The 119,549-nt window shown below is 29.7% G+C and overlaps 4 protein-coding genes and 1 pseudogene across 4 annotated transcripts; 4 read left to right on the forward strand and 1 right to left on the reverse strand.

Annotated features, from left to right (window-relative positions):
* Positions 1–390: 390 nt before the first annotated feature.
* On the reverse strand, positions 391–28,066 carry LOC136976462 (protocadherin-15-like). Its single transcript, XM_067271743.1, has 17 exons — positions 27,716–28,066; positions 15,459–15,541; positions 15,320–15,388; positions 11,945–12,150; positions 11,788–11,880; positions 11,608–11,715; positions 10,981–11,082; positions 8,096–8,221; positions 7,903–7,993; positions 7,546–7,829; positions 7,419–7,471; positions 7,115–7,199; positions 6,917–7,048; positions 1,622–1,680; positions 1,275–1,544; positions 837–1,191; positions 391–708 (listed from the first exon to the last, which is right to left on the reverse strand). The coding sequence occupies exons 2-17, from the start codon at positions 15,523–15,525 to the stop codon at positions 613–615; spliced, it is 2,196 nt and encodes a 731-aa protein (XP_067127844.1). The 5' UTR covers positions 15,526–15,541; positions 27,716–28,066; the 3' UTR covers positions 391–612.
* Positions 28,067–49,678: 21,612 nt separating this feature from the next.
* On the forward strand, positions 49,679–55,134 carry LOC136976525 (nuclear receptor subfamily 2 group E member 1-like). Its single transcript, XM_067271829.1, has 7 exons — positions 49,679–49,682; positions 49,760–49,900; positions 49,966–50,061; positions 53,879–54,157; positions 54,244–54,515; positions 54,593–54,698; positions 54,798–55,134. The coding sequence occupies exons 1-7, from the start codon at positions 49,679–49,681 to the stop codon at positions 55,013–55,015; spliced, it is 1,116 nt and encodes a 371-aa protein (XP_067127930.1). The 3' UTR covers positions 55,016–55,134.
* Positions 55,135–58,423: 3,289 nt separating this feature from the next.
* On the forward strand, positions 58,424–60,861 carry LOC136976502 (cullin-3 pseudogene; annotated as a pseudogene).
* A 3,700-nt stretch (positions 60,862–64,561) lies between these two features.
* Positions 64,562–70,165, forward strand: LOC136976526 (cuticle protein 18.6-like). Its single transcript, XM_067271830.1, has 6 exons — positions 64,562–64,567; positions 64,657–64,755; positions 64,825–65,195; positions 69,458–69,479; positions 69,548–69,646; positions 69,716–70,165. Exons 1-6 carry the CDS (start codon positions 64,562–64,564, stop codon positions 70,088–70,090), a joined length of 972 nt encoding a protein of 323 aa, XP_067127931.1. The 3' UTR covers positions 70,091–70,165.
* An 18,254-nt stretch (positions 70,166–88,419) lies between these two features.
* Positions 88,420–116,597, forward strand: LOC136976460 (pregnancy zone protein-like). The gene is made up of 34 exons (XM_067271742.1): positions 88,420–88,751; positions 90,001–90,161; positions 90,237–90,425; positions 92,374–92,429; positions 92,526–92,598; positions 92,760–92,873; positions 92,991–93,075; positions 93,177–93,297; positions 93,595–93,706; positions 93,913–94,031; positions 94,110–94,268; positions 94,340–94,555; positions 94,630–95,073; positions 95,169–95,253; positions 95,325–95,443; positions 95,672–95,771; positions 95,846–96,008; positions 96,101–96,329; positions 96,425–96,661; positions 99,642–99,693; positions 101,137–101,229; positions 101,329–101,505; positions 101,578–101,816; positions 101,889–102,129; positions 103,555–103,727; positions 103,807–104,019; positions 104,303–104,421; positions 104,495–104,585; positions 105,005–105,079; positions 107,195–107,297; positions 109,132–109,443; positions 109,515–109,595; positions 109,663–109,806; positions 116,241–116,597. Exons 1-34 carry the CDS (start codon positions 88,666–88,668, stop codon positions 116,411–116,413), a joined length of 5,154 nt encoding a protein of 1,717 aa, XP_067127843.1. The 5' UTR covers positions 88,420–88,665; the 3' UTR covers positions 116,414–116,597.
* Positions 116,598–119,549: the final 2,952 nt, after the last annotated feature.

Below are 119,549 nucleotides of genomic sequence, written 5' to 3' on the forward strand. Positions count from 1 at the left end.
AATATTGATAGCCTATAATGAAATTTGTTTTTCAAATTTAGCAATATGCTATCAATTTTTCAAAACATTATAGAAAAAAGTTCATTGACAATACATAAAAGTACATGCTACAAATAATAGAAAATTCTCTCAGTTTTTTGTAGTTATCAAAAAGTGTCTTTTCTGCAAAAATTTTAATATGATTTTGTAAAATATTTCACATATTTTATTTTTAATAATAAACATATCTTAAGGAAAACAGAAAACTTCCTCAACAGAATTTTATGTAAAAACAATCTGTAGATTAGTTGCAGTTTAAAAAACAAGTTATCCTTTTATAAAAACTATGCTTCTAAAATAAAATAAAATATTCAGTAATTATAACTTTCTGATAAATTTTTACAATTTTTTATCATGTGTTCAAATGTGGCATAATTAAACAAAATACAATATAATATAATATTATATAAAATGTAGAATATATTTTTGTAAATAGACTGTAAAAAGTTTATGGAATATGATATGTTGGCAATTTATGTACTGTACTTCACAATATGAATGAATCATCTTTTTCTTCTCTTTCTTTTATCACAGATTTGTAATAAATAGCAAAAGCATTTACTTATATTAATATCATGATTCATCTGTACTTGTTTGTTCAAAAATTTCTAATTTTAAAGTTGTTCGTGTTTCAGCTTCTTGTTCTTTATCTGCTTCAGCATCAGCAATCTACAATATGTATATATTACTGTTAAATAAGTATGAACAGATTTTCTAATTAAAATAATTTAAGCATGACATGAAAAATTTTTGAATAGTAGAATCAATGTTTTATGATTTAATAAAATTTAACTTACCTTTGTAGAAGAATCAGCTTCCCAGCCAATTGTTTTTACTCTTTGAGGAATTGATCCATTTGGCCATTGAATACTTGGATAATTCGACATAGCACTTTCTGAATTTCTCATAAATCCATTCATAGTCACTTTATATGGTGATGTATGATGTAATTCTCTTCTTTTTCCATTTGTATAAACTTCCAAACTATTCATTGGAACTGAAGTTGGAGTGCCACTTCTATCTTGAACTCTATCTGCTTCACCATTATTACTAATTAATTTATCCCTACTGCTTACTTCTTCGATTGGTTTGACAGTAAATTTGTTTATTTCTTCATTGGTAATTTGAATTGAATTCTCACGATCATTTTTGCTACAATAAAAATAACTTTTCCTTAATTAATTTTATTAATTTTAAAATTAATAATAATCAAGTTTTAAACAATAATAACTTACTATTTCATAATGTAAATAATAAGAATAATAATTACAATAAATAAAATTCCAAGAAGTACACCAAAAGCAATTGTAAGAATGTACGAATCATCTTTTTTGATAAGATTTTGAAAAATAAAAGCTTCTGGAAATTTAATAGTCACAGGCACAGTTGAACGTCTAGCAGGTTTACCATCATCAGTTGCAATAGCCATTAAATAACATACAGTTGTGTTAATGGCATCAACATCAACAATTTGCAACTCTCCCATATTTGTAATTGAAAATGCACTATACAATATAAAAATTAAAGTTCAACCACATGATTTTTAAAAAATCAACTAATCTGAAGTGTAAATTTACAGTACCTGGCATGAAATCCATACAAAGAATATCTTATTGTGTTTTCAGTATCTTCATCTATTGCCTGAAAATTTTATAGAATTTAACCATTGCATGGAAAAATCCAAGTATTTATGAAATGCTTAAAATTTTTTATAATTATAGTCTAATGCAAATAATCTAATATGAAAACAATTAATTCTTTACAATTACACTTTCACAAGTTAAGATAAAAAGATATTCTATAATGAGTTTAAAAAATTTCATTTTTTAATAAATGAAATTCTTTTGGACTGTGTGGTACAATACATAAATATTGGAGTTTTAATTTAAATTTTCATAATGGCACATGAATTCCTCATTAAATAATGTTGAGAATCATATATTTCATAAAATGTAGTTTAAACACCCATTTTTATTATGCTTTGTGTCAGGTCATTCTGTCAATTTCAAGAATGTTAACTCTCTCAGTGGCATGGTAATCCTTTTTTTGAATATCCTTTTTTGTGCAAGTGACTTGAAGCCCTATGATGACTATGGCTCACAGTTTAAATTTTTATTTTATTTTATTTTTGTATTTTTTAAATAAACAGATAACATGTCTTGATTTTCACCAAGTTGAATCACAAGGAACAACAGTCTTCCATTTAGGGTTTCTCAAACCAGATCCTGGTTGTTTTTTTAACCTGGGAAATATCCCACAAATTTCTTAGAAATTCACTTTTTTGTTATTTTCTGATAAAGTTGAGGAAATTTTGCAAATAGAAAGTATAATTAACTCACAAATTTATTTTGACAGTTTATATTTATTAATTTTAAACCTACTTATTAGTTTTTTAAATTTTTGCTCGTTATGGCATGTTACAAATGGTCAATAATCAATGCATAGCTTATTTGTGGCAGGACTCTGAAAATTCTTTACTTGTAATATCTGGAATAATTGTGCTTATGCTGTTTTAGTTTTAACCATGCCCAGTAGCTTCAATAACTGCGTAACACCAGGTTGTGCAAATTGGGCAAGGATACAAACGAGTACGAAGTCTATAAATATGAAGTTTTTTGATACTTATGGATTAAGAGGACGCCAGTCAGAAATTGCGATCAAAATCGCATTTTTTGAATGAAATTATCTAAATAACAATAGAATAGTAAATTTAACTCAAAAATTACTGTTTAAGTTGTAAAAATGAAAAAACAGCGAGAAGGATGATTATTGATATCACCAGTGGCGTGCCGTCACTGGAAGCGGTGGAAGCGCCGCTTCCACCTTCCAATGACCTTCCCTTGTATTTTCTAAAATATAAAAATTTATATTTTAACATACAGTACTTTGAATTAATTAAAATTAATATTTTATTATAACTGCATTATGTATCTTATTAAAAAAATTCTATACTATATGTGAAAAAAATGATAAGATTGCTATTGTATATTCGAATGTCAGTGGCGGAATGGAAGCGCTTCCAAGACAGCTTTCAAGGCAAGAATAACTGAACGGTGTAAAGCAGCCAGAGGGCATTGGCGCATGCGCTTTACAGAGCACCAACCTCAGTCGGTTTAGCTGGTGGAAACTACACGTGTAACGCTTCCAACAATTCTATCCTTTAGCCACTGGCAGGGAGCAATCTGACTAAGTGAATTGTTTAAGATTTAAAAAGTAAAGAGTATCAATGTTATTTTTATGAACTTTTTTTGCAAAGTTATATTTAATTACAGTATAATTAAAAGAAAATAATAATTTTAATATTATGAAAAACATCTAAAAGTGATAAAAATTCTAAAGATTTTATGTCTGAAAATCAGTCAATATAATTATAAACAATTTTTTCAAGCGTGATTTACTTCTTTAAATTAAATCCAAAAATTGCCTATAAAATTTACTTATCTAAATTACGTGAATCGCAATATTTATATTCGTGTCCAGACTATATTGGCAAGTAACTCTTAGACGTAAAACATATTATAATTAATGTTGATCCGAACAAAGAAGTACTAAAAGAATTATATGATTTAATATCAGTAATTTTTACGGTACCATCTACCAGTGGGTCTGTTGAGCGCAGTTTTTCGACCACGGAGCGAATTTGTACATTGGCCAGGAATACTCGGTCGGCGGAAAATTGTCGTCGCTTTCGATAGAAAAAGAGCTTTTAAATACGTTGATGGAATCAACGACCAACGACTTACGATAAAGTAATTAACGACTTTGCGGAAAAAAATCGCCGAATAGAGTTGGTTTATAAAAAATTAAAAAAACAAGTTTTTCTGTCATTGTTTGTATTGTATCAATTTGTATCATGTATGTATTATTTGTATTTTAGAACTAAAATACATAAATTGTTTATTTTTGTCATTTCCAGTATTTGTTTAAAACTTTTATGGAAATGTCATGTACTGGACGGGTCTGACCCGTCACGAAAGATGCGAAAAAATGGTTAATTTAGAGAAAAATTTTTTTTAAACTAATAAACATAGGTAAAAGTCGTTTGTAGTCGGACACCCAATGTTTATATCAAACTGCCAGGCAGAAACCATAAATAGCAGAAGGAATTCGTCCTATGATCGGTGGAAGATTGAATTCATCTTCGATTTTGACTTTTCTCATTCTCCACTTCCAGGTAAGAGTCTCGTTATGTTTAGTAACGAGGGATCAACCACTCGGGAAGCATGATTGAGAGAGAACGACCAATTAAAATGGATGAAAGAAAGAACGGAGATTGATATAATCTCCGATAATCGAGGACACCTGGCACTCGGTTAACGTTCCAAATAACCAAAACGCCGTGTGTCAACGCGCAAAAAAAAGAAAAAAAAAACAAAAACAATTTCTTGTCTATTGTGCCAACCCGTAACCCGTGCCACTTCAGACTTAGACCATGTCCCCGACCTCAACAGACGAAGTCTCCCCGTGCCTTACAGACTTGTCAACGCCACTGTCCCGGGCCACCTTCGATCGACCATTGAAGAAGCACATCAACGCTCAGGTCGTTCGAATGGCTGATTATCCTAAAGCAAACTATTTTGTACATAGTGTATGTTTATTTTATGTTAAAATAAACGGTTTTTGTCAGATACTTGTCGTCTTTGTCTCTACAGCCACCACTCCTGTACGAATGGACCATAGACCATTACTGATGTGCAACTAACTGATTGCCCCTGGAAGTCGGCTTCTTACAGAAACACAGCTTCCCTATCATCAAATGTCACGGCATGCCACTGGATATCACGTCTCTGATTCCAGCAAACAGAAGAAACATTGGGAATACATGTTCTAACCCAACCCAACCCAACCTATTCTAGTAATTTGGTTAATAGGTTAGGTTAGGTTAGGTTAGAATGTGCGTCCCCACTGTTTCTTCTGTTTGCTGGAATCAGAGACGAGCCGCCATTTTGGCATCGTACGTAACATTAACTGTTATCTGTAATCGTAAGAAGTAAGCAGTTGAAAAAAATCGCAATTTCTGACTGGCATCCTCTTAACCCATAAGTACCAGTTTTTCTTCATAAACCTAATTATTAAAGACAAACGAACTGTCGAATTATCGGGCTACAAGCTTAATACCACTATTAAAGCAGCCAAGGTAGACAAATCAAGAATACTAGAGAGCAAAAGAAGTACTACAATCTCGAAAACAAACAAGAAATCCTCCATGCTACAGGTGAAAAAACATAACATCTGTTTTCTCTTAAATGCATTAAACATGATTCCAATCACATGAATTGAATTGGAAAGGCATTCTTGGTAGCAGGCTTTTCATTAGTTAAATAAGAACCAGATCGAGTGATTGGAGTATTGACCATCTTTGCTTTTTAAAATCTTTATAAAATTTTCCAATAATTTTTTGTAATTTGTGTTTTATTTAAAAACAAAAATTACTTTTTAAGTTAGAAAGTTGATCTAAGTTCATTTTTTAAAAATTTTCAACTCAATTCAAAGCATTTTTCCATTGTTGTTGTAGGTAGTTTCCAGCAAACTTTAATAGAAATGTTCACTAATAGAAAAAATTTATGTAATTCAAAGATAATTTTTAATATATATCTTACACTGCATTATTAATATGATTTTTGAGGTTGCAGAACATATTAAAATAATTACCGTATTTTACGGACTATAAGACGCTACAGACTATAAGACGCACTTTAATTTTTAAGCATTTTTTTTTTTTTTTTAAAATACCTATAAGATGCTACGGACTATAAGACGCACCTGAATTTTGGAGGCAATTTTTCGAAGAAAAAATGCGTCTTATAGTTCGTAAAATACGGTATATCATTTGATTTCAAGATATTTTGTATATCTTAAAAATAATTAATTTTGTCCCGGGATTTGCTGGGATCCCGGGAAACAGTTCACTTTTATCCCGGAATCCTGGGACAAGCAAAAGACCGGGAAATGAGAAACCCTACTTCCATTGCAGAGACAACATTTTTTCAGAGGCTACAGCTCTGCAAAATATGCAAAAACAGTTTAAAAAGTTCACAGGTGACATGCCAAACAATTAAAAACTACATAATTTCTTTTAAAAATGGCTGACGAATTTACACACTAAAAAAAATGCATATAAAACACTAACATGTCTTGATTATCTGTTTGTAAAAAGAACACACCATTTCTAACAATTTGTTAATGGTCCAATCACAATGTTTAAACATTGAATTTGCTTTCTAGAATGCAAAACTTCCATATGGCATTCTGTTATGTATTCTACTTGAGGAAGATCATTAAAAACGATTGAAAATGTTTTGGTTATTAAAGTATTGTTGCATTTTAAGGTTGTTTGGGTGTGTTTGTAAATGCCAGCATCTGAATGACCCAAAAATGCATAATTAACATATTGGGATGTTATCACATGATGCAAAATCATGTCAATTGTCAGCAAAAGTATTAATCTAGACATGATACTAATATAAGTTAGTAGTTAAGCGAATAGTTTTATCTATTAACATTTTGTGCTATTTTTTTGTATCTCTCATTTCATGTATTTACCTAATAGTTGTAAATATTACATCTCATTAATGAAGAAAAATTTACTTCTTAGGAATATATTTTTCATGTCATTCTTTTTGTTTAAAATGAATGTGAGTTGCTTCAAAGAAATTGATGAATTATGTTTAAATTTTTATCCTATTGAATTAATGTTCTAATATATTCAAATTTTTTCTACTCGAAGAATATGGATATCTTTAATATTCATATGTTATAAAAAAGCTAAATAATTATTAAGTCATGTATATTTAAATAAATAATCATTTTTTTAAAGATATTTATCAAAATGAGAAACATGAAATGCATATATATCTTAAGAAAGATTTTCATTTACCTCTACTTTTCCCAATACTGTTCCAGTTCTAATCATAGGATTATTCACTTCAAAAAAGTAAGAAGGTTGCAGGAAGGTGGGATTATGATCATTAATATCCAATACTGTTATATTAACTGTAGTAATATCATGCTAAGAAAAAAAAGACATGGTTTAAAGCTAAAATTTTATTCAAAGCTTTTCAAATATTAATAATACCTGTTGTCCATCGGAAACTGTTACATGGAAGAGAAAACGCTTCTTTGCTTCATAATCGGGAGGTTTGGCAATCATCACTTCTCCACTGTTTCCATGAAGCATATTTAGACAATTTTCTAAAGATATATTCTAATTACTGATATTGTGTTTCTATATATATTGATTATATTTTTAAAATCTCTTGCCCTCAACTATATTTTCCAATGATGATTTATTAGGCTTATTTTTATTTTATTAATTAAATATTTTATTTCTAGTTATTTCTATTATTAGCTATTTTCTTACTATTTAAAATTATACTTACAAATTTGATATTAAAAAATTTTCTTGTTTTTCAACAATGCGAAATTTTGCATCCTAAAAATATATTTTAAAGTCATGTATGAATTTATTTTAAATATATATATAAAATTTTATGTCATAATATTTACTGTTTCTAAGGATTTTATTGTTTGTAAAGTTACAACAACAATTCCTCTTGGTGTATGCTCCAAAACTTTAGCATCATATATGGTATGTAGAAATCTAAACTCATTTAAGAAAGTTTTCCCATCGCTTATTTGTACAGTCGTAAGGGATTGTCTATCCTCATTGTCAATTTGTGTTGCACGTACAACAAGTGTAACTGGAAGCTTAAAATTGACAGGAAGTCTTTTTTTAAGTGTTATTTCACCAGTTCTTGTATTTATATTGAAATAAGCTGTCTCCCCATTATCTAGAAATATATTAAAGCTTTTAAAAGTAATATTCTTAATGTAAAAAATATTTAAACTAAGCAAAACATTTACTTGCAAGGAAACTATATTCTATGGATGCTCTTATTCCTTCATCTGGATCTATTGCTGAAATAGATGTTGGTAACATCAAAAGTTTTGAACCCTAAATATTTCAAAATTTTAAATAGATAAGATTCTTTATATTGACAAAATTTCAAGAAATTTTAATGAAATATTAAAAATATATTAAAAATGAAAACTGAACAGGTTGTGGATTTTCTGGAAGTCTGGCTTTGTAACGCTCGGCAGAAAATTGTGGATTTTGATCATCAGCATCTAGAACAGTAACAGTGAGTGTTGTATAAGCACTTCTAGGAGAATATCCTTCATCCTAAAAATAAATAATGATATTCAAAAATTTTTTGAATGAAAAAATATATATCATTATTTATCAAATACAGTATCAGGGATTTCAATCTAGATTTTGTAAGAAATGCAAAACTTTTTGATCAAATTGTTCATTTGTTTCTTAATAAGAGATTATTATAAAGTATTAATGATAATCTAATAATGAATTTGCTCAATATGCATTTTGTCTTTCAACTTGTAGAAAGCAAAAAGGATCTGGAATAACTCTTAAACATATGTTCTTTGACTTTCTTAATATAAAAAACCAAGAGCATGACAGCAGCTAACAGCAAAACCAAAATTAAAGTTGATGAAGAAATTGAAGCAATCGGAGATTTCATATTTTTTGGATCTGAGATCGATCAAGATGATGAATCAAGACTTCAGATTAAAAGATAAATAACACTTGGATGTACTACCATGATTAGGATGAATAAAATATGGATAGTCAAAGCCATTGTCTCTGCTTTTCTTTCTCTTATCGGGAAGACATAGGCCTCTTAACAAACAACCTATGGCTGTGAAAGTTTGACAATAAAGATGACAGACAGGAAGAGGATTGATGCCTTCAAACTCTGGTGCTACAGCCAATTGTTATAAATTTCATGGACTGTGAGAACCACAAACAGGGAAGTGATACAACTTAACCCAGAAATCACGTACAAAGACTAACATATTTTGGATCTATCCTGAGAGTCAGGTCAGTAGGAAGAGAAGGCCAGGCCAACAGAAAACATGCTAACTTGACACTATAAAAACTGATATAGGCATGAACAAGGCAGACAGTCCACAGAATGTCTGAGGGTCAGTTACAACTGAATGGATAGATCATATATTTAATTCAAATGATGATATTAAAAAATTTCAAATATTATGCCTATAAATTTTAGGCATAATATTTAAAATAACAGAAATACAGAAGTGTTATAAAACATATTCAATAACAAAAATACCTTTAAATATGACAAAGCATTGTTAATATACCAGCAAGACAAATTTTAAATACTAATAAAATAGGAATGTGTTAAACATAACTTGTGATTGGTGTGTGAATATATATATATAATATAATATATAAACTGGTTGGCAATTTCATTTGAAAAAAAATCATTTTTGTATAAACAAACATATGGTTAAGTCAGATATTAAAAAAAAATATTTCCACACAAATAAGAGTGTGCTCTTGTGTAAAAATTGTGTGTCATGTCCTGCTTTGCTTATACATATCCTGCTTTGCTTATACATGTCCTGCTTTGCTTATACATGTCCTGCTTTGCTTATAAGAGCACAATATTGCTGTGTCAACATAAATGTAACTATACTGGTACAGTAACTAATCTGTGACATCTCTATTGTAACCATTATTAAAAATAAAAAGTTGAAATAAAAAAATGCTTCTGATATGATAAGTTTTTTTAAAAAATAGTAGAATATAGTGCCATTTTGTCTTATCTATAAGAACATGCTTTTGTGTGTATGGAGATATAATGTAAGTGAATATTTTTTACCATAATTAAATATTTTCTATTCAAAAATGTTAAGCCTTCAGAGAGAGAGATTGTTGATAACATTTTTTTGGATAAGTAAAATTAGTTTTGCAATTTTGCATTGTGATGGTATTTCAGAAAATGAGTTATTAAATTAATTCTTATTCTGATATTATGGTAACTTATATAATTATATAAAATAATATTTTTTTTCCTTTGAAAAATCTGATCAGTTGCAGTTTTTCATAACTAAAATTTAAAAATTATTTAACCTCTCTGTCTCAAAATTGCTATTCAAGACTAAATTATATTAACTAAAATTAAAAAATTTAATTTTTTTTGTCAAATTACTCAATAACTATAAATTTTTGTTTTTATATTTACCAAGTTTTCAGAACTTCCTATATTGGAAGACTGAACAAACAATCTAGGTTCTATTCAATACATTTGTAAATGAGCACACTAATGGGGAAACTGTTTATAAATATAATTTTTTAATCTTTTTTTTTTTTCTTGGTGCAGCAAAAAGTTAACTCCAAAGTGGAGGAAGAATAGTTACTTATTGAAATTTAATACCATGTTATTTCTTACAATAATACTGTGTATCATTTTTATTATTTTTGTGCATATAACCTGTGTTTGAAGTAAACTTTGAAAGCAGGTATTGGCTATATCAGTGGTTCTCAACTACTGTACCGCAGTACTTTAGTGTGCTGTTGAAGTGTGCCACCACTGCAAATACCCATACATAAGCAACATCAGACAAGTAGTTCAATCAGTTCTACCTTCCTAGGGTACATTTGGAAAATGTAACTGGTGTTACTGGTAACTGCTGGTAGTTACCAAGGTATTTAGAAAACGTGACCTAAATAACAAATTGCATTTAAAAATCATTGTTATGATGTCACCGGTTGTCCTGCAGTACTTACCAAAGTAACCATCTATGCTGCCAAATTTTTAAATTATTAAAAGTGTACTGTGATGAAGAAAAGTTTGAGAATCACTGGGCTAAAGTTATCTGCTGATTTTAATTAATTATGAACTCATGCCTACAACTGCTCCCATAGGTGTGGATTACTTGCATGTGAAGGTTTTATCTGTTCTATCAATTTACTGTGAGATACACACAAAAACTACAGTATTATACATATATTAGTTCATGTGTAGAATTTTCAGTAATAATTTTAGGATAATAATAATATAATAGAAACAATCATTTATTTAACAGAGAATTAATATATATATTTAACTGTACCTGAGCTTTTATTGTAACATTAAATTCCTTTTCATTTTCATAATCTAATGGTTCAGCTAATGCTATAACTCCATCTAGTTTATTTGGGACCTTTAATAAATGCTGAAAAATTCAATTTAATATATTAGTTAAAATTGAAATACAGTTTTCAGTTACACACAAATATTTGTAAGTTTATAATACTAGTTTAGATCTTAAATCTACTGCCAGCAGTAATCATTTTATTTATTTTAATAGAATATTAATACTTAATATTCTACTAAAATAAATAATATAATATAATGATCTAAACATGAATATTGCAAGAAATCAAAATATATTAAATATACAGTAAATGTAAAATTTAAGTCAAGAAAATAAAATAACAACTACAAACTATACAAAGAATTCAGAAATTAATTTATTATATTTATATCAGATGTAATTATTCACATCTGATATAAATATTTTTTATAATAGTCTTATAGGATGAAATTTTGAAAAGATTGAAACAGTCTTGGATCAAATGCTAATTTATTGATAGTAAATTGCTAGAATAATAATTCATTTTGAAAAATCAAATAGATAATTTGATAATTATATAATTGAATATTCTAGAATTGTACAAATAAGTAAATTTTAACTTACTGAGAAAGGACCACGTTCAATAGAATATTCTACTGTACTGAATGGGCCCTTCTGATCTTTATCGATTGCCAAAATTGTATGGATTATAGTTGAACCTACTAATGTTGCCTTAAAATATTATAAATAATTAATTAATTTTTACATCATAAAAAAAGCAAATAAACAATATATGATATATACCTCACTGATTTGCACACAATAAGGTGCATTGACAAATTCTGGAGTGTTGTCATTTGCATCCATAATAATTATATGAATTGGAATTGTGATACTCTAAAGGAAAATGATTTTATTAATAATTTTTATATTTCTCAAAAATTTTTAAGGTTCCAATTACCGGATCTTCGCTTTTTTTCCTGATACAGATTACTTCTAACTTGATTCCATCTTTTCCTTCAGGTCCTTCTTTATCCAATTTCTTTTTCAATATAAGAGTTTTGCTATATGGTTCTATCATTACAATGTCTTGGTCCTGAACTTTTAAAGTTATATCTCCATCTCTTTGAACATTTCCACTAACATTTAGTATTCCAACAACACCATCTGCATAATTAAATAAGATATCTAGTAAGTATATGCTAAATCTTAATTATTTGAAATTTAGGCGAATTGCTAGCAACAGGCTACACGCATAAGCTATGGCTCGTAAAAGAGTAAGCCGAAGCTCATGTTAACGTCAGTTCAACATAGGAAGCAGTTTGCTTGGACCAGGGACTACTGTCTTGAACAGAAACTCGACAGCGGACGGTGATTTGGTTTGAAAAGTTGTCCTTATCAGTCCTATATGAAAATATTGAATGGAGGGTCATCAGACGAACTAATAAAGTCGCGTCCAAAACTATGTGAATCGAGAAGTCAAGTTTCCAGCTACGGTACAAATGTAGGGATGTTTTGAGTATTCTGACATTGGTGATTTAGTTCCATGTGATGAGACTATCAAACTACAAGATACCAGGCAATTTAACACCACCATTTTCTATCTTCTGTAATCTATCAACGTTTGCAAAGAGATACGATCTTCCAACGAGATCGTATCTCGGCAAACTACATACACCACTACTGCTTGGCTTCACCAAAATCGGGTCCAAGTAATGGAATGGGTCCCAAACTCGCACGATCTGATTCCTCTCGAAGACCTGTCATGTGTTTTCGCATCTTTGTTAAGAACAAGTCCCGAACAAAAAATCAGCTTAAGACGGTACTTCAAGAAACGTGGGCCGACATTCCACAAGATTTCTGTCGTGCTTAAGTCGCATTGACGCCTAGAGTTTCCCACCTGTATGCTGCAAAAGGAAGACCCAAGAAATGGTAATCGAACGCAAATGCTGGGCGCGCGAATTTATTGCTTTCGTGTTTTGAGTGGAATGATGTTTCCAGGCATACATCAAGATGCCTGATGGATTTTTGTTGAAGGGCACAGTTCAGATGGAGTACTTTTTATTAAACGAAGTTTCCTTACGAATTGCAAACGATACTGCTTTTCTTACTGTTTATGACAACTGCACGAGGTATGCGTACGTTTACTGACACCAGATAAAGTATTATTTATTCTTGTAAAACTAATTTATTAATCCCCTTTTTTGCTTGCGAGCATTTTTATGTTTTCGTTGAAAAAGTGACACAAAAGTCTGGAATTAAATTTGGTTCGAGAACCGTTTAAGCTATTCAAATTACGAGGGGTTGTATCATTCGATTTAACTTCTTGCACATCTTTGATGCTGATACAATATTGATGGGACAAGTCCCATCATTGAACCAATGGTTTGGGTGACATTTTTACCATTTTTTTGAAATACGTGTTTTATTCAAATTAAGGTGCTATACTTCACCCAAGTAAATTTTCCTTGATAATAGCGAGGTTGAGGCCGAAGTTTTAAACGCGAAAACGTATACGTCGGACGTTCAGCGCTGCTTTCCTGTAAACCTAGAAGTTTGACAATGGTGTTTGGAAAGTCAGTGGAATCATGCACGACATTCCCAACGCCATTGTCAAACTTCTAGGCTTACAGGAAAGTGACGCTGAAAGTCCGACGTACACGTTTTCGCGTTTAAAACTTCGGTCTCAACCTCGCTAATAGACAAAATCAAATGTAGCTACTTCAAAAACGAAAGTCGTTAATTCCCTATCTGAAATACTATGAAAAATATTTCCCATTTCACATGCTCGCCAACTTAACTTGAGTTAGATAGGCTCGTAATGTATACACTGATTGACAAAAAGTTACGCAGGTAAATTGTCCGATTATGCTACTTCAAAACTCGGCATGCAGATACCGTAACTTGGTGAATAAAAACAAAACTTCAAGAAAATTTTGTACGGGCTTGACAAAGAAAATAACCAACAAATAAAATTTCTCAATGCTCTCTGGATGTTATTTTTTAAAGTATGGACATTGTTTTGGCAACACAGTTCTAGATGTCAGTCTTATTTGGATACATGCTCTCGTTTGACAAACTATGTTGAATTGTATCATATTATAAGGCTCACTATATTAAAAAAAAATTGTGTTAGAAGATTGTCTTAGTATCATTTCATTAAATTTTCATTGCTTATGAATAACATATAAAATATGAGAAATTTTATATTTTGAATTCGTGGGGTGAATAGAAAGAACAAAAATGGTTATTTCAATTCTTCCCATGCAACTTTCTTCGATACCAGTAGAATCCGAAATACCTCATAGCTAAATGGATCTATTTGTATGTTTCCATGTTGGCTTGATTTATTTTAGTGAGAACGTATCTCTGTAGTGAAGATGTATGGGAAGAAAAAGGACTACAGCAGACCGTGTTGTCAAAGTCTACCAAGTTATAGATGGTCATTTGGTGCTCTTCTAGAGAACATCACAGATGATGAGATTTTCGGAGACATGCGACGAACATGATGCTAGGAGAGACTGTCTCCATTACTAGCTCATCAGCGTACTTTGAAAACAAGTTTTCCTGATAATTTCAGTGACTTGAATATGTTTAAATAAATAAAAATGAAGGAGCTTTTAATCAGTTTTCAGATTACCTGAGCGACTTTAAGCATTTTTTTTTGTAAAGATGTTTTCTTTCTGTATAAGTTCTGTAAATTGCATAATATAAGGCCTAAGTAATTAATAAATATCGGCAAAGAAAAATGTTTCCTTTCACTTCTCTAGTATAAAATAGTAACTTAAAAGTCACATTTGTTTCTATTTCTATTTACTCTTACCCATGAGGTAAAAACGAGAAATTTGATTACTTCATATATCACCTACTGAAGTTGTTAAGGAGATAAGACTAATTTTTTAAGACAGCTTACGAGGTCACAACGTGAGCGTTATTTAGAGTTTAAGGTGTTCCTATTCACCCCGAATTACGGTACATCTTAAACGTGTGTAAATGATTACAGTTGTGGACCGATTACACGGCAAGTAATGCCGTCAGAGTGATTAAAATAGCTAACCTAGTATCCGATTAAAAAAAAAAAAAAAAAAAAAGGCTCTCGGAGGCTCGCTGTGTTCAGAATTGTTCATAAATTGTCAATCTCGCTGGTATGTCGTGTATTGATGACTTAAGAACAATTAAGAAATCTATGAATGTATCTTTAGAGGATTTATGGAAAACGAACCTAAATTAATTTTGGCTTTTTAAATGATGTTTTGAGAAATATCAAAATTATTTAATAGATCTTTTACGAGTAATTGTATATTATTCCCTAATTACCTAAATAAAATAAACTCACCTATTGCCAGTTCTTCGCTAACGCTAAATGTTTCAGAAGAGCTGCCACTTGGTAAATAGCACCTATTATCTAGACAATGAATTTAATAAACTTATTAATTATCCAATAGTTTTTAATTTAAAAAAAAATAGGTATTTACCTTGTGCTAATATATTCCATACGAAAGTTAGAAAAAATAGTTGTAAAATGATGCTTAATTTTGTCATAGCAATAAGATGATTACTGTAAATAATCAAATAAAATATTTAGATTATTTATATTTATAAACAATTATAAATATTTAAGTAATAATATTTTTATAATATAAAATATTAATTATTAATACATGATAATTACATTTAAAAAAGTATGGAAAATTATGAGTACTATATTTATTATTTGTGTATATATATAATACATAAGATAAGGCCATTGAATATGTCGGAAAAATGTTAGTAGGCCTATCTCATAGATGTACAGATGTTTAATAATTTTTTGACAATTTTTAGGCCAAATTACTCAGAATTATTAAATAAAAAAAATTAATTAAAATTCTATTATTAATAGATAAAGTTTTAAGTATTTTTATAATCATTTACAAGTTAAATGTTTACCTTGTTTTCTTAATAATATTTAAATAAATTCACTTAGAAAAATTTATTTAAATATTAAATAAATTATTTGAATAAATTCAAATGTCACGGAATTATTAAATATACATTGCCATAATAATAAATATTAAATTTTTATAAATAATAATGATTACTTTAATAAATGAATTTGAAATGTTAGTTTAAAAAAAAAGAACTCGAAAGAAGCTTCTGTATGCAATTCCATCTACAGCAAATGTCTGGAAGATGAATAATTCCTTTAAAATACAAAATAAAGCTTTATTTCATGTTTTAAAAAATATATTCATTAATTTACTTTTGTAATTTTATAATTAAGAAAAATGAAAGTATGTTGATAATTTACGTCAAAAAATCCAATCTACACCGAATAAAATCAAGTTTCAATAGATTTAAGCCTTCATAATGGAGAATGGTTATCTTAATTTATTGTAAATAATTTAAAAATTATAAAATAACGCATTTTTATTGGCCATGTTTTTCGATATTCAGGTGGGGGATGGTGAGGATGATCAATCGCTACAGCTCATCTACACACGATTAAATTCTACATTTGGTTATGTTTATCGGGTTTCAGAGTTGGGAGGATGCTGAGAGTAAGGCCATTCCCCTAAAACATCATTAACATGCATTATCATCGAACTTAGCTATGTCGTTAGTTTGTCTTCATCCACTTTTATTTAATATAGAAATCCGAGTTGCAACATTTGATGACATGATACAAAGAAAGTTAAATAAAAGCGTTTTTTTTATAATAATAATAAGACAGGTATAGTAACAGGTATAAAGTAAAGGTAGCAAATAAATTATAACAATTATTTCTATACGGTAGTTAATAACGCTTTTTACAATACAATAAACATATTAAAAATATTTTTGTATAGTAGAATTAAAAATTTTGGCAATCCGTCTTATTTATTTATTTAATCAATAATTAAATAATTCTTTTTTCACCCCAATTCAAGTGGAATGCTCAATGAATACAAACATACAAGGTATTAAATAATAAATACCAAAAACTCGTTTTCCTCAATATAAAAAGCTTCCTTCCAAGCCATTGTATAATTATTTAGAACAAATATTACAAATAAATTAGACATACTGTATTATATTTAGTTAAAATCACAATTATTATTTGTATAAATATAAAAGACAATAGCTTACTACGTTTTCTTTTCCTTTATCTAAAAATATTTGAATTTAAAATTCAAGATGAATTCTTTTTACCTCTGTGTCCTTGCTGTTTTACATTTCTGCGTATATATTATCTACTTGGACCTTGTTTATTAATAGGACTTATATCAGAAATTACACCAGTATATAATATGTTAACACAGAAATATATAAACATTAAAAAATATAAAAGTGAACTGATCTAATAGATAATTTACATTCATTTTTACATTGTAATTAAAGCACAACCTGATTATGTTAAATGAATGATCATTTTGTATTACAGTATAGCGCTATAGACTCGTATCAGTTTTTCCTAAATAATGCCAGAGTTCGATTCTTATTTTTCTCTAGCAGGTCTTATCAAAGAGGCCAGAGGGGCCATTTGGCACAAGTCTCATTATAGTGCCATGGAAAACATTTGTTACAAACACTTGTTCAAATTTATCCCGTTGGTTCCGAACACGTTTCAATTTCTTGAAAAAAAGCTTTAAAAGTTATTTTTTATATTGACTATTCTTTCTTTATTATTTGCACTAAAAGTATGAACAATTATATACAATATAAATTACTTAAAAGTAATTCTTGGGTTTGGATTGACGAATAAGGCAATGCAACAGTTGGACGATCTGCCAAAGGGTGCCTTCCGAGAGGACTTTCTATGGTAAACTAGGCCCTATTTAGGTGTTTAACAAGTGAAGAAAACCCGGAAAACTTCATGTAGTCAGCCCGTTGGTGAGGAGCGAACCCGCGATCAATTAACTTTCCAGTATTCAGTGGTTTTATCCACTTGGCCACTGGTTTCATTAATTATTGTTTTTTGTAATCTTAGCTTTAAACGTTCATATTTATATTCTAACGTTTTTAACGGATAAATCAAAATCAATCCTAAAACATTGATAATGTTAGGAATGATGAGAAACAATTTTAAAATTTCTAATTCAAATTTCGAATGGTTTTGTAATCAATATTCTAAAGTAACGAAGTAAAAAGAAATTCAATCAAAGTAGATAAAATCTAATACAATACAAACAATTATATCAATCTTCCTTTAAAGTTAGTTTTAAATAAATAAATAGTTTTAAGATAAATATTTTATAGGCTATTGTATTAATATATTCACAGATTCAGAAAGAGATATAAAAAAAAAATCTTTTTGAAAATTACAGTAATTTTCTAGCTTATTTTGTTACGTCTATCTAAAATTAAAAATGATGCTTGATTGTAAAATTTACAAATATCATGATCATTATGTGTAAGACGAAAATGTACCAAGTGACATATGATTAAAAAAATTCATTATTAATCTAAACAGCAAGCAGTTAATTTTTTATTACTACAAATGGTTTTTTTAAATAAACCATATAAAATTTACTTTTTATTTATTTTTATATTTCTCGGAAATACTTAAATATTTTACTATTTAAAAACATTATGCTACTTCGCAGTATCTCTTATCGGTAAAATGTAAAACGTTTTATGTTTATAAATGTAGTTATCTGTAATTTTAAACTAGTGGTTACAAAAACTTGCTTTTTTATTACTTTCCCGGGTTTATAGAGGGAAAGTATGACGATCGGTCAAAAAATAGTCCCCATATTTTTATTTTTTTGGACTCAGAACCTTGAAACGTCGATAAATACAAAAAAATTCGGGGTTTTTTCTGTATGTATGGATGCTTTGTGTGTGTGTGCGTGTGTGGGCACAATTTTGTTCACCCTATTTGAAGCTTAATAAATATATATATATATTTTTTTTTTTTTTTTTTTTTTTTGTCAAAAATTTCTGAAATTTTGTAGGGAGGTTTGTTTATTAGGAGGATTGATGCTATTAAATCTTAGTGAGTCAAGTTTAAGGGGGTCGTGTGTATCTCTAGTAGGGTCAGATTTAACGATTTTACTCGTTATTAGCATTTACAATTTTTTTTTTTTTATAAAATCCATCCCTACCCTCAAAATTAAGCTTTTTGCCATTTTTATAATAGTTAAAAATATAAAAAGCGGCGCCACCAAATGTTGCCGGGAAAGTTAAGCAACACGTTACTGGATTTTTTAAAATTTTATGTTCATCGAAAATCCAAACATTTTAATTTTAAGTGCAGAATTAATTTTAATCTGTTCACTAAAACAGAATTAATTTTATGTCTGTACTGAAGTTAATACTTGAATCAACTCTATAGATTTGGAATTTTAAAACTAAGTAACAAAGAAAAGAATAATTTCATCTTTACTCCCGGATAAAGGAAGAAAAAAGTTTGTTGACAACTATCTTAAATCTGTAATATTTAGAGTAGAGACTTCTTAATATTTTTGTTAAAAGTAATAAATGTTTAATTTTTAGTCAGCAATTTTTGACGAGTTAGTGGTGGTCTTCCTCTCTTTATTGGAGTTTTCTGCAAGAGACCGGGATTAGATTCTATTCCAGCGATTAGTAACAATAATATAATAAGCTTAATATTGTTCATATTAGTCCAAAATAATTTAATATTCTTCATCTCTTGGAAATTAGACAAACTTTGGAAGTGGAAAGAAATTCACGCCAACAGCTGTGCCGATCAGAGCTCATAAATGTTTAATTTTTAAGGATACTGTAGTCTGAACAGGAATTTTAAATGAGCTTATACGAGTATAAGATCTTTGAAACAATGATAATCCTACAGTACGTAATCAATAATCAAAACAATCGTACTTTAATTGCAAATATTAAATATATAATAGAACTATTTAATGCTTTTCGTTCAATTAGAACGAAGAGCATTAAATTCAATATTGGTATTAATATGCTTTTTACTTTCCCGCCTCTGTTATATAACAGAGAAAGTATGGCGATTGGTCAAAAGATGACCCCCAGATTTTTACATTTTTGGACTCGGGAGTCCTTGAAACGTCGAGAAAGGCAAAAAAAAAAAAATTGGGGTTTTTTCTGTATGTGTACTATGTGTGGGGGCACGATTTTGTTCACCCTCTTTGAAGCTTATTAACTCCTGTGCTTTTTGTCGAAAATTTCTGAAATTTTGCAGGGAGGTTCGTTTATTAGGGGGATTGATGCTATTAAATTTTGGTGAGAGGTAAAAAGGTCGAGGGGTGAGGAGATAAAGGGTCGTGTGTATCTCCAGTAGAGTCGGACTTAATGACAATTTTACCCGTTATCATCATTTACAATTTTTTTATAAAACCCATCCCTACCCTCAAAATGAAGCATTATTCCATTTTATAATAATTAAAAATATGATATTTTATTATTAAAAACTTTTTATAACAGATGACGCATATAAGCAGTTTTAAATGTTCCCGGAAAAGTTAAGCAACTCGTTGCTAGATTTTTATCAACAAATTTTTTGAGAATTTAAATTGTTTTAAGTTATTTAACTTTTATTTACTTAGGGCCATACTGTAAATCTTGCATCAATATTTTTCTGAATTTATATGGTTTCTCTTTAAATTTATTATTATTCTCTTTGAAACTGGTTTTTATATCTTAAAATATCCTTGCTTGGAATGTTTTATTTGAAAGTTAGAAGTTTAATATCTACGTTTTATACGTTTTTCATAAACTAATTGGAATAAACTTTTAAATCACAATTCTTAATTTAATATGGTTTACATTTAAAAATTTATTAAGATAACAGATCTGTATATTAAAAACAACAAAGTCCATTATAAGAAAAACTGTTTAACCTTAAAACAATATAAATGATAATGTTCGTGCTTCTTATTAATAAACAATTCGTAATTATATTATGCACATATGCAGATGATTTTTAATGTTGATTTACTTTTTACTTCATATTCATTAAATACCAGTATTTATAATATTTGCAAACTTTGTGATAAAATGTAAGATTACACTTAAATCGATTTAGTCTGTTTATGGAGATTATTTTCATTTTTTTTACCTCACCCCTTTTATTAATAATTTACATTAATTTTATTTAATCTGTTTTGCAAATTTTTGTATCGATACATTACAAAATACATTTTAATAACATCAATCATCATTTACAATAAAAAATAAACTTCTAAAACATTAGTGATCCAAAAGTCAGTTAGCTGCTTTAAACTAAGAGAGTTGCAGCTTTTGATGATAAAGGTAAAAAAAAAAACTGTCCTAAATGGGGTCTTTCGTATTCAATAAATAATTTATAGCATCCAGTAATTATTATTATTATTATTGGCTTCAATTCAGTTAACCAAGACAGTTAATAATAGTTCATCTAATAAATAGATATATTAAATATTATTCATTACTCAAAACCATTGGACCAATATTATTCTTGTAAATTTTTTTTTTTTTCAAATCTCAGTATAAAATATTGGTAATTAATCTGAGAACATGTAACATTATTATTTATGAATATTTAATTACATGTAAAATAAATCAACAATTTATTTTTCATGCAATCAAATATTGAAGATAAAATTAGGAAGAGAAAAGAAGCTGACATAAAATGCAACAAACGATATATTTTTATACACAGTTTTAGAAAGATTGTATATATATAATTTCAGAAAATCCATTTGATAAATGGGTTTTCTGAAATTTAAGCGCAATAAAATGTTAATAAAGAAATCATTTTTATTGCAAGAGAAGTCCTATTGAACGAACTGTATTAAAGGACTGGAAAGAAAATAGTTGAGTGTCTGGTATCCTTTCTGAAAATTTCTTTTATTACAATAAAATACTGAAATATGTTTGCAATTAAATTACCAAGGAGATATTATTTTGTAATTTCATGCGAAGTTCGGTTATAATAAATTGATAATTGCGAAGTAAACGCTATCTTGTATTAAACTGTACTCACAATGAAAGGATAAAATATTCGTTTATATTTATCATGTACTGTATAAATTGTACTGTCGAATGTACTGTCGAAATTGCACCCTAGTCTGAAAAGAACAAAAGCCAGTTTGAATCCTTTCTTATAAAATTTTTAATATTCAAGCAATGCTTAGACATCATAGGGTCAACATTATTCAAGACAATGGAGTGTTCTTTATTCAACACTCACAATCAGTCCAGATTTTACACAATCAAATGTCTATGTTTGGAGTATGATGAAATAATAATCACAGAATTTCCAATTCATTTAATTTTTCTCAGAAATTCATGATTTTTGTCTTCGAACTGATAAAACTTTTATTCGACTCTTCTGATAGTTTCGGCACTTGACAGCCATTATTTCCTAATACGGTTTGTAATTTAAAATTGTGTCGTCAATGTAGTGAAGTTTAAGTTTAATATGCTATATATCAGGAGTCCCCAAAGTGGTCGATAAGCTATACTCTAAGGCAGTGGTTTTCAATCGGGATGCCACGACATACTAGAGTGTCACCACGACACTTTAGGTGTGCCGAAAAATATATTGCTAAGCAGCGCCATAATTTTTCTTACATACAGGGACGCCTAGAGAGGTGAAAAAGAAACAAATTTCCCTGGGATCTGAGGAAGTTGGAGACCCTATATAGCAATAATTCTACAATTATAAAGAAATAGGGATTCAGCAAGAAAGAAAATTATCAAGTTGGGATGCCACTGTTAGAAAAAGGTTGAGAGACACTGCGTTAAGGATTCGGGTTGAATTTTTGAGATATGAATATTACTACAAAAATCCAAAGCTTTGTGCATCAGTGAAGTAATTTTTACTTATATTTCAAAGTTCATGTACGGTCAAAGTTGGTTCAAGTGATGCAAAACATAGTAGTAAACTGAACCTCAAGCTAAAACTCACTAATCTTCAACCAAACTTCAGTAGCCTTGTTAATGCTCATAAAACACATCCATCACACCAATAATGTCAACCAACTGAAATAAAAAGTAATTTTAATTTAATTGTTAAAGAGTTTTAGTATATCTGTACAGCATTAGTTTACTGTATTTATTTTTGCTCTTGAAGGTCGATGGATGACGAATTTCTTAAAAGGGTCGACACTCGAAAAAGTTTCCCTGCTACTGTATACATAAATATAAAAAAGTCCAACAACTAGTTGCTTAGCTTTCCCGGCAACATTTGGTGGCGCCATCTGTTATGATATTTTATTTGAAAATTTTTTAAAATATTTTTAACTATTATAAAATGGCAAAACGCTTAATTTTGAGGGTAGGGATGGGTTTTATAAAAAAATTATAAATGCTAATAACGAGTAAAATCGTCATTAAGTCTGACCCTAATGGAAATACACACGACCTCTTATCTCCCCACTCCTTCGACCTTTAATCACCAAAATTTATTAGCATCGATCTCCCTAATAAACAAACCTCCTTGCAAAATTTCAGAAATTTTCGACAGAAATAACAGGAGTTATTAAGCTTGAAAGAGGGTGAACAAAATCGTGCACCCCCCACACACACTAATATCCATACATACAGAAAACACTCTGAATTTTTTTTTTTTTTTTCATTTCTCAACGTTTGAAGATCCCTTGAGTCCAAAAATGTAAAAATCTGGGGGGTCATTTTTAGATGGCCATACTTTTTAACAGCCGGGAAAGTAATAAATCTACCATTCTCAGTATTTTAATTTACATTAGAAACATTCATACAAATATCAGTTAGAATATACAGTAGCCTATAATGTATTTATTTCACGCAACAATCGGAAGAATTACGAAACAGATTCACGAGAAGTTGACTTCATGACATTTTCATAATATAATCTATTTAATTGATTTATATCGTTTCAAATTAAAAAAGAAAAAAGAATTCCGATCGAAATTTTGTTCGGCCCCTATCTCTCAATTATATTGATTTTGGATTAGATTGATGGAATGAGGCAACGCAACACTGTCAGAGAGTGATGCCTCCGGAAGACGACTTTCCATGGGAAACTGACCCCTATTTAGGTGTCAGACACGAAGAAAATCGGAAAACTCGGTCGTTGATGGGTACATATTGAGTTTGGTGAGGATCCATTATAATGAACAAAATAAAATGAGCAAAATTTTCACGAAATGAAAAAACAGGTCACGAAGGTGTTAATGCCTTGCAAAAAGTCTAGTTCACAAATGAAATCTTTAAAAGCATTAGATTGGATTGTACTTTATGAAATATCTTGTCTAAATTACGATTGTGTGTACTGCAATCATTTTTTTTTTCTAAAAATAATTGATTTCATCCAATTATAAAATTAGTTAAGATACAGAATTCTGGATATTTAAAATGTAATTATACAACTGTAATTGAATCAATAAATAGTACATGGTTTTTATTATATGTTATGTATGCCGAAATGACTTTCACCAAATGATAAAAGTGTAGCAATATATATATCTGATTGTAGAACACATACTATAGATTGTGATGAAAATAATATATTATTAAATAGTCCTTATAAGCTTTTTCAGATTACAATTTTATATTAGGATTTATAATGATTTGAAAAACATTAAAGTTATTTTTTGACATTGAATAGAAATGTTATTAAGATTTATCTATTGTAACTATTTTTGAAAAACATTGCAATGATCATCTCTAATTTCTATTATACGTTAATATATAAAAACAAAAACAATACCAGCAATTGATTATAAATGCTAGCCTAATTTTATGTTTAGATATTCTTATACATCAAATATTCCTCAGATACTGTATAATTATGCGCTTCTGAATCGATATATATGATAAATCTTTATTGCAGTAATTTAATAATTTAAGATTACATTAAATCATTAAATTAAATTAAATTTGTTATTCTTCAAATAACATGGTAAAATATATAAATTTTTATCAAAATTATGTCGTCAGTTACGACATAATAATAATTTTGATATTAATATTCATTATTGTTATATTTGACATTAATATTTAAATAATCTAATTCGTGTACTGTACCGGTAATAACTTAAACTTAACAGTAGAATAACCTATAAAGAGTACTTAAAATCGGCAATAGATTTTTTTTAATTGAACATTATTTGATAAAGGTCATTCCGTTTAATAATCGATACCAAAACCGAATAATATAAAATTAATGCTGAAAAATTCTGTCATTTAAACTTAATTTGGGGATTATGTATCGTAATTTATGTAAAGAAATTCATCTTCGGCATAATTTGTGGTTTATAATAAATGGATAAATAATAAATTCTAGCGCATAGTTACCTTTTTAGAACCCGGTATCGAATCTTAATTATTTTTTCATTCAAAAGGAAAGATTATTATCCAGAAGTATTTAGAGTTTTTTTTTAAAGCAGGACATTGGAATTTATTTTAAATCATAATTTACATTTTTAGAAATTCGTAAAATGCATAATTTTATGTTAATTTGAGACGAGTTTCTAATAAATCTCCGACTAAAATGTTCATAAATTTCGAATTTTAATTCTAACTCTTGTTTGGTGGCAATTAAAATGAGAAAAGTTTATAAACTCTAAAGAATTTCAACTCCTCCCTCATAAGAGGAATTCTTGTTAAAGTAAAATCATTTCTAAAAATGTAATATATATATATATATATATTTTAAGATTTAAAAAAATAAAAATATAAAATCTTTTTAAGTTTTATAGATATTTATAGACACAATACAGACAACATAGTTAGATTACGCATTAGGTTAATAATTTGAAAAATCTTAATTTCATTATTTAATACCTGTAGACTAGAATTAAAGTAAAAATTGAATCTACAGAAACTAAAAATGATAAAATTTGACATAAAAAGTTATTTGGTGTATCTTTTAAATCCAAACCTCATTCTCTTCACTGAACATATGAAGAATAAAATGACTACATGCAGTTCATGAGGTTAAACTAATTTTTATCACACCTAAAATATAATTTAAATAGGTTATATGATACTAAAAATATGAAAAATACAAGGACAAATCATTTCTCGGAATAAAAGTTTATTCAATAAAATGAAATTTTTGAATGATCGATTTTTAATATAAATTCAAATAAGAACATATATTAAAAAAAAAAAATAAGAAAAATTAGTTTTTAAAATTTAGTGATTCATATATTCTATGTAATAGTTAAAAATGCTGTACAAATTGAAAACACATATTAAGTTTAATAAATGAGAACAAATGTAATTATATTAAAATTTGTCTTGATTAATATAATTATAAGTCACTAATTATAATACTGTTTTAACTAATAATTGCAACAGACTTAACTTTATAAATAAAATTTATAGTTGCAGAACATAATATAGTTTCTTGGATTAAATTTTTGGACTTTAACCAGGGAAATTGTATTACACATTTACTGAGAAAGAAAAATAAATGATCTAACTAGCAATCAATATGCACTACATTGTTATTTTAAATTACAAAATTTAAATATAACAATATATTATTATTTCTTGATTTAGTTTTCTTTTCCTTAAAGCTAATGCAATTGTAATTAACTAAAGGTTATTACTCTTACCTTTTCGCACAAAAGAGTAACGAATGAATGTATAGAGGTGAATGATGAGTTAGAATTTATCTCGTACGTTTGGTTATACCTTTTTAGTAAATAGAAACGTTTGTTTAGCCTATATAATTGAACAAACTAAGTTGAAAGACAATACTTTAGTGGCGTTCCAATGAACAACCTAAATTGACCAGCTGAGTATTCGACACTAAAGTGGCAATGTTTGTATATGCCAGGTGCATTTTCTTTGAGTAATTCACGTGTGTTTAAGAAATGGCATCTTATGGCTGAATTCGATGTGACTTCTGTTTCCTGTAGAAATATAATTTTAACATATAAAGAATATCTTCCATGGTCATTTTTAAGTGATGTTTTCCTTTAAAACCGTATTGAAATTTTTAAAAAATGAGCAAAATTTCTATTACCATAGTAAATATCGTTTCGTGCTTTGTAACACGATATGTCCTAGATTCCCGAACATTTTTGCGTACCATTTAAAAAAATTGAACATCTTATATTAGCAATATTTATCACAATTGAGGCGTAAAAGTTATTGTTAATATAAAGAAGATATTTTGTTATTTTAATGTTTAATTTCTTATTTTTTTTTTTTTTTTTTGATTTTACTTGTTAATATAAACCACGGAATTTAATTATTTGAACAACTGAAAATAAAAAAAGGAAAGTGGAAAATATTCAAGAATTGAATTTCCTCCATTTCATTCAACAAAATTGAAAGTGTATCTCAAGTTTCTTTAATTCTTAGAAAATTTAAATTAAATTTAAAACAATAAATGTGACTAATTCAATATGTTTATAGAATTATATTAAATTTTAATTTAATATAATTCTATAAATAAATAATAAATATAAAGCTGAATAAAGCTAATTTTAATTTAAAAAAATTACAATTAGCTTAATTAAGATAAAACCATTATGTTCAAAACACAAATAGCTAATTTATTGTGTTTAATGGCGTGATGATGAACATATAAAATGCTTTAACCTCAATTACAGTACTCAGAACTTTGTCAATGATCTAAATTCCACTGATCTATAAGCTAATTAGCTTATATTTAATCACAATTTAATAGAAAACATGTTTTATATTAAATTGTCTTACTGTCAAGAGTCAGAATTCATCATACAAAACAAGTAATTTAATTAGTTCTTAGTAGTTTACATCTTCCTTGTCATTTTTTTTAAGTTAAAAAAGTTAAATTAAAGAATAAAACATGGGAAATTCTTAAAACTTTACTTACTTTTTCCTTAAAGTCGAGTAGATTCTTTTATGTAAATGTATTTATTGACGTATCAAACATGTTCTCCCGGTAATTCGAATAAAATATTAAGTATCAAAGACAATGCTTTACCTCCATGGTCAAATCTCTTTCTAAAGTTGATGTTAGGATGGTTGCTAGGCGACCGTCAACCAATGGTCTATCAATACTCTTATGATGTCATCGATTCTAAGAATAATAACCTTTAAAAATTAACATTCGTGATATATTCTGTAATTGTTTATGTTTATTTTATCGATTCTTTTTTAAATTTTTAATAAATATTTAGGTAAATATCGAATTTAAAAAGGTCATTGTCGTTCGGTTTGCGTGTCGTCTGAAATTATATTCAGTCACGTGACTAGAATAATATCGAATCGGAAGCGCCGCCTTTGAAAAAATTTTTAAAAAATCGATAATTTCAAATTTGTAACTTTTTAAAGTAAAATGAAAATATTATATTTATTACTTTTAAAACCTAATAAACCTAATTCATAATTAATATTTACTTAAAAGTGTTAAATACTGTAACTACTTAAAAAATATATATATATATATATATTTTTTAAATCGAATTAAGTTACTTTTTTAATCGTCTGCAATCAAACGATAGAGCCGGATTACCTAACGTGCTAGAACTTGGCTAATTAATTATAAAGATATTAAGTAATTTGGACTAAATTCCTTTAGTACAAATTACATAATATCTTTATAATTTTAGCCCGATGGTAAATTCGGGCTTGGTTTCCTATATAAGTTAATTATGAATGATAACTTTATTACAAGCAAAAAAAGTATTATATTAGGTGGAAAGAATGTAATAAATGATACAGTTTTTGATTTTGTTCGTTTTGCATCATCTGAATAAATATAGTATACGAGTCACGCGGTATAAATTCAGTTCAGAAAGGAATAAAAAAGCATCCATTTTTAAATGACGCTAAAATGTTCGGAAATAATATTTAAAAAATAAAAAAGAATGGAAAAAATTTAATCTACTTAGCTCGCATGGGTCTGTCAGACCCGCCATTTTTATTTTGAAATTAATAAATTTTTTCTATCGCGTAGAAGAACTACAATTTTTCCGTTAAATTCTACGCTTCGTTTTCTATTTAGTAGTATAAATTACTTTCGTATTGGCAAAATTGTCTTTTTAATATTTATTTTTACGTAATTTGATGAAAAAAACACAAAATAATAAACATACCAAATTTCAACTCGCTGTAAGTTATCTGACGTTTCACCGATAATCATCGGGTTTGTTTGCAAATGTAGAAGAAAGATGACTCATTCGTGTGAAGTGAGTAGAAATTCAGTACTACTGCTAAAAAGTTTTATAATAGACCTCAAGTTACCCCCTATCGCGAGAGTCAATAAACATTAATTGTTTTATGGCTTTATTAAAACATGCTTTTTTCTGGGTTTCAAATCGACTAATTGACAACTGTTTTATTTTGTTTTACTCATTAGAATGTCTTCTTCAAGATTTAACAGATAGTTCTGTTAGATTTTTACACATGAATTTTATTTTTAATTTTTAATGTGATATAGTCGTGTGTTAGGCTTAACTCGATCACCTAATTCAAAAATTGACATCGGTCAAAATATTATTCAATCCATCAAAATTCTTTGTTGATAGTTTAGATATAAATGTTTTCTCTGCACGAAATGAATCGATCGAAAAAATAATGAGAGGACCATCAAAAATTCGGCAATTTATGACATGTTCTCGATTCTGTAATTTGTTTTTTTTATAATATAAAATATTCACGTAATAAAACTTTAAAAAGGCATCCATATCAATATCCGAATGTTATCAAAATGCAATTATCAAAAATTTTATAATTTTCACAATTTCTATTATCATAATTTAGTTTTGAGTTTTTTTGTCGCGCTTTGTGTATCGCGCGACAAAGCAGTCGCTACGCGATCAAACGCAGCGATTTCATTCATAATTACTTGTTATGTAGATCGGGCTAACTTTTTAGGTTTGTTTTGTTGTGCCGCGATAAAGAATGAATAAATAATAAAAGCAGATTATAATTAAAAATATTTTTATCAGATTAATCCGGATTATTAGATTATAGAATAATTATAGCTATGCGATATGATTGTCGCGTATTTGTAATTATTTTCCATATATCTTATTTTTTAATGTTTATTTATCTGAACACTGTCGAACATTTAATTAGCAATTTATAACTTATAACGCGATTAAAACAAAAGAATTTATAGCGATTGTGTAAATTCGATTTTCAAGATCATTTCCGAGAAGGCAGGATATTTCCCGGAATTTTATAGCTAGACTGTTTTCACAAGTTTCTGATTAGTTAGTAAAAGTGAAAAAAAGCCAACTTGCATCGCCTAATAAACGAGGAATAATCATAAATTAATTATAAAAGTGATAAATAAAAATTATATGATAAGAATAAAGAATAATTAAAATAATAAAAAATTAATTAGACATTACTTTTAAAAACAATATTATAACAAAAAAAACAAAAATATAAATATACAAATAAATAACGATATGATAGGATTTAATAAACACTGCGCGACAACTTAAACGCGATAAAGTTATTGCGACACTTGCTATCGGCAACGGCGACAAATTAAACGGTCTTTTTTTACCCCCATCATGAGTCGCATGGGTCTGACAGACCCAAAGTATTTTTTTTCTCAAAAATGAGCGTTGCTATTCAAAAAAATTTAACAGCATGGTAATCGGGTTAGAAAGTTATGTAATAAATGATACAGTTTTTGATTTTGTTCGTTTTGCATCATCTGAATAAATATAGTATACGAGTCACGCGGTATAAATTCAGTTCAGAAAGGAATAAAAAAGCATCCATTTTTAAATGACGCTAAAATGTTCGGAAATAATATTTAAAAAATAAAAAAGAATGGAAAAAATTTAATTAAACAACCTTCATCAGCTAACCCGATATACATTAAAAGCAATACAAAGACATTTTTGGCAAATAATCTAATGCAAGATAAATTAACTAGAATGAACATTAATATAGAATGGTAATAATCATTCCGATCATCAATAGTCAGTCTGTAATACTTATGTGAATTGAATTAGCATGGCTAATTTCACTTCCGTGTCGCTCCTTTTAACATGATCGATGTTTATATTAAATGCACGTGATCTCGGGAGGGGTTTTTTAAATATATACATTTAATAAATTATCTATTGCGAAAAGCTTTCATCGTTATCGATTATTCCGAAAGCTGAAATGATAGCAGTTTTCTAGAAATGTCGACAGATGGCGCTAATTAGATAACTTTTTATTGCCAACTCTAAAGTTATATTTAAAACATAATACAATTAAAAAAAACTGAATAAAATAAAAATTAGGAGCAGAAAATTCTAACTTGAAATTATTATAAATATTAACAATTTTTATTTGCATTATTTAAATTTTAAAATCAAGTACAGATCATGCTATAGATGTCGTTTAATAATAATGTATTTAATGCAGCCTAAATATTTTACACAGTTATCTAACACGAAATGAAATCGTTTAAAAGACATCAATTAGAATATTTGGGTCAATGGTAATTTTACACAGGCTCGTGATCCTGATAAAGCATTTGTAGTTAATTTGCATTTATTGTTTTAACCACTTTTATTAAGTTTTTGAATAAATTGGAGTTTTTACTTACGTTTAAACATTCTAAATGCTTGATTTATTAATAACTGACACTAAATAACTCCCATTAAAGATTAAACTTTATTAATTATCTATTGAACTGATTACTTTTAAATTTCTGAGTAGAGCTCTTCATAAGTCAGAAAGTGTTTCGTCTACAATCGTAGTTTAAAGCAACTGCACGACCACTAAAATAATTTTTTTTTTTTTTTTTTTTAAATCGGCAATATGAAATCATGCAATCGGCAAGCCCGATTTCGTGACTAAACCAGAATTTTGAAATTCGCTCTATGGACTGAGATCTTTGAGGTCAAGATTCGCCACGTAAAGTCTATGAGTCGATCGCCGGTTTTAAGTTTAAAGCAACTACACGACTACTAAACATGACTTAATTGGGGCTTCATGCCCCTAATCTTTCCATATCTGGTCTCGGGTTTTCATTTGTCTAACTCCGTTCTCGAGATTAAGGAAAAACAAACAGAGGGACAGTGGGAATTTATAGGTCTACAATTTTTTCAAATTGCAGCCCAATAAGAGCTACAAATAAAGGCCTTTTGCATGGACTAAATATCACATAACGTAGATTGATAAATGGCAACAAGTTAAATGGAGCGATGAGGAGAAATTCAACAAAGATGGGCCAGATGGTTGGAGAAGCTATTGGCATGATATTAGGAAAAATGAATTAATTCACTCAAGACGACTGCAAAGTAGTGAAAGTGTTATGGGGTGGTGTGCATTCGAATAGGATGGTATGACAAATGTAGCTTTTATCTCTGGTCGTATTATTTCTGTACGATATCAGCAATATGCACCTAATTCAATTGGCAGAAATAAATGAAGGAATTATTTCCGATTTCAACAAGATGTGGCACCCATTCATAGTACAAAATAAACTTAGGAATGGCTTTTGGCAAATGGTGTGTATGTCATGGTGTTAACAAATGTTACAAAACTACCAAACAGTACAGAAGAAATAAAGAAAATTGAAAGAAAAAAAAAATGTGTAAAAATTATTTGGGAACAAAATTTGAAATTAAGTAGGCTTTCACGTGTTTATATAATAATTTAAATAACTTTCACAAATATAAATTATTACGAAATTTAGTTCATGATGTTTTAAGTTATAATTATAAGCACAGAATAGAAATTGGGGTAAGTAATTACTCTTTATTGAATATTTTAAACATAATATACAGATTCTAAATATAGATATTTTTAATCGAAGTTCTTTAACAGAAAACTTAACATTGACACTACAAATGTGTCAATCAATAACTTCGTAGAAAGAACCCATATATTCAATTGACCCATATGTTATGTTGACATATATTCAGTTGACCCAGTATAAATTCTGAATACGAATTAACAAAAGGAGAAAAAAATATGTACATATATAAACATCTCAAAGTTCGATAATTACATTATATTAAAGCCAAAAGATTGCCGATTTAAATCGAGCTACATTTTTGAAACGTTTTCATGATTATTCTTAGAAATTAGTGAAAAGTTGGTAAATGTTTACGGAAAGATTTACAGAACAATTTGCTATATCATTTCTATAAGTCACATTTTAATCACTTTAATATAAGCGTTTGCTGGATCACAGTTTTAAAAGGAAGTATCGAAAATACTGTACTTTTGTATTGTTTAACAGGTTATGGAGAGCGGTTAATTATGGCTGCGCGACCAATTGAATCCCATTAGCAATTCAAATCTTTATGGAGCCTTTTAAATTAATAAACTTTAGACGGAGCAACATCTACAGTATGTCCGTTATTCATAATTAAAAATGCTTATGTGGTTGTCAAATTAACAAAGGAAATGTATTCTCTAAACCAAAACAGTATTTTCTGCTATGTATAAAAACTGAATTTAAGCAGGGTAAAATAAAATTTATCTTATAAATTCATTAATTTGAAGAAAATTCGATTTAAAATTAATTTTATTTTTGATACAAGTTACTAGAATCGCTGATAACGTCTTACACACATATTGCTTTTAGACATTCAATGCTACTCAAAACAATTACTAACTTTTAAATAATTTAATAAAACATAATTTATTGTGTATAATATAATTTATCTGTGGAGAAAATTGGGAAATGTTGTTGAAATAATAAGTTGATATCTCAAAGTAAATATTACTTTTATGTAAAATGAATAATTAATAACAAAAAAATTCATTTAATTTACTGTGAACGGTTTATTAAATTTATTTGGTTTTATAAGTAATTAACTTTAATAAAAGAAACATTTTGCAAACAATAAAACATTAGCCCCCTTAAATAAAATAATATTCATAAATTCAGTTATTTTGTATGAATTATATCACACACGGATTGTAAGGGACTGCAACGCATAAATCACGTGCTATGCCAGGCACGCGAAGTGAATTTCAGTGAAAAGCAGCATATTCCGGGCTTCACAACACAGAAAAATGAAAATCTGAGAGGTAAAAAATTATTTTCATCATACATTGTCTCTACAGTTCGACAATTTGGAAATTTCATTTATGTTTAGATAGCATGAAATAGACCGAAAATCTTAGAAGCAAAACTTGCAGAATTTATGAAACAAGGCAATACAACGCATGGACAATCTGCTAAGGAGGATCTCCATAGGAAACTGTACCCGATTTACATGTTTAGACAAGTGAAGAATGTTTCCATATTTAGCATATTATTAATTGATTAATTATGATTTCAATATTAATTCAGGTATTAGCTTACTTGAGAATTCTTTAATGTCATCCGTCATCCTATTGATATTGCTCTGGAAAACAAATATTCGTGCCTTTTGTGTTGGTGTGGGGAAAAAATTTACTAGAATTGAATTTAAAAAGAATGTTGGAAGATCGCAATGCTTGATGACAGAAGGAAATCTTACTTGATTGAATTAATTATTCTCATCACTCGTGAACTGAAAATGTGCAGAATCATCAACTCGTTTCTTCTGGGTCTGCAGCGTTCAGTGAATTCATATTCTACAATTCCATTGTTAAAATAATTTAACCCATCGAAGTGTATTAATAATAATGTAAACGTTGTTTCCCATATCAGATGTTATAGCATTGACAATTAATCCCAAATCTTCACTATATTTAATTATATCAAGAATTATATTTTTTTAAAACAACCATCTGTTGAGTTGCTAGTATTAAAGTAAGCAACAGTTTGTTTTCACCTTGTAAATAACTTATACCACTTAACGTAAAGACTAGTGAATGAGTAGCCAAGCCTGTATGATTTGGTAATATTACTTAGCCATAATATGTATTAGTACTTGTGTCATAGTCAGTGCTTGGAGTTAGTGATGTTTCATCCAAAATTAAAAACACAATGCTTTCCTTTATCTGTTTCCATACCATCAACTTGTATTTTAAGAAAATCAAACACTTCGTACAATATTCCACTTTCAAATTTTAAGCTTTTCAGTCGTCTAGGTAAGGTTCTTAAAGATGGATAAGACAGATTGCATTTGAGTAAGCTGTTATAATTTTTTGAACCACAGCTAAATCTCAATCCTAATGCTGTACGTACTGTTTCATTGGACTATTTTTTAAACACATTTATTTTCGAGAAATTCAGGCTAGTTGATCCTCTTTAAATATGTTTTGTACAGCTAATATGTCTTAACTTTATCATCATTTTGGAAATCTCTAAATTTTTGTATTTTCCTAAGTAACGTTTTATAGAGATTGATTAATTTAAAGTGTAATTTAGAAATTATTTTATCCTTTTTCAATATTATGCTTTTTAACTCATCAATTGTTTTATCTTTACATTTTTCAAAACTGAAACCTTCATTGAATATTATAGAATTATCTTGTTGAAAATTATCTTGATGCTTGTTCAACAGAACTTGCATCATCTTTTGAAATTTTACAGGCTTTTGAAGAAAATGGGTTTCTTACTGGTGGAGCCTTTCTAGATTTTATAGGTGGTGCATAATATGGAAGGGACAGCATTATGCTTCAATTTTCTAGTTCCGTCAACTGTAGTTTTTCCCACTGATCATCAGGAAAATGTACATTATAATCAGATTAAGTGTATCATTTCAGATATTAGGACAGCATATTTTGATTTAAAAAATTTATGCTATTACTCATTTAATTGCATGGAACTTATCCAGTAAGTTCATATTAGTAATATATATTACTAATATGAAACTCTTTATTTATAAGATAATTTTTACTTATATAACATATGTCACTTATGTTGTGGTTTGCAATTGTATAATTATTTGGTAAGTTCCATGCAATTAAATGAGTAATATATATATATATGTGTTTATAGAATATTAAATGTATTCTACTGTAAAGGTGTATTTATAAAACAACTTAATTAATTAATTTATTTATTTAGACATACTGGGAATAAAAACAACGTAATTCCTGCACAATACACATCATATTTATATATTATTATTGTTGTTATTTGTTAAACTAAAATAATTTATTATAAGTGGTTTATGATCTGTATAATTAAAATATAGGCCTATTTATTATTTACCAATCATTTCAATATCAAAAATTCCACTTTATACACTAAATTACAAATCTACTGTAATTTACAATACTTTTTATTAAAATAAAATAGATTTGTATAATTAAGGACTTTCATATCAGATATTGTATATCACATATTACAAATATTAAACAATATCAACACTCATATTAGTTTATGTATACTGACTTCTTTTATTTAAATTTTAAGTAATTTGGACTGTTTTATGAACGAAAATATCATCCGAATATAAAATAAAAATTTTACATACACAGATAATTGTTAATACTTCACTTACCTCACATAAATAGCTGCTGTCGGTTGCTTTCCAGTTTTCTCTTTTCACTTTTGTTTCCCAAAGTTTACGGAAAAACTTTCATTCTTTCTCGCTGCGATTTGTGCAGCCGAAAGCGGCATCCAGTCATACTCTAAGAATTATTAAAGTGCAAAATAAGTTAAACTAAACAATCACTTTTTAATGGAATAATCTATTGTTTTTAGCCCTTAATATTGTTTAACACTTAGTCTAGATCAAATAGACACATATACATGCGAGCTTATCACACTAGTGAACGAGATAAGTAATCATTAAACAACTTGTGAATTAAACACCTTATTAATAAAACTCGATAATAAATTATAACCCTCACACATAAATATAGATTATTTTACAATTTAAATTTATATATGAACACCAACTGGAGAGAGACGTATTGAGTCCGAAATGCGTTTTGAGTGTTCTGTATTATATACACGTTAAAAAGGGCCGTAATTTACTGTAGAGGTTTATTAATAAGGTGTTAAATAATCATTAAAGATTTTGTGAATTAATCTCGTTCACTGGTGTGATAAGCCCGCATGTATATGTCTCTATTTAATCTAGACTAAGTGTTAAATAACTTCTTACTTAACTAACAAATATCAGTATATAACAACTCGCATAAAACTCAAAAACACAAGATTAATACGAATAAACAGTTTATTGTCTATATATTCTTAATATCACTAACCTTTGATTAATTTTAATTTGCAGATAAAAATTTATCCACGAAGCTTTCGTTCCAATCTCGCTAACACGTTGTTTGGAAGAATAAAGGCGGCTTAAGCTCACGTGATCAGAAACTGCCAATAGAAAAGCGTTCCTTATATAGTCACTCTCTCATTATTGGTTCTCTAATTTTCTCCAATTCTAGCGCCATCTATGATGAAACAGATAGCCCATTTTGTGGCCCCTCAAAGTCTAACATTTTTGGTTTAATGATTTTTTTTTGGTAGGGTGGGTATTTTTCGAGTTATTTCAAACAAACAAACATGAAAATACAAATTACAAAAAGTTAAAAACATTCAATTTTAAATCAATACAAATATTAAAATGTCTGTTTATTCTAAATTCCATTCTAGAATCATTCTTCTGTCACATACAAGGCAAAATGTCACTTCCAGGTACAAATGTGAAATTTGGATCCGAGTAATGAGATGTAGACCGGGAGAAAAGTCACAAATTGATGAATTGCGCCCACTTTATATTCGTCCTAGCCAACTGGAGAATTAGAGAAGATGGGCTTCATTCTAAACTCCATCTTCTTCAACTGTTTTTTAAATTTTTCCAGCTCTTTACACTCGACTTTGATGAGGTCGAGCCTGCAAAATGAAATTCAAGATTAAGCATTCTGGTGTGCAAAAAATGCAATTAAAACAATATGCAGTCTATGAAAATTGTACTTACCCGAAAAGACGATTTCTGAAAATTTTTTTCGTCGTTCTTTTTGGATTTACAAATTTATCAAAATACATTTTCTTCTTTCTAGCTTATTTCTTGCGTTTATTCTTGAAGTTTACATTTATTTTTAACAGAAGATATTAATTATCCTTTATTTTATGCACTTAGTACATGTTTTCGACTCATCATTAGTCGTAGTGGTCCAATGTATTGGGTCGTTGCAAATGAAATGGCCATTTTTTAAAATGTAAACTTCCCGGCCTTGTAGTTCAACTTTTATCCATGTGAACAGTGCTGTATGTTTGCAATTGGAAGAGCACACATAATATGTGAATTTAAAAATGTAAACTCGTTTATATTGTGAGTTCCATATGTTTAAGATAACTTTTTCTGACGGTATGGAAAAAAGGAAATTGAATAATTTTTTTACGAGGATAAGCAGGGACATAATTCAGCCGAAAAAACCAGAAATACTAATAAAACTTTTGGTCAGGCCACTAAGCATTGACTCAAAATATTTCATGCCGGGAATACAAACCTCAAAAATCAGAATTGAAAAACACTATCGAATCAGAGCATCACCTGACTGTCCGGGAAATCGCAGAAAAGTTGAACATACTGGACACTATTCAACTATTTCTCAAACATCTAAACATGTTAGAAAAAGTCAAGAAGCTCAACAAATGGGTACCACACGAACTAGATGATAAGGAGCATCATTTGGAGGTCTGCAGTTCTTTATTATTCGTCACAAAAATGAAGGTTTTCAAATGAAATTCCTTCTCATCCACTTTATTCTCCAGACTTTTCGCCAACAGACTTTCATTTTTTTTTATACATTTGGACCAATTTTTAGCAAGGAAAGTCTTCAAGGAAGAGGATGAAATAAAAAGTACCTTTAATGACTTTAAATTAAATTAATAAACATTCAAAGTCAGAAGTAAAAATCGGCTATTTCATTTGCGACAACCTAATAGTTTGTCTTAACAGTTTTATAATTTACTGTTCTGTAGAAACGTCTAAAATATATTTTCCTACTTTAATATAAGATTTTTCATTTTCTTAATATTTCGCGATTAATATTGTTCAATATAGATTAAATAAAGTTTTATATTTTGATAAACATTAGATCAATTAAAGTTTATATTTTAAACTCGATAATCGTATTAATTATTATGTAAAAAGTATTAAAAGTTTTAATTCTAAGTAAATTTTGATGACTCGATTTATTTCTGTTCAGTTAAAGAATCTTATTCAAAGTGAGAAATTCACTTTATCACTTTATAGAATTTCTTAATAAACCATTGTATTTAAGAAAATATCTATTCTGAAGGTATTTTTAGATAACGAATCTTTATGTAGTAAATATCTGCATCAGTTTAGTGTAAACAATTATTTTATTACATGCTGTGCTGAAAATATACAAAAAATGCAATTTGAAGATGTGAAGGACAAATCACAAATAAATATAATGATTGAATGGCTTGGGTGCTAAAGGTGGTAGGACTTACAAAGAAGAATTTAAGAAATATCACATTTAAATCTTCATATATCAATTCAAGGTTTGTTAAAGATCTAAATGTGAGATTTCTTAAATTCTTCTTGGTGTGGCTTATCAACTTTTGCACCCAAGCCATTCAATTGTACGTTTGCTTTTTTGTGTTGGAGTATCCCAAGTAGGGACATTTTTTCATACATATAAAAAAAATTAATTTTTACAAGAAATATTTTCTAACTACTTCGAATTTTTAATTTCTTATGCATTCAAAAAGTGTAGAAAACTTTCTTAAGCAAATTTTGATTAAATCCTAATTTCAATATTGATATTAATTTTATTGATTTAACGAAAAAAAACAAACGATTCTTTGCATCAAAGAGAAAATTTGAAATTACTTTCCAGTACATAATTTATCACAAAGATCAAACAAATACATGAAAATTATGTCTTAATTTATAAACTTTTAAATTAAATACTTTACATGATAGATAATATTAAAAACTATTGTGAAGATATCCATATTAATTAAAATAAGAGATATTAATATTAACATCCCTTTAATTACGAAACACAATATAGTGCTTTGACGATCACTTGGCTTTCTTTCTCCCTTTTATCAACTAAATAAAAGGGAAAAGAAAGCCAAGTGATCGTCAAAGCACTATATTGTGTTTCGTAATTAACCAGAATTAAGAGTGACACGGTTTCAAGTCATTAATTAACATCCCTTATTATAAAGCATTTAACGAAGATCTAAAAATCACTTATTATGTGATGGTATGCATTGAAATTTCAGCATTTCGATATGTTTTTGGAGAAAATTATTCAAAAATATATTATAAGCTACAATACAGAAAATTTTTGACAGTATAATATATAAAGTAAAAGCTTTTTGTATAAGATTGTTACAACACAGTATATGCTGAGTGTTGGCAATTTAAGATCCTGGAATAACTTACAATAAATTATTTTTATGTATATTATAACTATGATTATTAATCGGAGAAATATTATAACATTTTAATGTTTAACAATCGTATATTTTTAATTCTGTTGTTATCTTAACCTTGGATTATAAGTTGGATTATTTTTATATTAAGAAAGTCGTATTTTATTTTTATTTATTATTTAAGTTTTAAATTTAGACTATACATTTTAACCATATTCTATTGAATAATGTTGTTATTAACTTATTTATTGATTAGGTTAACGCGAGACAACAGTATAAATTATATGGCCAGCCACAATTTCGCCTGTTACAGTCCACTCTGACCTCACAATAATCAGCATATGTGAGGAATGACGTTCCTAATCCGTACTAATCAGTAGCGTATCGTCATAAGGGCTATAGAAAAAGATTTATTTATTTATTTATTTTTAATCCTTGATTAGAAAGGTGTCCTTCCCTCCCTTGATTCCCATAATTTATCATAGACAACATCGGCATATTCTGGAAGGCAGAGGGCATATACCTTCTTAATCAACAATTAAAAATAAACAAATAAATAAAATTTTAAAAATACAAAACACCCTTTATTTCTAAAATATATTTTTATATAAACTATCATAATCGTGTGACATTAGAAACAGTTTCATAATTCCACAGAAGTTTTCTATATGTTTGATATATTTAATGTCCAATGATTATAATAATTTAAGTTTTGCCAATTTTCTTCAGTGTATCGAAGTCATTTCTTCAAGAAAATAATAAATGTTTGTCGTCATACGTGCTTTTCTTAATAAAAACAGTACCGCAAAACAGAATAACTCAGAAGTGTAGCCAGATTTACAGGGGACTTGCAATTAACTGTTGATAAACATCTACCAGAGAAACACGTTCACAGAAATATTGAAATAATTAAATTTATTAATAAATGCTCCAGATTTATAATGAATTCATGAAAATTAGATCTCTAAATCTAAATCTCTAAACATAACATAATAATACAAGCATTCCTCGACAACGGTGGCGGGGATTACTGAAATTACTGTACTGTACAGTACAGTAATTTCAGTTTTACCTCAACAAATGACAAAGTATAAAATTTTATTATTAAAACCGATCAATAGCAAAAAAAATTAATTGACTATTTCTAATATTCTCTTGAATTTATGTGATTTTATTTGCAAATCTTGTAGCATAAGAAAGACAAGATTAGAGAGACTCGAACATATATTAAAATATATTATGAGTTCTTTAAAATCAGATTCTATTCTGGAATAATCCTGATTATTCTAAGCAAATTTTATACACAAACATACTATAATAATAAATTTATCAATAAAACATCTTTATATTTTTATTAAAATCTATTATATAAGTGATATTTCATGATATATTCCTTTTAGAAATATTCATTCTTGTATTCTGTAAGGTGTAAACGAAAATTATTAAATCAAAATATTCTTAATATACGACCCGAAAATAACTTTGGAATTGTAAATACATTAATAGAGTATATTATAAATATAAAGTTATAAAATTTATAACAGTGGAATATGAGTGAAATGTGATTGACAGAAACAAAGATAATCGTAGTTAAGACAATTTGTATTAAGTTTAATAAAATTTATATACAATTTTTTTTCGTGAAAAATAACTCTATTTAATATTTAAAGCGTTTGTCAGCTTATCATGTTTTTGTTCAGCTATTTTCGGTCTAATTTCGAATGAATGTCTACCCAACAATTTCTATTCTTTTATTTGATTTGCTTTACTCATCAGTTTATTCCTCTAGCCCAGGAATGAGCAACACGCGGCCCGTTAAGCATGTTTATGCGGCCCGCCAAGCATTTCTAAAATTGAATTTATTTTATCGACTTTCTCCCATCAATATATTGTTATAAAATTAATTATAATAAAATGGTAGTACATACTAAACCGAAACAATTTTTTGTGACGAGTTACTCACTTGTCGGCGACTTGTTCAAACATGCAATACGAACGCGCCGCGTCTGTGCTTGTTTGTGTTTGCTTCTGTCACACAATCAGTCAGCCTGGTAAGCTGTTAACTAGCAATTTTAGCAATTCTTGTGTTTCTTGAAAGGCGTGAGTGCAATATTATTGTCAAAAAGGTAATATTAGAGTTTTTTTTATTCAAAATTAAGTTTTCCTACAAATTTTTTTAACTTTCAAATTTTAAATCCATAATAGCATGTGGAAAAGCAAACAAAAAAAAAAAAACTTTTTTTCACTTTTGTCAAAGATAAAGCTGTATGCTTAATATGCTCAGAGACTGTGTCGACATTAAAAGAATATAACATAAAAAGGCATTACGATACAAAACATGAACAACAATATAAAAACTTAACAGGACAACTCCGGATAGATAAGTTTAATCAAATGGAAAAAAACTTGGGAAAGCAACAGCTATTTTTAAAAATCAAGCTATTTTATCAAATACGGCAGTAAAGGCTAGTTTTGTTGTCAGTCAAATACTGTCAAAAAAAAAAAAATGAAACCCTTTGCGGATGAAGAGATGATAAAAGAATGTCTGACTGCTGTTGCAGAAATAGCATTTCCTGATAAAATAAATATTATTTCAAACATTAGTTTATCAAGATTCACCATTGCAAGGAGAATTGAAGACTTGTCCGAGAACATAGCAACAACGCTTCGTGAACGCATTGCAAAATTCGAATACTGTTCTTTGGCACTTGATGAGAGTTGCGATATTAGCGATACAGCACAACTGGCTATATTTTTACGTGGTATTGACACCAAATTTAATATTACCGAAGAATTGTGTTCACTGATTCCAATGCAAGGGACTACAACCGGCAAAGACCTGTACGATGAACTAAAGTCTGTTGGAAAATTTTTCAATTTCATTAGAAAAGATTATTGGTATATCGACAGATGGAGCACGGGCAATGTCAAGCATGGAGGTAGGAGTATCGGGAAGGCTATTTCAAGACATTAAGAAGGTCACAGGAAGGAAAATATTCGTTAACTACTGCATCATTCACCAGGAAAATTTGTGCGCGAAAAGATTGAGTTTGCCAAATGTCACAGTACCAATAATTAAACTGATCAATTTTATAAAGTCGCGCGCTTTAAATCACCGTGAATTTAAAGAATTCCTGAAAGATTTAGAAACTGAATATGGCGACGTGGTTTTTAATACCGAAGTACGTTGGCTTAGTAGAGGTGCAATGCTAAAAAGAGTATACAACTTAAAAAGCGAAATACAATTGTTCTTGGATATGAAGGGATATGCCTTTCCTCATTTTGGTAATAAAGAATGGATGTGCGATTTTCGGTTTCTTATCGACATGACTCAGCATCTGAATGATCTTAATGTGGAACTTCAAGGCAAAGGACAGTTTATTCACAATTTGTATGATAAAATTCAGGGCTTTGAGCGCAAATTAAAATTGTGGAAACAGCATCTTTTGCAGAATAATGTGTCTCACTTTCCACATTTAGAAAAGAAAACGTTACTACTTCTCAAAAATACGCACAATATATAGACATTTTAATCAACGAATTTCAATTACGATTCCAAATGTTCAAAGCTGAGAAGACAGCGGTTTCCATGAAAATGTTTTCCTCGCCATTTAATATCGATGTGGATACAGTTCCCGAAGACTTTCAAATGGAAGTGATTGACATGCAGAATAATACCGATTTAAAAAATGTATTTTTCTCAGTAAACATCGAAAATTTTTATAAATCTTATGTGAGCCCTGAGAAATTTCCGCTTTTGACGAAAAATGCAAAGCGAATGATGTCTCTGTTCGGAAGTACGTATGTTTGCGCACAATTATTTTCAACCATGAAATTAATCAAAAATGACCACCGATCAAGTCTGAGTGATGCACGATTAGAAACCTGCGTACGTGTAGCTACCTCATCAATTCCGGCTGATATTGATCAGCTTGTATCGAAAAAACAGTGCCAAATTTATCATTAAAAATTTCAAGTAAATTCGTTTTTCTGTTCTTTTCTTGTTTGTTTTTATTTTGCATTAAAATTTGTATATGAAAACTTTACTTTTTTTTAAATTTTATAATTTTTCATTCTAATGTTTATTATAAATAAAGTTTTGTAAATTATTAATAAGTGTTACTTTATGTACGGCCCGCCAAAAAATTTTAAAATTTAAATTGGCCCGTTGATTAAAAAGGTTGCTCACCCCTGCTCTAGCCTAATAATAAATTTAGGAAAGACGTATAAACAGATGGAGAAATAAAATTGCTGATCGGTCTTCATCTTTTATCATCATAACTCTAATTCCTCAATCTTGGCTCAATTATATATCCGATTCGTAACTATTGTGAGATCCTACATATTGATTAGTTTTCCTATCTCTAAGCGTCAATTCTAGCATATTTCTTTTTATTTTGTTTTATTTTTCTAGGTAGCACGTAGTTTTATGTACATAATATATTGTTAAATTAATACAGAGGAGCGTAAGTACTGTACAAGCTAAATATACATTTCTAGCTTGAAGAGTTATATAATTATCAGCTAGTCTATCAGATTCTTGGCATAGTTATGTGTAAGAGTATATTATCTCCTCTCTATACTTTTATTAAATAAGTGATTTAAGATAGTTTTCATCCTCGTCATTGCAATTAATGATTATCGAGTTAAGAACGAAAATATTTCGATAGCTAAGATTACTTAATAAAAAAGGCTAATTCTATTTTACAGTAAATTATAATCTATATATAGCCTATGTAGTGTTTAAAGTAATAAAATAAATCGAGACGCTTTATAATTTATTAGCATCGAGTGGTTAAAAAATTCGAATTATTGTGACTTCCTCTCTTTGGGAGTCATACAAATTTAATAGCTTGAAACTTTATAATCATTCAATTGATAAATTACAAAACATCTCGACTTACTTTAATAGTTTAAAACTTATTTTTTAAATTTTATTTCGATAATATCGTCGATGCAATTGTTCGATTGTTATATATTTCTTTTTTTTATATTATGATAAACTTTGTTTTTTGTATTTTTAACACTATCAAATCGATAGCAGAAATTAAACCGTATTTAGTTATGCATTACGAATAAAATTATGTACATAAAATTTTATGAAATTTGTTTATTGGCCTTCAATTTGAAAAAAATTGTAGATCTATAAATTTCCATTGTTGTCCATCCGTCTTTCCTTAATCTCGAGAACGGAGTTAGATAAATGAAATCAGAGTCCAGATATGGAAAGATTAGGGGCGTGAAGCAGCCCCGATTTACTATATATGAACGTCTGGTGCAAACCAGAAGTCACGTTATTTTAATTCAAAAATTTTCCCCTGAAAGGTGTTAGATGGATAACCGACACTATTCTATTATCAAAGGAAAAGTATGCTGTACAGAGACAAGACAATACTAATTTGAAATGGCGAGCATATACGAGGGGCAGGCAAAAAGTTTCCGGAATTGTGATCCTGTAAGAGATATGGCAACGCAGACCTAATTACCTTCAAAATAGGCCCCTCCAGCACAGAAATACTTATTTCAACGATCCTGCCACTGTTGAAAGTAGGCATGGAATGCTTCCTTTGGAATCTCCCGGAGTTGGGCCGTCACATTCGATATGATGTCCTCCTTGCTTGCGAAACGCGTCCCTTTGAGGCCCATTTTGAGAGTAGGGAACAGCCAAAAGTCACTGGGAGCAAGATCTGGAGAGTAAGGTGATTGGGTGATGACAGGAATGCTTTTGTGTCATTCACTGACACGTCTTGATTGAAAAATTGATAAATGTTATACTATTGATAGAAAATTAAAAGTTGGACTTTCTCGTATAATAAGCAACACTTACAATTGGTTCTTTCAATACTTACATGCTTCAAATAACAAAATATATTTGATAAATGAATATAATCTATTATTTATTTAACATTTTTAAATTAAATCTTATTAATTTGAATTAGATTTCTGTTGAGACGCATGGTAATAGTTTCTTCCGCCATGAGAACAGTTCACTGACTCTAAATTCATGTTTGTAAATTTGTCACAAAAAATAACAAAGATATGAGATAATTATTTTATTTTATAGTTATGTACTTAAAACCTACATCACTTAACAATTAATTGTAGATTATGCATATATAAAATCATTTGATAAGTTAATATATTATCTTAGATTTTCAATTATATATTGTTTTACGAAATGTAAAAGTAATTTATATAAAAAATAATTTTTAATAAATAATTCCTTCGAATTAAATCGACAAGATAGTTACAAATGTAACTGTAATGAAGTCTATACTAAACCAAAATAAAATATGTAAAATTGGTTAAAGCATATCAGACCTTGTTATAGGGTAACTTTCTATCTATAAATAAATCATAGGTAAGCTATTTATTTATAGATAGCATGTTACACGATACCTATACATAAATCTATTATTATTTACAACAATATTTTTGAAAATTAAAAAATGGATAATTAGTAGCATAAATAAGTTAATACGAGTATAAATAAGTCTATTAAAAGTTTGAGATAAATTCGAGTATTTCTGAAATTTTAGTGAAAATATTCATTTTATTCATCTTGTTTAACAGTATTAAACGAGTGTAAAGGAAATAAAATGAATAAAAATGAAATATTTTGGTATATTATCTTATATTTATATTATTATTTTCAAACAATTTTATAATAAATTTTAAATATTCGGAAAATAAGTTTTAAATGATAAACAATATTAATTAATTGTGTAGGTTAAGAAGTTTAAATGCACATTTAAACTATATTTTTATATTTACAATAAAGCATGGATTTTTTAAATATCTTTAATCCCTTTATTCTTGGACTAATGATATTAAAAAATCCATGCTTTATTCTAAATATAAAAATCTAAGGATAATTAATATTATCAAAAACAAAGTTACTGGAAATATCTATTGGTAGAGACAGCTACAAATTATGTCACTATCGGCAAGTAAGAATAAAATTTGAATTCGAGTTTTCGAAAAAAACGAAAAATAAGACTTCTAAGACATAATAATAATACGTAAATATATCGTAATAAGTATTCTTGAATTCAACATTTGACTTCCGGGATATACAGTCACTCAACAAGTAAATTTGAAAAGAGCTTTTCGTGTGATTGTTGCAAAAGAATAAAGAGATTGACAACTTTACACATATGTTCAGAAAACAATTCTCATGTGATAAAATACAAATTAATGGCGAAAATTTATAGGCCTAGCCGGATAATACTTGTTTTATTTCTTTAGAATCTTTATTAACGTTTATTATCTTCATGAGTTTTTTTCATATGAGAACTTTGATTTACATTAAATTCGTTACACGTAATTGTAATGTAGAACTTTTTTGTAAGATCTTGTTCAATAAAATAATTTTTATAACATACTGAATTTAAATCTGGAAATTAAATTGATAATTTAGTAACAGCTATTTATTATATTGTAATAGATTACTTATTTACTATTAATAATTACTTCATAAAATTTCATACCCATTCAAAATTTAGTTAATATAAAAATCTAATTTACAAATCTGCATTACAGTAATTTTATTTGCAAGCATTTATTTTTTCTTTTTAAAATTTTTTTTATCTATCAATAAATAGAGTTATATCAATAGACATCATTAAACTATATCAATCCTCCGGGACAGAATATCAATCTTGTAGGCCTACATCAATAAACGATTTAATCGTAAAAAAAAAAAAATTCGATCATTGTGCTATCAAGTTAATTAGATAATGTTTATGAATAGGCCACATATTGTTTCGGTTTATAGAAATTTTGTTTAAGATCGTTTTTATTGGTATTTGCTGAATAAATTCGCAACAATGGCATGAATTAGTGGCAAAAAAGAGAGGATAAAGCAATCAACCAGACGATCTTTACCTGACACTATAGCATAAGAGAGAAGTATACGGCGGGGGTCATACACAAATCAATTAATGGATGTACGGGTGACGTCAAAAGAGCCAACGAATATCGATTATGTGTGAGCCATTAAAAGCCTCAGACGAGAGTATTATATTTCTGCACTACATTAAACCTAACTTCACTTAGTGACGTTCCCACTTGATCATCAAGTATTCATGGCGGCGAAGAGGAGGTTTGCGTATCCCGTGATGCCTTTAGCATCGATGTTAGAACCTGCAATGATAAATAATTGAATGACACCAGAAAGCTAGTTTGAACAATAGACACAAAGAAAGTGCACTTCAATAGAACCGAATATGGAACAATGACTGGGAAACAAAGCTGCATTTCCAGAGTAATTGTCCACAACATTTTCGCTAAGACTCCATTCTCTTCTATTTCACACGTCACTAAAGTGAGGTGATGGTGAATCTCTGTCTCGCATTATTTATTCATCTTTCTTTCCAGTTACGTGGGAAAAAAGTTTGACACATTCTTTTAAAATGCAAATATTACTCTATTTTTTTTTTTTTTTTTTTTTTAAATTTCAGGAATGAAGTCTTCTCCTCAACTTTTTTACAGAAATGAGCTTTCAACTTTAGGCCTATTTTAAATGTATTAATTAAATTTATGAAGACGATCTAGTTAATAATAGTTCTAACTTATTTCTGAAAATACAAAAAGATATAAGACTTTAATATCACATATCACAATCTCCTAATCTAAGAGTTTATAAGACCTATCTACTCGTATTTAATTTTATCGCGATACGTAAATCTTCTCCTCATTTTATATTGCTTCTATAAAAGCACATAAAGATATATAAATATATTCATTCATATTAAACATTATTAAAAATCAATCATAAGTGTTTTAATTATAACTAAAGCTTCATAAGATTAATTTTAGTCAAATATAAAATGATGAAATCGTTACATTCCACCTAACATGTAAGCTCGATAAATAAACTGTGCTTGAACTCGATCAACCATTTGGCCACCATAAGTCATGACTTTAATAAGTTTATAATTTATTTATTATCATTTAATATTTTTTCAAAAATATAAAAATTTTTCACGTAAACTTATTTTTATACTTCAAAACTTATCTTAAAATAAAATTTTAAAATTTGCTGTTTAGTAAAATCGTTGTTAATTGTTGAGATCGCGATTAATTATTAAAGTACGATTATTAATTTAAAGTTTAAATTAGTTTCCATTTTATATAATAAAGTTATAAATATTAAAAATATCATTTAAATGTACTTATATTAATCTTGAACGTTGGAAACAATGTTTCGAACAGTTTCATAAGTTTTCCTTGTACTGTACTGTACAGTAGTCTACAAAGTGAATGATTAGAAATTGTATAAATTATTCAAATGTCTACACTGAAACAAATATAAGTCTCCAATATTTACTCTACTAACGAAATTTATATTATATAACATTTAAGAGATTAAAGGACTTTCCATAAAACATAAGACAAATAATGCAATGTGAGACAGTTCTGTCAGGAATCTGTAAGCCACGCCTCTATCTTCAAATCAACCAATAAGAGAATTCCTCAGTGTTTATCAGCAAGTATTGTTACGACGACAGAAAATCATGACACTAAAAGACGTCCTATCATTGGTTATCATTGCTGTTATAAATCAGATAGATGATCTTTCATTCACTTTATTACCTGATACCGGAGGAAATGGGTAAAATTTATTTTTGCTTTTTATATCATACAGATTTAGCTTTGTTATTAATTTAAATAATTATAAAAATAATTTAGGTCGCACTTTACCAATTCCTGTACCCTGTAAAGTTTGTGGAGATAAATCTTATGGTAAACACTATGGTGTATATTGCTGTGATGGTTGTAGCTGTTTTTTCAAGAGAAGTATCCGAAGAAGAATCGTTTATACCTGCATAGGTAAGTATTGTGATATAAATAATAAAATTAGTTAGTAATTTATTATAATATCATTTTATTTCTAGCCGGAACAGGAAGATGCTTAATTGACAAAGCTAGGAGGAACTGGTGTCCGTTTTGCAGATTGCAAAAGTGTTTTTCAGTCAGCATGAACAGAAACGGTATTTTATATTTATTCGATTTTTTAAAAAAAATATTATTTTAATTAATTCTTATACAAAATTAAATTTCAGTATTGTAAAACTTTCATGCATTACCTATCTGATTACCTATTTGAGATATAAAATAAAATCTTCATTTTAAATTTAATTATAAAGGATCATGGATTATATGAATTAATTTGTAAACTAAATGTGAACTAAATTTTTGATAATTAAAAGAAGACTTACACGAATGATATCAACTTGTTTAAAAGATTTTAAATAGTTATCCTATAATATTTTATATTTTAAGATTATTTTATCCTTCTTTTATAATTATTCTAAATATATAGGCTACTAAATAATTATACTGTGTAATGAAATTTATTTCTAGTTCATTATGACTAGAAGTAAAACATTTTATCTATCTTCTCCTCATTTAATTAAAATTAAAAGTAAAATGTGTAAATTTATATATATATAAATTAATTTATCTAAACCAATAAAACATAAATTTTTACACGTATTCTTCGAAAGTAAAGTTTATTCCAATTTAATAAAACTTTGTTTGCGATTAAGGAAATTTTAAAAAAATATATCACATTTATTGTTTTAGATTTTAATTAGTTCTATAACTGTTATAGAATTTAAAAGCAAACCCTAACAATTCTATAGACTATATTTATTAGCATATTAGCATAGTTATTTGCACCTTATTTTCCGCCGAATTCAATTAAAATGCAGAAATTCCTTTATTTGATCTTATATATAATGATATATATTAAAAGAGGATTTTTACAAACATCAAAATTTAGAGAGAAAAAAAAAAATGTAATAATTTACGCCAAAATTTTTCGATGCTCCTAAATTCTCAATAAATAAATAAATAAAAACATTTCGATTATTTATTTATTCCTTATAACTTTAAGAAAAAGTTGCTTAAACTTTTCTTTAAGATTTACGAGAAGAATAAATTTAAATACTCAAATTTACCTTATAGGTTAATTAGCTGGTTATGGCTTCATACTATATTATAAATAAGTTTTAATCTAATAATACTCTACAATGAATTAGATTAAGTTTATTTAAACTATTTATTTTTGTTAATTTAAGTTTGGCTAAATGTTATATCTACAATGTATAAGTCTACAATCGAATTTCGGTTATTAAAATAAACGTTAATCAGTTATATTTTGAAAAAATTCTAAAGTTATATTTATCTTTTTCTTTTAAGTAATTATTCTAAAATCTACAGATTTATGTAAGTAATTAAGCTTAAATCAACTTTCGATGTTTTTCTACCGATTTGAAATTAAAACAAACGACAAGAAAAAATTTTAAGTTAAAATATTTGCTTATTAATTGTAAAGTTGAAAATAATGTTCCGATTTAAGAAGCCGTCCTTCATTTATTATAAAAAAATAAGTAATAATTTGTTCAAAAATTCCAAATAAAAGTAATTTGAAAAATTTTTAAATTATTGGGGAATGTAGATTTAATCAAAACGTCAATTAAAAAAATTAACTGACAATTACTTGAATTATCATTAATTTTTACTTTACAAAAAATAATCTTTAATAAAAACAATTACAGTACTTTTAATTCAAAATTTACGTCTAGATTATTAAAGCTATTTTCGCTTTTCTTTTCTTTATTTGATTTAGACTTCTATGTCCAATAAATTATACAAGTACTCCTTATACACAATTTACACAAGCTTTATTTTTATTGGATTTGTTCGTGGAATATGCATGAAATTAGGAGTTAATAAGCTCGATACAAAATCAACTGAGTGCTTTAAAATAAAGTAGGTCTAAAATTTATCAGAAACAAAGGATTACAGTTATATTCACTCGTGTTTTCTTAGTATTGTTGCCATGAGAGTTGAGCGACAGATTTCTTGAAAACTGTATCTTAATCTTTTCTTTTAATATTCTTTTTAAATTAATTATACTGTTTGAAAACTTTTATATTTGCTGTTTTTACCTATTTCTACGGTGTTACAAATTGTATAGAAAGTAACCCCTTTATTAATATAATTATCACTTCCCGAACAGATTTCGTTATGATGATGATAATAAAATTTTCATTAATTTTATCACAAAACTAAATAAATATAAATTAATTTAGCTATCAATAAATATATACACGATTAAACTAATATTTACATTTTTTTTCTATTTCTTAAATCTTTATTTTTAAATTTTTGTCTTATAATAAAAAACTATACGCTATCTAAATTTAAAATTTAAAATTTTTGAAAAATTAAACTAACCTGTTAGTTAGTTACTATTTGAGCTTCTACAGCTCAAGTAAGTTACTTTAGGTTACTTTTCTGCTAGATTGTTTACAAAAAACAACAAAAATAGAAGATTATAAATATTGTATATTAGAGATCCTTTCAATATAACCTATACATTAAAAATTTTAAAGAATTCAATAAATTTAGTAATATCATATAATTATAAATACTTTATAACGTAATTAGCAACATAAGTTTATTGTCATATCCAATTCAACGGAAGTATTGAATAGAATTATATTTGAAAAAACCCTGACTCTTTTCATATATAAAAAGCAAAAATCGGTAAAGCCCGTTCTTGTTTAATAATGAAAGATATTTACTTATTAAATTTTATAAAAAATACTTTATTAAATATTTTTATAAAATCCTATTAAACCGGATAAATTAAATAAAACAAATTATTTCATAAATGCGTTTTTTGGGGAGATGGGTTAGATGCTGATAAGCCCACGCCGTTGACGAATTATAGACTTATTTTTTTTAATATTTTACTAATAAAGACTTTAAAATTTAATATTTTCTATGCTAAAATTAAACCCGAATATAAAGGATATACTTTTAATTTACAATTATAAATGTAAAGTGTTACTCTTTTATCATATTTCATTTGTTTTATATTTGTTGAATTTATTAATCGCATCATCGTAACTCACGAGTTCTCTTTAATAATATAATCTTTATTTTAAAATTAGAAATATCGAAAATATTTTGAATATTAATAACCTCACAAGTAAAATTTATTAATGATGTTATCTGATATTGAATTATTTTTGAAATAACGATGTTTCTCTTAGAAGATTATGAAAATATTAATAAAAAATTTATTTTTACTTTTTTATCGTTGATTAAAGATAAGAAGAAATATTATAAAGATCTTTTATTAAGAAACACGCTTCCTTTTAAGATATTTATCTCGTATTTCATGTTTCAATTATTTTAAATAGGGGAAAAAGAAAAAAAAAAAGAATTTATCTTAATTGTTTTGCTATATACGAAGAATATTTTAAAAAGTCTTCGATAGTAAACGTTTCTTGGAACTAGAACACGATACACGGATAATAAAATAAACATTTCAAAAATCATTGATTTCCTACTTCGTCCATATTATTCTCATTCGTTAATTTCTATTTACTAATAAAAAGAAAAGAAAAATACATTAATTAATGAATAGATAAGAATAAAATTGTTTAAATTTTTATTTTATTTTTTATTTTTTGGGGGTAAATTGGAATGCTAATAGATATCTTGATAATAGCTTTCAAAACAATTATACATTCCTTATTTATTTGAAACCAATATTCTATCATTTATCATATACCACTCATAGATATATATAGATCTATATTTTAACGTTTATTTAATTATATTTTATAAAGTTTAACTAGTGTTTAATTAAATTATTTAAAGTTTATAAGTTAATTGAAAATACTTTACAATTTAACAGTAAACTTTTATAGCCTGTAGCAATTTATTTTATATTCCAGAAGTTTTAGCTGTTTAAAAACAGATTAATTTTTAAAATTATTATTACAGCTGTTCAAGAAGAAAGAGGTCCCAGAAAGAATAAGCGACAGAAAAATATTAGAAATATAGAAACTAAACATTCTACATCAAGTCCCAACAGAAATACTGTGACATCGCCATATATTCTGTCGACATCTTTAGTGTTGAGCCCTTCTATAGTTCACGGGAAAACCTTTAATGAGACATCAGATGTAACGTTTAACCAGACACAAGGAAGTGCTTTCCGTAGAGTGATACCACACAAGGATTTACATCCATTTTCTGTCTCTATGACTTCTATGACATTGAGTAATCAAAAAAATTATAAAATATTTCTGTAATATAAATTATTAATAAGTTATATATTTATTACAATTATATTTATTATTATTTAGGTTCATTGCCTATTGGAAATCATTTTATTTTCAACGTGTCTGTTAACATCTTGATAAATTGTATTAAAATGGCTCGTTCAAACAATATCTTTCGAGTTCTACCAATAGAAGATCAAAACAGCATTTTAAACGAAGTGTGGGCAGAATTATTTCTACTCCAAGCCGCTTATTGGCCAATCGATATAATAGCTTTAGCCAAACATTGGGAAGCGGAATCAAAAATGGGCGTGGTTAAAACCGGTCAGGTCAACCTTTCAGTTAACGTGACAGACGTTAGTTCTTTTCTATTTATTTAATATTCTAAAAATGTATTCTAAAACAATTAATGCTATTTTTTTCGCTTAATCAGAACGTTTTAATGAAAAAAATTCAAAATGCCATCGATCAATGTAAAGAATTAGAATTGGATCAAATCGAAAAATCTTTGTTGGAATCAATAATATTATGCCGTAAAGGTGAGTTTAAAACGACATTAAATTAAATAAGTAAAATAAATAAAAATGGATAGAATTGAACAGACGTTAGAATTTTTTCTATAATTTTTTTTCTTTTAGATTGCATTGTTAATTGCCAATACGTGGACGGAATGTTGGATCACGCTCAAACAGTCATGTGGCAATATATGATACATTCGCGTCATCGCAGTGCCAATTATTTTGGAAAATCTCTCTTAGTTTTGCCGACATTAAGAAGTGTATCTCAAATATCGGTGGAAGATATTTTATTCAATCGCAAAAGAAATATACTCTACAATCTTTTAAAAAATTTCTAATAATTTCATTGGAAAAAACGTAATAAAAATATAAACTTATAAATCCAAAACATAAATTATTGTGAATAATATTTAAAAAAAAATCTTTGTATGTAATCTCATCCTGCAGCCATATTGTATCCTTAGCGTGAATAAAATTATTTGTGTTAATTTTTCGTCTGTAAGATTGTTAGTTTTGTTATTAATTTAATTAGTAAATTAGTAAATAACCAAAAATTTATAAAAAAATAAACAAGATTAAAAACTGATTCTGTAATGTTAATTTAAAATTCATTTTCTAAATTCTAATTTAAATCTAATTTTATCTTGAAAATAACTTAAAAACATATCCTATTGTATTTAAAATATATCAAAATAACATAATCTACTGTATATTTGATTAAAATAAATTTATTAAATGCACAAGCAATTTTTAACAATGTTTCAAAAAAATAAAAAATTTAGAAATGAATTTATTTACAAGCAAATTAAATATTATACGAGCCCCCAACTACCGAGAGACCTCATATTATTCTGTAAATTTAGTTTCTTAATATTTATTAATAAATAGTTATAAATGAAAGATATATAAGTATTTAGTTTTCTCTATTTTTTGTAAAAATTACAGACAAATTAATAATTTATTCATCACTGTATTATCACATTTTTTAAGCTGCAATTTGAAAAAAATTGTAGATGTATAAATATCCACTGCCATCTGTCTGTCTGTCCTTCCTTAATCTCGAGAATAGACTTAGATAAAAATCGAAAACAGACATGAAAAGCTTAGGGCAGGAGGCCCTGATTAATTATATACGAAGTTACGATTTGAAACGGAAATTACGTTATTTTAATTCAAACGTTTTCCCCTGAAAGGAGTTAGATAGATGACCGGCACGACTCAATTGCTTACAGGAAAAGTATGATGTACAGGGGCAAGACACTACTAATTTGAGGTGAAGAGCATGTATTTTAAATTAAATAAATTGAAAGTATGATTAAAAATTGCAGCCTGGCATTGTGACGGCAGAGTTTTTCACTTAAAATTATTAAAATTGATGGACTTAATCACAAAATGTAAGTTTTGACATATACAATGCCATATGTACTGTACACTATTGAATGGCAAAGAATGGATTGCCTCAAGCTCATATTTTGATTTGGCTGACCAACAAAATTCAAGCTGATTAAATTGATTCCGTTATTTCAGCTGAAATTCAAGACCCCAATGCAGACAAAGAACTCTTTGAAATAGTTCAAACTCAAATGATGCATGGTCCATATGGTTTTCTAAATTTTAATTTACCTTGTATGAAAGACAATAAATCTACAAAATGTTACTCAAAGCAATTTATAAAAAATCACTCAGATAGGAGAAGACGATTATCCTTTATATCGCAGAAGAAAACCTGATGATGGAGGCTTTACAAGGAGAATCGGACTTCATAAAATCGATAATAGATGGATAGTTCCTTACTGCCCTCTGTTACAAGGACGACGCCAGCCAATGGGTAAGAGGGGCAAGATGATGTAAATTGATAGAGGATATGAATTGTATGTAGGTAAAATAGAAACGATTCATAAAGTTTTAATTATTTACTATTTATCGGAAAAGAAATATCTCAAATAAAACATTTTCTTTAACTTGCAAGAAGCCTAAGAAGATTATTTTAATTAAAACTTAGCATTTAAATAACTTTTTCGAATTTCTAGGGGAGGGCAACTGCCCCTCTGCCCCTCCCCCTAGCGACGCCCTTGCTCTGTTAGCTAAAACATTTAATGCTCACATAAATGTAGAATTTTATAACTCTATCAAATATGGTCTAGAGCGCAGGAAAGCTACGCTGGACACAAATATTACTCAGGAAAAAATTATATTCAATGTTTACAGTGTAAATTTTGGTTTCATATTTCAAATGTTTAATATAGAAATTGTGTACACTTTTTTCTCGCTGTGGTAACGATTTTGATGACTGAAATCTGCAGTGTCAGTTTATCTTGATTCCACTGTCCTTATGCTCCCAACAGTGGGAGTATAAAAATATATGGTACTCGTGTCAATATTTTTAATACTCTCGAAGAAAATTATTAACTTTCAATTACTACTTGAACTGTGAAGTGAAAATATTTAGTTTCATATGCCATATGCATCAATGTTTTCAATATAACTCTTGTGGTAGAGTTCAGCTATTTATCTTGAGAATGTATATGTCCCACTTTTCCCACGTAGACACAAATCTTGTAGTTAAAATATATACAGTAACTGCCGTTTATTGTAATCGCAGATATTATTAATCATGTAATATTATAAAAACCGACATGCTCCAAAACATATAAATTAAATAACATTAACAAAACTTTCATATATTGTAATCAGAAATTTGCTATAGCCTAATTACGTTACTTTCAATGCACTGTCAAAACCTTCTTGTCGTGTTCATATTCCGTGATTAACTCTTTAATTTGTAGGCTAGCTTTGGCCACATGCAATTACACGTCGAACACTGGCAAAGGGCAAATGACTATATGAAGTCATTTGTACAGTACCACAATGTAGTCTACGTGTAACTGTAAATGATAGGTAACAATTATTAAGCGTTGTATTTATTAAAAGTTTTAAAAATACATCAATTCACTTGGCGCGGAGTCACCACAGTGACTCCGCGCCAAGTGAAAAAGTTACTGACTGACTATAGAATATATACAGGGATCAGAGTTGTCGATTTTCGAGGGTCGATTTCTCCGTCCCCTATAATAATTCTGAATATCTCGTACGAAAGATACTTGTTTTCTTGGGTAATGTGCAGAATTTCAGAGTTTTCTATAAAGAGGTTGCCGAAATATAAGCAATCAAACAGTGCAAAAATCGCCGAAAAAGCAGTATTTTCTTCTTTTTTCATCAGGCACTGAAAACGTTCCTCGAGAAAAACTACTGAGTCTAAAAAGCTCAAATTTTAAACTTAAGCCTTACTCGTTATCAGTGAGGTGCCGGAGAAACTTCCAGGTCGATAGGTCAAAGTTCACGGGGTTCCCCATAGAGCTGTTTTACGTCTACGGCTTAGTTTTATGCTTGTAAGGTTAAAATTGCATCGAAACGAATAATTTTCATTCAAAATGTTATCCAGAATAACAAAAGGTGAAATTTATGCAAATTAAAACTTTTTATAAGCGGTACCCACAAGATTTTTGCTTGTATTAATATTATTTACATTTCAGTTATCTTCATGAAGCGCCAAGCTTATCTTTGCCAAAGAAAAACACCTAAGAAAAAATTTGACTGTCATCCAAATTGTCATACTTTTTCACTTGGCGCAATTTTTTACATCTCAGATGTTTTTCTTGCATTTCATTTACATTTACTTTCTTATAAATTGCAGAGAAAAGAAATTAATGTTACGTAACATTACAATATTACCTTTGTTTATTTAATAATTAACAAAATTAATATTTTTAATAAAAAAACAAGAATTTTTTGAAGTTTAAATTAGAAAATTAATATTTCTCAATGGATAGCGAAAATTCTGAAAAAAGTTTATGGCCATTGCTGAAAAGTGCAATCCGAGACATTCAGAAGAAGAATAACGCTCACTTGAAATTTGAAGAGTTATATCAATACGCATATTTAATGGTCAGAAATGATTACGGAAAAGAATTGTATAAAAATATAAAAGATTCCATCTCTAATCGTTTAGTATATGAAGTGAAAAGAGAAATTCTTTATTCTCTTCGAAACAACTTTTTGTCAACTCTCATTGAATCATGGAATGATTTTCGAGTAGAAATGGTCATGATTCGAGATATTTTTATGTATTTAGACCGAGTGTACGTAGATATAAACAAACTGGAAAGAGTGTATAATGTAGGATTGATTCTTTTCCGCGAAGAGATTATAAAACACGAAGTAATATCTAATAATCTTCGTAGCATTCTTCTTCAAATGATCATGACCGAAAGAAAAGGAAAAACTATCGACAGAAGTAGTCTTAAAAATGTTTGCAGTATGCTTGTTTCTTTAGGAATAAATTCTAATATTTTATACGAAGAAGAATTTGAGAATGCATTTTTGGAACAGTCTAAGCAGTTTTATCGAGAGGAGAGTTGCAAATTTTTATTGGAAAACGATGTAAAATCTTATGTGAAAAAGGTTCAATTGAGATTTCAAGAAGAATTGGAAAGGGCAAGAGAATGTCTAACCGAAACAAGCGAAAAACGCATTTTAGAAATTTTAGAAGATGAATTAATTAGAAAAAATATTACAGCTGTACTAGAAATGAAAAATTCGGATATAGTCAATGCACTAAAATTTCATAAAATAAATGATTTGGCTTCAATGTATCAATTAGTTTGCAAAATCGAAGATTGTCTAATGACAATGGCAGAATATATTAGTTCTTATGTGAGAAACGTTGGACATTCCTTAATAGAAGATACAGTAAATGGAAAATCTGATTCCTTAATTTCTGTACAAGAATTAATAAATTTGTTAGAAAAGGTCAATCATTTGCTGTTGACATCATTCAATTCAGATAAATATCTACATAAAATTATAGCTAGCGACTTCGAATATATTTTAAATTTAAATTCCAAGTGTGCAGAGTACTTGTCGCTATTTTTAGACCATAAATTAAAGAATAAACATAAAAATGTTGCCGAACAAGAAACAGAATCTTTAATTAATAAAACTCTAGTGCTTTTACGTTATTTAAAAGATAAAGATATATTTCTAGGATACTACAGATATCATTTAGCTAAACGACTTTTACTCAAGAAAAAAGTATCGAATGATTACGAAGGAAAAATTATTTCAAAGCTAAAATCAGAATGCGGAAACTATTACACTTTTCAAATAGAGCGAATGATAAAAGACATAGCGGTTTCCGATATCATCACCGAAGAGTTCAGGACTCAAATGGATAACTTAAATTCGATGGATTTTAATATAAAGATTTTGTCTCCTGGAACTTGGCCAACGTCAATGATTACCACGATCTGTAATTTACCCAAACAACCCGAACAAATCTTTGAATCTTTTAAGAAATTTTACCTTAAAAAGCATCGCTGCCAAAAATTAATTCTGCAAAGTCATTTAGGTTGGGCCGATTTAAGTTCCGAGTTCTACGGAGAAGTTTTAAATGACGCCGACACCAAGAATGACGATTCAAAGTTTACATCAGATTCTATGGTCAAAAATAATTTTAGGAAATATTTTCTACAGGTTTCTACATATCAAATGTACATTTTAGTGTTATTTAATACAAAAAAGACTATATCGTTTCAAGAAATGTTAGCAGAAACAAATATAGAAGAAAAGGATCTAGAAAAAGCGTTGCAGCCATTGATTTCGGGTACTCCGTCGCATAATATCTTGAACAAAAATCCTGAAAGTTTACCAATACAACGAACTGATAATTTCATTGTAAACGAATCATTTTATTCCGAATCGTATCGCGTGAAAATACAATCACTTGCAAAGAAGGACAAAACCGATGATGATAAAGCGAGTCAGGATACAATAAACGATGACAGGAAATGCGAAATAGAAGCGGCAATAGTAAGAATTATGAAATCTGCAAAGGAACTGCAACACAAAGAACTTATTTGTAAAATCAAAGAACATCTAAAAAACAGATTCAATCCTAGCATCAAATTAATTAAAATACGAATCGAAAATTTAATCGAAAGAGAATATTTGGCTAGAAAATATGACGACAAAAACGTTTATGTTTATATTCCGTAGAGAATCGCATTCAACCTTCAATGAAAAAAAAATCAATTAAATTTAATTTAATATTATTTTAGAAAACTAATAATAAAATTTACATTTATAAAATTTTTGACAACTTTAAAAATAAAAGTGATACTTTTCATTCTCCCTGGAAGGGGTCTTCTTACCCTTTTCCGTGCCCATCATGAATTCGCCTAGATCATAATGTCCCCTTTAAAGACCTGACCGGTTGACGAGAGACACAAGTCCGGGTCATCTACGAGAATTTCTGAAGTTACGTTTGTTTTTGAATTAATTTAACTCGATAGACAGCGATACGATCATCATGTAACAGAGCGCTGGCGAATGCAGAGTTAATGACTTTATCAATATATTGTAACCTGTAAATAACTTTTAAACGTTAAAATCGGCAGAACTCTTTTCTTTAGCGAACGGTAGTGAACGGTGCTAGTAGCTAATGTATAGCTTTCAGAATGGCATCACATGTTTCGGTGAAGTGCATTCTTTGGTGAGAAAGAATATAATAGTAAGTTTGAAGTTACATAAACCGTTAATAACAGAAAACTGATAAAAACAGATAATAACAGTTAGGCTATAAGCCAGGTCATTCCAATAAAAATGTTATCGTGTATGTGTAATGTAACAGTTTTTGGACAAAGACAGTACGACCCCGTGCTTCATCCTCCCTTTTCAACCCTCTCGCCCCGTGCGACTTGTTTTTGTTTCACAAGATAAAAAGAAGACCTCAAAGAGAAAAAGTTTCTGATGTGAAAGAGGCGAGAAAAAAACGGCAGAAGCGCTAAACAGTTTTTGAATTCATCAAAATTGATGAATTTAAAAACTGTTTTGAGCAGTGAAAAAACGTCTTGATAAGTGCTTTGCATCATCTCCGTTTCATGCAATGCACTTATTGTGATTACAGCTTGAACACGTAAAAATAAATACACGTCTTTTATAAATAAATTCTGACTTTTTGGGTTTCTCTCTCCAAAAAGGGTTAAGTTTTTGGACCCTTTCTTGGGGTCAAAAAAGAAAGATCCTTTTTGGGTTTTCCTTTACACCGTATTCCACAACATAAAGGAAGAAACAGAAAAATAAAAAGATTTGTCCCCGAAGATAAACTTGAAATTGTGACATTTTAACAACTGGTTAGTTAAATAGAATATAAACTTGAAAAGAAAGGTTGTTATGTTGGATAGAGAATTGTACAGCACATTCATATATTAACAATATTTCATTCAAAACAGTAAAATAATATTACTTTCTGCGAATATGACATCACTAATTCGTTTATACAACAAAGGAAACATATCTAACTTAAAGGCATACTACAGAAGGGAAACGTATACAAGAATTTTAAATCTAGATTATAGTCAAAGACGAAGTAATTTCGCTTGTATTGTTAAAAAATTTCTCTACTCATCTTGAAATATTGTAGGAAGACACTGAGAATTGTTTAAAAAGGGGGTGATTTTTTAGAAAAACAAATCACTCATTTCTAAACAATTCTCATAGACATAAATTCATATAGACATCTGAAATAAAGTTTTGCCTGTTGATAAAAAGATCATAATTAACACCGCAGAAGATATGTCAATAGAGAAGTCAAAAAACTGATTGGTAATTTACAAGGAAATTACAGTGTATGCTATGATGATATCATCTGAAATACGCCGAATTGTTGCTGAAGAAGACTCTGAAGAATCATCTGATGAAATTAAAGAAAATCAACATGAAGATCTGAGCTGAGCATTTCGACAAATGCTCAGCTCAGATGCGAGAAACTCTGCGAATACTTTGCACGAGGCTTCTCTGCATGGCGTCGCGCGCTCAAGGGCAAGCAGAGAAGTATAAAATTAAAAAAAAAAAAAAAAATGGAAAACGAAAAGCTATTTTATACCATAGAATGAATTTTTAAATAAAATATATGAATAAAACGCTATGAAATAAATAAAAATAATAAAATTAATTATTCTTCAAGTGGTATTTAATGTTAATTAACAGATATTAAGTTATTTGTTAATTATTATTTTTGAAATATCCCAATTTATGTAAATTTCGAATAACACGAACTTTCTCGCTTGTAGTTTTGGTAAGGTCGACCAGATGTTTTAGAGAGGAGAAAAAAATGCTATTTCTTCTTAAAGGTGTGGCATTTCTCTGGCTATTCGAAACTAACTTGATTTGGGGTAGACTTTTTCTTTCAAGGACAACAAGTTATTATTTAAAGAAACTGAAGATATTTGATGTCAAGAGGAAACTAGTAGTTTCTATTAATAATATTTTGATATATTCAGCAGCTAATTAAATCTCATTTGTCTAAAACCGACTGTTTAAAAATATCAAAAAAGATTATCGTTGAAGTAAATCAGAAATTTGAAGATTGATCTTAAAATTTAGCCTATTCTAAAATGCTTTTACAAACTGATTGTGTACAATTATAAATAAATTATAATGAATAAATAAGTCAACATATACTGTACAGTTAGATGATTTAAGTTTTAGACAGTGAAAAGATGTGGGTATGTGCATTTCTTTTGTAGTGGCATATTTAGAGCAAGATAAACGAATTACTATAACATCAATTATAGCTTTTATAGTGATAACATGACAATTTATTATATAATTTGTTATCATTATCATTCACTATAACTATTTTGCAACTTTTAATAATTTTAAGTTGTAGAACCTCGTACAAAACAAATGGAAAATACCCACAACTTTTCAGTGAAAAGTTTTCACTATAAAATTTAATGCATCTTACTGTACACACACATATATGCATAGGCCTAACAATATACACACATAAATGCACATATGAACTTATTCACATTTCAAATGATGTTAGAAGAAGAACGTACAGTACAGTACATACATCTATTTACATTCATTGACATTTTTTACAATTAGCTGCTTAATAAAAGGTTTAATTGAGTAAAATCCCTTTAAATAAACATAAAATTCTATTTCCTGTTATATATCATTATACATTATACAATATTTTAAAATATTCACGATAAGCAATCTAAATAATAGAATCTTTTGGAGTATTTTTAACGTTATTTGTCATCTAAATGGCCTGAAACAGTATTAGACATAATATTATTCTTATAAAAAAATATGTTTATCAGTTATTTTGAATAAATAATCAGTTAAGCTTTTACAATAAATTATATTATAATTTTATCTATGATAAAAACGAAAAGAAAAAGTATATTTATAGAATTATTTTTAATCAAATATTAATATATAAAATATAATAAGTAAAAATAAACATTATTTAAATATCCCTGATATATTTTTTATAATAAAGACAATTTTATTATTTATAAGTTATCATCTTAAACATACGAATATAAAGGATATTACAATAAAATTGCTAAGTATCGACTTGAATATTAATTTCTATGAGAAATCATCTCGAAACGTGCGAAAATTTGATATAAATATATAAAATGCTTTATTAAATTCAAGAAAATATAAAATATATATTTATAATTTAGAGCATGCTTTTCTTTATTATCTAAACGAATAATTATTCAGAACATTTCAAGGAAGACAACTGATTTTCGTATTTGACGCTGTTCTGTATCTAAGGCTGTCCTGTCCATCAGTCCTTCAAACAAATTCGAGGACATTGCACTAGACTCAATGAACTTGAAAGGATGACTACTTTGGTATTCTCAAGGTAAGCAAGTGAATTGTGTTCGATAGTACTAGGTGTAACAGAGGTCGTCATTCGCATCTCGAATTATTCGTCACCATATAAATATAAGCGAGCAACACATTCTCAGCAGACAGTCTTCGCAGATCAATCTCGATAACTTCTTCACTTAGTAAACATGAAAGTAAGTATATCGTTTAGATAAAAATAATTTATTATTTTACTTTTATAAAATATAATATTTATTTTAAAAACTATGCTTTGGTATTTCAGTTTTTTATTCTTATTGCCTTGGTAGCAGCGACTCAGGCTGTACCTATTCCTTACGGACTTATATCAACAGGAACTAGTCTCCAATATAGAAATCAAGATGTAAGACCTTTTAATTATATCTGAAACTATTAACAAACAGTTTATAATTTTTTCACTTAAATATTGTAGCCTATCGGCAATTACAACTTTGGATATAACGAAGGTCACGCTACAGGAGGCACCTTCAGAAGAGAAGCAGGAGATATTGCAGGAAACAAAGTCGGTTCTTACGGATTAGTAGATGCCGACGGAAGAAGGAGAGTAGTCAATTACGTGGCTGACGGAGCTGGTTTCCGTGCCAACATCCAAACCAACGAACCTGGAGTGGATCCTGCCAAGGACCCTGCTGCCGTTGCTGTTAACAAAGGCTTATTAGCTGCTCCAGCACTGAGTTATGCTGCTCCGGCATTAGGTTATGCTGCTCCATGGGCGAGTGCTGCACTTGGTTATGCCCCAGCTTTGGGTTACGCAGCTGCACCATATTACGGTGCTTATCTTTGGTAATAATTGAACAATGTATTATAGTTCACATGGGATAAATAAAAGTTTTGTTTAAAAAATTTCACTTAGAATTTGTTAATTGTATCCAATGGTTAGTTAACGACAGAACGTTCATTTAATGCGGAACATTACATTATAATTTTTATTATTTTTAAAGCAATTTCATATAAAATATTATTCTATGATATTTATTTTGTAATTATTAACAATCTCTATAAAAATGCTCTAGTTGATTATTTTATGATTAAAAGAAAAATTATTATGTACAGTACTAGCAGATAAGCCTGGCGTTTCTGGTTAAAAAGTAACGATAGCGAAGATTATTACATTATAGCCAATCTTACCCGTTTCACAGAACGCAAGAATTAGGTCCTCCTGTTTCCAGACTAATTAGAGAATTTTTAGATGGGTCTAAAAATATGTTCGATTTCCCGCAAAAACGCAAAAATCCGCATCTGCGCCTGTAAATCTTGTACGCCGCTTTCTCTTAAACACTTCTATTGTTTGAATTACAAAGGTTATACAAACATAAGTTCGATTACAGTTTGAATTATAAAAGGTTATACAAAGTTCGAATTATAAAAGGTTATTATACAAAGTTCGAATTATAAAAGGTTATACAAAGTTCGAATTATAAAAGGTTATTATACAAAGTTCGAATTATAAAAGGTTATACATAAGTTCGAATTATAAAAGGTTATACAAACATAAGTTCGGTTATACAAACATAAGTTCGATAATTTCGATAAGTTCGAAACATAAGTTGCATGGTGGTTCCTGATCGGAATAAAGGGAAGAAAATAAAGAAATAAGCACTCGAACTTATGTTTGTATAACCTTTGTAATTCAAATTTGAATTTAACTTTAATTCCCAAGTTTTGTACGAAAAAACTTCTATTGTTACTCAACACTTTCATTGTTAAGGAATACACTTCCTTCATCTTCACGTGGTACCCTACTAAAACGCAGTTAAAAACAAAAAATTGCATCTAAAATAATACAGTAGAAGTTGAGTTTTTTAGGATAAGCTTTTATTCTTTCCCTCTTCCACGCGGGGGGGGGGAATTTCCAAAAATCCCTTCTTAGTGTGACGTACCCTAACTGCGTACCAAATTTCAACTTCCAACTTCTAACCGTTTGGGCTCTCGCTTATTATTATTATTATTATTATCAACTCATCTCGATTATATATATAGATTATTATTATATATTAATTAGACAAAAATACTTCCCTAGCTCCATTTCAAAGAATTACCGTAATTTTGCACATTACAAAGAATACAAAGGTTAATAATGACGAAAAACATGCATATTCTAATTTATCCATTTGTGTAGATAAGTTTAGTCTAATACTCTGATTAAATGTAAATAATAGATGAGATTTATCGTCTTTTTATTATTGATATACTCTATTTTCTTTTTATCTCTGTTATCTTTCAGTTTTATACATACCGTAGTCTACACATACAGGTTAGGATGTGTATAAAACTAAAATTTCGAAATATCTAAAAATGAAAAATTTCTAGATCGATCCCTAATGCTATTTCATTCAAGAAATGAAGTACTTTCATCTTTCAACTAAAATAAAATAACTTATTTCATTTAATAAAAATATTTTCTTTCTAAAATGGAACCGAATAAATCTATAAAATAATTAAAAATAAATTATCACAATCTAAAAATTTTTCAGTTGACATATAAGTTAATTCTATGGTCAAATGTTAAAGTAAACTAGTGCAAATAACTAGTTTACTAGAATGTTATAAAAAACTTTAAATCTATCATGTCAATTTATTCTCAATCAATAAATTACCATCCATACAGGTTTTGACAGGAATTAAGCAACGAAATACATGAACGATCTGCAAGAGGAGGTGTCACTCGGAAGGATTTTCTACGATAGACTGACTTACAGATGGGTGTTCTTTTATTCTCTAGGGCCTTTTTATCAAGGCCTACAATGGCCGAGTGAATAAAACCACTGAACTCTGGTAGTTAGTCGCGGGTTCACGCTTCGTCAATGAACTGGCCACGTGGAGTTTTTCGGGTTTTCTTCATGTTAGTAACACCTAAATAGAGGCCAGTTTCCCATAAAAGATGTCCGGGATGCCATTGCCCCCTCGGCAGATCTCCTATATGTCGTGTTGTCGTATAGGAATAAAACCACGTTGGACATGCACACAATGGATAGGGAGGTGGCGAACAGGAGCCAAAATATCCGGGACGAACCACCCTCGAAAAATTCCTCCCAAGAACACAAAACTTCACAATTCGTAATTTATTCATGTATTAAAAGGTTTTAAATGTTAAAATAATTTAAAATTTTTTAATTGCAAAAAAAGAAAATAAACGAGTTATAACTATCTAAAAATCTGAATCAACTTTCTTCTTTGAAGGTCATTTTTTCTAACTTATATTTACTAAAAAAACCATAAAAGTAAATAAATTTATTATTATTTACTCGCTAACGTTTAATGTTATCTATTATCTTTACATTTTGAATATAATTTAAATAAAATAAAAATAATTTAATTAAATAAATAATTGATCGCATGTTTAAAAAAATCCTCAAAAAATTCCGTAAATCAAATTATTGAATTATAATTCATATAATATTAAAACATATACAAATATTGTTAGAATATAATCAATTTTTATACAATTGACATTCTCGCTAATCCGGTCTCTCAATTAACTATTTAGCATACCGCCCATTGTAACCGCCTACGTGCTTTCGTTTTCATGCAAATGTTAGTTATGTCACACGTCCTGTTTTCCTGTTTACTCGGTTTTATTTCTTTGAACAGTATTGCATATTAGAGTGCCACATTGTTTTCCCACCTTCCTCCAAAAAAAGGAAAAAAAAAAAAAAAAGTACCAAAGGGCGACAGGTCATATCATTCATTGTCTTTAGGCCCACACACTCTCAGTAATCAGGCGTTCTCGCTAATCTGGCACCTCTCTGCAAGGAATGGCCGAATTAACAAGAACTGAGTCTACTGGAAAGCACTTTCCAAACATTGGAATCTAGAATCCTTTATTAAACCTTTATTAGTGTGTACAGGCACGATGAAGTGACGTTTATTTTTTCAACACTAGGCTAGTTGAATCTTTATTTAGTTACTAACTAAATAAAGATTCAACTAGCCTAGTGTTGAAAAAATAAACGTCACTTCATCGTGCCTGTACACACTAATCAAACACAACACGGTTTCGACAAAATAAACCTTTATTATTATATTTCATTTAATCATCGATTTCTGTTTAAGGATAACACAGTGCATATAGGATAAGTATAGCTGGAATAATTTATTTTGAGAAATACACAAAAATCTTAGAATGTTTTTTTCAAAATAAAATGAAAAATAGTAAAACCTGCCAAATACGGAACACGATTAAAACGGAAATCTGCCTAAACGGAAGAAAATTCTTCGAAACGGAGCAATTTTCTACGTTAAAAAATATCCGTACAAACGGAACCTGCCAACACGGAGAAAATATTCGGTACCGGGCGACTTCGGTTTACACAGGTTTTACAGTATGACTTTCAAAATTAGTTTACCTTCAATAAAAAGTAATGCTTATTCAATAGGAAATTAAATAAATATTAATTTTTCTGATCATATAATCTGTTTAAACATTTCTCAATCACTTTTATATTCCATGTGCGGAAATATCCTATTACTCGCTAATGAAGTTCTCTGTATAACGCTGTAAAATCTCTTTTTTTTTTATTTCTGCAATGTAGAAATGCCAAATGCCGAATTTTCGTGAATATCAATCTTTATTTTTTAATTAAAATTAATTATTTAATTATTTTTATTAAATTCATTTATTTTAAATATTTTTCTTTTCTTGCTCTAGAATACAGTATTTGGTACATTGATGAAATCTAATATTAATAAAACAAAATTTTTAAAAGGTTTTTTTAAATGACAAAAGTAACGCGACTGCGCTTCATAAATTTCAAGGTAAAATGATCCAGTTTAGTTAGTTATTTTGAGGTGTGGCAGAGGATATTCCGTTCAATTTAAAAAAATGAGTAGTCGTTGACATTGCATCTGACGATTTCATTTTTTAAAAGATTCTGTCTACAAAATCAACTATATTCAAGTCTTCAAGGTAATCGACCTAATTGGGTTAGGTAGTACTGGGGAGTGGCGGAGGTCGTCATTCCCATCTTCATAAAAACAATCGATGATATTGCATCAGACATCTAGTATAAAAGAGACGAACACACTGCAGAAACTCATTCTCACAGCTTCCATTCAATCAACATGAAGGTAAGTTGTTCGAAAATTTTAAACTGTAATACTTAAACTTTAATAAACTAACAATGTATTTATCGCAGATCCTCATTGTCATTGCCTTGGTAGCAGCGACTCAGGCTGTACCTATTCCTTACGGACTTATTTCAACAGGAACTAGTCTCCAATATAGAAATCAAGATGTAAGACATTTTAATTATATCTGAAACTATTAACAAACAGTTTATAATTTTTTCACTTAAATATTGTAGCCTATCGGCAATTACAACTTTGGATATAACGAAGGTCACGCTACAGGAGGCACCTTCAGAAGAGAAGCAGGAGATATTGCAGGAAACAAAGTCGGTTCTTACGGATTAGTAGATGCCGACGGAAGAAGGAGAGTAGTCAATTACGTGGCTGACGGAGCTGGTTTCCGTGCCAACATCCAAACCAACGAACCTGGAGTGGATCCTGCCAAGGACCCTGCTGCCGTTGCTGTTAACAAAGGCTTATTAGCTGCTCCAGCACTGAGTTATGCTGCTCCGGCATTAGGTTATGCTGCTCCATGGGCGAGTGCTGCTCTTGGTTATGCCCCAGCTTTGGGTTACGCAGCTGCACCATATTACGGTGCTTATCTTTGGTAATAATTGAACAATGTATTATAGTTTAATTTGGTAAATAAAGATTTGGAACATTCGATTTCAGTGTTTTCACATGACGTACAAAGAGCCACTTAAGTCGATTATTTACGTACTGTACACAAATAGATGATGGAAACATAATCAAACACAAATATAAAACCAAAAACAAAATTATGTTTTTATTCTAAGTGATAGTACTGGTACTAAAACTTGAAAATTCTGTTGCAATCTGTAAATAATGAAATTTAACAGGTTAATTTTTTATTTCTATTTATGATGAAAAAATTGAAACATTAAAAAACGGGATTCTGGTTTTTGCAAGGTTTTCTTTTGCAATAGCAATTTTAACTTTTTGCAATATTGAAAAATATTGAAAAAGTTAGAATTGTCCAGTAGAATTGTAGACATAAGACAGTGAATATTTTTACAGTAATAAAACAATACAAGACGTATTCAAAGATCAAAGGTTTGTGCAGAAGAGTTACTCGTTTACAGTTGAGAGTTTAAGAGAGACATGAGCAATGAAATATTTATTCTCCTTGTTTCATCCATGAATTCTCTCTACTAGGATTTAGAGTCGAAAAGTATAATAATTGAAAGTATTCTTTGATAGAGTATAATAAATCTTTAATTATGAAATTCTTTGAAATAGATGATAAACTTTCACAATTAATAAGATATGAAAAATATTCAAAAACAATGGCTACTTCTATTTTCATCTCACCAAAATGCTCACAACAGTATTACATTATTCGAAATCTATTATGTTTTGACTGTTTTACGATAAAGGTTATCATTTCATAAATCGATTGGTAACATTAAATGCTAAATACATTTTTATTTTTATTTAATAAAAAAATTTCATATTTTTAATTTAAATTGATTTTTCAATTATTTTATTGATAAATTAATTTTTATTGTTTTATTGATATTTTCGTTATTAGTTCTTTATTAAAACTTAAATAATACTTTTACAATATTTACAATTATGACGATCGTTGAGAATTTAAGATATGCATAATATGCATTGAAGAATGAAAAATCTTTTAACAAAATATTTAATAATTTGAATATGGACACAAGTAGTAAAAAGGTAAACAATCTTTCTTTAAGAACTGCGACGTTCTTTTCATTTTATTTCTATAAATGTTTATTTTACAAAACTTAGATATTATAATAAATGTACAATGCAAATATTTTAATTATGAAATGTTTTGTAAATAGAAAAATCAATGGTAATGTTAACAAAAGTTTTAAAAATACACTTTTAAATATTATCTGTTGTAAAACAAATTTTTGTGCTTTGGATAATTGCTACAAAAGATATGTAAATACAGTATAATTATTTAAACATACAAAGAACAAATTATCATGATTTGCAAATACTGTATTTATCTTAGACTGAAGGTTGTTAAAAGTTTTGGTATCCACGTAGCCTTTTTATTTAAAAAATATGTTTAAAAATTAAGAGGACTCAAATCCAAACTCTCAGATTGAGAAAGCCGATTTCTTTATCTCCCCGGTTATTTGGCCAACAGATAAATTAATATTAAATGGCATAAATGACAAATAAGAGCATCACCACAAACTGAATTTCCCACAAAAATAAATTGCTTGTTAGAATTCGATTAAAGTCCGAATTCCTCACAATATTTTATCGCAGTACCTTGGCAGAGAAACGAGAAAGATATATATTTTTTCTTTATTTTAAAACTCTGCGCTGTGAGTACTAAGAGGTCCTCTTTTCCCTTTCCTATCGTGGGTTAAGCTAGGCCTTCAATGAGAATTGCCGGGTTGTGAGAGACGGGTCCGACCTATCGAATCGAGGCATTCCCAGAAAAATTTCTAGGAATGCCTCGATTCGATCTCGGAGATCTCTCAGAGAGGTGGACTGCTGCCTTGACTGCCTCGGCTTTCCGACCGTCGAGTGAAATATCTAACAACATAAAGTTATTCTTTAATAATCTGTCTCAACTGTTCTTTTAATGCTTCATCAACGAACTGCCACCTGAAGTGTGGCACTCCAATCTAGAGTAATTGATAAATTGGCCCTGATAATAGTCAACGAATTTCTTACATCTTAAAAAACGAATAACCTGCGATTTTATTATTTAAAAATACTTAAACGATTAATTTACTATAAATTATTTTTAAAATATAAGTAATAATCTTTTCATCTAAAAACAAAATTTTAAAATTTTTCATGCTACTGTTCTAAATTATTATTATATTAATTTTCTGAAAATGTATTTATATATTCAAGCAAAAATGAAATTTTTAAAATGAACTTGCAACATTCAATCCTTATAACAATATTTATTTTTATTTGACTATATTTATGAGATGTATATGCATACTTTTTATTAAATATAAATATTAATTATAATAAATGATAAATATTGTGGCAAGGAACAACTTAAATCATCATTTTCTTATTGAAAATTTCAGAAAAATGAAGAAAAATTACGAAAGAACCGAAACGTTAACACTAAGTTGAATGAATCATTTGATAAAGATTATTACTTGGAAAATGATAAATTATTGAAACAGAGTGGAATCAGAGAATCGACAGAAGATAAAGATCAGAAAGATATTGATAAGAAGTTTGTAGAAGAAATTTATAGAAAACGTCAGAGAGAGAAAATATCAGAAAGTGAAAAAGTTATTTATCTAAATCTGACGATAGGGAAAAGGGAATCGCAAGAGAAGATTCCGATAAGAACGCGACAAAAATGTATAAAAAACTTGAGAGAGAAAAAGTACCTGCAAGTGGAAGAAACGATACATCTGAATCTGATATTAATAATTAAAAACTAACTTGAAAAACTTACAGTCTTTCCAAGAAATTGAAGTATCTCCTATAGATCTGCCGCAGTCTTATACAATCGATGGTAATATTTTACCAATCAACAAAGAAACAATAACATCTAATTTCAGAATCAAACAAAGAGCTTTCCAGTTTAAATTTAAAATTAAAGAAAAGCAGAAGTAAATGGAGATCAGAAATTCACTGAAATAGATGTTTTCCAAATACCACACAATAAAATAGCGCAACTTGGACAACCAATCAAAGATATTGTTCAATCCATATCAGAAAAAAAATGCTGAAATAATTCTAATATCATCTGCCAAATCTGATATTATATCTCCATCAAACGGAAAGTCTCCAATAACCATCTTACCATCAAAATTTGATGACAGAAAATAAAATGCTCCAAAAATCATCAATATAAGAATCCAATGCCTATGAAATGTCAACTCGATGCGAAAGAACCAAAAATAAGATCAACTATTGTTGCTGTCTCTGCAACTGGTACTTCACAACCTGCCAAACTCGAAGACAAATCACTAACAGTAATGATTTTGTCTTCCCCATTTCAATTTCAGCAACAACAGACATCTGAAGGAATCATTGATGAAAATTGGAGTAATTTGGTACGAGGTCTAGATTCATCATTGCCATCTTCGGTTTACAAAAAACCAATGTTTATCTTGGTGCCAAAGGACTCTGAATATGCTTTTAAGAAGATAGTTCTCTATCCAAAAAGAAGTAAAAACAGGCTAATTGCTTTTGCACCTCCAATAGAGCACTTCCTTGAGCAACAAATCTTTGAAGAGCCAATTGCAGATTTTTCAAATATCCATGATCAATTACCTACTCTAATAGAACTTCATTCGAAATCTGAGCATATTTTGATTAAAATCAATAACGTTCCAATAGAATCTTGTCATGTAGCCATTGTTGAACCAGACAAAACAGAAACAAAAGTTGAGGAAAAGGCCATTATGAACAAACCGTCATTGAAACGTGAAATTAAAAATAATTACAAATCACCTTGGATACAAAAAGATAAATCTGATCTATCTCGCATCAAAAACCAATGCAATATAGACTACTACAGATACCCAATAAGAGTCATAAAATTACAAGAAAAACTAGTCATAAATCAAGTAAACTTAATCCATCTTACCTCATTCTTCAAACACCAAAAGTATCGATTTATGATTCAAATAACAAATTTAAAAAATTGGCAATTCAGTATTCCGGAAGCCAACAGTTATCGATAGAATCGATGTTTAACATTAGTAAAAAAAAAGCAAAGCCCACAGAACTCTTAAAATCTCTTTAGATTTATTTGATGAAAATGAAGAAGGTAAACAACCTTCACAAACTGGAACAGAGGTTCCTACAAAAGAATCCAAACTTTCGAAAACCAACACATTGAAGAAAAGCAGTCAAGATAATTGAAGTCAGACATTTTATAGCAGAGAAGAATAAGAAGAGAATGAATTGAAGAAAGATGATTTAAAGGATTGTGATCAAATTCTACAAGAAAGAATGGAGGCGCTATTTCTTGAGGAACATAGAAAAAACAACGATAATTTCTATACAAACGAAAAGACAAATAATCATATTACTATATGTCTACCGACTAGCTTAAAAAGATTAAGGCTAAATATTGTAAATTATATTAATTACAATTTTTAAAATTGAAGTATACTGTTTATGTAGTAGTGGGTAACTGTCGACAGTGAACCATAGTCTATAAATATTAATAAGTGTATGATTTTAGAAGTGTATTGAGTCTCGATGTATTGTATAAAACTCCGAAGAAATCTAACTGAAGCAATACAGATGGGCACAGCAAAAAGTGCCGAAATGCATTTTAGATATGGACGTAGAATGAGGTATATTATAGTTGGTAGGTCTCTTTGTGTGATAACTTCTAAAATAACTGGAATATAACTGTATATCAAAACTAACAAATAATCATATTCGTGTTATTTTGAATTATTTTACAGAATAAATAAAATAAAATTATATTTATATATCGTCATCTAATAACTTTTGTAATTAAAAGTACAGTTAATCACAAATTATAAAGCTGGATAGAATATTATCAAATAGCATTTTTCTGAATCATTTAAACTTTACAAAATGGGTAGAAATAAGCCAAGCGTGTATATACAGGATATCTAATCATCCTAAGATAGACATTCAACAAAACAGTGATTAATATCAAAATTTAAGGTAATCGGAATTGCTTGTGATAAATATATTAAAAATTGTAAAAAGATATATAATTTATTATATAAGTTATTTAAAAACATAAATAAAAATTAAATAGAATCCATAAATCTCAAATATCCCTGATGAAATCCAATCCATTTTATCCAATAAATCATATTTTTTAATAAATATAACTTTTAAAGTTTTATAGCATCCTTGAAAGAAGAGTATCCAGATATCATCGTTAGGGGGCAACGGCAATAGCTTTATATATAACTAGCAGATAAGCCCGGGCGTTGCTCGGGCAAAAATAACGATAGAGAAGATTAAGATTATTACATTATACCCAATCTTACCCGTTTTCACAGAATGCAAGAATTAGGTCTCCTTGTTTCCAGACTAATTAGAGAATTTTTAGATGTGTCTAAAAATATGTTCGATTTCCCGCAAAAACGCAAAAAACCGTATCTGCGCCTGTAAATCTTGAACGCCGCTTTCTCTTAACACTTTCATTATTAACACTTCCATTCTTAACACTTTCATTGTTAACATTTCCATTGTTAACACTTCCCCGCGGGGAAGGTATTAAAAACCTTTCCCCCGCGGGGGAATTTCGAAAAATCCTTTCTTGGTGTACATTCTAATGACGTACCCTGTGTACCAAATTTCAACTTTCAACTCCTAATCGTTTGGGCTCTGGGCTTATTATTATCACTATTATTATTATTAACCCATCTCGATTACATATATAAATTTATATGTATATATATTACTGTCAATGATGTTAAGCAGGTCTACAATATAACGTTGACGCACAATATTATGGGGCAAGAACGTTATTGACTAAGCATTAACGTAAATTCTCATTTCATTCGGATTACGTTGTGAATTCAGAGGATATTTACCGTATTGCACTACTTCCTCCGGAAATTCCCGTTACTGACTAACGCTATTTGACATTGTTGATACTCAAGATTACATGACACTAATTTAATTTAAAAATTCTTTCTTTTCAAAATTTTTAATTACTTACTGTTGAACTGCATAGTTTATTAGAAGAGCAACACTTGTATTTGTTTGTTTGGCAATTTGTTTTCAATAGCGTTGCTAATGTCCCTGTGTCCAAGAGACACTGTTAGATGGTGCTGCCTCCCTCAAACTTATTTGTTTGCCGGCTGATGATCTTAATACGTCATTTAACACAAAGTTTTTCTTGAGAAGGGAAAACTGAGAATGTGAGTGTTATTGTTTTAGAATATCGGTAGGAGTGCCTTTAATGAAAAAATCGTTTTTCAATTTTTACTGCCTTTTAGGTGATAGTTTTTCTAATTACTCTTGGGAAAACTTGCAAAGGATATAGTAGTTGTCTTTAACGTCCGTAACTTTCAAACGAGATTGCACTGTAAATATAGTATATAAATATATATGTTAGCTTGTTACACCTGTCTTCGCCCGGGTTTATGAAGTACCCTTCAAAAACCCGGCGAAGACAGGTGTTAGCAGTAATTGTTACTCCGGGTTATTAATCGAAAATTTTAAAAATTATGCGTTAAAACGACCCAGTACCTACAAATGACGTGAGAGGTTTATAGAAAGATTATTACAATTAATTTCGTTTATTTGTTTACGGCAACGTGATACGCGGACGATCTGCCTCCTACAACGCGGTAGATACGTTCTTTGAAAATACCGCGTTGTGGGAAATCGCGTTATAGGAGACACCAACTTAATACAAAAACTGGGATTCAGTTCTAAAAAGAGAAAAACTGCCTTTTATGGTGTAACATTTTCATCATTTTTTAAATTTATGTATATAAAAAGCTTAAATAAAATTCAACATCATATAAAAACTAAAAAGATTATGATTTCAAGTCAAAATCAAAAAGAAACATAATGTTATGCTCACAAATTCAGTCCTCATCGTCACTTATTATAGTTGTTCGAGAATGTTTGACTGGCCTTATTTCAAGATCTGAGCTTGTTTCATCAAGTTCCACTGAACTTATGTGATCCGTTGCGATTTTTCTGTTATGTGAAAGGTAATTCGTTTCTAAATACCCTAAACCGCGTTGTAAGAAAATTTCCGCGTTTTTCCAACCGCGTTGAAGCGAAAACGCATTGTAAAGGTACCGCGTTGTAGGAGGCCTACCTGTATTTGTTATTTTTTAAAATTATCTTCTTTTTATACGAATTATATTTAGTATATTATTTTTAAATTTTTTGCCAATAGATGGCGCTTGGCGCTGCATACAAAGCCAGCAAATCCAACGTAAACAGAAATTAATTAATATATAGATATGTAATTAATATTTTGGGATGAAATTATGGTATTATCTAAGTTAGGAGTTTATTAAAGTAACTGCCGAGTTTCGTAGTAATTGGTCGAATGGCCTAGGAGTGTATAGCGAACAAACAAACAAACATCCTCATTTATACATATATATAATATAGATCTAAAATCTTTTATAGACAGCTTACAGAAAGGTAAATTCCCTCCCCTGCTTCCTCTCCCCAGTACACCTCTGTCCACGAGCATATTTTTAAAAATTCAATATACGAGCCATTGATTTTGAAAGTGGGACAAGTCCACTCTAAAGAAAAATATGAAGATATGATGGATTTATTACCCTATGTACCACCCTTTTATCATGAATACTTTAAAAATCTGCACCATCTAAACTAAGAAATATAATTATATGCATGCAACTTATTACTAAATATTTTTTATTTTCTCCACTTTTTCCTATAAAATTAAATTTATTTTTTGTTTCATTGTAGTTTTTCAAAAAAATATGAAATGTTGAAATAAAATAAATAAAATATTCAATTTTTTTCTATTATAACTATATTTCATTCAAAGAAAAGCAACGCTTTCAATAAATCATTGCTTTTGAAAGTGAGGCAAGTTCATTGGCACATACCAAAACCATGATTTTTTTCACCTAACGCAGATAACCATTATTGCATATTAAATATACACGAAATAAAACCAAAAAATATATAAAATAAGTCTATTACTGCTTGCAAATATTTTTAAACTCATTCAAATGCAAACCATTAAATATCCAGCGATAACATAAAATGGACTTGCCCCACTTTCAAAATCAACGGTTCATATAAGCAAAATAAAATATGCTTTCTTTCGTAATTAAGAAAAATGCAGAATTATATTACCGTATTTTACGGACTATAAGATGCTACAGACTATAAGACGCTACAGACTATAAGACGCACCTTAATTTTTAAGCAATTTAAAAAAAAAATACCTATAAGACGCTACGGATTATAAGACGCACCTGAATTTTGGAGGCAATTTTTCGAAGAAAAAAGTGCGTCTTATAGTCCGTAAAATACGGTATTAATAATTTTAGAAAACTTTTAGAATTAGGGGGATGTTACATATAATGTAATAAGTATTTCAAAAGGAAAATTACGTATTTCCTGTCATATAAGACGTAACTATAATTGAATAAAACGTATTTCAGAAAAAGTCATATTTTTAGAAAAATAATACTTTATAAAGAAAGCTCTCATTGAGATAGACGATTTTATCATTTTAGCAACGGCTGTCGACATTTTTATATTAGAGAAAAATAATAAATTATTAACAGAATTGATAATGATGTTATGTTTTGTCTGTGAATTCGCAGGGAAAACAGAATGGCAAAGAAAGTTGTTTTTATTACTGTAGCATGGGTGTGCCTGGGGGGTGTTGAGTGGGTCAGAGAAGCTGTGGGGTGATAGAAAGGAATGGAAATTTGTTCTCCTGACTCACATTTCACGCCCACCATTGGCCAAGCGGTTTTCGTTCCTTGAACACTGGCAGTTCGGTCGTGGATTCGCGCCTCGCCACGACGGGCTAGCCACGTGAAATTTTCACCACGTCTGTAACGCCTAAATAGGAGCAAATTTCCCTTAAAAAGTCCTCCCGGAGGGCATCCCCCTAGGCAGATCACTCAAGTGTTGAGTTGCTATAACTTAACAAACAAAACTCACATTTTACACTCAACTCACCTTCCAAACTTTACCGTGAAGGTGTTGGACATATTTAATTTTAAATTACATTTTGTGATCTTATTTTGAACTCGGAGCTATCAGCGGGAAGTTGGAATGTTAACCGACGATATTTAAATCTTTGATCAATCGACATCGATGCAAACGATAGCAGAGAGAAATAGCTGATTTGAAAGACACTTCATTTTAGCTACTTTTTTTTTTTACTGAATCTGGATTAATCTGAATTAATGCACATATTCTTTTAAAATGTTATAAACTTTTTAAAAGTTAAATATAAAGTGAGGACGTTCATTTCACCCATACTCGATTTTTGAAAATCAGAAGACCACAAAACTGTTTTGTTAGGCATACCATGGTTATTAACAAAACGTAAAAATTAATGTTAAGTTAGTAATTAGATTAATTATTTAGTATGCTATAGGAAAATAAAGGAGATGAATACATTAAGTATGAAGGAAATGAACGTGAATATAGGCGACCGAAATGAAATTTTTGACATCCATGACATTGTAAAAGACAGAAAGAGATAGAGTGAAACATGTGAAGAGAAGAACAGACTTGGAGTAAAACGTGTAGAGCAAGCGTCACCAAACTACGGCCCGCCACCACACTGTGCCACAAATGAGGTAAAATATAATTATTTATATGGAAATATCATAGTTGTTGATAAACTTACACTTATTGTAATTTTTTATACATAATAAGTATAAATGCCAGAAGTGGTCCAATCTTATTTTTGCATCTGACAATAATATATTTTTTAGGAAAATCAGCGAAATAAAAACATTCGGCGACTTTTTGCGACTTTGGATATCAGAGCGCTTTTTGTGTAAGTTCTTGCAATGAAGTTTCCAAGAAAAGCAATTACGAGCTTTCTGCAGCGATCGTGTTTGTGTATTGGTAAATAAATATATCGGTTGTCTTTATTTTTTGTGTATTCAGTGTGCTGTATTAAACAAAATGGCTTTGCGGTCCGCACTCGTCATTCTCTCAGTTATCTGGCTCGGTGTGAATAAAGTTTGGTGACCCCTGTTGTAGAGGAATAAATAGCAGTTGCTAGATTCGTTCATTCCCCATCCTTAACAGATGACCAAATCACTTTGTTTGACCATCTGATAAGGATGAGAAATGAACGAATCCTCAGCAAAATATATAACCTAACCATGGGAAAGACTCGTTTTTAGATTATACACTTTGCTGAAGAATATGAAAGAGATGAAGAGATCAGATCAAGAAAGATGTACCGGTAATAAAAAGAGAAGAAGACCGGGATAGGTTTTGTCAGAGGAAGTCGTGGGATGATAGAAAAAAATGGAGATTTGTTCTGCTGCTGACCCAGTAAAAGCGAAAAAGTGTTGGAGATGTTCGGTATAGGAGGCCGTGGCAATCTGAGCTCCTGTTTTGGATCGTAATTTCAGCGGATATTTTGGATATCGGTTCAAGTGCGGTACACCGTTAGAAAGGACTTTGTTTGCTGGTTCGTAGGACACCTTAATTGTTTTGATAGGTTAATTAGGGGAGGAGTTAGAGGGGTTTTAATTTTGTAACTTTGGTAGGTTAAAGAGGGTGGGGACCTAAGGTTAGGGGGGCAGGAATTGGGAGCACAAATAGGGGGTCCTTTTCTAGGACGGGGGTGATTTTGGTAAAGTTCTGTTAAGTTTCCTACGTGTTACACTAGTTTAAATTATACTTAGTTCATGTATATTTTTAAATATAACGAGCTTTGTAACGGCCTTTCCCGCTGTAGTAACGATCTTTTCTAACTGTTTTTTTTTTTTTTTTTTGAAATGGGTTTTCAGTACTTAAGCTTTATTTGGGGTTAAATTTTTGTTGTTTTAGGTTAAATAAGGTTAAATAGTTAACTTTTATTTTAATTAGTCAATTCTCTAGCTGTCTTTGGTAGTTGAATTATTTTCAACTGTATTTAACGGATTAGTAGACTTAAGTACTCTAGATTATTTTAATTGTATTTATTAATTAATTATTGATCTTTTTATGCCTTGTTTTTGTCATTATATAGTTGTGTTAGTCTTCATTCTCCAATTTTATCTTCGTGTCAACCGGAGGGTTTTCTGTATATTGGGCTCTTGAGGAGGTGGCCAGTTCTGCTCCTCCTCTCCCTCCACTAAGTTGCACAGGTTGTTAGTAGGGTTCGCACTTCACTCATTTTTCGCCTTAGCCCCCCCTCAAGCTTTTAGTGTTGTGTGCTACTCGGCTATGGCTTCTCAGTGCACGGCCTCCGAGCAGAGTATTATTATGGATGATAATTTTGAAGAATCATTTACGACTCCTGAAGACTGTATCATTCACGAGGCGGGTGAGCTCCTAGGTGGGATCTTAGGTCTCTTGCCAGAAAATAATGGCAATTACATTACTAAGCCGCAAAGGATGGCAGTACGGGAGAAAGTAACTAAACTTTTTGGATGTGTTAACCAATTGCTTGGCATTGTTAAGGAAGCTAGAAACAATCGTACTTCTCAACCCACTACTACTGCTCCTAACCAATTATCTTATTCAGAGGTCCTTACGACCAACTTAAAACAAAGCAAGACGACATCTGTTATTCAGAAAACTTTGAACAACAAAATTGACAAAGAAGGCTTGGGGGGCAACCATGCGGTGCTAGTATACCCTAGGCAAACAGAGAATGGGTCCAGGATAAATATGGATGAAGTAGCTAAAACAATCAAACAAAGGGTTGAACCCCATCGTATTGGAGTACAGGTAAAGTCTGTCTTTAAAATTAAAGGAGACGGAATATGCGTTTGAGTGAAGAATACTAAGGATTGTCAACTATTGACTAACGCAATTCGAGCCTTACCCGAGGTAGCTGATAAAATCGAATGCAAACAGGCAGAGGGCAGGAAACCGCGCTTAATTTTTCTTAATGTCCCTGATTCTATCTCAGCAGAAGAAATACCTGAGGCACTATTTGAGCAAAATGATATTTGGGGTCAAATAAGAAGAGAAGAATTACTACAAGACTGTAAAGTTCGGACAATTATACATAGGGGAAGAGTGAAAGAAAATTGTGGTCACGTTGTTCTCTCGGTAACTCCTAAGATCCGTCAAGTAATATTAAACAGTAAGTACGTCTCTCTGGGTTGGGCCAGTGTACGTGTAGATGACTTTGTACCGCTAATTAGATGTTACAACTGTTGCGGTTATAATCACATGGCCCGTGACTGCAATAACAGGCTTACCTGCAGCCAATGTGGAAGAGAGCATAAATATACAGATTGCACGAGGAAACACAAAACACCATCATGCATTAATTGTAAAGAACACAACGAGAATCAACCTACTAATAAACACATTACTGAAGATCATAATGCCTTTAATGCACAATGTCAGATCACTCAGAGATTAAAGCAACAAAGTATGATAAGCAAACAAACAGACTATGGCATATAACAATATAACTCCTTCCACTCACACTGGTATCGTCTCCTCCAACACTGCTAATAGTCGCCTTACGAATAACGTCAACATAACTCAGATAAATCTGCAGAGATGCAAAGCTGCTTCTTCTTTATTGCTGAAAACTGCGGAAGATTGGAATTCCGATATACTGTTAATCCAAGAACCGTACCTGGTGAACAACAGTATTGTCCGGTTCGGGAAATGGAGGAAGTATCCTCCAAAAGACTATACAACCCGTATTACTACCGGTATTTTGGTACGTAACAAGAATCTTAACACTCAGTTTTGCCCTACTTGCAGTACTGAGAGGGTTACTACCATCCTGCTAACTTTCGATAATGGCGTCTTGTACCTCTCCTCTGCCTACTGCTCTCCTAATGATCAGCTCGAGAACCTTATCAATGATCTTGACAATATAAACAACTCTATTGGTCATCACCCATGGCTTATTGGGGGTGATTTAAACGCCAAATCTACAATTTGGCACAGTCCGTTTGGTGACCCCAGAGGACACCTTGTAGAAGAATTTATGGCCAAAAACTCTCTTACTTCTAGGAACACCAGTAACCTTCCAACTTATTTCACTGATAGAGGCAAAAGTTGGGTAGACGTTTGTCTCACCAATTCTTTTTCCCACCATTTAATTACCTTCTGTGAAACTTCTGACACCATTACTGCCAGTGATCACCGGTATATCCGGTGGAATCTCCAGAATATCCGGACTAGCAACACTAACACTGAGGCCAAATACCACACAGATTGGCATCAGTTCCAAGATGTGTTCAGGGACATCTGGTTGAAGGCTAACCCTTATAAAGTGGACATCAATAAATTAGTGGACACCTATTCTAACTCCATTCTCCAAGCTTACCACAAGACAACCACTAGTACTGCTAGCAAAAAGAAGGGGGCACCTTGGTGGAACAAGGACCTGGAGGTGTTAAGGCAGCAGGTGAGGGCTAACCTTAAGTGCCTCCAAAGGTCCCGGGACCCCATTAACAGAGAAGACACCAGGAATAAATATAGGCAATCTCTGAACAACTACAAAACGCAAATTAATAAGGCTCGGACACAGGCCTGGAGGGCCTTCTGTACTAAAATGGGCAATCTTTCTGTTTGGTCGGATCCTTATTACATAGTATGTAAGCCAAGAAAGAACACTAGTATCCCAATTAACCTTTGCAAAGACAATGGGGATCATACTACAACTTATAAAGAAACTATGGAACACCTTATGGACGTCCATTTTCCATTGGATGATGCCTCTAATGACACTCCCAGACAAAAAGACATCAGAAACAACATGAATGTCCTCCCTGAAACAGATGACGATGTTCCCTTTTCATATAACGAGGTGTACAGGGCAGTCAAATCTTTAAAAAACAAAAAGTCCCCTGGACTTGATGGTATTACGCCTCTAATGCTCAAACATGCATTCAATGCCGTCCCTACAGCCCTAGTATACATCTATAATAAGTGCCTACAGCAAGGGGTCTTCCCAAATAGTTGGAAGCATGCAGACATCAAATTTATCCCTAAAAGGGACAACGAAAACATTAAGAAGGCTGACCAACTTAGACCCATCAGCCTCCTTTCCGTTCCAGGGAAGGTTTTGGACGGCCTCATTATCAAAAGGATTAATCATTTTCTCAATACTAATAACCTCCTAAATAAACAACAATATGGCTTTGTAAAGGGCAAATCTACTTACCATGCCATCAATAGGGTTACCAAATATATTAATAACTCATGGAAAAAAGGAGAGCACACTCTACTCATTTCAATAGATTTTAAAAATGCATTTAATACTCTGTGGTGGCCTGCCCTAATGGGCCAACTTAAATCCTTTAAATGCCCTCAGAACCTTTACAAAATACTGCTCAACTATTTGGAAAACAGGACCGCAGGTATATACAACTATGGTGAAAGAATCATCCGTCTCTTGTCCAGGGGTTGCCCTCAGGGATCCCGTTCGGGACCAGGTCTTTGGAACATTGCCTACGACGGACTGCTTCAACTCAACGAGGATAACACCAACCCCAGTTCTGGTATCATCCAAGGGTATGCGGATGATACCCTTGTGATGTTGTCAAACTACAACAACGAAATACTACAACAAGACGCTAACGAAATTTTAGACAAAATTCACGAATGGTGTGTAAATAACAATCTTCAAGTGAATTTCAACAAATGTGAAGCCATGGTCTTATCTAAGGGGAGACAACTTAAAAAGCCCTTGAGGATATTCATGAATCATCAAAGGATTAAAAATACTACAAGTCTCAAATATCTTGGGTTAACTTTTGATCAAAATATGAGGTGGGCATCACATATCACCAATGTTACTAATCGTGCCAACAAAATTTCTAACGCACTCCAATGTATAAGCCATAGGAGTTGGGGGATGAACGAGAAGTTCATCAAAATAATCTACAAAGCATGTATTGAAACCATCATTCTCTATGGCGCCCCCTTCTGGGCAGAGGCGGTCGACAATGTTCGCACCAAAAAGAAATTAAACAAAGCTCAAAGACTCTCCCTTCTCAGGTTGTGCAGAGCTTATAGGACTGCCCCGACGGCTGCTCTCCAAGTTCTTTCTGGAGTCCTTCCCCTCCACATTAGGGCGAAGGAGGAGATGTGGCGGTGGCACCTGCTCAACGGAGGGACAATCGACGGACAAGACAGTGAACTTTACAAATTTATGGAGATTGGGCTTTTTCCCAACTTGAACGAGCCCCTTCTTTCCCACCTTACATCTAACCTAAATGGTAAGCCCGAGGTCTCAGAACCCCATCCCAGTATCGCGGGTGATATTTCTATCTTAGACTTTCATGACAATCCCAACTATTATATACAGATATTCACTGACGGATCTAAAAGCCACAGCAAGGTGGGATCAGCATTTGCAGTTAAGGAATGCAACAATAGCAATTTCTCTTACCAGGCAAGCTATCGTCTTGCCAGTATCTGCACAATTACTCAAGCTGAACAGTTCGCCATTCTGCAAGCTCTTAAATATGTTAACAACTCTAAGATCAGGAATCGACATATTAGGATCTGTTCTGATAGCCAAGTCGCTATCAGGAGAATAGTCAACAATCTTGGCTCTCTCTCTCTTCTTATTCGGGAAGAAATTCTCTGCTCACAAAACAGCGTGGCCTTCTCATGGATCAGGGGCCATACAGGGGTGGAAGGGAACTCTTTGGCGGACTCCCTCGCAAAGCAAGCTGCTGCTTCCTCTGCCACCCCCACCTACTGGGAAGCCTCAGACATCGCTATTAAAACCACGATTCACAGTACCGCCATCCAGTTGTGGCAACGCGAGTGGGAAGACGGAGACTCCAGAAGAGCGACCTACCAATACTTTCCAAACATCTCGTCCAGACTTCAAAACAAGAACTTCTGCGCCAACTTCCATAACACACAGCTCCTGACAGATCATGGAAATTTCCGGCAATACCTACATCGATTTGGACTTAGGGAACATCCCTATTGTGACTGTGATGACATCTCCTTACAGAATGCCACTCACTTGATCTTTGACTGCACCAAACATGACAATCACCGGATTAATCTGGAAAGAGTAACGCTAAAAAAGGGCTTCAATTGGCCCTGTCCACCACAAGCTCTCGTGGAAGATCCGGATATTTTTGCAGCCCTAGAAAAATTCATCCGCGCTACCGGCGCACTGGGCCCTACCTTTAACTACTTCGTCCTACTGTTATTGGACCTTTTGTATGTTTATTACTGTATTAATGCACCCATTACGCCTTACTTAGTTTTTTCCTTGTCATCTTTTTTTTCAACTTGTAACTTATGTATTCATTGTATATATTTTGTATATTATCTTTTGTTTGGTTAATAAATGCGATACAGGCGCTGATGAGTCTTCCTACTTCACCATCTATCCTATCTTACTTTTTCTTCACCTCCCGCCTTCCTCAACTCTTCTCATCTTTCCTATCCCCCTTTCACACCCAGGCAATACCTATGAGTAGTCCTGGGTCTTCATCCCCTTTGTGTAACTTCTACTGACCCAGTAAAAGCGTGCTAGAACAGGCAAAAGGATAATGATGAATACATAAAGTGATTTATTTCATGCTGAGAACCATCGGTTTCATATATCAATATTATTTTAATTTTTTATAATGTTCAAAATCATGTATATTTTATTCTGATTGGTGTTTAAAACTTAGAACATCTTTGAATTTTCATCTAATACCGACAGCAGCAACTCTTTAGATCACTTTAGATACACTCAAATTGATTTTTATATAGTGATTTAAAAATAATTTATTCGAATCAATAAAAAAAAACTGATAATTGTAAACACATTTAAAAATGTCAGAAATTAAAAACAAAAATACATTTAATTTCTGATATAAAAATAATTATGTAAAGTAATATCAAAATAGAACAAGAAAACAAAACAGAAATGTATGAAATATATATTAAATAAGTTACAAATATATTTAATATATATTTTATGCCTTTCTATTTTTAATACAAACAGGATATTTGATTTAAATCAGAAATTGAAAATATCTGTAACCGAAATACAGCAATATTTATATAAATGTGAGCAAATTATACCAACCATTACTCTACAATATTGCAATATTCTAATATTACAAGAGGTTCAAAACATTCGTACACTTTGAAGAATACATTAGTCTCAAATCATAGATATTTTATAAATAAATTATTCTCCAATAATAGGAAAGATATAATAATTAAAATTTTAAGATTTAATTAGATAATAAAATAACATTTAACGTTTAACTTCATTAATTCCAAATTTTTATTCTCTTTTCTATTATATTCTTTTCGAAAACACGTACTTTAATCGAATTAATCATGACAACTTTTAGATTTATTTAACCTTGAAATCGAATAAATTTTAAAAATTTTATTTTACATTGTATTTTATGTATAACATTCTAAAGATAAGATATCTCTTTTCAATAATTTTATAATTACTTTTGAGAATAGAAAAACACATTAACGATAATAAAATTTTCGGAATATTAAAATTAATGCATTTACAACTCACTTAAAAGATGCTAAAAGTAGGGAAACTGCAAAATGGATGCATCAACTGATAATTTATTACACACAAATTCCATTAATGCAGAGATATACAGAACAAGAAAACGTCGATCTCCTTTATTATTTTATAAAAATATTATAAGGAATCCCTCGATAATCTAAACTTTACATACTATTCTTGCACACATCATCAACGGTATATTTCCTCCGTTCTATGAGAAATCTAGGACTCGTATCCTGCATATATTGATAGTTTACACTAAATTATTACCAATTTTAACTATTAAGATAGCTTACTGTGTCAATCCACTAGTGGTATCACATTCGTGTTATTTAATTTAACCCTTTTATAAATATTTAAAAACATAAATCTGTTTCGATAAAGTATTATAAACATTAGTCAGGTCATTCATTTAACAGAAAATCATGCAAAACAAATATAAACTGATTTATAATTATTTTTGTTGTATTATTATTTTTTTAAGTAACGAAATTGAAAGTTGTTTATTAAAATACTTGGAAGTTGCTCGAAAATTAAAATAAATACCGTAATAAAAGGAGGTGAAACTGATACCGATCTCCATTTTCAATTGAAACTGCTCGTATCTGAACTTATGTAGAATTGTTTATTCATTTAACCTCTCTTCCAAGAGACGATAATGATCTTTTCTGTTTACGCTAATTTTTGACCCTTTCGAATTTTCGTCATTCTTTAAATCTGTCAAAAATAGCGATTTGTTTATTATTTAATATTAATTACATCACAGATTTTTTCAATTTTTATTAGCTACAAATTGAGTAAAAGACCAAATCATTGATATCCTGTTATTTCTCACGAGACTAAAGATCAATTTGTCAATCAGACATTTCCCAGATGGCTGGGTCAAGACATCCCCAATCCAGGAAGTCCCCCTGAATATCCTGTCTCTGTTGACGGGATCGGAGTTCATTTTCCCAGAACGAACTAATCTATCTACTAGTTTGTGCTTCTTGATTAACTGTTGTTAATCTGTTTTGACCTACTGCACACCAAATGCGGGTAACACTTTCGAATTCAGAGTTGGACTAAGGTCGCATCATGAAGTTTTTCTCATTTGTTATATACCTTAGTGTGTCAGTAGTGATCGTTTTAAATTTGGTTCAGGTCGTTCTCACAGAAAAAAGGTAAGTTACTAGTTAAAATTTTAATTTCCTTCTATTCGGTGTTAGGTGTTTTCTTATTTTAACACCATTAATTCTTTATATAAGTAACTATTAATATTAATTCAGATCTGTTAGCAGTCCTTGGGTTCTGTTGATGTCTTTAAATTCCTAAATTATATGTAGAACCTGGTTTAAAATTTTAAACTATATTAAATAAAATACTTTCTTTCAAAACTATATTTATTTTAATTTATTAGTTTCTATCTAAGAAAGAAAAACACAAATTTATTCTTATTAAAATAAGAAAAATACATTTTGAAAAAGCAGAATTTATCAATTGCATTTAAATATTTATTTTGTTAAATAAATATTAAAGTCTTCAAATTATACAATAAAGTAAATTAGTAAATGTTAATGTAAACGTATTTCAGACTGAAATAAACTTAAAAAATAAAAGAAATGTTTGTGATTAAAACGTATTTATCTATAATGTAATCACGTATAAAGCAAAAAAACATTAATGCATTAATATTTATTTATTTAAATATTATCTGATTATTTAAATTATAACGTTGATACCATATTAATATGTAAAATAATTTAATAAAACAAACAAATTTTAATTATTATATTGGAAGTCTCTTGAAGCTGCACTTTAATTTATATAACGCTACAGATTATAGTCTGAATGCTATATTTATATAGTTTATTTATTTTAAATAATCTTACTAGTTAACAAAGGGAAATTTCTGATTTAAAAAATAAAAATAATTGGACTTCAGACGTTTAATAATTTTAATAATCTCTTATAAAAAAATTTTAATATCCTTCTTCTAAAAATTTAAATATCGTAATATATGTACAGTATAAAAGTTTATATAAATCTTCGTATGCAATAGTTTACTGCTAATATATTTTAAAACGTTATACACGAAAATTACATAAAATGTCAATCGTTAACGTCACACAGAAGAAAACTTGTCATGCCGAGAACTTTTTTGACAGATTCAAAAACAAAACATTATCTTTTATTAATTATAATTGTTCTTTTAGTATGATACTTTTCGTATTTTATCTGTATCAAAATAAAAATATATATAAGAATATCCTGAAAGAGAAATAAACACTTTAAAAGTTATTTCTATTATAGAAAGTATATAATAAAACTATTAACTAATATTGAAGATGTTAGTTTAAGGCTATAGACTCAATAATATGAATACCTAAATTTTTCAGTGATTATACATATACATGTGTTTTTCTTCATTAGAGGTTTCATTTTGACATCACCGAAAGCGCTAAAAACTGGAACTCTAGAACATTTGACCTTGACTCTATTTCAAATCCCAGATGGAGGCCTCATAACTATAAGGTTACTCAAAGCAGAATCGGATGATGTTTTATCCGAAGCGAAAGTATATGCTCAATCTTGTAAGAAAATTTTATTACACGTTTACTTATATTTTAGCATTGAATAATATCTATCTTTGCTTCTTTTCTAAATAGCACACAGTACTTGGGTAGAACTAGCAATTCCATTGGTATCTGATACTAAAGCCAGGTTGCATGTTAAGGGTGTATTCAACTTAGCTGATGGCTATCAAATTAATTCTGTAAAAGAAGTTTATCTTACTCCAAATTCTTTAATAACATTTATACAGACTGATAAACCTATATACAAACCTGGACAAACAGGTAAGAAATAATTTGATTAAATGTTTATAAACTAACGTTATATTCTTATCCCAAAACTAATTCATTTAAAATTAATTCGTAACCACCCATTATAATTTCATTTAATTATTTTAATTTTTATGATATCATTTAAAATAAATTATGAATTTTTAATATATGAAACGCGATGTAAAATATAATTTATAGCTATTGAAATTTTATACAAATAGAAATTTTTAAATAACATATGTAAGATGTATATAAAATTATAATGACAGGGAATTATGCTGGATGGTCATGTCAATATATACTGTACATCGAATTTTCTCGCAATATATAGGCTATAAAAAGATATTTATAAAGGTATTTAATATGAAATTATGATAAATTTTCATATTTTTTAATATAAAAACGGAATTTAATTAATACTTAAAAAGAAAACTTAATTGAAAAAAATTTTGACATAACACTATCGATTACACAATTAAATTATATCATTATATAATGAATTTTGTGTAATGAAACACGATGAGTAGCGATAGAATATATTATATAATTTATATAATTGTTTAAAATACTATTTAATAACTAAATACACCCTAAGATAAGAATTTTTCAACAAAATCAAGATTAGTGCAGGAGCAAAGCAAAATGTTTTATGAATTACCTAAGCTGCGTGTGGTGCCACATTGCAATATGTGAATTTCAACGATTCATTTGTCTTATAACATTTAAATGCTTAATTCCACGTATCAAAATACAGACTGAAAAAAAAAATTCAACTTGTTTCATTCTACGTTATAGAAATTACTGGTGTCATCAAGTGTTGTGTTCAAATTTATTAAAGTTATAATTTTTTTTTTTTTTTTTTTTTTTTGTAAATATCACTTAAATGTTATTTTGATCCTGAAAATATTAACGTTCACTATCGATTTTATATTACGTCTTTATAAGTTTTTCTTCCAGCGAGAAAATTCTGTGGATATATTTGTAGATACTCATAAGTAATAATTCATAACTTTTTAGTTTTTAATTTATAACAAAGTTTTTATGAAAATTAAAACCTCTTCATCAGGTTATAAGGGTAACATTTAGACGTTTTAAAAAATAATAATAATAACTTTTATGACAATTAACTCAACAACGATTGCAGTTCAGCCTGGTAGGTATCACCATCAGCATCAATCATATCTCGCCATTTTTGCTGCAAACTTCCAAACCCGTGAGCATAGAATACTGAGGTTTCTCTGAAAAAGTCTCGAGCGTCGGGTATTATCATTAAACTGTATATTGGCAATATGGTTCTGCAAGGTGCGAAACAGATGGTAGTCAGTTGGCGCAAAGTCTGAGCTGTAAGGTGCATGAAGCAGAACCTTCCAGCCCAGACTGGCCGTCTTTAGTTTACATGTTGGCGCATTGTCGCGGCGGTATCGGAATTTGTCAATTTTTGGATGAAGTGTTCAAATGATTTAGTTGTTCACTGTAGAGTTCTTTCGTGAGTGATATCGGTTGGAAGCGGCTTCATTACAACGATGCCAAACAAATGCAGATCATCACCTTTTCAGCACTATCATCCCTTTGACATTTGCAACAGCTGGCTGACCTTTGTTCACCTATGAAAGCTTTAACAAACTAAGGCAAACAAAGAGATCGTCAGCCTTCGTTGCGTTGTGGCCACCTTTGAAGTGATAGAGCAACAGCACACGAATGTGTTGTTTCGAAAGTGTACGAAACAGCACACGAATGTGTTGTTTCGTATTGTCAGACGTCACTGATGCGTCTATTTCCAATAAAATATGTAATGAAACACCTTTTGGTTACTCTACTTATATACTCACATTATATATAATTTTTAAAATTACTTTTAATAAAATTTCTATAACTATAAAAAAAAATAAAAGTACTGTATATCAATTTCTCGATCTTAACATAGTTTTAAATTTTATTTTAAAATTTTCATTTCATTTAGTTAGATTCCGAGTATTTCCTGTAGATGTATTTTTAAAACCAATAGACAGTAAGTCGGTAGGTCATTTTTTTTTTGTTTTTAAAATATATTAATTTATGTATAAATACTGTTGCATATTTATTTAATATTAAAATATTGTTCATCATTTAAAGATAGGAGATATCTGGATTGAAAATCCTACTGGTATACGTGTTGCTCAATGGAAGAATGTATCTTTTAGCAATGGTAAAAATGTATAAGATAAAATTTTACAAGAAAAAAAAACTAAAATTAAGCAATCTTTTTTCTTATTCATTATCCAAATTTTATAGTTTTATTAAATATATTCCAGTTAGAAGAACATATCTTATTTCATTTTATAATTTATTTTAATTTATGATAATCAGGTTTAGTTCAATTGGAACTTCCTCTTTCTGGAGAACCTTTATTAGGAGATTGGTTGATCCACTCAGAAATTTCAGGAAAATCTGGACAACAATCATTTAAAGTGGATAAATATGGTTAGTTTAATTTGCATATCCTGAATCTATTTTGTGAAAGAGGGGGAAAAACAATTATTATTTATTTACACATATTTTTAATCAATAAAATTTTTTACTCTTTTCTTTTTTATTTAGTACTGCCAAGATTTGAAGTCACTATTATACCACCTCCATTCATATTGGCTAATGCATCTACAATATTTTGGAAGATATGTGCAAGGTAATTACTACTTAATGCATAAATATAGAAATCGAATTAATAAACATTTTGAAATATTTAAAGAATATTTTTTGCATAAAATTTAATGAAATACTAATTAGATATACCTACGGAAAGAGAGTAGATGGAATTTTAACTGTTCATATTACATATAAGAAATATGAATGGGAGAAGAGTAGCAAATACAGCAGGGAGTTACCTTTTATTGAAATTGAAGAACCAGTGAGTATGTAGTTAATCAGTAATTGTTATACTTTTATAAATTTATCTCTCTTATGTTGGAACAATTCTATTAAATTCGAAATAGTCATTTTTGATTTTTATTGAAAAGAAATTCGTTTTTAGAGATAAGAGATTAACATTATTATATATATATATATATATATATATATTAGTGCTGATTATAGTATTGAGTTGCAGGCAGCCTGCAGCAAATTAAATATACAAAATATAATAAATTAAATAATTTAAATCTATAAATAAATTAAAATTAATTGATATAATTTACTTTCTTAATAGATTTCAGGATGCAATGACGTAATAGTTCATACAGATGATCTTCTATTATCGAAAAGAGAATTCAGTTATAGAAGGCTTCAAGTACATGCAGAAGTTAAGGAAAATGGCACTGGTATGATCTAAAAATAAAGTTTTTTTTTTTAATCTGAAAATTATTTACAAATTTATAATTTCAGATAAATTTATTAATTTTAATATTTACATTTTACAATTAAAGATTCATAGAAACTAACTGTGAATCTTTAATTGTAAATTGATAATATTTTAAACTTTATTTTGATATAAGAATTCTTAAATTCTTACATTTTCTATGATTAGATATCATAGAAAATGCTACTAGCATCTCGGAAGTTACACACAATCCACTCGAAATTGTGTTTTTAGAAGCTAAACTAGGAATGAATTATTACAAACCGGGTCTTCCTTACCATGGAACTGTAAGAATTTTAAAATTCACGTTTACAACATTTATTCGATTGATTTTAGTTTATTTCATGGCAAATCTTGCTCCTTAGGTAAAAGTTACAACTCCGAATGACATTCCAGTTTCTCACGAACCTATTCAAATTTGTTGCAAAGGTGTTTGTAAGACTTTTACATCAGATAAAAATGGACTTATTCATTTTAGCATTCCTCCTCAACCGTTTTCTTACAATTCTGAAGTTATGTTAGAAGTAAGTAAATTCATTGATAATATTTATTTTTCCAATTAATTACCCAAATGTCTAAAGCTATTTATTTTCAGGCGAAAGCAATTAATTATCGGGATGAACCGTATGAAACTTGGGGCATGAAGATTTATCAACCTCACACTACTATGATTTTACTTCCTTGGTATTCTCCATCCAATAGTTTTATACAGATACAACCCTCGAAAGTCAAATTTTCCTGCGAAAAACTGGAACACGTTAAAATTAAATATACCACGACTGATAAATCCAGAATAAAATTCTATCATCAGGTTTGTAAATATAATTGGGATATTTAAAATATATGTAAGAAAATAATGTAGACAATTAATGTTATCATTTTTAGATTATAGCTAGGGGATTAATAGTTCAACAAGGCTCTCATTGGAGGACTTTCAATCCTGCAGAAGATAAAAGCCAAGAGATTGATGATACTTATATCATTGATGAAAACACAAGATTGAGAAATTGGATATCTAACGAGACAAATACATCTTACGTTGGCGAATTTTTGTTGAATTTCGACTCTAGATCTTTTATGTCTCCAACTTCTAGACTTCTAATATTTTACGTAAGACCTGATGGCGAAACAGTAGCCGATTCCCAACACTTTGAATTACATAGTTGCCTTAATAATAAAGTGAAGTTAAAGTTTCGCCAAGGGCAACAATATCCAGGGACTGAAGCTACCTTGCATCTGGAAGCGAGTCCATTTTCGTTTTGTGGAATAACATTCGTTGATAAAAGTATAAACTTAATAAGCTCGGATAATAGAATGACAGTCGAAAATGTAAGTTCCATTATTATTATTATTATTATTATTATTACATAAAACATAACGTGCTTATCTCTATGTAAACAACTTCATATCGGTATGAATTTTAGGTATTTAAACATTTGAATAAGTTTGATTCACATGAAAAATTTCTTCCACAACACGAAAATAACGAATATTGTGATAAAAAGAAACGTAAGGTATAATAATTACGTATTATTGATTTAAATTGCTAATTAGATTAATTTCCTTTTTTTGTTATTTAGTTATTAAGAAACCTTCAACACCTATAATACCATTGGACGAAGATCTACGTAGGAAAAAAAGATCGCTTACTCCTTACAAATATTCATCAACTTATGCAGATGCAATGACTGCATTTGAGGTGAGATTCTACCATAAATTTATATCATATTCATAAATAATACGTCCATGTTCATAAATGCTGTAAATGTGAATAACTCAAAGGTTGTTAATTGTTATACAAATAATTTAGCAGTATAAAAGTAGGCCCTAAGTGAAATTAATTGATACCGGTAATTAAAATAAAACTTGTAAACCGCGAAATTTTTGAATTTTAAAAGAAGAATATATAAAAAGCATTTTTCAATAGGATGCAAGAATGATAGTCCTGTCGGATTTAACATTGGAGACAAGACCATGTGTATATATGCACTTTGAAGATTCTCCCCATGATAGAACTTTCTTTCCGTGTAGGTAATATATTAATACTTAATTATTATATTTATGTAATTCCAATAAATTATATATTTGCCATATTTTATAGTTTTAAGAAAGAGTGGAACAGGAAATTCTCTTCCTTCGGCTATTCCTTTAGAAATGGTTATTGACAACATGGTTGCTTCGCCTCCAAGTTCAATACCGAAATCTGCATCAATAATTAGAAGTTATTTTCCTGAAACATGGTTGTGGCAACTTCAGCAAGTTGGGTAAGAATATTTCATTTCATATAAATTATGAAAACGTGCGTAAAATATAACATTTTATATAACTAAAATATATATTTATATTTTGTTTATAGAGAAATTGGAGAAGTGATATTTAGCCATAAATTACCAGATGCAATTACAGAATGGACGGGAAATGCCATATGTATTAATAAGCAGCGTGGTCTGGGTATATCTGACACTACATCTATAATAACTTTTCAACCTTTCTTCGTCTCCCTAATTCTTCCTTATTCCGTAATCCGTGGAGAAAAAGTACCGATCGTTACAACGATTTTTAATTATTTATCCGATTGTCTACCCGTAAGCAATTTCATTTTATTAATTTATTTAATGGAAATTAATAGTGATATTAGCTATATGTATGGTAAATGTTTTAAAAAATTATTTCGTTTCAGGTTAAATTATCATTAGAAGCAACAGATCAATTCAAAATTATTGGCAGTAATACTCACAAAACTTGTGTATGTGGAGATACTAGTAAAACTCATCGCTTTATGATTCAACCGAAAACTCTGGGTAATATAACTATCACTGTTTACGGATATTCATTAGATGATGATGCTATCTGCGATAATCAATCCACAGCAAGATTAAGAGCACGCGACGCTGCTACTCGGAAATTATTAGTTGAGGTAATATTTATAAATTTACAATGAAATAGCGGTATGTTTATACTGTTGTGAATTTCTATAAGTAAGCAAGCATTATTTATGAACTGTAGATAGTAGATTTTAGAATATTACTCCATACTACAAAAAATGAAACCGATCGATTATAATGTACTAAATATTCAAATTAGCTACTGCATATATTAATAGAATTGTTCATAAGAGAGGAGAAACCACTTTTGAAACTAAACAGAAATTTAAATTTTTTTAAATATTTCTTAAATTTAATTATGCCAACGACGTTTCTTAATTATTATTTTAATTTGGAGGGATTTAATCATTACGTAAACATCGAAGGGATGAAAGAAATGTCTACTGCTGCTCATATGAGAAAGGTCGTAAATACATCCAAGTTTTTTATTTTTCTTACTACTTTTGAATATCTACAAATTTGTTAAAAACACGTCAAATAGTTAATTTTTTGTACGCGTGAGAAAGACACTCGGAGACATACATTTGTCTTGATCATCAAACATTTCTATTATCATTTTGGAAAATAGAGCTTATGCTAATCTCTTTAAGCTTTAGCTATAGCAACTCTTTTAATAGCTAAATTAACTGTATATAAATATTCTTTCAACTTTGCTCTTATGTTAAAAATAATTAATTATAGGCTATATTTCTCTGATAGAGACAAAAAGTTACGTTTATATCTAATTTTATTTAATAACACATTTTACAATAAATCAGAAATATTTTCTGTTAGATGTAACCCCATTCATAGATTTCGAATTTGATTTAAAAGTAATTCTAAAACAGAAGTTACTTTGAGTTTTCATTAACCCAATTAAAAAAATCTTGTACTTGATTAAAAAATTTTAAATTTTAATTTATAGTATTGTATTCGAACTTCTACTGTAAATTTTGTCGCAAGGCAAGCTTAAATATTAAATAATTTAAGAGTATAGCGGATTATTTAGAAAGAATTTTATCAAACTTTCATATTTTTATGGGATCAAAACTTTCATAAACAAGAGAGAGGTGTTCTAATGGTCTCTCCAATTTCGCAGACCTAGCCAAAACAGTAGCTAAATGTTGTTATTAACAGGGAAACGTCCAGACATTCGAGTCTCCGATTCGAACGAAACTTGATGAACATGTAGCCCTTAACACAAACCGCTCCTTGTCCAAACATTAGGAAATGAAGATAGGTAGCGTGGTCACAGCGCTTTTTTAAAATTAATGTTATGGACAATTTCCTCATGCGATCGTGTTGTTACATTTCAAACGTAACAATACCGCAACATCTGAAAATTAATATGAAGAAATAAAAATTTTATTTAACGACATACCAGAGTTAAATGTACAGAGACTTCGTTTTCGCTAAACAGGAAATGATGTCACAATTTTTAATCTCTTGTTTTATAAGCTTTAAACGCGAGGAATAACAATAGTAATAGTAGTAATAGTAATGCTAATGATACGATAAAATAATTTTGTTACACATTTAAAAAAGAAAAAACTATAAAATTGCAACGGCTCGAATCTACGTCGTATAGTTTTCGTGCCTCGTGTCTTAGCCACACGGTTATCGAAATTACGGTGGAGAAATGAAACTTCCAAAAACTTATAAGCTAAACACTCAATTTTCAGAGGCCCATCTTTCGGAAACGCATGAGAAGTGGATCCTATTATTTGGAGAAAGAGCTGTTTGTGTTAAGGGCTACATGCTCGCTAAGTTTCGTTCGATTCGGAGACCCGAATGTCTGGCCGTCTCCTTGTAAATGTAGAGATAATGTAAAGTTAATACGAAGATACGTATACAACTTATTATATGAGAAACAGACATTCTGACGAATATTTACTAGTATATAGCTTAAAATCAACCAAATTAGCAAGTCTATAGTATAGTAAATTACCTAGATTTAAAAATCTTAAAATCACAAGGTAGATACACCATGTGATTTGAAGTTTAGTAGATATATGGTACCAAGGTTTTTTACAGGCATAGATGTATATATCACTGGCATTCACATAAATTAGCTACCGTCCATTTGACCTAACCCAAATGAAATAATAATTTAATGGAATTAGATATATAGCTGCTGTCCACAATTTTTCAAACAAAGCCTTTGAGGAATAATCTCGCATTTTTATAATACTACACCTGGAAGGATTTATCGTTACTGGTAAATATGAGGTATCAATTATTGATCCATATAAAAGTAAAGCAAACATGAAACTTTTATGTTAGACGTTTGCTTTCTGTCAGATAAAAGCAGAACGAAAGATATGGATATAGCTGGGGTATACATGACCAAACAGTAAAAACCTCGAGAATTCGTAAAACATTGGCTTTATCATCCAGTCTTTAAGCAGGAGAGTAAAAAATGAACATTATATCTCTATTAATAAAAATAATTTTGCAAATACCATACTAGAACAATGAGCTTTAAACAAGACGTTAAGGCATCATGCATTGGAATTCTCCTATTGTTATTATTGAAATGAGGAAACATCCCCTTAGATTATTAAAGCAGATACTTATTCATATATCATCTAAACATGTTAATATGATTTAATGCTAGACATGCACTCGAATTTGATAAAATTTAGGCCGCATTGTTGGATACAAGAAACCTTTCCTTTTACCACACGTATAATCGATATATTTTGGTTCTTTGTACAGTACATATACATGCCCATTGTTGTTTACTTCATTACTATTGTGATTATTTTCACACAGTTTGTTTGTTATACGAACTGATATTACAAATTCTGTTTTATAAGAATTATTTCTTTATTGTAATAAACATAGAAAGAGGACAGATGAACATAATATTACATAATTTAAAGGAGAATCGAAACAACGCATACAATTAACATTTTAACAACGCATTTTAACATGGCAATTATTCACATATAAAATTTTTTAATCTTATTTTATCTGTTACTTTAATATTTGATAAGTTATTATTCTGATTTATAAATCTTTAAATTTCAGCCGGAAGGTTTTTATAAAGAGAAAGTAGAAACGATATTTTTTTGCCCCAAAGGTAAGTAATAAATAAATAAATAAAATCTTAATTAGGCTGAGTATATTTTTTGGTTTTTTGAAAAAGTAAAAAGATTTAATCGATGCAAACATGATTGTGTTTGGCCATATAAAACAATGCTTACTGTTTTATGTTGATTAATTAATCTTATTTATTATGTAAACGATTAATTGATCCACTTCTAGTGCCCTCGAATCTGACTCTTAAGTCAGCATTCCAGCTTCTGACATTATTGAATGCAGCTTAATGTGACAAATACTCTAGTTTGCATCTGTTTTTCTCATATAATCTATTGGAAACTGTATAGTAAATTTTGCTCTAAATCAAGGGTGGTCATCCTTGATACAGACTTGTCAAAATAGGAACCTATATCGCTTATCAGAAATGTATTTTATATTAGGCCTATACAGTATTAATTTAACTATGATTAAATTTACGAGTGCTCGATATACGAGAATTCGATACAACAACTGCTTTACTTTATTCTTCTCCTGTTTAATGAGATCGAAATATTCGATACAACTTAATGGACAGTTTCATTTCATATACTGTAGAGAGCGTAATTCGTGACACTATTATTTATTCCTTTTCCTTTAATACAAAAGAGACAGTGGCGGGTTTCCCATTAGGCCCGGGTCTAGGGACGCAAAAATTCAAAACAAATAAAATAATGAAAAAATGATTTTATGTAAAAATAATTCATAAAGGAACTAGTGCAAATTAAAGGCTTACGTAGGGACAAAATGAAACATCAGTTAAGTAGTATTAATATATGAATTGACTGGTCAATACGAACACTTATCATCTGTTGGACAAAGTGATGATAATGATACTTTGAACGACAAAATTATATAATTTCGTTAATATTACCGTATTTTACGGACTATAAGACGCACCTGAATTTTGGAGGTAATTTTTCGAAGAAAAAAATGCGTCTTATAGTCCGTAAAATACGGTAATTTAATTAGCACAGTTAATAACACTTTAAAAAATTATTGTTTTGTAAGTGAAATTTTCACAAATTATTTTGTTGAATGCAATGTGCAAAGTAATTGCTAAAGTAAAGTTATTTTAATAATGATTCTACTTATCACATAGTGTGTGTATTGATTAATAAAGAATTTTATGTAATAAATATACCTATATTAATATTAATCATATAATATGAGCAAGTTTTTCTTAAAATACTTTGAAACAATTTACAAAAACAGATAATTCTTAATGAAATAAGTGGACTAGTTTTTTAAAAAATCAAATTGTCCAAAAGGATTTACACATAATGCCTGGTCAATTTAATAGATTAATCAATATTTATCAGGCTGTGCGGCCGTTTTAGCCATTATTCATAATGGCCGAGTATTATGAATAATGACTTATTAAACCTTATTAATTTACTTCTCTCTTGAAACAAATATAAAATTTATGAAAAATATATTTTTGTAGATTATCCGGAAGAAATCTTTAGTAAACAGATTGATCTTCAACTACCAACTGATGTAATAGAAGGTTCAGAATCGGCATATTTTTCCGTTACAGGTTCATGTATTTCTTACAAAATATTTGTTAATATACAGTTTATATAAATATATATATTTAAATTTTGATTTATCTTAACTACAACTGTTTATGATATAGGAGATTTAATGGGTTCAGCTTTGAAAGGTTTAAGCAGATTAGTACAATTACCTGTGGGATGTGGAGAACAGAATATGGTATTATTCACTCCAAATATATTCGTTCTCGATTATCTTACTGCAACAAACAGATTAACTGAAGACGTCAAGTCTAAAGCGTTGGAATATATGAAAATTGGTGACTATTTTTTATAAATATAAACTTTGCTCATATTATTGTAATTTCCAAATCTTTTCTTTCGTGACGTAGGTTATCAGAGGGAGCTGAATTACAGGCATTCTGATGGATCCTATAGTGCCTTTGGTTCCAACGATTTAGTCGGAAGTATGTGGTTAACGGCATTCGTCGTTAGATCTTTCGCTCAAGCTCGTCGCTTTATTTTTATCGACGAAGAAGATCTTAAACTCAGTACACAATGGATTGTACAAAAACAATTAGAGAATGGATGCTTTCCATCCATTGGTTCAGTGCTTCGTCAAGAAATGAAAGTAAATATTTAGCCGTATTCGTATGAGAAAATTTAACATTAGCCATTTATATATAATTCTTATGTTTTACAGGGAGGTGTCGGTGAAAATCAACAATTTCTTTCTACTTTAACAGCTTACGTTTTGATCGCTCTTCTCGAATCTGGAATAAACAAATCTTCTTCTACGGTTACTAATGCTTTGTTTTGCATGGATGCAGAACCGGATCCGAATAGTTATTCTCTGGCATTATTTGCTTACGCAGCAGCTCTAGCAGAACATTCATCGGCAGAGAAATATTTACAACAATTGAAAGAAAAGGCAACTTATAATAGTAAGCATGGATTTTTTTTTTTTTTAATATTTATCAAATTCCTTTATAAACTAAATATTTTATCAACTTTCTACAAAAAATATTAAATATTATTTTGGAAATATGTTAATAAAAACTAAATCGTTCTAAAGGATAACAAGCCGAAATACATATTGCTTGTAAGTTAAACGTTACTAATTAAAGAAAATCTTTGAGACTGTAGTCATACGAAAATTAGAAATACAGCATGTGACATAGGTCTGAACGCCATGCACCTCAATAAGAGGCCTTTTCATGAAAGAAAATTCTATCTCGGATTACACTATTACCCGAAGTCTTTACGGAAAAAACGACATATTTTCTGAGAATACGACAAATAGGCTTATTTGGTTATTAGAGACGAACATTTCATCAATTATGATACGAATTTACAGATTAGCGTTTATCATGACAAATATTACAATAAAAATATAAGAAATTGATGAACTTATTGAAAAATTAGAGTAAAATTTATAGCTATTTTAAAGATCATGATTGCTAAACACAAGTTGATTTTTGTTTTACGATGTTTCGTACACTAAGGGCCGCATTTTTGAAAGATGAAATACGTAAAATATTTCTTTATTAATAAAAAGCAGTCTTAAAATTTTAAGTTTTGTTAGTAAAAATAACACTAATTTATAGAGGTAGGAACCACTAAGATCCCCTAAGTTTCCTTCAGGCTCGGGAAAAAATTCCCAGCTTTCCCCTTCTCGATGTCCTGTGTATACTTTATCTTACACTACAATAGAATATTAGCCAAGATAAGTGGCGAAACGTTGCGAGGCTTCTCTGCATAGCATTGAGCGTTCAAGATCATGCAGATATAGTAAAGCCTTGATTTAACAAAGTAATTCGAGCAAGGCATGTCCGTTATAAGTAGGTTTTCCGAATCCGTGTGTTAAAAAATTGACAAATGAGTTGGTTTATCTGTTTTACTTTCCCGGCTCTATTAGGCTATATATAACAGAGGAAGAGTGTGACTATCCATCAAAAAATGACCCCCTCCAGATTTTTACATTTTTTGAATTCAGGGAACCGTGAAACGTCGATAAATGCAAAAAATTCGAGGGGTTCGTCCGGATATGTCGAGCCCCGTCCCCCACCACCCGGCCGCCCATTGTGGACCTGGCCGAATCCGTAATGGGCTTGCTAAAAGAGGCATTCTAGTGCCCACAGAGCGGAGAGAATTAAAAAATAACAGGATGTTAATTTTCACATATGACATATAAACCGGAAATTAAGTCCGCTAAATCGAGGTTTGACTATAATATGTACTGTACAGTATATATATCAGTATGTAGATAGAATTTATGGGTGTAATGAATGTATAAATCTAAGAAATAATCTAAATTATAAATAATTTTCATTTTCTAAGTATAAAACAGATACTGAATTTTTCTTTAGAAAACATGGTTTATTGGGACCAAGGACAACAATCGCTAAATGTGGAGATTGCTGGATATGCAATTTTAACATATTTGCAAATAGGTGGTAATAAACGCATCGCGGAAGCGTCTTCGGTTTTAAGATGGATTGTCCAATCCAGAAATTCTAGAGGAGGTTTCGTCTCGACTCAAGTACGTATCGAATGGTTTATAAGGATGCATTGCATACAGTTTATATTCGCCATTTAACTTTGGCTCTTTCTGCTTCCAGGATACGGTAGTAGCTCTTCAAGCTTTGGCTAAATACGGAAAGTTAACAAATCAGACAAATCTGGATATCAGTTTAATTGTCGAAGGAAAAGGTTTCGAGTACAATTTCATCCTGAATAAAATAAATCAACTGATCGTTCAAAAGAATAAGTTGCCCATCCTCCCTAGTAGTATGGACATTGAAGCGACTGGAGACGGTTGTGCTATGATTCAGGTATAACCGCATCAAGATTAAAATCAACTTGTGTAACTTAACAATTTATTAATTGAAAGAACTTAATAATTTTACAGTTTATTATTATACTAGAATACAGAATTGTTCATTAAGTATTGTAATTTAAAATAATTGTGTAAGAACCTTATATTTGTAGTAAAGTAACCTTATATCGTCAAATAATTGCTAGATAAGAATTAACTAATTTAATTATTTATCAAATGATTACTGTCGTAGAAACTGTTTAATAAATTTTCTTATCATTGTTCGTTTTACTTTCCAGACCGAGATGTATTATAATACTAAAAACATTCCAGGAAGCGAGGCATTTCATTTAAGCGTCACTTCGACAAGATTAGGAAGTTCTACTTGCAATAAACCGAATATTAAAGTTTGTATCAGGTATTGACAGTCTATTTCTCCTATAAGATTTAATTAAATAGAAATTTATGTAATTTCTTTTATTAAACTTTAGATATAAAATACGAGACAAAACTTCTAATATGGCTGTGATCGAACTTAAAATGGTATCTGGTTATATTCCAGATGAATGGAGTTTGCATTCGGTAATTACATCGATCTATTTTTTTTTTTTTTTTAATCTTTAAAGTACAATAATATTTCATACAGTCTTTAACACATAGATCAAGTTTCTGCCAATTTAATTTAATATTTAAAAATTGAAAGTATTACTTTAAACACACAAACTAATAAATAAATATTCTCTTAAAAATTCATTCTTAGACATTATCATATTTACCTAATTTTCATTCTTCTTAATATTCCACGTAAATTATTACACGTATTTTATAGTTAGAAGCGTGTCTATTTTAAATATTTGCATATAATATTAATAGGACAAATATTTCCAATATATTTTTTGTATTTATTGAAAACAAATTTATGTAAATTTATAATAACTTATACAAAAACAATCTTACTTAAATTATTATTATTATTTTTTTTATTTAACTAAAATTTTCAGCTTCATCAAAGAACCGATCTTTTCTTGAAACGTCACGAAGTCAACGCGGACGTGATAGTATTTTACTTTTCTGAAGTAAGCCGTAAGATTTTTAATTTAATTTTTTAACTATTAAAAATCCAATATTCCAATAATAAGATCAGAAAAGCAACGTGATTTTTTAAAATATCCTTACACAATTAAACAATTAAAACTACATGACGCGTGAACGATTATACAAATGAAAAAAAAAACAATTCTTAAATTATTCAAGTTATTTTAAATTATTCTGTTTAAATGAAACCAAGCGGTTCAAATCAACATATAAGGTAAAATATAGGCTTACATATAAAAAATGTGCAATAAAAAATATCCAAATGTTGAATATTTAAAAATAAAAACAAATTCAATTCTAATTTGAATGTGAAGATAAACTAATATTACAAAAATTATCTGTAATATATTTTATAGTCTCATTTCCTGGTAAAGCGGCTTTAAAGCAGCTGGATAAGCAAGCCAATGACATAACCCGTTTTAATCGAATAAATTAAATATAATAAATGAAAAAACGTCTTAGTTATCCGCGTCTAATAACGACATAATGAATAAATTTGTCATATACTGTACTGTTTGAAAATGATATTTGTTCTTTCTACTTACTAGCTTATTTAATTTAATGCCGAAAATACATTAAAAAATTTGAATTTAAAATGATATAATTTAGTTTCTTTAAATGACGGTACATATCATCTAAAAAACTTTTTATTCAGAAATGTTGGGGGAATTTTTAATTTTTCCCCCCAATATTTCACTCTAGGATCTCGCCTATAAGGGCTTCAGAACTGCAGACTTTGTAGATGAGTTGCTCCCGAACAGGAATAATATTTAAAATTATCATCGAAAGATAGCAATAGGAAGTAGAAAGTTATAGGAACTGCGAATAGGACGAATCCAGTTACAATCAGTTAGTTAAATGAATAATTTAATTTATTTCTGTTTATACATTGAAATTAATAGATGTTATAATTTTTCTGTTATTTGTAAATATTTAAATAACTGTGATAGACTTAAAGATAGAAATATGATTTATGAACATAAAAAAATTCAAATTTGTTTCAGAAAAATTTTGTTAATTTTGCCATTAAAATCACATCATGGCATACCAGTACATCTACTCTTTATATATACATAAATACATGAAACACTTAAAATCATCACGACACTTTTTTCTATCACGGGGGTGGGAATGGAAACGACAGCACCGAGAATCGAAAATTTTATTAAACGGGTCGAAGCAAACAGGAGCGAAGACCTTGGGGTTTCCCCTGTTTGCTTCTGCCCCTTCTTTCCAATATAAACTACAGTATAAAAATTAATCTGCTTCAATTCGAAACTTAATTAATCTGCTGTACATTGTATTTTTAAATAATTTAAAAACTAAATATTCAAAGTTATTACATTTGTAATAAATTATTTCCATTAGCTAATAATAAATCAAATTGAAGTTGGAAATAATAATCGAATTCTGTTTTTCAATTGAAAACACTTTATCATAAATTCTTAACAAATTACTTATAAAGCCACATATATACAGTCAAACCTGTTTTTATGCTTTTTTTTATGTGCGATTTTTATTTGTGCGATTTTTTTAATGCGAATTTTTAATTTGTGCAGTTTTTTTGTGCGATTTTTTATTTGTGCAGTATAGTTGGCGACTAGTCTCGTGCGATTCGTCATGTCTCACGTTGACTTATTATAGCTAAATAAACTTATTATAGCATAAATGCACTATTATAGTAATCTTATTGCATGAATATGCGAAAAATGAAATTATTTACTTTTTAAGTCAACAAAACACCACCTGGACAAAAATATGTAAAACAGACAATAGACCAGACGATGCAGTCAAGTGCTGACATCTGTTGTCAATAAATTCTATTTCGTACGGTTTCGAGTTATTTTCTACGTGAGACTTTTTTATGCGGTCCCTATTCACCGCATAAAAAAAATATTTTTTTAATTGTGTTGCGAAAACTATTTTTTACAGCCATTCGTGAAGTTTCGTGCGATTTTTTTATGCGTTTTTTTTTAATGCGGTCCCTATCCCCCGCATAAAAACAGGTTTGATTGTATATATATACAATTTTTATATTAAATTTTCTATAAAATTAATTAAATTAAACTTTGTTTTTTTAAAATACATATATATAGTTAACAAACGAGCAAAAATGCTTTCACTTCACCGTAGTTCAAGAATTCGAAGTGGAAGATTTAATGCCTGCAGTCGCAAAATTGTATGATTATTATGAACAAGGTAAGTCACATAAATATCCGAAACACTTACTGTTTCTGTAATAAATCACAGTTTGATTTATCTATCGTTTATATTATTTAATTAATTTTCAAAAACAAATTCGAAATACACTTAACACACAAAATTTAAATGATATAAACAGTTAATTTAAATGATATAAACAGTTGTAAAAATCCTGCATATATTCTTGAGCTTCTTTCTATCTTATCTTGCTATAATCTTACTATTTTCGATTCTATAAATAATATTCATCTCAATAGATATATATTGAATTATTAATGTTATAAACTTAAAAAATTAATATTTTAATAGTAAATAGTGATATAAAATATATTTTTTATTTATAGGGTCTAATGTGATTTGAGCATTTTAACATATATTTTCTCTTTGCGTTCAAAGTATAATGTATAAAAAAGAAAATAAGTTATACTAACTACATTTTCGTAGAAGAAAACAATTTTAAAAAATCCTTGTATAATGCAAAGACATGAGTCTACTGGAATGTATTTAACAATGTAAATAACAACATTCCAGACATTCTCTTTAATAAAAAATTTATAAGCGTTTGAAAAGTTTTGGAAAATGATTAAGAATTATTATCATCCTCAAAAGCATCCCAAATATGCTTAAGATTGAAGTTGGGCATTTCATTGGGAATGTCCAAATCTGATCGAAATATTTATGAAAATTGCTTAGAAATATTCATTTTTTTTAATATTTTGAAGCTATTTCTTCGTTAATTATGTTTAGTTACAAAGTTAAAATTCACTATCAACCATTATCATAAACGATATTTCATATCGTTTGATACCAATGAACAAGAATTTTGTATATCATAATTAGTCACTGCGTTTTAATCTTTCTTAAATATCAACTATGGAAATTCTTTCATCTAACTTCAAGTAATTCTCTAGTAATCTTATAAAAGACTTTTTTTTTTAATAAGAGATACATTAAGATCAATATTTATTTTGGATCTTTAACGTTAATTGCTAGTTTAAATTTGCCATTTGACAATAAAGTGGTGTAACTGTTGCAAATTCATTTATATATTTACAAGATTTAATTGATTTGTTATTTGTCATAAAATTATGAAACGTATTATTTCGAATACTGTGAGAAGAGAATGAAAGAACTTCAAGAATCTCTGAAATCAAATGAAAGAAGCAAGAGTTTTGAAATTATATTTATTTATTTATTTCAGAAATTTCGTTTCCTCTTAATTTTACTCTCGATTAACTAAAACTATTTCAGAAATCTTTGAAAAGCTTCGATTATAATATCTATAAAATAAAGACATTGACATCTGATTGCAAGATGCAGATTGACCGAATGGCTGAGACAGTTAAGGTGCCATCTTACCACTTTGAAGATCCGGATTCGAATCCGGGCGATCGAAAAACCCAGAAATTTTTCGGGGTGGTCTGTCACGGATACATCGGCCTCGTCTCTTACCACACGGCAGTCCTATTCTGGACCTGACGGAACTCATGATAGACCTTAAAGGTCTTCTTAGTGCCCATAGGGTAGAGTTTAAAAAATAACAACAGCCTTTTCATTCTACATTAATATTGATTTTTCTTTATTAGATTTTTAAAATATTGTTTAATTTGTGTATATGTTTACATATATATATATATATTATGAAGGTGATCAGGGTCAGATCATCTAGTATTTTATAATTACACTAACTTGTGAGCCAAATTTCACTGAATAAACCTTTCAGCAAGCGAAAAATATCCTTGTTGAATACGTTATGTATAAATTTATGAAATATTGTTATATCTTGATTAATCTTGATTCCGATTTATGATTGTAATTTTGTTTCTTGCAGAGTTATTTGTTACTACTAATTACACGATAGAATCGAGTTGTCCCACAAATCTTCCAGAAATGGAATTATCATTATTGGGGAATACCACTGATACTAATTTGGACGATCAACAATTAGAAGTCGAATTTATTAGTAATGTTAATCCCGTAATCACCACCACGAAACCTAACAAAGTTGAACCGGATCTCAACTCTGAAAAAATTGAAAACAAAGATTTGTATAAAGATTTCGTTGAGGTCAATCACGAACTAGATTTTCCTGACAGATTGGAGGAAAATATACCAGTAACAGTTAATCCACCTCCACCATCAGGTAAGCTTATTTAATTCCTGTTTTATATTGCATTAATTTTATATCATTCTATTTAAATACACTATTTTTAGAACTTCCTTCTGGTTTATGTCCTTTATGCCTTGACAAATTTCCGACGAATTTCGGAACACTCTATTGTAATTCTGCTTTTGGTGAGTAGTATTTTAATACTTTTGTACCTCATAAAACATTTGTTAAAGATATATTTTCTTATTACAGCCTTGAGAGTAACCGTGAGAGATATTTCAATGGGAAAAATGAAAATTATGCATAATCTCAGTCCTTACTTGGGACGACCACAGAATATGAAAGCGTTCGCGGATTACACGATGCATCCTAATTGTCATTGCTTGTCTCTCATTAGTAAGTTCTTTTGTTATATTCGTCTCTTATTAATCTTAACCTAAATGCATTCCCTGAATTCAGAAGAATCAGTAAAGTGCAAAGTAATAGATTTGTTTTAAATCTATCCCCGAGTAATTTTTATAGCGATATGATGTCAGTTATTCTCATTGCGTACTTCGTTTTCACATGTTATTATTGAACAAACAGTAAATCATCCGCATACACTGTTTGAGATCCGGATTCGAATTCGATTCGGGTCTTCACACTTTTCGCGAGTAATTTGGATGAGGCATCTATCTTACCCCTCAATCATACTGATTGATTCCATTGCGGATCAGGCTTTCCGATAATGGCCGAAATTGAGGTCAGTTACATATTCTTTGAGATGGTATTAAGCGTTAGAAAAACAAATTTACGTTTCTGTTTTTATTATTTAATAATCAAATTCTTGTAAAGTATAACATAAAACATTTAATACCGTATTTCCCTAATACTAAGATGTGTTTTTAAATCAACTTTTACTTGTTCGAAATCTTACAATCAATTACAACGATGTAATTGAGCCTCTTAAGGCTCATTTATATTGGGTAAGTTTAGTAGCCACTCGCTGCTATTAAATTCGCTCAGGGTAATTAGTTCGGCTAGTATATTCGTTTGAGGATTTATCTGAGCGAGCAAAGTTGAAGAGGGGTTTACTTTTATCGCTACTCGTTCGCGAGTTTAGTGTCTGACTAGGAAACTTGCTCTGTATAATCATGTGAATCGAGTAAATCATTATGTAGGAGATATATTAATAAATCTTATACTGGCTAAAATAACTCGTGCGAGAATTTTAGTTGTTGCTGTATGTTGAGATGAGTGAGAGACTTCCAAAGGTGATGGAATAAAAAGTATTACAATCGAATTGTCATTCTTTATACAAAAAATTGTTTTTAGATTCTAAACTTGACAAAGTTTCATATTATATATAGTTTTAAAAATATTATATTTTACTACTTGCTATTAAAGCGTTGAAAGCGAATTTACTAGACCAGTGTCGCTGTCTCGTTCGGGAGTTTATACTATGGCCAAATAGCTAATAATTGAGCCATTACATTTGCAGTAGAACAACAACCAGCAGTCATCGTAAATAAACCACGTGTGTATTATTCATCAACAATAGTTTTGTCAGTATTATTGATGCATAACACACACGTGGTTTACTGGCGATGACTGCTGGTTATTGTTTTCTACTGCAAATATAATGGCTCAATCACAGTGGGCGTGTTTACGCGCCAGCATGCAAACCCTCGAACGAATCAGTGGCTAAACTCGAAATTTCAAATAATAATTAAAAAAAAAAAAACTAGCAAAAATTTTCCCAACTATAAAATTAAAAATTATATTTAAAATATTTTTATTAAGCATTAGCAGATGAGCCCGGCGTTGCTCGGGCAAAAGGTATCAATAGCAAAGATTAAGATTATTAGATCATAATCGATCTTACCCATTTTCACCGGGTGCAAGAATTAGGTTCCCCCTCTTCCGAGACTAATTAGAAAATTTTTGGATATCTGCTTACTACACCAGGATAACGATAACGAAGACTCACTGCAATCACTAACCGGTGAGTAGTACAGTAGAGAGTCGTAAATCGGAATCAATTGGGGACTGGGGTTGTTCAGATAAGTGATTTGTTCCGATTACCGATTATGTACGAAAAAATATATTAACCTGTCCGATGTTCAAATTTTTCTCCGTTGCGTGTCGCTTCGTGTTGAATTTTCGTCGATTTTAAGCCTAACGAAAATTTTTATAATAATAATCGAGGCTATCGTATCGTTAAAAATTATTTCTTTATTTTGTACAAACAAAATATATTGAAGAATATAAAAACATAAAAATTATACTTTAGAAGTAAATCTAGTATCAAAAACGTTCGATTCAGCACGACACAGTCCGACTGAAAATCGTTCCGATTACCGGCGATTCCGATTACCGGGGTTCCGATTAACGACTCTCTACTGTACCACTAACAAGGGAACTGTCGGAGTGTCATCTAATAGATTTTAATAAAATTTAGTTAATAATTACGTTAAAAGTATACAAACTCTATGACAAATTTCTAGTATTCACTAAACGTGTTAATCAGAGTTATTAGCAATCAAATGTCGTACTATTTTATAGTACTTAAACACAAATATGCAAATTTTTAGTAGTGAAGAGGTCGCGGAGGAAGACAGCGCTATTACATTTATGAATGAATTCTAGTTTTCGAAAATGGGAGAATTAAATGTAAATATTCAAAACATTATAGCAGAATTTAAACGTTTATATGACAATGTTTGGCCTACAGAAAATATTTGTAGGCCTAATATTTCAGACGTTGATAAACAGGTAGCCAAACTGCTTTTTAATGCATTTAGCGATATTTTAAGTGGTTATGTAAGTAGAGATGACGAAGAGTTTTGTCAGATGGAAAATAATAATTTGATTATAGATAGGCCTATTTCAGATAATAAAATAACACGTCTGCTTCTAGAGAAAGAAACTGATAACGCAGACACTGACTGTGAATCGGGATATTCAGATGATGAAAAATTCGATAAGAATATAATCTCAACAAAACGAAAAGAAGAAATTCTTAACTTGCATAAGAAACACCCAAAATGGAAATTACACACATTACAGCGGAAAGGAGCTAAAGAATTAAAACGTTTTAGTGATTTATATAAATGGGAAAAACAATTTAAATCTCGAAAGCATAGAATTGAAACGTTAAAAATCATTAAAGAACATACTAAACAAATGTTTGACGAAGCTCGAGGCAGCTATAAAATTGTTAAAGGAAATCAATTAAAAATGTGGGCATTACAGAAATTTCTTCAACTGAATAGTTCAATTAAGTTTACCGCTAGTGATTCTTGGGTTGCAAAATTTAAAAAAGAATATAGATTAGTATCTCGAAAGATTACAAAACTTGTAAATAAAACAGAAATAGTGAACGAAAAGGATATATTAGTAAAAGCTGCGCAATTTCAAACAACAGTAAAAAATTTATTGCCGTCTTATTCACGTAACTTCATATTCAATACGGATCAGTGTGGTTTTTCATACGAAATGATTTCACCAAGAACACTTTAATATAAAGGAGAAAAAAACACTTTTGGATTTGCACATTCTCCAAGTAATAAAGTAACGCATTCCTACACTGTTCAATATTTAATTAATGCTAACGGACAAGTTGTAGGTAATGTATTTATTTGCTTACAAGAGGGTCATGGAACCTTTGGACGTAGAGTTCAAGCGTCGCTGTTCAATGCCCCAAACATAACTGTTACAGCTAGATCATCTGGCAAATTATCTACAGCAATTATTACAAACTATGTAAAAGAAGTATTATCTCCAAATATAACAGAAAACTCTTTATTAATAATTGACTCGTGGAGTGGACAAACAAATATTAATATTTATAATACAGTATTTCAAACATTTACAAATCAAAATTCATGCGAAATATTAATTATTCCACGAAAGTGTACGTCTATATGCCAACCTTTAGATGTCGGATTTCATAGACAATTAAAACTTTTAGCTAAAGAAATTTTAAATGCTATACAATTATTCTGTAATGATTCTTCGATGAAATTGTTTTGGACAACTAGAAATGGCATTATAAAATTACATTCGATTCTTCATCATCAATTATCTGCGCCAATATTTAATAATTTGATTAAACATGCATGGTTCGCTTCTGGACTCATAAATGAAAAGTGTCAATTCTTAAATGTAAAACAAGTTTGTTTTTCTTTTTTAAACACTGACAGTTTAAATTGTGTCGAGAGTAATTGCGAAAATCTTCGATTTGTTAAATGTGCACGATGCCAACAGATTCTTTGTTTATTTTGCTTTGTTGAAAAATATCATGTAAATAGTTGTCCATCTAATAATTTGTGAATATAATAACTTTTAAATATATCTATTAAAATGTATTTATTTATTACGTTTCGATTGTTTTTTTTATATTTATTCTATCAATACTTTTATATTAAATTTCATTGTTAAACTAGTATATATATCTAATCTTTTATAATATTTATTTGAGTTATTTCTTCTTCTACTCTGTAAATGTAATACAGTAATACCTCTGTTTTCGTAGTGTTTAATACTAAAAAAATTAAGAAATTAATATAAAATGAGTATAAAAAACTAATACAATGGTCTCCGAAACAGAATCACCATCTAACTGTTTTTGATTGATCGAAATTAATAATAACTGTTCGGCCTCTTCAATTGTTTGCGGTCTCTGTTTCATTAGCACATTTACGCCTTTCGCTACACACTTAGCCTCCTTTTTGCTTCCTTTTTCGCCACAACGAAACTTATCGTGGATGATGACTTCCCGAAAAGTACAGTACATGCGACCGATTTCAGCAATTTTAATGCCAGTCACGTATTTTTAATGATTTCCTTCAACTCGATCGTATTCCTGGCTTTGTTCGAAGGGCTACTGGCTCTGAAAACTTTCTTTGGTCCCACGATGGAACTAAAAAGAATGGAAGCAATGGAATTGTTTGGCTAGATGCGCGGAGTAATGCTCGTACAGCAAAAAACACCGCCACGAGGACTTGTGAGCAGAAAAATGCGTGGGTCGCTCTTTGTTTTTGCAAAATTAGCAACGAGATCATGTGGCACGCCGACGAAATCCGAGGCAAATTTTTTGCAAAAAATCGACGAAAACCAAAGTCAACGAAAATCGAGGTATTACTGTATCTTCCTCCGCGACCCTTTCACTACTAAAAATTTTCATATTTGTGTTAAACTACTATAAAATAGTACGACATTTGATTGCTATTAATCCTGATTAACACTTTTAGTAAACATTACAAATTTAATATAGAGTTTGTATACTTTTAACGTAATTAAACTAAATTTTATTAATTCTTCTTCCATTTTCGAAAATTCCAGAATTTATTTTAAATGTAATATCGCCGTCTTCCTCCGCGACCCTTTCACTTCTAAAAATTTGCATATTTGTGTTTAAGTACTATAAAATAGTACGACATTTGATTGCTAATAACTCTGATTAACACTTTTAGTGAATACTAGAAATTTGTCATAGAGTTTGTATACTTTTAACGTAATTATTAACTAAATTTTATTAAAATCTATTAGATGACACTCCGACAGTTCCCTTGTAAGTGACGAATAATAAACGTTTTCGCAACTGTTTCTGGTTTCTTCTTCAGGTTTACTAAATTCGAAAAATAAGCTGGATTTTCCAGAATCATTCATATATATAGGCCTAAATTCGAACATTAAGACGAAGAATTCGAATAACGCGAACGTGTGCACATGTCAACTTTATATACGATGAAACACTAAATATAGTTGAGAATTTTTAGAAGGGTCTAAAAATACGTTCGATTTCCCGCAGAAATTCCCAAAGGCATCTAAAATAGTACAGTAGAAACCGAGTTTTTCGGGATAATTCTTAACCTTCTCTCTCTCCCCGCGGGGGCGGAATTTCGAAAAATCCCTTTTTAGTGTACCCTAAGGCTACGTCCTACGTGGCAGCGTCCAGCGACCGCGGGCGAAAAGAATCTTTGTACGCGCTTCCAACTCGCGAGCGACTTCTGTCCAGAGTGGATGCGTGTTGTTTACAAGATGGCGGCAAGAAGACTTCGTCGAATGCTACTATGGAAAATACGACAAGTATTAAAACGGTAAATTTGAAGGATAAATGTTATCACTAACTAGATACACAACAAATATAAAAAATCTTTATAGAATAATAAGTTAAAAAAGTTAATTTTTAAAATGTTACATTTATACAAAATCAGAAATTATTAAATTACGTAAAAGATTATTAATTAAAGTACAAACAACATATATACACAATTTATTTGTTATTCTGTTTTCATTCATCTACAAAATCAGCCATTTTCTTCTTTGGAAGCTGCGATCAAACTTGCTTGGTAGCTGCTTCCTGCACGCGCGCGCGTGTAGAAGCGTCATCTGGTGGTCGCTGCACGCTAAACGCGGTTACTCCGGACGCGCACATTTGCTTGAATCGGTTTGTCCGCTCCGCTTGGAAGCATGTTCACGCCCGCGGTCGCTGTACCGAATTTCAACTTTCAACTCTTAACCGTTTGGGCTCTGCGATTATTATTATTATCATTATCAACCCATCTCGATTATATTATAAGATTATAAACAAGTAAATAAGCACGTGCTATTTTTTAAATTTTCTTTAGAGGGCACGTGCCTCCTTGCCCCCTCCCTGATTGCGATTACATTTTACACGACGGTACCAACTATGCCAAATAACACGTTTATTTTTTAATAAAATTAATACCAAGTCTCTCCGTTACCGTTATCCAAATTTGTACAACTTATAAATTTGGATAACGGTAGATTCGATTCATGTTTAAATTCAATGATACTACATTGTTAATTGCAATTGTTTTCAGATAACAGCTACGTCTTATTGGTGGGTAGCCACGACGAATCTTGGGATTCCGAGAGTGAAAAACATCACATCAAACTGAATGAAAATGTTTTGGTGGTAAAAGTTCCGGAGAAAATTGTTCAGCCACAGATCATTAAAGACGCTCGAGAGAAATGTCAATTAACAAAAGGATAAAATTGTACAAATTTAAAAGAACAAGATCGATCGAAGACGACATTTACCATCGGTCGTCTTCACAAGAAAAAAATTTTTATATAAAATTGTTGTACATTGTTCTTACCGAAACAGAATTAAATAGCGATGACCATTTATGTAAAGTGCTTTCTTAGAAAAATAAAACCATTACGTTTTTTCTTAACTTTTTGTTATTATAATGCAGAATGTAACTGGAATTTCATCCTCGTATTTATGTTAATGTTTTTACTTTCCCGGCTGTATTGTACATATGTAACAGAGGAAAAGTATGGCAATTGGTCAAAAAATGATCCTCCCAAGATTTTACATCTTAAACCCAGGGGACCTTGAAATGTCGAGAAATGCAAAAAATGGGGGGTGTTTCTGTATATATGGAAGTTTGTGTTTGTGTCGGTATGGCACGATTTTGTTCATCCACTTTGGGGATTAATAACTCCAATACTTTCGTTAAACATTTCTGAAATTTTGCAGGGAGGTTTTTTTGTATTAAGGAGATTGATTCTATTAAATTTTGGCGGTTAAAGGTCGCAGGTTTGTAGTAAAGACATTTTAGTTTCTTCTATGTATTTTATTATATAAATAACATTTTCATTTCTGGAATAAAAAACTTAACATGGGAATATGAAATATATTTTGAAATTTTTAGCAGGTTGTTTTCTAATTATTGTGAGACCCGGAGGTTAATTAAAATTAAAACGTGAAATTAAGAAAGTGGAAAAATCCCAGTTTTTCTAACACCTGGCATTTTCGTTGCCCTCTGATCCGATAGATAACCGACGATCGAATATCCTTAAAAAATCAATAATCTTTACGATGTTTCGAGTAAGTTTCTACGATAAATCCAAACATATGATTATTAATGGGGAAAAACGTCAAAATCGGTTAAATTATGAGGTAAGAAGAGTCACAATACCTCGTTGATGACATCTAAGAACTTCGAATTTGTTTACCTTTAGATAGTAAGTTAGTGATCGATCGTATATAGCCCAGGAAGTATATCCAATAGATATCGGATCGTTATATATATGCTCGTGCTTGCATATCACTGTAATTGTAGTAGGTTATTGTATCATACGCTTTCCTTTTTGTTTATAAATTTATTGCTTGGTAAACCTGGCTTCGATTCGGTTATTACTCGGAAATAGGACCCTTATCGACTTACCCACCGCACTCCCCACTTGACAAAGAGCCCTCCTATTTAAATAGCCATCCAGTGACATAGTGAGGGTCCTCAACGAACCGACGTTGGAGAAAGGGTTAGGTCTCGCGCCTTAACCCCCAGCTTCTCACATTATACTATTACTTTCTCGGCTGTTGTGTATATAACAGATAACGGGATCCTGTGAAATTTGATCCCCCGAGTTTTTTGCGAATCTCCACGTTCTGAAACCTCCTGAACCCAAAAAGTAAAAAAAGACAAAAAAAATTCCTTGTGTGTTTGTGTTGTGAGAATCGGAATATTATCATTTATTTAGCGTAAGAAAATATGTCTTTCTTTTCATATTGTTCACAAAAACGGATGACACAAGTTGTCTCATCCATTTTTGTTGTGTTAGAAAGGGAAATCAACTTCCCTTTCTCACGTTCTTATCGCTAATCTTAACAAACATCTGGGTATCTGCCCCCCGTACGTCCTGTCTGCAGACATAAATCCATATATTCTATTGGTCGAAACTGATGATAAAAGGGGCAATTTTCCGTGATTCGAGGCAGTTTCCGATTAATTTGAACATGCCATAAGAGAGACAGTCCTCCTTATTTCGAAGGTGCCATATTAGCAAGAGTCTCCTCACTTACATCCTCCTCTAAGGTCCTCGTCCGACTCGACCTTCACCGTACAATTCGCTGCCTTCAACATAGAATAAGAAGACCGAAGTCCAGACTTTTATCAACAGCGGTAGCATATTACCGTGATTGTAGAATCACGGTAGTATGCTTAACTTGTCGTAAACGCTCTCTTTCTGGTTTTAGAGGTGTATATTAGATAGACTCGATTTATGGTAGATTGTATTTCGATGTATGTATCTTTATGTTTTTTTATTCATTAAACCCTTTTATTGTTATCGTTAAACGGTTAGTTCTCTCAGTTAATTAAGTAAGGACATTCACCGCGCTACGCTCGAACTTACCCGCGACTCCTCCCCGCTCGATAGAATATAGCCCTCCGTTCAACTTTACACGTGAGTTGGGGCGCGTAATCTTTCCCTAGCTGGTGTCAGTCCTGACAATGGAACGAATCGAGAGATTCGGCGACATTCTAAGCCATCCAGTGACCAGGTGAGTGGGCCTTAACGTCCCGACGACCAGAGGGTTTTGCCCTCAAACGTGATCTCACAATTTGGTATCTAAGGAGTGGGTGTTATAAACAACTTTCCGAAAATTCAGTGTGTTGGCGACTATTTCGTTTAATTAATATCTCAGGATGTGGGTGAAGATAATGAAGCGAAATTTGGCGCGCTAGCTTGTATATAAGGGTCATGATGCCATTAAATTTTGGTTGTGAAAAGTCAAGCGGTCAAGAGGGTGGTAACGTGATATATCGGGTGAGGGGGTCAGACTTAATGAAGATTTTACTTGTTCTTAGCATTTATAATTTATTAAAACTCATCACTACCCTCAAAATTAAGTCTTTTGCTATTTTATAATAATTAAAAAATATATAAAGTTTTTATAACAAAATGTCATAACAGATGGTGTCACATACCATTTTAGTTATTTATTTTGATTAATAATACAAATGTTATTTTAAAAAGCCACAGATGCCTTATTTCCTGGGTAAGTTCTGCGTACTTGCTGACTTCTTCAGTGCATGTGTTTTGTACATTGTGAGTGTTTGGAATGGATATGTCTATAATATAGGGAAAAGTGGTGCAAGATGGGGCCACGGGGTAAGACGGGGACGTCTGTTTATTCGTGGTTAACGTGCTTTCATCTAGCTGTTATTTGGGGAACTAAATGTCAACCTCAAAAGAGATCATGGGATGAGAGAACGTTCGAATCGCTCTTTGTTTGGAAGTAAGACAGTTTTCCATGTTTCAGCAATACTTTATCTAATTTTACGCCCGCTACAAAGTTTCTACAAAATAATATTATAAATAAGTAAGTATAATTATAA

Source organism: Centruroides vittatus, unplaced genomic scaffold, assembly GCF_030686945.1.
Source record: "Centruroides vittatus isolate TY-2023 unplaced genomic scaffold, ASM3068694v2 contig_400, whole genome shotgun sequence".
NCBI classification, from domain to species: Eukaryota; Metazoa; Arthropoda; class Arachnida; order Scorpiones; family Buthidae; genus Centruroides; species Centruroides vittatus.

Coding starts and splice junctions, on each gene's coding strand:
- LOC136976525 (XM_067271829.1), top strand. Junction 50,062..53,878: donor AGTCAGCATGAACAGAAACG/GTATTTTATATT, acceptor TTATTATTACAG/CTGTTCAAGAAGAAAGAGGT. Junction 54,516..54,592: donor TTTCAGTTAACGTGACAGAC/GTTAGTTCTTTT, acceptor TCGCTTAATCAG/AACGTTTTAATGAAAAAAAT.
- LOC136976526 (XM_067271830.1), top strand. Junction 64,756..64,824: donor TCCAATATAGAAATCAAGAT/GTAAGACCTTTT, acceptor TAAATATTGTAG/CCTATCGGCAATTACAACTT. Junction 65,196..69,457: donor TATTACGGTGCTTATCTTTG/GTAATAATTGAA, acceptor TCATTCTCACAG/CTTCCATTCAATCAACATGA.
- LOC136976462 (XM_067271743.1), bottom strand. CDS start 15,525: ATGACAAAATTAAGCATCATTTTACAACTATTTTTTCTAACTTTCGTA. Junction 11,881..11,944: donor GGAAAAAAAGCGAAGATCCG/GTAATTGGAACC, acceptor ATTTTCCTTTAG/AGTATCACAATTCCAATTCA. Junction 709..836: donor AAGCTGATTCTTCTACAAAG/GTAAGTTAAATT, acceptor TACATATTGTAG/ATTGCTGATGCTGAAGCAGA.
- LOC136976460 (XM_067271742.1), top strand. CDS start 88,666: ATGAAGTTTTTCTCATTTGTTATATACCTTAGTGTGTCAGTAGTGATC. Junction 90,426..92,373: donor ATACAAACCTGGACAAACAG/GTAAGAAATAAT, acceptor CATTTCATTTAG/TTAGATTCCGAGTATTTCCT. Junction 95,254..95,324: donor ATATTGTGATAAAAAGAAAC/GTAAGGTATAAT, acceptor TTTGTTATTTAG/TTATTAAGAAACCTTCAACA.